General features: G+C 36.8%; 4 protein-coding genes across 9 annotated transcripts; 3 read left to right on the top strand and 1 right to left on the bottom strand.

The window, feature by feature from the left end:
- Positions 1-3,761: 3,761 nt before the first annotated feature.
- Positions 3,762-31,414, bottom strand: CPSF2 (cleavage and polyadenylation specific factor 2). The gene is made up of 16 exons (XM_069465231.1): positions 31,294-31,414; positions 28,109-28,164; positions 24,025-24,206; positions 22,385-22,544; positions 20,988-21,093; positions 19,857-19,986; positions 18,056-18,171; positions 16,322-16,509; positions 15,073-15,363; positions 12,547-12,647; positions 11,630-11,830; positions 9,237-9,389; positions 8,258-8,483; positions 6,862-7,161; positions 5,472-5,606; positions 3,762-5,096 (listed from the first exon to the last, which is right to left on the bottom strand). Exons 3-16 carry the CDS (start codon positions 24,171-24,173, stop codon positions 5,004-5,006), a joined length of 2,349 nt encoding a protein of 782 aa, XP_069321332.1. The 5' UTR covers positions 24,174-24,206; positions 28,109-28,164; positions 31,294-31,414; the 3' UTR covers positions 3,762-5,003.
- Positions 31,415-31,485: 71 nt separating this feature from the next.
- On the top strand, positions 31,486-38,105 carry NDUFB1 (NADH:ubiquinone oxidoreductase subunit B1). The gene is given in 3 exon segments (XM_069465232.1): positions 31,486-31,781; positions 36,665-36,809; positions 38,032-38,105. Coding segments are annotated over 3 exon segments (321 nt in total). The 5' UTR covers positions 31,486-31,642; the 3' UTR covers positions 38,069-38,105.
- Positions 38,106-43,182: 5,077 nt separating this feature from the next.
- ATXN3 (ataxin 3) lies at positions 43,183-73,884 on the top strand. Of its 6 annotated transcripts, XM_069489242.1 has the most exons (11): positions 43,183-43,219; positions 49,859-50,023; positions 50,253-50,297; positions 51,843-51,928; positions 52,642-52,708; positions 56,462-56,549; positions 60,303-60,435; positions 60,766-60,932; positions 62,511-62,607; positions 68,154-68,278; positions 73,052-73,884. In XM_069489242.1, the coding sequence occupies exons 1-11, from the start codon at positions 43,196-43,198 to the stop codon at positions 73,144-73,146; spliced, it is 1,092 nt and encodes a 363-aa protein (XP_069345343.1). In that variant the 5' UTR covers positions 43,183-43,195; the 3' UTR covers positions 73,147-73,884. The 6 variants fall into 6 exon arrangements, with proteins under 6 accessions (XP_069345343.1, XP_069345344.1, XP_069345348.1 ...); XM_069489243.1 differs by lacking the exon at positions 50,253-50,297; XM_069489247.1 differs by lacking the exons at positions 68,154-68,278; positions 73,052-73,884 and adding an exon at positions 63,491-63,524.
- A 9,969-nt stretch (positions 73,885-83,853) lies between these two features.
- Positions 83,854-143,893, top strand: TRIP11 (thyroid hormone receptor interactor 11). The gene is given in 22 exon segments (XM_069489241.1): positions 83,854-84,985; positions 88,942-89,003; positions 94,674-94,784; positions 95,388-95,663; positions 97,985-98,044; positions 99,548-99,713; positions 100,210-100,557; positions 104,636-104,676; positions 105,258-105,344; positions 107,161-107,352; positions 107,929-110,958; positions 113,451-113,591; positions 115,730-115,923; positions 119,427-119,590; positions 120,994-121,097; positions 126,240-126,339; positions 137,707-137,788; positions 138,580-138,694; positions 139,130-139,246; positions 140,702-140,846; positions 143,711-143,783; positions 143,785-143,893. Coding segments are annotated over 22 exon segments (5,799 nt in total). The 5' UTR covers positions 83,854-84,846; the 3' UTR covers positions 143,837-143,893.
- Positions 143,894-144,179: the final 286 nt, after the last annotated feature.

Genomic DNA, 144,179 nt, shown 5'->3' with positions numbered 1-144,179 from the left:
AATCTAACATAAGGAAACATCAGATAAAGAGAGGGTCATTCTACAAAGTAATTGGCCTGCACTCATTGGCCTGCACTCTTCAAAATATCAAGATTATAAATAAGGAAAAACCAAGGAACTGCTCCAGATTGAGGAAAACTAAAGGGAAAACATAATTAAATGCATGCATCATCCTGAATTGGATCTTGGATCAAAAGATCCAAAAGAAAGGGTAACCATAAGGACATTTTTGGAATAAATAGCAACATTTGAATAGGGTTTGCGGATTAAATGGTAGAATTTTATCAATATTGGTTTCCTGATTTTGATAGAAGTACTGTGGTTATGCAGGTGTGTCCTTATTTTTAAAAAATATACATAGAAGTGTTTAGGACAAATGGGACATCATAACTGCAACTTAGTATCAAATCATTCAAGAAATAATGTACATAGAGACAGAATGGTAAACACAGCAGAATGTTAACAAAAAAGGAATCTAGAGGAAGGATATACAAGATCTTTTAAACTATTCTTGTAACTTCTGAAAAAATGTAAAATTATTTCAAAATAATAAGTTAAAAAATAAGATAAAGACAAGTGGTCTCTGAGCTATCAGGATTTTATTACTGATTACCACTGGTTTTTATTACTATTAGAAAAATCTCTGCCTATGGTTTCATTATCTTAGGTAAAAATATTCAAAAGAATAGTTGAAATAAAGGTGAAAGAAGCTTTTCTTAATGGGCAATAATATTGATATAAAATTCTGCTTAATAGTTTAAAATGCACAATGTTCTGAATCCTCATTAAACATACTTCTTCCTGCATGTGTGTCTCCTTAAAAAAAAAAATCACGAATATGAGATATTGAAAACCCGTGAGAATTTGAATTCTGTACATTTAGGATAAGGAATTTGTTTTTTCTTATAACTGATAAAGGATTTACACAATTGCTTTAGACATTTATGTTTGTTGATATTTAAATATGAAATTTCAAGGTGGACATGGTGGCTCATGCCTGTAATCCCAACTACTGACTCGGGAGGCTGAGGCAAGAGGATTTGCTTGAGCCCAGGAGTTTAGGCCAGTCTGGACAATACAGCAAGACCCTGTCTCTACTAAAAAAAAAAAAAAAAAAAAAATTAGTTGAGTGTGGTATCAAGTGCCTGTAGCCTATAGTCCTAGCTACTTGTGAAGCTAAGGCAGGACTGCTTGACCCTGGCAGTTCAAGGTTACAGTGTGCTATGATCATGCCACTGCACTCTGGCCTGGGTGACAGAGCAAGTCTGTGAGAAAGAGGGAGGCAAGAAGGAAGGGACACTGGATTCTATAAGATATAAGGCTGGGTTCCAATTCCAACTCTGCCTTTAACCAGCTATATGGATCTCAAGCAAATCCCTTTCCTTTCACAGGCCCATTCATTCAATACTAAAATAAGCGGGTTGAACTAAATGAGTTTTACAGTCCCTTTTAGCCATAATATCCTAAGATATTAAGTTGTAAATTCCAACTGCTTCCCCCTACATTAAAAGTAAGTAGGCTTTTTTGAAGAAATTGATAAGCTGATTCTAAAACTCATGGAAAAATGCAAGGTGAGTGATAGGTACACTAAAGGCCTCGACTTCACCACTACACAATCTATAAATGTAATGAAATTCACCTTGCACCCCTTAAATCTATTAAAATTTTAAAAAGGAAAAAAATAAAATTGTAAGGAACCCAAAACAGCCAAAAACAATCTTGAAAGAGAACAAAGTTGGAGAATTCATACTTCCTGATTTCAAAAGTTATTACAAAAGCTACAGTAATCAAGACAGTATAGTACTAGCATAAAGATAGAAATATAGATCAATGTAGCAGAATTGTGAGTCCAGGAACAAATCCAAACATTTTTGGGCAACTAATTTTCAAGAAGGGTGGCAGGACAATTCATTGGGGAAATAAAGTCTTCTCAACAAATGATGCTGGAACAACTACATATACACATGCAAAAGAATGAAATTGTACCCCTACCTCACACCATATACAAAAATTAATTCAAAATGAATCAAAGACCTAACTCTAGGAGTTAAAACTATAAAACTGCTAGAAAAAAAAAATTGGTGTAAAATTTCATGACCTTGGATGAAAGAATGGTTTCTAATACATGAAACTAATAGCATAAGGAACCAGGGGGGGGGGGTGGTTAAAAACCAAATAAATTGAACTTTATCAAAATTAAAAACTTTTGCGTTTCAAATTATACTATCAAGAAAGTGAAAAGCCACAAATGAGATAAAATATTTGCAAATCATATATAATGGTTTAGTATCCAGAATACATAAAACACTCTTATAACTCAACCATAAAAAGATAAATAAACCAAATTAAAAACAGAAAAAGGATTTAAACAGACATTACTCCAAAGAAGATATACAAATAGCCAATAACGACATGAAAAGATGCTCAACATCATTAGTTATTAAAGAAATGCAAATCAAAACCTCAATGAGATACTTCTTCACTCTCATTACGATGACTACAAAGCAGCATTCTTTATAATAGCCAAAAATTGGAAACAACCCAAGTGTCTATCAACGGACAACTAGATAAACAAAATGTGGTATATCCATACAATGGAATATTACACTGACACATGCTACAACATCAATGAACTTTGAAAACATTATGCTAAGTGAAAGAAGTCAGACATAGAATACTATATATTATAACATCCCATTTTTATGAAATGTCCAGAAAAAGCAAATTCAAGGAGGTAGAAAGTAGATTAATGGTTGTCCGGAGCTAGAAAGGACGGAGAATGAGGTGTGACTGTTAATGGGTATAGGCCCTATAGGGTTTCTTTTTGGGGTGATGAAACTGTTCTGGAATTATATAGTTGTAGTGGTCATACAACTCTGTGAATATATCAAAACCAAAGAATTGTATATTTTAAGAGTGAATTTTATGTTACGTGAATTGTATCTTTATTAAAAAAAAAAAAAAGGTGAATTGCCCACCTTGGAAAACTGACTTCCTTACCTGTCTCAGGCCACCTAGAGATTCATGAAAATACAGAAAGGTTTGCAATGATATCTGACATTAATAATCCCACTGTAACAAATACAATAAAATTTTTTAACCAAATAATTTGCTAATCAGATGATAGTCTACATGTTGCACTTATTCTTGCTTCTAAACAATAAAGGTCTGAAAGTTTCTCTGAGTTCATGATTTCTTTCACAGTCGTTTTTAAAATTTGTATTTTTCTTAAGTAACTGAAACTAAGTTTTCATGTTTCTTAAGTAACTGAAGCTAAGTCTTCATGTTAGAAATTTTGGTAATATTGTCATCTAGAAACAGGTGCAAGTATTACTCCTGCAATGACATTATTTAGCATAGCCATCTTCAAGCAGTACTTTAAAATTTAATTCCTGTTCATAGGACAAGAAAAAGGCTAGGCAAGAAATAATTTTTCAATATTGCTAGTACAATGTAATATGTATAACCAGATGCTTTAAGCCATGAAACAAATGCAGATTTTCTTGCCTCTAGAATATAAATAGGATTATAGGCTGACTCCATACAGTAATAAGGGTTTAAGTGAAATTTTTTCAAAGCACTAAAAAGAAAACATACTCTTTATATTCATCTTTCATAACATCGTTTTGTATATCTGCTTTTCAGTATCAGAAAGCTGTAAACTTTGCATTAGCACTATAATCCACAATAGAGGCTTTGTAAGCATTTGAAACAGAATGAAATATTAATTCTAGTCTGATATCATTGGGTTGTACCATACATAGTTCCATATAAGTTAAACAAGAAGACTGATCCTCCTAAAAATGCTAAGTGTAAAAAGGAAGCCTATATACTTGCGAAATAAACACCAAAGCCTGCCATGATTAAGGTACTTTCTAAAAAATTATCAACAAATTACAATAGAGCGACATGGTTTTCATTGCTTAGTTCAATAAAAATTCCATGTATTGTTTTTACTCTTGAACACAAGTGGTTTATAATATATCAGGATGGTTAGCCGCAAGAAAGACATGAACACAGAAAGGATAACCTTTATCCAACTTCAGCATTATTTTTGTAGTGATGTGTATAAAATCCAACTCCTACTTGGGTAACCTTAAGAGAGCACAAGCCTAAGAGATGAAAACATTTACACATTTTAATTAAATTATACCATTACCTTATAAAAAACGCGAGGTTCAATATTTGTAGTCTTAAAAACTGAGCACTAAACAGTTTCCAATACAGTAACCTAGATGATGGTTAAGATGTGTCTAAAATGTATGCTATGCAGAGCCCTTAAGACTTTAACACATCATGGAGTTCTTCTGAATTATGTACATTCAAATGATGATATTGTAATTCAAACTGAAAAACAAAATCATAATAAAACAAGAAATAGGAGAAAGAAAAATTGATTTCTGAACCAAATGTGTACTACCTTACTCTAGAGTGAATCATTAGGAAATACAAGCATGGAGCAGATATGCTCCATGTCAAAACAATTGCATATTCAAATTAGAAGAGTCATAGCATGTATTTTTTTTGTTGTTTTCTTAAATAAGTGTCAAAAAACTGTTGTATCTGTTTTTTTTTTTTGTAGCATGCTTTTTCTAAATAATTCTCATTTTTCATTCCAGAAAATATAAGAAACAGTTTGCAAAAACTCTTGCAAACATATTTCTCTAAGGCCATGAACTGGTTTGCTAAGTTGCATTGTTTTATTCAAGTAAAAAGCCCTTCTAGAATAATGGGTCTGTAAAGGAAACCAATCACCTTCAATTCTTGGGCCTGTATACTTGCTAGGAGCACTATCACTCTGAAAGCCAAAAGCTATCTAGTGCTCATTTGAGCATTAGCAAAATGTTCTCTATTAATATTTACATTTTAAAAATCTAATACATGTAAGTTTTTCTGGCAGATTCTTTTCATATGTTACAAAACAAAACAGTAAAAGCTTTGAGTAAGGTAAGAATCCTTTTTTCTTAGAAAGGTCAAGCAGATACTTCTTGACACCATGTCCTTTACACAATGGCATATTGTTCATATAAAAGGTCTCTTATCCTATAAAAATCTTGACAAAGGCAGCCTTCCAATCCGATGCGTCCAGTTTCAGTCTAGAAACCAAGTTAAAAAAAATTCTTTAGTACATTTTTCTATTCATTAATAAATATGCAGATATAATAACCAAAATACATGAAATAGATTACTTTATGATTAGTCAGGAAATGGGTTGCTCTGATTCACAGAATATGGATGTAATACTTAAGTCATGAATTTTACATAGACACATAAATGTCAGGGGATTCAAATAACAAAAATTTCCAATAAAATTATATATCATTTCTTCCAGAGCCTTCAACAACTTTTATTATGACTATAAATTACTGATCTTCAGTTTTTTGAAATTACCAATCAAGTATTACAGAATTCAAAATGACAAAACATCAGAAGTATGCATTCCCTTCAGCTCCTATTAAAAACACACTTACTCTACGGACTGCTACTTGATTGTTGCAAACAAGCACACCTCCTACAAATTCAGCTTGAATCCCCTCCCGTAAAAGAACTTGCTTGAAGTCTGATAATCTTGGTTCGTTCATAAAAACTGACTGATGTCCAGGAACCTTAGATAAGGGCAGAGGGGAAAGAATAACTTCAAATAAAACACCAGACACATACCTGTATTGAATAAAGTAAAACACTACATGATCTCTAAGATATCTTCTATTATTCCCTGAAGTCCTTTGACAGATTATTTCAAGACTATAAATCACATTCCAAGTTGTTATTCTGAATTTTACCCCATTACTTAACATTACAAAGCCTTTCACATTTTCTGAATGTTTCACAATCAATTTCATTAGTCATACTTCATAATAACAGAGAGACGTTTAGTAATGTTAAGCTCTTCACTCACCCACTTGCCTAAAGGGGTCAACTAGAGTGCCAGTAGGCAGAACTGAACCAAAAATTCATTTTCCAGATCCCACTCCTTTGCTTAGTTCACAGGATAATTCTTCCCTAATCCCATTTCCACTGTCCCTTCATCCTTGGAGGAAATGCAACAGATGCCACAAGTTTTACAACCAGAAAGGAAAGTGGTTCTTGCCTAATGCTGCTCTTTTGAAATTGCTTAGAAAACCACTAGCTTTAGCACAGAGAGAAAAAAGATGCTAATCCCTCCTCCCAATTTCAAGAGTAGTACTAGCAGGGAATCCAAAGACAGAGGAGGCTCGCTCTCTCTCTATTCTTAATTTCATAGCAGGGCTGAAGACATCACTTTATGTGCATGTAGGACTCTTACAGTTTTAATATTGTTTTAAGTTTAATTACCTAGAGTCTTTGTTAATTAACTAGATACTGCTTGAGAACATGTAAATACTAGACTAAAATTATATCTATGTTTAATAACAGATTTCTAACTATAACAAAACCAAAAGTGATTTGAACGGAATTGACAATATATAAAAATGGAATGCAACAGTAAGACACTCTTAAAAGACTACAAATCTCCTGATTAGAAGCAGGTAGGTAAGCCTCACAATCATCAAACTTAATATTTAAAAATCCATACTGAAAAAAAGGTCAGTATGGATTTACTTTTTACAGTATGTACTTTTAAGGTACAAAACAATTATGTACCTTAAAAGATTTGCTAAAGGTTTCCTGTAAATTGTTATCATTCCCTACCCATACGGAATTGCTGCACACGCGGACGCACACAAACATGTCTTCAGTAATCTTTTTTAAAAACTTCCAAATCAGCCTAAGTGTGACATATTTTAAATGGTTAAAAACACAAAAGGAAAACTAGAAGGATGACAAATTAAGGAAGAAAGAGAAAAAGCACATGCTTTTTATTTTATTTTATTTTTTTACCTCATGGGGTGGCAAGGGTTCCAAAGTCGGAATGATTTCACTTTCTTCACCTGTTTCTTTCTCATCATCTCCAAACAGACTTTTCATGGCCTTTTGTTGCGCTATAACGCTAGAATCTGAAGGGGCATCTACTTGCATTTCTGAGTCTTCTCCATCATCCTTCAGTTCTCCTTCTTCTAAAATAACGCCTGTGTCCACTTTGGAAACTCTCATGTCTAAGACACCATCTATCCAAGCTAATTCAGCATCTTTTGCCTTACAAAACTGAAGGGAGCTGACAAGAGAGTCTTTTAATCTCACCTAGATACGCAAAGGGGAGGGGGAGAAATAAAACCCACAGAATATAGATTAACAAATTAAATATAAACCAATTATTATCATTTTCTAGCTCTGGTAATGTGATTAAAATTTGAAAATCTTTCACTCATCTGATCCTCACAATGACAATACCTAATTGCCTGTAAGATCATTAGGGCCCCTACTTGCCAAAGTAGTTCTTAATCCTGACATTGGAATCACATGGCAATTAAAAAAAACAATGAATGCCAGGGCCTTCTCTCCAGTGTTTCTAATATAACCGGTGAGATTAATACCAGAGCACCGAGTCCCTCTGGCCCCCAGAAAAGCTTCCCAGACGATTCTCCTGTGCAGCCGAGGCTGAGAACCACTGGTAAGTCTCATCCTCTAGCACTTGGTGTACTTCAGGAGTACTGAACTGCTTTTACTTTTCTAATATACCATAGAGTTTCACACCTCCATATTCTTGAAACGTTGCTTCCTCTTACTCTGCCCAGAGTAATTTTTCTGCCTGGTAAATTCCAACCCATTTCTTCCAGATATAGACATCACTTCTGTTTTAAATTGACACCGTCTCCCTTTACCAGATAGGAGTTAATCTCTCCACTGTGCTAGTCCTGAATTCTATGCCTATTTCCATTTGTTCCAATTAGGAGTAGAGCCTTAACGAATTTTTCTAGAACTTTTGAATTCTTTAACACTCATCATTCCCCTCACCCTCTGTACTTTTGCAAATATTGTTCCCTCTGCATGGAACACTCTTTCCCCTTCTCTTTCCTACTCTATCCACCTGACAATCCAACTACACATCTGTTAGGACTCAGCTTAGGTTATCACTTCTTTCAGGAAACCTTTTCTAAACCTATGAATTTGATTTGGGTCCCTCCCCTTTACACTCTCATAGCATCCTAAACTTCTCTCTCAGGGGTATGACAATGTGATAAATGCTATTTCCTTTTTGTAAGCCCCATAGACCATGAGATCTGCTAGGGCAGGGGACCATGTCTGACTCACTCATCCCTGTATTTCTAATGTATCTGTCCTAATCTGCAACAAAAAGTATTTATTTCTACTCAGTGCCAACTGCCAGCATATTTACCTGGTAGATGTGTGTTTCACTAGTGGCATCAACTGTTTCATGTAGCTTTGGCATGTACACTTTAATATCTTTTCCACCAAACGCACGGCAGCACTCTGCCAGATCTTGACTGGCCTCTGGTGGGCCATGGACAATGATCAACTGTCGTGGCTTCATCTGATTAATGATTTTTTTAATGGAATCCCCATCAGAGCGTCCTTCATAGTCTATGTAAGTAACCCTGGCTCTGTAATTAGACACGATTACTCAAGATTACTTTTCTGATAACTCTTTAAAAAAATGGCTTTTATCATCAGGAAAAAAATGTATACAATATATAAAATAAGGATTTGAGAAATATACATGTATTATATTGTTAATATGTATTATTTAGGTCTTAGCTATGCCCCAAAATATATTATTTAGGTCTTAGCTATAATTGGACAAATAAACCACTTTGCGCTCTAATGACAAAAAAAATTCCAAAATGATCATTTACTGGTATTATTAACTATACTTAAGTAGAAAGGGGGAAAAAGGGGCTTCTTAACTACTTTATATCACAGAAGTATTTTCTAGACATTAGGGCACTAGAGATGTTTAAGTCAAAGAGTATATTTTATAAAACAAGCAGTAACTCAAAAAAATTAAACTGGGCCAGGCACAGCAGCTGACACCTATAATCCTAGTACTGTGGGAGGCCAAGGTGGGAGTATCACTTGAGGCCAGGACTTCGTGACCAGCCTGAGCAAGAACCCCATTTCTACCAAAAAATAGAAAAATTAGCCAGGCGTGGTGGCACACACCAGTCCCAGTTACTCAGGAGGTTGAGGCAGGAGGATCGCTTGAGCCCAGGAGTTTGAGGTTGCAGTGAGCTATGATGATACCACTGCACTCTAGCTCAGGTGACACAGTGAGACTCCATCTCAAAAACAAACAACAACAAAAAAAAAAAACGTAATCTTATAATCTATTCTCAAATTGCAACAAAAGCGCTTACTTTATTTCAATAGACTCTGTTGTAGAAATACACTTAGTAGGAACATCAGATAAATCTTGATCCATGGGTTCATCTCCATTTGTCAAACCAGATTCTAATTTGCTTTTTTCTTCTTCAGTAGCTTGAAGTTCTGGCACTAAGAAATCCTCTGGTCTAAATAATAAGTCTCTAATTAGAAGTAGTAAAAAGCAAGCTAATATTATATAACATGTATAACCAACTAGTAGGTGGCATAATTTTTAGGCTCCTCAGGTAGTTCAAGATTTAAACATACATTTGATCCAAAGCCAATGCAATTTTGTAATATCAATTATCGGATGACTGCCTATGTCATGTTTTTCATAACCATTAAAGTGTGTTCTTTGAAACACGCTGTGTGTACTGGTGAAAGGCCCCTAGACAGGTCATTAGAAGATCTTAGTGGCTATCACAAGTACTATTGCAACCTAGCTCTGTATTTTTTTCAATAATTCTTTTTCTCAATTTCTATGGTTTTCTTTGCCAAATTCCAATAAATTTCAGAACTCCTCTGTTGTCCTTAAGACCCCCAGTTATTTCCGTCCTACCCAAAGAAAGCAAATGACTCTCCCTTTGCACATTATTAAGAAGACTGAGATACAATATCATTAACTCCCTCATAAGTCTTGATCTTTACTTCAATGTACTATTAATACATCTGTCTTCCCATTTTTACTTCTAATATTAGAAAGAGTTCAAGTCTAGTTTAAATTTAAAAAAACAAAATAACACTTTTTTAAACATTCTCTGACTCCTCTATTTTTCAATGTCCCACTCCACTCACATTCCTCTCTGAAAATCCAGGCCTCTATTCCCAAACACCCAGATTGTTACAGCAGCTTCTTAGCCCCTGGAGTCCAATATCTCCAACTGTAATCGACATAACAACAGCAGTAGCAAACACTTAAAGCATATTTACTATGAGTCAGGCTCTAGGCTAAGTGCCTTATAAACACCACCTCAATTAATTCTTATCCCCATTTTTCAGATAAGGAAATTAAAGCTAAAGATCACTGCCCATGCTAAACAGATTGGCCACTCATTAAGTGGAATGGTAAGCAAAATCACCAACGTTAGTTAAGCTGTTAAGCTGTTATGTTTCCTCTCTATTGTTTTGGAGGGTCAAGTAAACAGTGGAATTTTCCTAATTAAAACCAAGAATGATCTAACTCCACTATATGTTCAAGATAGCACTATGGAAGTACAAAGAAAGTACAAGAAAAGGACCTGTGTTGGGAGACAGGAAAAGTTTCCAGATTCAGCACCTGGAAACCTAAGAGGAGAAGACTGAATGGAGCCAAAGGAAAAACATGTGCAAAGGCATGACATAGAAAAACCAAGCAGAAGGAAACAGAAAGGCTGATACCACCAGAGTGGACAAAGCACATTGATATATATAGAAACATAATAGAAAAGTGGGGAGAAACCAGATTGTGAAAGATAGCCCGCGTTATGCTAAGGCATTTGACATTTACCAGGGAAGCAACAAGAATCCTAAAGAATTTTTACACAGGTTAGTAGTGTTTTCAAAATTGCAATTAGAATATATGATTTCAGTTGTTTGTCTAATAGCAGGTATAGATTTTCCATGGCTTCATTCATGCTATCTCATATTCCTTTTTATCTCACATATCCCATAAAACACATGTGTATCATGTGAGATATAACCCATTTCCCAAATGTAATACCACCAACCATCAAAGTTCTTCCTATCCTGCATCTTTCTCTGAGGATGTCCCCTGCCTCTCTTAAGTGGGGGAGAAAAAAGTTTTGATCATCTTTCTAAACCTTTCACACAACTAAGTAATAAGACCACTAGTTTTCCCTTAATATTCTCTAGGTGTTTCTCAACGTTTCTATTTTTGCATTTCTTTTTTTTTTTTTTTTTTTGAGACAGAGTCTCACTCTGTTGCCCAGGCTAGAGTGAGTGCCGTGGCGTCAGCCTAGCTCACGGCAACCTCAAACTCCTGAGCTCAAGGGATCCTCCTGTCTCAGCCTCCCAAGTAGCTGGGACTACAGGCATGCACCACCATGCCCGGCTAATTTTTTCTATATATATTTTTAGCTGTCCATATAATTTCTTTCTATTTTTAGTAGAGATGGGGTCTCGCTCTTGCTCAGGCTGGTCTCGAACTCCTGAGCTCAAACGATCCGCCCACCTCGGCCTCCCAGAGAGCTAGGATTACAGGCGTGAGCCACCGCGCCCGGCCTATTTTTGCATTTCAAACTATAAATCTTCTATATCTTTCAAGCAGAGGCACTCAGAAACTGACAAAGTACCTAGTGACCAGAAAGACCAAATTCACTGAGCTGAAATGACAGCACAGATAATACCTCCAATTTGTAAGAAAGAAAAGCTTGCTTTGCTCACATACTTGATAATCTCTCCATATTCATCCCATTTAATTCTTTCTTCTGGGGCAGGAAACATAGGATAAGACTTTTTTGCCTGTTTGAAGAAACTTCCTTTCCGACTACCTTCACCTTTCATCATCAGGTCATGCTTTGTCTTATGAGCTGATGGCTGGTCAATATCTTCCTCAATGTCGCTCTCATCACTGGAATCTATATCTGCCCTGGGAGGATTTGGGAATAGATCAAGGTCATAAAGTCCAAAAAAGATTTTGAATTAATATTTATAAAATTATTACTGAATATTCAAAATTATTAATTCAATATTAATCCAAATGATAATATACAATTATGTGCTCTATAACATCTCAATGACAAATCACATATATTAATACAAAGGTGGTTCTATAAATATGGTATTATTATACCATATATATTTTTTTTTACTGTGCCTTTTCTATGTTTAGACACATAAATACTTATCATTGTGCTACATTACCTACAAGTATTCAGTACAGTAACATGCTGCACAGGTTTGCAGCCTAGGGCAATAAGCTAGGCCATGTAGCCTAGGTGCATTGTAGGCTATACTATCAAGGTTTGTGTAAATACATTCTACAATGTTCACACAATGACTAAAATCACCAAACAACATATTTCTCAGAACATATCTCCATCATTAAATGATGCATGACTAGAATAATATTCAATATTATTGGACCAAAATTTTGTAAAACGTAACATTAACTGCCAGTTGATAAATATATTGTAGTACTAGCACTGAAAGGATTTGGTATTCTAGCCATTTGAAAGATGTCCGTAACAAAAGTGATGAAGTCTTAAGAAAATTTAAGTATTTTCAACTAAACATTTAAGTCGTAGAAACACATTCTTCTCAAATTACATACATAAATTTATAATCTGTCTGAAAATGACTCACTCTTTTGACTGCTCAAGTTTTTTAGCAGCTTCTTTCTTTAGTTTTTCTTTTTCCAAGTATTCCTCAAGTTCTTTCCCTTCAAGCTTCACACGTTTCCTCAACTACAGAAAAGAGATAAGAAAGACCTGAGATAAGGAAGACCAAGAGAAGAAAAGGTTTTGGAATACGGGAAGAGAAAATAGTAAAAATTGTTTTGCAAGTGATCAAGTAGAGGGAAAACTGTTAACAGAGATAGAGGAATAACTGCAGAACAAATATCCCTAAGAAGGTGGTGAGCAGGGACAGAATCCTGAGCATAAATATTACTTATTTAAAAAAAAAAAAAAAAAAAATCAAAAAACTAACATTTCATGTTTTGGCTGCTTCTCATTTCTTTAGGATGCTTCTGAATGTCATTTTCTGTTTTTTTTTTTTTTTTGAGACAGAATCTCACTCTGTTGCCCAGGCCAGAGTGCAGTGGCATCATCATAGCTCAGTGCAACCTCAAACTCCTGGGCTCAAGTGATCCTCTTCTGTCTCAGCCTCCTGGGTAACTGAGACTACAGGCATGTGCCACCACGCCCAGCTAATTTTGCTATTTTTTGTAGACATGGGGGGGTCTTGCTCTTGCTCAGGCTGGTCTCGATCTCCTGAGCTCAAGCAATCCTCCCACCTCAGCCTCCCAGAGTGCTAGGATTACACGTGTGAGCCACTGTGCCCGGCCCACTTTTAATATTCTTTTATTATTTCCTCAAATGGCTTATCAGCCCTAAAGGAATTCCTAGTAATTAAAGTTTTCAAATTGAGTATTTCATATCTGATGAAACTGTTTCAAGTATTTCTAAGCTATTAAATAACCCAAAAAACAGTATTTTACTTTGGTATGCTTGCTCTGCATCTTTGCTCAACAATTCTGTATTTATAGAAAATATCTATTGGATTGTAAGTTACTAATAGTATGCTTTTTTTAAGTAGAGTTATAAGACAAAGATACTCTTACCACTTAGCTTTTAACAAACTAAACATTCCTTAAAATGGCTGCTACAAAGACAAAATGAAAAGCAGTCATCTAAAACTCTGCACAACTCTGGTAGTTAGTAACCAACCCATTCAGCATCAACTGCTATAAACTTCAATAATACTAGTTTTGGAAAATTGATAGATTTAATGGATTGGTTATTAAGCAAATGATCTTTTGATATATTGGTCATTTAACTAATTGTCTTGCACCTGTAACAGGAGATAAGGCAGCAAATGTGGTACAGAAATATATTTAGTGGTGGAAAGATAAAGGAATTCCTGTCTCACTTCCACTTCTCTGTTAAGTTTGAGACAAGGTCATGTGCTATGAATGAGGGGTGAGAGCGAGTTGTAGGACATTTGAGGAAATAGAATGCATAAAATTGCCTCATGGGAGAGTGAGAAAGGGAATGTTGAGTGCTAGTGCAGGGTGCCCTTTTGAGATGTGAAGTCATAAAGGTGAAGGGAAACCTGTCCACACAGTAGTGTTTAACTCCAGTAACATAAAGCTGCTTAAGTACAGGCACAGACTAAGCACATGGTTTAACTAGGGTCAAGGTTTTTCCAGGTAGGTAGAATAAACAGAAAGAAAGGTAAGAGAGTTAAAATTGTTTGCAAAATTATGAGTATTGATGGACCACTGTCTCTAAGCTAGAAGGATGATGGATATAGTAAAAGGTGAGGTTCATGAACTGAAAGTCCCAACATGACCAAAGAGTTGTTAGCATGGGAGTAATAAAGTCAGCTGTAAGATCAGAGTGGGATGTTTGAGGTAGAGATCTGGAGACTGTTCAGCCATATCATGATAAGGTCAAGGGTATGACCATAGCAGCGGACACCATGGTAGTAGGAATGGATGGCTATGGTAGAGTGGAGAAAAAGACAACTGAAAAATAGGCTGTCAAGGAACTGAGAGGACCAAGGGATTGGACAGATCATATACACGGATGTTAAAGTTGAGAATGGAATCCTAAGTACAAGTGGAGAGGAAGGTTGTGAATCAGGGTCTAACATCACCAGTGAATGACGGAGAACGGCCAGATCAGTAAATGTCAGAAACAAGGAGGGGTCAGCATATCATCACGTCTGACGGCATGAATTGCAAAGGGAAGAGAAACGGCTTGAAAGCTGCAATACACAAGGAAGACACCTACCCCACCCAAAGTACATGAAACATGAAAAGAAAAAAAGAGCACCTACTTTAGATGGCTGCAGGGAAAAGAACATCATTAGGAAATATCCAGATTTAAATTAAGAAAAAGACAGGAAAGGAACTTTCCAGAGAGACCAGAAAAACAGTGTATATGTTTACCCTCTGGGTATAATTCCATAGGGTACCATGGAAGAGTTCAAGAATGAGAATTTCCAGTTAAGGGTCTTTGAAATTCATGCTATTAATGGTTCTCTACTGTTCTGATAAAAATACTGAAATGACTTTAAGGTTTATTTTTGGTCACTGATTTTTATATATCATACACAACGTATCCCCAAACAGTTTTAAGATAAAATTCACATCCAAGTGCTTACCTCTATTTCCGTAATTTTTTCAGAAGGATTATCAATTAGGAAACGTGCTAAAGTCCCAGGAGTAGTTCTGTAAGTTAGAATGATTGAGTTTTTAGGGTCCTGACACCACTGAATAAAGAGATCCCTTGAAAATCCACATTCCAGGTCAGGTTGGCTTGCAAGTACAACTTTGGGGCTAGGTACTCGAGCCAAGTCAGAAAGACCATGACATAAAGAGAGATGGCGAAACTGAAACGGATTATTTCTTTTGTCTTCAAAACATCTCATCAATTTGTCACTCATCCACTCTACCTAATATGGGGAGAAAAATGACAATAATTACAAAATACTATATTGTGACTTCAGTATATTTTCTAACAGCCAAGGAATTCAAATTCTATTTTAAGTCTTTTTCCCCCATTGGTTGCTTAAATTATAGTTTGGGCAAGCATTTCATTTTCTGTTTCTTTTCCCCTTTAGAGCTTCCCACTCCAGTTATCATCCCTAAAAATCCAATTTGCATTGTATTTCACTTATAAATTACATTTTTTTTTAAAAGTGTACATGGTCTAAATGATTATCTTACTCCCAGAGATTGCTAATTCAAGGGAAGGAGTTTTATTTAAAAGAAAAAGAACAGGCCTGGCACAGTGATTCATGCCTATAATCCTAGTACTCTGGGAGGCCAAGGCAGGGGGATTACTTGAGGTGAGGAGTTCAAGACCAGCCTGAGCAAAAGTGAGACCCCTGTCTCTACAAAAAAATACAAAAATTAGCCAGGAGTGGTGGAGTGAACCTGTAGTCCCGGCTACTTAGGAGGCTGAGGCAGGAGGATCACTTCAGCCCACGAGTTTGAGGCTGCGGTGAGCAATGATGGCACCACTGCACTCCAGCAGGGGCAACAGAGCAAGGCTCTGTCTCAAATAAATAAATAAAACCCAAACAATAAATTCTGACATTTATTCCTATGAGGTAGATTCTATTCTTATCCCCATTCTACAGATTGATATACTAAGAATTAGAAGAGAAGCAACTTGCCCAATCTTCAAAATGGGAATAAAAATAGAAACTATTTTGTAGGGTATATAAGGAAGGATTAAACGAAGTAATACAAGTAAGCACACAGAACAGTAAACAGTTAATGGTCAGCTATTATTAACAACCTCTTCAACAGAAAAATAAAATTCAAAGGGCAATCCAGACACCATATTACATATGCCCAATAACTGTAGTAAACTTCTTTATTATAAATGATAACATGAAAACAAACCTGGGACTTAGAAAACTCCACCACATTATAACTGACATTATTTAGGAGTGCCAATGAGTAAACACCCAATCCTGCATCTTTAGTTCTCCAAATCTGATCAAGAAGTTGAGCAAGTTCCAAAACTCTGCCTGCTGTGTCCACTGCTATTAATACATTTCCATCACCTCGAAGTGTTTCCAGGACATTTGCTAGAAAACAAGATGTAAAATCCCTATAGAACATAACAATACTCTGCTACAAAATTAAAGCTTACTTTATCTCCCTATTTTTGCTATAAAGACCATAAGTTATAAATAAGCAATTACTAGGCCAGGTACAAACTGAAAGAATTTTGTTTAAGTCATCACAACTACTTTTGATTCTGTTGAATATATCTTTATCTTCATAGGAGTAAGCAATGCCTTTAACTTAATTTTCTTTCAATTGAATTTTCTTTCAATTTTTCTCATCAATTTTCTTCACTGAAAAATTACAAACCAGTAAGTAGTCCTCAACACTTTACACAGCATAATACACATAGAAAATTATATTTGTATCACTGGGAAAACTGAATGACGAGGGCAAATGCAACCAGCCTGGGGTTTCTAGGCCACCCTAGTCTCACCTTTGAGAACTTTCTTATGATGAATTCCTGATTTTACATACACACACAAATTACATATAGCCACCCCTCAGTATCCACAAAGTATTGGTTCCAGGATCCCCACAGATACCAAAATCCACAGACGCTCAAGTCCCTTACATAAAATGGCATAGTATTTGCATATAACCTGTGCATATCCTCTTGGATACTTTAAATCATCTCTAGATTACTTATAATACCTAATACAATGTAAATGCTACGTAAATAGCTGTTATGCCATATTTTTATTTGTAGTATTTTTTATTGTTGTATTATTTTTATTTTTTTCAAATATTTTCAATCGTGGTTGGTTGACTCCTCAGATGCACAACTGTGAATACTGACGGCCGACTGTATATAATACATACTATGGACGTATGTATGCCTGCACAATAATATATAGATCATACTCCCATCCAGCGGAGCATCTTTATAGATTTCCTTGCTCTAGATGAAAGTCTGCTTGGAAATATCTGGTAAAACAAAACTCTAGCAAAAACCAAAAAAACCAAGAATCAAAGAGCTTCTTAAAATTAGTGTTACAGAGTATACTAGTTACAATTTTTTAGTAGACAGACTAAGGCAGCAGTTGTCTTAAAAGCAGACTCCACTTTTCCCTATTGAAATCCCATGTATCTTATTTTTAAAAAAAATGTAAGATGAAGAAGCTTAAGTCAAAGAAGAAGCGAGCAGTAATGGCAGCTCTTCAGAACCAAGACTACTCTATCAACGTAAAACACCCAGTATCAAAATCAGTGGACTGTTTGCATCCTCATTTATCTCTTTTGTTCATTTTTCTTTTAGAGTATGTTTTTCGAATACATTTTTATGACATCTTTATATAGAGACATACACCAGTGAGTGCCAGGGAGAGCTAGCTATGTGCTGGATGGCAGGGAGAAGCCATCTTTACACCACTTACACAAAAGTTAAATTCAGATCGACTAAAGTACCTTCTTTACAACATACTGATATGATCACATAACATTTTTTCAAAAATACTAGAGTTAGCCAACCTCCTATGACCAAGAAAAGTGTTAAACAGAATAAACAGTAATTCATACCACCATGCAATTCACAGCTTGTTAAAAAGGACATGATATAATACATACTCAGAAGTTGCTCATCTCTTTGTTTTCTTCTAGGCTGCACATATGTAGCATTAAATGAATCTGTGATAAGTAGGGAGGGTCTGCTTAACATTTCCAGGGAACATCCATTTAAGTGGCTATAACAAAGTTTAAGAAGAAGAATATTTTACACCACTTTAATTAATAAAAGCTTCTCTTACTTAAAATTAAGCAACTTCTTTTATTAGGTTTTCCCCCCCAACTCTAACTATAAAAGTATACATGCTTTCCCCATCTAACATATAAAAGTATACCAGATAAGGAAATCTGGTAAATTTAAAAAAGTATAAAGGGGAAAATAAAAATCTTCCAGAGTACCATTACTCAGAAATGACTGATAGTATATTTTGGTATACATCCTTCTAAGCATATGAATTTGTTCTATGCATATATATGTACTTTACAAAGTTGACATCCCATGTACACTCCTATATACTCAGTTCTATATCCTGGTTTTTCCATGATATGATAATTTTTTTCTAAACCTAATTTTTAACAATTGCAAAAATTTTCTATTGTGTCTTATACTGTATTTATTTGACCATTCCCTTTACTGCTATTTAGGTCAGTCTTTTCGTCATTATAAATAGTCTTTCAAAGAACATTTTTACAAAAAGCTTCACTTGTATTTCTGCTTATTTCTTTAGTTCACATTCTTAGAAATGTATTTACTGGAATATATAGTGTTGCTAAACAGCTTTCCAGAAAGAGTTAACCTTTTCCAGAAAGGTTCAACCAGAAAGACTGACCAACTTGCTACATTCTTCCCAGAAGAATATCATCATTTAAAAAAAAAAAGATCATCATTTAAATTTTCTTTTTGACTTTATACTTTTTGTCCATTTTATAACTGATCTCTTTTCAATTAATTCATAAATGCCTGGTGTCAGATACATGCAAGTCTTTGGCCAACTTGCTGCAAATATTTTCCCTAGTTTTTTATTTTTAAATTTAGCTTATTGTTTTGGACTTGTATGTAATCAAATCTATCAGATTTTTCTGTTATAACTTGGCCCATTATCTATATGCTTACAAAGTCTTTTCCAAATTAGAGATCAGACTCATCAATTCTATCTAATTCTAATCCATTTGAAATTTATTTTCCTATATGGTAAAAAGATTTTTTTTCCCCCAAAATGGTTGAATTCCCCAATACCATTTACTCAAATATCCATCCTTTCCTCATTATGATAAGAATGTAAAATTTAAGTTATTAGTCTTAAGTATTTCTCAATATAAAGATCTCAAAGCTACTGTAATCTAATATAAAACAGCTATTAAATTAATGTACAGATATTTAACAAGAGAAGCCTGAATGAGACTAAACACCAAAAAATTTTATAGTAATGCTCTGAGTACCAAATGAAGTATATAAAATTATGACTAGTATTGTGTCCCCTTTTAAAAGGAATCTGACTTTTTACAGGGTAGCTGTATTAGATGGTAACTACTGACTTCACAAAACAAAACAAAAAACCCACCCACAAAGTTCTGCTAAGTAGCAGCTCAAGAGTATATAAAATATAACTTGGTATATAAAAATTCATCTCCTTTGCAACATATCCAGGGAGATATGTTTTATACAGTACGTACTTAAGCATAAATTTTAAAAATCTCTTTATGTCTTATACCAAATTTTTCCCTTTACTATACAAATAATTTTGAAAATATTTACTATTTGATGATTCCTAGTTAAATAAAACCCAACTCTTTCTAATTTTCCCTCTGAAGAATGAAATAATAACAATTACATTTCCTTTAGCTTTTGTCTTGATATACTTACATCTCCCTCTTGTGGTTGAAGTCAACTGCATAAACAATTTCTTCTTCTCCATCTTTGACTATTTTCCATATTGTTCCACCTATCATATGACCGGCTGGCAGAGGTGTGATAGACAAGCCATGTCCTTTACCTACATCAACAAGATAAAGACAATACTCAGATTTCTTTTACAACTCTGAAGAAAGCTTATTTATTTCTAAGCTATTTTAATAGGTAATCCTATATATGCAATAACACAAAACTCAAAAGTAAAAATGAATACAGTGAAATGCAAGTCTCACTCTCCTGTCCCCGAGCTGCTTCATTCCCTTACTGGAGGCAAACACTGTTGTCATTTTATTACGTATTCTTGCAGAAACTTATGCTTGTAAATAGAAGGCTAGAGATTGGTCTGAAAAGCTAGCACACTACATTACTTAGTATAAACTAATAATTTTAAATATTTATATTGTACACACAATTATCAAGTGTTTCCATTTTTGCTAACCTCTAAACTGATGGAATAATAATTCAAATTTCATTATGATAAAGAATTTATCCTATAGAAAAATTAAGTACAAGCAAAACTGTTAAGACCTTTGTTAGTTCTGGGCTAAATCTTCAAGAGTCCATTATACCATCATTTTTTCAATGCCAGGATTCATTTTTATGAAAACCTCTAATACAATTCTCTCTCTAGATGATAAATATAGATTTAATATATACCTTCCTAACCTAATTAAATAATAAACTTTCAATGTCTGAGTCTAGAATTCAGTCATTTTCTACTCCGCTGCCATAGCACCTTTACATTTACCCATCTCAGCTGTTCTGTCTCCTCAACTCTAACTGTAAGCTCTGAGAAGCAGGATCTGGCTACATCAACTTTTGTTCATTACATACAGTAAACTAAATAAGTCTTTCCCAAGTTAACTATGAAAAGGCCTACGCTATTAACATTTTGTTAGTATTTAGTTTGAAATATTTTAAAACTAAAATGGAAGTTCAGAGTGCCATATCAAGGCAGAATATGCTGATTTTTTATTCTTCAGGCCACAGTGCCTATAATTTTTACTATGAATTCTCCTCAGTAGTTTTCAGTAGGTTAGATCCCATTAAGTCCAACTATTTACTACTGGAAACATTTCTTACCTTTCAAATTCACAATTTGAGAGAACTTTAGCTGCTGTATTTTATCAAAGGCTGCATCCACATCGTCTAATGTAAAGAGTGTAAAGTCTTCTGTATTGTGTCGAGACTAAAAAAAAAAACACATATTCATGTGATTATAGAGGCTGAGACATTAAAAAAACAAAACCACCACATATAAAAGGTTAAAAGTGAATGGGACATGATTAAATTAAAAAGCTTCTGCACAGCCAAAGAAACAGTCACGAGAATAAACAGACCACCTACAGAATGGGAAAAAATATTTGCATACTACACATCAGATAAAGGACTGATAACAAGAATCTATTTAGAACTCAGGAAAATCAGCAAGAAAAAATCAAACAACCCTATCAAAAAGTGGGCAAATGACATGAATAGAAACTTCTCGAAAGAAGATATAAGAATGGCTAACAAACATATGAAAAAATGCTCAACATCCCTAATCATCAGAGAAATGCAAACCAAAACCACAATGAGATATCACTTAACCCCAGTGAGAATGGCCTTTATCAAAAAAACCCAAAACAACACATGTTGGCGTGGATGTGGAGAGACAGGAACACTCATACACTGCTGGTGGGACTGCAAACTTGTGCAATCCCTGTGGAAAGCATTATGGAGGTATCTTAAACAGATTCAAGTAGACCTGCCATTCGATCCAGCAATCCCATTATTGGGCATATACCCAAAGGAAAAAAGGTCATTCTGTAACAAAGACACATGTACTCGAATGTTTATAGCAGCACAATTCACAATAGCAAAGATGTGGAAACAACCCAAATGCCCATCAATACATGATTGGATTAGTAAGCTGTGGTATATGTATACCATGGAATATTACTCAGCTATAAGGAATGATGAAGATACGACATCTCTATGGTTCTCCTGGAGAGAATTGGAACCCATTATATTAAGTGAAGTATCTCAAGAATGGAAAAACAAGCATCACATGTACTCACCAGAAAATTGGTTTCCCTGAGCATCACCTAAATACACATCTAAGAACGACGCCAATCGGATATCAGACTGAGGTGGGGGGTGGGGGAGGGGATGGGTGTATGCCTACCAATGAGTGCATTGCGCACCCTTTGGGGAATGGTAACGCTTGAAGGTGCTGACTCGGGAAGGGGTGGTGGGGAAGGGAGGGATATATACCTACATGATGGGTGAAACGCGCACTATCTGGGGAACAGACACGCCTGGAGCTCTGACTTGGGGAGAAAGGCGGTACATGGGCAACGTATGTAACCTGCAATTCTGTATCCCCCATAACAATAAGATGAAAAAAAAAAAAACAAAAACAAATAAAATAAAAAAAAAAGGTTAAAAGTAATCACTGAAGGAGTGTTTAAAAGAATTTTCTTAACTGCTTAAATTACCTGATAAAGATCATACATGAACATCTGTCCCATTTTGTAAACAGGAATGGTTGCATAGATAGCACAGTTCAGACCCAGCTTCCCGACAGCATATGGGAGGGCACCAAGATGGAGAGGATCAGGGTGAGAAAGCAGCACTGCATCGATCTGGTGAACATGTCTACAAGAATGAAATCAAAAGGAAGACTTTCTCAAATCTTGCTTTTAAGGGTAAACACAAGATATTCAAAATTATTCATCAATTCTGGATTGAGGACTATGCTGGGGTAAAAGAGCAAACCTAACAGCTAAAATTATGACACCTATGAATTTCGATTATTACTACCTCCATTCAGCATAGATAGCAAAATTATGGTGTAAGTTACACCTAAATATATGGTGTCTAAACACATTTAAAAAAGAAAAGAAGGGATGGTGCAGTGGCTCACATCCATAATCCTAGCACTCTGGGAGGCCGAGGCAGGAAGATCACTTGAGGTCAGGAGTTTGAGAGGCAGGAAGATCACTTGAGGTCAGGAATTTGAGACTAGCCTGAGCAACAGCAAGACCTATCTCTACCAAAAATAGAAAAAATTGGCCGGGAGTGGTGGCACATGCCTGTAGTTGCACCTACTCAGGAGGCTGAGGCAGGAGGATTGCTTGAGCCCAGGAGTTTGAGGTTGCAGTGAGCCGTGACCATGCCATTGCCCTCTACCCAGGGTGACAGAGGGAGACTGTCTTTAAAAAACAAAACAAAAAACCAGGAGAAAACACAAATAAGGTGACTGATTTCGAATAGATATCTTGCATACTATTAATTTAAGTTCAAGAACTCAGCATGGAATTTCAGACACTGTTAAAAAGAGAATTTTGTTTTTTTAAGGCAGGGTCTTGCTATGTTGTCCCATGCTGGTCTCAAATTCCTGAGCTCAAGTGATCTTCCCACCTCAGCCTCCTAAGTGGCTGGGACTACAGGCGCAAACCTCCGTACCAGACTAATGACAGAATATTTAAATGGCCACATATTTATTATGGATATTCACCAGCTTTTTAGCATGGTGACTGGCAGCATATTCATTATAATAAAACTTCAATTAATCAGGGAAGCATATGTTGTTATTGCCAAAAGAAATTAACAAGATGATTTGAGTTTAATTTTTGGCTTCAAGTTTTTTAAATATTTAAGTCCTCTTTCCTTCCATAATTAGTATAATACTGCAAACATAACTGAATTTTTTGGATGGACTAGGATCCTTTTGTATTTCATGGTCATTATTCTGAGAAGAAATTCACAATGTTTAGCATTAAAAGATGTATTAATAGAAAGTAAGCTAATGTGAACCGACTATCAAACTTTCACATGGAAGATGTTTCCTCTCCTCAAATTCTTATATACTCTTGCTCTTTCCTAAAATTAGGGTACAAAAATTTCTACTGAAATCCACTAGAGCCAAGTTAACATCTTAAGATTTTGCTGAATTTCAAGAAACAAAGCTTATAAGTCAATCAAAACTTTACAAGATAAAATGGTCACTATTTAGCTTTTTGGCATAAACTAAATTAGTGCAAAAAAGCAACACCATGTAACATCAAAATGGTATTACATTGTAGAAAAGAGAAGTTGACTTAATAAAAGACTATAACTAAGAAATGTAACTTACTTCCTCAGGGAATCTATAATATCCATAGAAAAGTGCTCATCCCAGCCACAGTCCAATAAAAATCTAAACTCATCAACTTGGAGAAGATAGCAAAGAGCAGATTCTTCTTGGACCCCAGAGAGGGTAGTCAATTTAATAATAGATGTCATTTTTTTGGTCCAGTAGTAATAAACTAAAAGGTTCTTTCAAAAGAAATGAAAGCATAATTAAACATAAAAGCACAGTTTAACATATATAATAGACAAATTAAAATTATTTCAAATTTTAAGTGCATAGAAATTCCATAAACATGGAAAAGCAAACATTTTAATGACCCACTCCTACCACTGCCAAGTTAAAAAATACAAACATAATCTTACATTCTCTTGTTTTTTATACAGTGAGTCCTTCATGGCTCCCCAGTAGGGTGTAATGAAAAGTAGTGGACTTTGTAATAAAACAGACCCAGATTTGAATCTACTCCTATGAGATTTGGGGCAAGTTAATTAACCTTTCCTCACCTATGCATCCCAGTCTATAGAACATTATTATTATTATATATGTAAAAAGGATGTTGGAGTATTTCAAATAATGTATAAATTACCTAGAACAGAGACTATGACATCCAGTTGAAATAAATGTTCACTGAATTAATGAAGTCACCCTTCAAAGTGAATTTGTTCTTCTGTTATCTTGCTCTATGATGGCACTGATTACACTGTATTACAATGATTAGTTTGTATGTCTTTCTCTGTTAGATCAGTGGTCTTTAAACAGATCCCCTTGAGCATCTGATAAAAAGCTACGGACCCTCCCATCTCTCTCCTAGTTCTCAAAACACCAAAAAACAAAAACAATAACAAAACCCCCAAAAGCACATACACAGGCCCGGTGCGGTGGCTCACGCCTGTAATCCTAGCACTCTGGGAGGCCGAGGCGGGTGGATCACTCGAGGTCAGGAGTTCGAGACCAGCCTGAGCAAGAGTGAGACCCCGTCTCTACTAAAAATAGAAAGAAATTATATGGACAACTAAAATATATATATATACAAAAAATTAGCCAGGCATGGTGGCGCATGCCTGTAGTCCCAGCTACTCGGGAGGCTGAGGCAGTAGGATCGCTTAAGTCCAGGAGTTTGAGGTTGCTGTGAGCTAGGCTGACGCCACGGCACTCACTCTAGCCCGGGCAACAAAGCGAGACTCTGTCTCAAAAAAAAAAAAAAAAAAAAAGCACATACACACATAGAGGTTCACACACTTTTCAGGGGGCTTAATGTGAAGAACCCTTGAACTGGGATGTGAGTGAATGAAAAATAGAGATGGTATCTTATGTCTGTAATTCCTAAAACAGAACCTGACACACAGTAGGTGCTCAACATATAGCTGATGAAATGTATGTTGAGATGCCTACTACACGTATTTCAAGAAAAATATAACATGAACACATCTATTGGGATTTAGGACCTAGAATTGCATGCTATTAAACAAATGTTATAAAAAATATTCATTAACAAAGTTCAACTCCATGGAAATATTTCAGATTTTAGCTCCTTACAATAAATTAGCCTTTTCTGGCTAACTATGCAGGTAGGAGAGGCCACCAAATTACCTGATGAGCTCTCATCATCTACTCAAGGTCATCAATAAGGTAAACTGTCCACCTTTCAAAAGAGGCTGACAGGAGGCTAATCCCACCACATCTCCCATGCTTGTTTACCTGGGTTACAGCCCGAAATCCAAGACTCCTAGGTTAACAATTATCACTGATATATACACCTCCTAGTTATACCCAATCCCTACCTCTTCTCCCTCCCAAATCCTCAGTATGCTCTCTGGAACTACAATTATACTCACTGGTAACTTCAACCTCTTCTCTGCAAATTCTCTTCACCTGCTTGTCTTCACAGATACCTGGCTGTTCTGTAATGATACTATTTCTCCTGCAGCCTTTGAAGGTTCTTGGGGTTTTGTTTTTTGTTTTTAAGTCTCTCGTACCCTGTACACCTCAAAAGCAGGAAGTATGTGTTCCTTGCTCCTCAATGCAGTTTCCAAACCATGTCTTCTTTGTCTTTCAAATACCCCAGTCCCATTAAAGCTCATGCCACCCAGCAGTTCACTATCACACTTCCACATTTCCTCTTCACTGTGGCATCCATCAACCTGTCTCGTTCACTGAGGACTTCAGCTCCTGACCCGGTCTTCCTCTCAATAACTTCAGTGTTGACCTCTCAGTCCCTTGACTCCCTCAACTCCAATAATCTTCATTTCACTTCAGCCACCCCCCACCATGGTTACACCCGAGACCTTCTAGACTTTATCACTACCAGTACACCTGCACCACTTTCAAAATCCCACCTTCAAGCACCCCACTCTATCACTACTACCTCACTTACTCTGGCATCCCCACTGCAAAAATCCTTTGGCCTCACCAGTGCCTCTAACTCACTGACCGCTTTTTCACTATCCATCACCCCCTCTTGTCTTCACTCCGGTCCTTGCCTTCCATCCACGATCCATCATGATTATCTGGCAAACACTCAAGTATCTTGTTCCTCCAGCCCTTCTCTGTATTAGCCTGGCAAACCCCCCAACCCTTATTAATCATTCACTGTCTATCCCAACGGCTGAATGTTGCCAGATAAAAAACCAAAATCGCACAATTGTGCTATTCGCTCTCTAAATTCATGGTCAAAGATTTCAAAGAGACACGTGTCAATCCTACTTTTCTTAGAAGGTTGACTCTCAATCTCTGAGACACTATGTCACAACTCTTCTGCTCAGGCATCACCCACCGCATCCTCCACCCTACTCTCAGCTGATAATCTCACCTCATTCTTTGATCAGAAAATCAAATTAGACAGTAATTCCTCATTTTCCAGATACTACATCTATTAACCTATCTGCATGTACACTGTTGTGCCTCCTATTATATGGAATAAAGAGCCCTGTTTCCATCCAAGGTCAATCCCTGTGTATGGTGTTGATCCCATTCTCTACCTTCTAAAAAGGCTTAACTTCTTCAGTCATTCCCTCTTTCCCCTGCATCCACGTATCACTGACGCACCATTCCCATGAGCACACAGAGATACTCTAGAATTTCCCAAATTATAAGAACCCTCTTTTTTTTTTTTTTTTGAGACAGAGTCTCACTCTGTTGCCCAGGCTAGAGTGAGTGCCGTGGCGTCAGCCTAGCTCACAGCAACCTCAAACTCCTGAGCTCAAGTGATCCTCCTGTCTCAGCCTCCCGAGTAGCTGGGACTACAGGCATGCGCCACCATGCCCGGCTAATTTTTTCTATATATATTTTTAGCTGTCCATATAATTTCTTTCTATTTTTTTAGTAGAGGTGGGGTCTCGCTCTTGCTCAGGCTGGTCTCGAACTCCTGAGCTCAAACGATCCGCCCACCTCGGCCTCCCAGAGTGCTAGGATTACAGGCGTGAGCCACCGCGCCCGGCCAAGACCTTGTATATTTTGATCACAGTTACATTCCAAAGCCTCCACGGTGCCTAACACATCATGGTGGTCAATAAGTGTTTCTTGAATGAGGCATGGCTAGTATTAAATGAGCTTAGTGCCCTCAGCACACCATTAACAGCTACCTATCTACATGTATTTCCCCTTGCTTGGGAGAGCTCTGAGTGCAGCACTAGGCTTAATCCATTTTTGTATCCTCAGAACATTAGCACAAGCGCTGCACATAGTGGTTGTTCAATAAATGTTGATAAGTTAAAATTTAATATATACTGACTTAATGTGTTCTTATCTGAGGTATGAGAAGCACAAAGACATTAATTATCTACTTGATGAAAATGTTTATAAATACAATCTGGAAAGGACATAGGAAATTCTCCCGGCAAAAAGCTTCCTGTGCCACAATTACATTAATGGCCTAAGAGAAACTCTTTTTCTACTCAAAGCTTCCTTAATTCCCACTTTCTATATTTAGATTATGAAGTGAAAATACAAAGTATCTTGCAGTTAGAACTGAATGAGTTCATGTTAAAACTTTTTTTGCAGGCAGGCCAAGATTTCAACAGATGAAAAGATAGTTTTACTATAATTACTCATAAAAAAGCTGTATCTTTATTGTACATTCATTACTTACTGATATCTCAGTTGTATATATGATGAAACACCATGAATTCAGAGTTCTTTATAAATCTAAAAAATAAACAAATAAGAACCTCATGAATGTGGTACAATGATTTAGTTCTGTTTATAATAATGATGTAGAACATACAGCCCTTTAAAAAAAATTTGGTGTCATAATTTTAGGAAGCTTAAGCTTAAATAAAACATAGGAATAATAAAAGATATAAAAATAATAATGAACAAAACTGGCTATAATCAGGGCTCAACTATGCAGTTTAGGAAATAGGATTTTAAAAATTGACATTAGCTTATGTTATTGAGAATCACAGAAGAAGTGGGATCTAAGATTATTCATTAAGGATTGTAAAGACCTGGGTAGAAACAGAGAAAAGGTATTCAAAACAAAGGAATAACATGAGCAAAAGCACAAAACACAAACTTATAGTGTACCAGTGAAAACACTAGCCTGGCATACTTTCATATAAGCAAAAGATGAAAGAAAAGACATAATCAACATAAAGGGGGCCAAACAATTAAGGGCTTTGGAAACTCTGGACCTAGTCCTACAGGCAACAGAGAAACATTTTAAGATTCATTACCAAGTAGAGAGTGGCATGATACCAGTAATTCTGTATTTTAGGAAAAACACCCAGTATGTGTAATTGATTGGACTAGGAGATAAAGCAGGGAGATAAAGGGGAGGGTATCTGGCAGACCACTTTCTCCCCTCAACTTCGCTGGTTCTATTTGGGGACTAAACATCTTTGGCCTCAAATATATTTTACAATGCTGTGACATCAATTCATTAGTTGTTATCTAAGTAACCAAGGCTTGAAACTTCATGCTGATTTCTTCCCTTTACTTCTTCTGGGACAGTCCATTACCAACTCCTGATCATTCTTCCCTCAGAAGGCCTTGCACATGTAACATTCCCTTTCTATTCCTACTGCCAGTACTTTAACGCAGGGCCTCATTACCTTACATTTGAGTTTCTCTGCCTCCAGCCTTTCCTCCCTTCATCTCAACCTAAATACTGCTGCCCAATCAATCTTCAGAAACACCCTCACACACATTACCTCTTGCTCAGAAATCTTCAAAGTCTTCTTCGAGAAAAAAAAAAAACTGAATGCCTTAACTGGCAGTGGAGGGCTCCAGGAAGCAACCCTGACATCACTGCTCAATGTCCCAAGGCCCAAGCTCACATTCTACCTCCTTACAAATTCTATCATTAGTCTAAACTAGAACAGCTCTGTCAACAGAAATATATCACATGCCACAAACATATTATAGCTTCAAATTTTTTCAAAGCCACATTAAAAAGCAAAAAGCAGGTGAAATTAATTTTAATATATTTTATTTAACCCAATCTATCAAAATATATCATTTTAAAATGTAATCATTATTAAAAATCAGATATTTTACATTCTGTTTTTCACACTAAGTCTTCAAAAATCCAGTGTATACTTTATATTTACAGCACATCTCAATTAGAACTAACCACATTTCAAGTGCTCAATAGCTACACGTGGCCAGTGGCTACTGTAATAGCACAGGTCTAGACTCTAAAATCAATGCTTCAGACTGCTGAGGATTGTATTCTGCCATTTCTAAAGTGCAGGTTGGCACCATTCTATTTTTATGTACATGTCTCAGAACAGATTTTAATGGTATCACCAACCATTTAGTCTTCCCCACTAAAAATTGAAACCCTCTTACCAAATTGGCAGCCACCAGTTGAATCCTATTTGATATTTACTTAATATCTCTCTGACACACTTTACTGTCCTACCTCAATAGAGGCGCTCACTGCCTTACCTGAAGGACTGCCAATTTCCTTTCATCTAGTTTTCCCGTTCCCAGTCGATCCTCCATACAGCTGTCAGAGACCACCCTAAAAAGCAAATATCCTCATGCCCCTCCATGCATGAAACAGCCACTGGCTTCCTGCTAACTACTGAAAATCTAAACTCCTTAGGTGGAAAATCAAGATCCTTCACAAGGTGATCTCAACATACCTCTTGCTTCACCAATCATTAAATAATGATTCACCTTGCATTAAATAATGCTCAAGCACATTTATTTTCCCACTCTCCTTAAGTATGCTTCTTAAAGCTCTGTATCCCTGTACTGTATCCAGGAACCAACTTCTTTTGATCCTTCATGACCCAACTCAAGTATCTACACCCTTATGAAGCTTTTTCGTTGCCCCCAGGCAAAGTTGGTTATTTTTGTGTTACAAAGGGGGCACGAAGAATATTTGTGGAATGGATGATGAATGTGTAAAGGAGAGGAAGTAATCATCTTTGTTATCTCCAATACCAAGCACAGTGCTCAAGGCGATAGATCCTGCATACTGATGACAACTAAGGGGAACTATGCAAAATCCAAGGGAAAATGAAGGAGTCTGGGGTAGCCCTGGAGCTCACTGAGTGGGAAGTCTCTTGGGGGTGGGAGGGAAGGAGGGGAGGCGTAGCAGTTTCATAACAGGGTCAAAGGCGCGGAAAAAAAAAATCAAAAATTGGGAACGGGCATAAGTGATAGTTCAAGTTCACCTGGTCACAGGAGGCCAGACTTAACTCGCCGGTGTTAGAGCCAGTACGACCCATTGCTTTTTGAAGAGCATGTAAAACAGTACGAAGTCAAAACGAACGAAGTCTTGGGAAATTGCAGCGATAATGAAAGCGCTCCAGGGCGATGGCGGGAGGGGGCAGAGCGCCAAGGCAATTTTAACAAAGCGTGGCACACCGTCCGCAAGGTATTTGGGGTCGATGAACTAAAAGACGCCTACTTTGTGCCCAGTGTTTAGTAGCCTCGTAGTCTCTCAACCCGAGACCCCGAGCGGCTAGGCTGAGAACGCCGTAGCCACCACGAGGCGAAGGAGCCAAAGCTGGAGTGGGATTATCTCCTCCAGCGGCAAGAGTGAAAGGGCGGAGGGAAACAGCAGAGAGGAGCGAAGGAGAACATGGGGTGAACCGAACGCACTGCCACAAAACAGCGGGAGCTTTAGACGCATGGAGAAGTCACTTCTCTTTCCCTCGCTGAGCACTTCTGCCAGGAACGACCAGGGCAGTCGCAACCAAAACCGCGGGAGCACGTCCGCAGGGGAGACCCGGTCGCAGTCGGAGCCCGGCTCTCCCTCAGGGCCGAAGACGCCCCCTCCCCCATCCAAAGGCTCACTCCTTCTCCCGCCCCACTTGCCTCGTCAGGCCTCCCCCAAGGCCGTCCACTGCCCTTCCCAACCCCTAGTCGAATCCAGGTTCAGGAGGGAGAAAAGCTGATGTTCACTCAGCAGCACTCCTGACGACCGGCCGGCAGGACCCCTCACTGGCGGCCGCCATTTTGAAACTGGAGGCGAAGCGCCGAGGCGGGGAAGACCAGGGGTGATACCATTTCCGGTGGGGGGGGCCGGGGACGAAGCTGCAGGAAAGCTACGGCGCCTACGCCAACAATTGTTGTCACTTTGGACCGACGTTTTATTCAAAAATTACTCATAATTTTTTGAAGATAAAAACATGAGAAAAATCAAATATTGTAAGGAAGAAGAAGTATGATTTGCCGGCGCCACCCCTCTTTTCCGTGCGGGCGCGGCGAATGGCGGGTCCCGAGGTCGCAGTTTCCGCTGGCGCTGGTGGCTTAGCTCCTTGCTGCCCTTGGTCTCCGGGTCGTTGTTGACATCGGGGTCGCAGGTGGGTCTGGGGACCCAGGGTGGCCGCGGCGCCGCCGATCGCGGTTGTGGAAGCGGGGAGGGTTACAGGAAAGGCCTTGGTGGTGTCTGTATGTGGATGGGTGGTCTGAGCCTCCCCCCGGGCTTCTGAGCGAAGGTGACGCGAAAAAGAAAGGGAAATGGGGTTTTCTTTGGATAGACAACTGGGTTCACGTTTCCTGCCAGGCAGAGGGTACTCTGAGGCTGTCATAACTGGAAAACGTCTTTAGAGAAGACCCAGTGACCGCTCCCAGCCGGACTGGAGAGGAGACCGGCCGGGATCTCAGCCTGCAGCAGCGAAGGGGCTGCTTGTCTGCCACCATCTCACATTTGTCCAAGTCTCAGCGTTGTCTCCTCGCTAACCTCACCCTCTTCAGAAATCTCAAGACTTTTGAGCCGACCATTCCCCCCAAACATGCACTTACACCCTTTTGCTTTTTAAAAATGTAATACTTAAATTTGTGCTTGTTTCAAGGGTGTATGTTATCACTGAGACTTCAAAGAGTTCCACACCTCAAGGATGCTTTCATGCATCCAGCACCTATTTCATAGGTTAAGACGACACTTTTTGAGCAATGCAAATAAAGTACTGCGGGGAACAATCGGAATCTACATATTTCCAATGAGATTTTGAAGTGACTTACAAAAATGAGATACACAACAGATACCATTTTCTTGTTAGTAGTTAAGGGGCAGGGGCATGGGATTAAAGAAAAAATAATATTAGGAAGAATAAGATAAAAAATTAAAAATTATAAAAAATGGAGTCAATATAAGGGCTTAGGTCTATATTTATTATGAGAGACAGTAAAGCGCAGGTAATGAGCTTGGACCTGCGGGGGTGCAGTGGCTCTCGCCTGTAATCCCAGCATACACGTAATTCCAGGGAGGTCTAGGCGAGAGGATCAGGAGTTCAGGAGCTGAAACTAGCCTGGGCCGCATAGCCAGATGCCCTTCTCCCACCCCGTCTTTACAAAATAAAAAATAAAAACAATTAGCCATGTGTAGTGGCACTCCTCTGTAGTCCCAAGCTACTAAGGGAGGCCAAGGCAGGAGAATCTCTTTGAGTCCAGGAGTTCGAGGCGGCAGTCACCTATGATTACAGCCACTGCACTCCAGCCTGGGTGACAGAGCGAAACCCTCTCTAAAAATTAAAAAAAATTTAAAAAAGAGCTTGGACTGAGGAGCCAGCAGACTGCCTGGGTTCTACTTGCAGCTCTGCCACTTAACTGCATCTGTGACCTTCGGCGAATTACTTTACCACGATTGTCCCTGGATTTCCTCATCTGAAAATAATATGCCTGTTGCATTGTGGACATATTAGCTGATACATATATAGTATTATTGTGAGGATTATATGAATTGGTGATTATGAAAAGCGGTAAGAACTGTAAGACATTGAGATTCTGTTCTTGCTAGAGGTAGGCAAAAAAAATTTAAATCATTTTGGTATCGAAGGATACATGATTGGGTACGTATTCTTTGAGTTTATAAGACAAAATCCAATTTGTTTGTAAGGAATACCATAGCTGCTCCTGGTTCTAAAGTAAAAGCAAAATTTTTCTTAAGGGTCTTCATATAAAGAAGACACTAATAATATGTACGGTGCCCGCATGGGTGCCCATGTGGATATCACCCCCTAAAGCGGTTGGTCCTTTTCTCCCCCTAACATACTTCTCTCATCCAAAACCTAGGCTTGCCTCAACGGAGCCTGCCTCACTACCATTTGCCTATCAGGTAAAGCTCTCTTAGCGTCTTGGGCCCATGACCAACAGCTAGTCTACCCCCCGCCTTGCCCCTTTTATCCATTCCCTAGCTAATCATTCTAGTTCACTTCTTATGTCCATAAATCTTAGTCCTTCCTGGTTGTCCACTCGCAGTAAAACATACAGGACAAATTATATTGCGTGCACTGTCCCAAAGACCATTAAATACAGGTTGTACATTTGTAGTATGAAATGCCTCTAGGACTAAGATTTATCATTTACCTCTTAGGGATGGAATCACAGTTCTCCGTGGCAGTTGAGTCCAACTCTGTATTCCAACTGTACAGAATCCTTTTATCTGTCAGCCCCATTTCTTTACTTCTGGAGTCTCTGTAAGATCCTGTATGCAGCAAGCCCCACGAGGGCTCGTCTCATCTCCTACTCTGAACCTATTCCTTAGCTTCTGGCCCTGTTGAAAGAATGCCATCAGTAATGGCTTATAGCCCACAGGTGGCCATGGGCTTGTTTAAGACAGTCTTGGGCTGGGACTCCGCAAGTACTTTTTTGTCAGTGATTAAATACAAAAACGGTGTGTAACAGTCAACTGAGCTAAGGGTAGAATTGACCTCTCTCTCTTAAGAAATTTGAGGAGCCTACTAAACACAGGTGGCAGAATAGAAGACCCCCGAGTTTGCTGAACTTGAACACAGAAGGTCACATGAACACAGAGATGTACTGTCTAGTATTTTGCAGTTTAGTGCTTTCAAAGTTACATTATCTTATTTAAAACGCTCATTGTTATCCCTGTGCTTATCTGGCTCAAATTTATAAAGCAAGTAAGCAACTAACTTGGCGGGCGCTCAGTATCACAAAAAGTACTTAAAGATCTAAATGCAAATAATGTTACTTAATGAAGACACCATCTTCTAGGAAATAAAGTAAAATTGGTTACACTTACATTTTTACGCCCAAGAGCTATTTGCATCAAAATCAGCGGGAGGAGTTCTTTCAACTACAGATTTTTCCAGCCTCACCCTGGAGGTAAGGCCCAGAAGTCCCTGTTTTGAAAAAGGTTCCCCAGGTGATTTTGATGTACAGTCAAGTTTGAGAACTCCAGCTGTGGGCAATAGACTAAAATCTGAAACTAACGGATAACTGAGTTGTAAATTATATACTTAAATATCTCGTTTACTTGTAATTTTCTAGATCAGTGATGTTCACACTGGAACCTGCTGTGTGCAGTATTACACTTTATGAAACACAGTGTCTGTATTGTTTGACTTTACATTTCATGGCCATTTCCTAACCCAGTGGATAGTGGGTGTTTAATTAAAGTTTCAGAAATAAAGAATTAGAATTGTGTAAGCATGTGAACTACTGTCAGAAGGAGGGGCAGGAACTCAGTCTACATAATCCTAGTACAGCTTATTGCTAAGAACTTTTGTTGGCAGTAATGTATTGATTCTCTTTCTAGGGTGTTGTCATGTCTTCTCAGCCAGTGTATGTGATGCATTCATTAGATTCATGTGCACACAGGTGTTTTATGATTTTATCCTTATGTACAACTTTTTACAGAAAATTGGCAATTCAACTATGTTTTTATTGAATTAGTGCAAATTTGTTATTTTCCACATGATAAAATCTACAAGTTCAGCATCCCATCCCTAATATGAAAGTTTGAAATCTTAAATACTCCAAAACCAAAACTTTTTGAGCAGACGTAAAATCCAAAACTTTTTGAGCATAGACTTGTGGAAAATCCCACCTCTAACTTCATTGATGGGTATAAAATTACCTTCAGGCCAAGGTGTATATGAAAAGTAAATGAATTTCGTGTTTAGACTTGGGTCCCATCCCCAAGATAGCTCATTATGCATATACAGATATTGCAGAATCTGAAAAAATCTGAAATCTGAAAAATTTCTGGTCCCAAGCATTTTGGATAAAGGATACTTAACCTGTAATTCTAGTCCTCCTCTTCTGCCTTTTGGAAACTCTTAGAACTTAAAATCCCTTAAACACCATAAATACCGGTTCAGGGAGGGATCTCAAAGAGAGACAGTGTGATAAAGGGAGCCAGAGCTTTGGAGCAAACCTGAATTTGAATTCCAGCTCTGTGTTTAATTGCTATTTGGCTTAAGCTGTTTTCATACCTGTAAAATGGGGATAACAATAGTTATTTCACATTATATATAGAAATATATGATGGCCTTGATACCTAGTAGTCATTCTATAAAAGTAAATTCCCTTCTCCCATTATCTTTTGTAGAATATTTAATTGATAATTAAGGTCTCCTGTGACATTATTGAATATGGTTATTTTTTGTTTCTCTTATGTCTTTTCCTTTTCTTTCAAAAATTAGTTTTCAGTAATTAGAGCTTTACCTAAAGAATTCCACTTCTGGCAAAGTAGTAGTATTAAGCTTTTTTTTGGCACTGAGAAAGGTTCTAAAAATATTTTGCACGTGTAAAAGTTCTAAATCAATACAAAGAAGGTGAAAACAATCAGCTTTCAAGGCCTGCGTGAACCTGAGGTGGGAGGATCACTTGAGGCCATGAGTTTTGAGACCAGCCTGGGCAACATAGTAAGACCCCCATCTCTACAAAAAGTTAAAAAATTATCTAGGTGTGCTGGCCATGCCTGTAGTCCCAGCTACATGGGAAGCTGAGGCAGGAGGATCTCTTAAGCCCAGGAATTTGAGGTTGCAGTGACCTATGGTGATGCCACTGTACTCTAGCCTGGGAAATAGAGCAAGACCCTGTCTCAAAAAAAGAAAAAAAAAGTATATAAAGTATAATCTCTTTTCATAGTTTCTGTCGCTGCCTAAAAAAAAAGAATCAGCTTTTGCAGGTAGAATTTTTAATACTCTGTCCATTTCTCTGTTCTATATCATATCAGACCACTGGTGAAGCTAGAAATAAAATTAATAAATAGACTTTAGTGCAGCATAATCTTTATACTAATCATTCTCACCTGTATAATCTTCACCAATTAGATGTTAAGTACTATACTATATTCTAATGCCAGGCAAATTTAAAGAGGCTTATTTTGCTTTTAACATCTTACATCCATGGCTATCTTCTTGTTTCAAATGCAATTTAAAAGATTTGAAACATTTTATTTCAATTATATTTCTCATAATCCTTTATTTTTTTTCAGCAATCATGGTGAACTTCATTCAGATTGTGCGTGACCACTGGGTTCATGTACTTGTCCCTATGGGATTTGTCATTGGATGCTATCTAGACAGAAAGAATGATGAAAAGCTAACTGCCTTCCGGAACAAGAGTATGTTATATAGAAGGTCAGTTTGTGCAATTTTTTAAACCAGCAGTTGGCCAGCTTTTGGGAATATTCTTTTTAATATTCTATGTGCCGAAAAATAAACAGAAGGGATAACTTTTCCCCTGAGGAGTTAGATTCAAGTGATACTATTTTATAGTCTTGTTTGTTATTTAATCCTTGGATAAAACTGTTATGATTACCTTTGGAATGGAACAGTCTTCAGTTTATGAACAGGCTATTTCAGATGTTTTAAAGTCTCATTTTTTAAAATTCAGAGTGCATTTTAATATAGAAGCAAAGTTTTACACCAGCTGACCAAAGCCTACCCTATATAAAGCTTTCATATAGATTATTATGTACTATCTTCAGCTATGATGTACCTGTGATAAATAGTAATAATAGTGGCTCGGTACTGTGTTCTCAGCAACACTACCTGAGAGCTTTAGACCTAGTGGCTGAATGATAGCAGCTGGCAGCTGCCTGGTCTCATCGTGTCCCTAGAGATGGCTCCTCTGGCAACAGAGTTATAGTTAGCAAGGCAGAATATCTGCCTGCGGGTATAGAGCTGTGTTGGAGGAAGCTGAAGGGGTAAGAGAATTGAGCAGGCATCCATAATCAGTATGTAGAGGTGATTCACAAATCAGGGATGTCAAGAAAGATAAAATGAGCTGGAAGGGGTCTAGAAAATATTAAATGAACTCTGAGTAGATAACAGCTTTCATATAAAGATAAACTAAGAAATTACATTTCTTTTTGTATGTTTTTTTAGTTGACACATAATAATTGGATACAGGGTACATAGTGATGTTTTGATACCTATAATGTATACTGATCAGGTCAGGGTAATTAGCATATCCATCATCTCCAACATTATCATTTCTTGTGTTAGGAACATTTGACACCTTCCTCCTTGCTATTTGAACTGTAATATAATAATAGTCATCCTACAGTGGTGTAGAACACTAGAACTTATTCCTCCTATCTAGCTGAAATTACAGTTCTTTAATCTAGAAAAATGAAGATTCGGTAAAAGTTTAAAATCATGAAAGAATGGAATGAATATGATGAATGTAAAATTTTTTACTGGGTCTGTTTAATAGAATATAAAACATTGATCTGCACAAAGTTTGATTGTAAAAAATAACAAATAAAATATTGAATTCATATTCTTCTGACTTCCCCTTTTATCACTTCATCAAAGTTATTTACACTTTTTCTGTTTCTTTTTTCTTTCCACACAGGGAATTGAGACCCAATGAAGAAGTTACCTGGAAGTAAAAACTGGCTGAATTACAGAATGTTCACATTTTAAAAGTTATTAAAGAAATAAAAACATGTTTATTAAGAATTTGAAGAGTGATTCTTTTTTATACTAAGGTAATCTTTCAAGTAACAAGTATATTTAGCTTAAAAAATAATTATTGGAGCCAGGTGAACTATTTTAAAAAATCAGTAAATTGTACTTTACCAAAATTTAAAACTTTTTCTCTTCAAAAAACATTAAGGAAATGAACATGCAACCACAGACTGGGAGAAAATATTTCTAATACATATATAGCAAAGAACTTATATCTAGAATATGTAAAGAATCCTTACAGCTTAGTAATAAGACAAACAACCTAATTTTTAAATGGGTAAAAGATTTTAACAGACACTTTACCGAAAAAGATTTGAGGATGGCAAACCAAATGAAAAGATGCTCAACATCAGTAGTTACTAGGAAAATGCAAATTACCAGCACAATGAGATACTACTACATACCTATCAGAATGGTTAAAATTAAAAAGACTGATCTTGTCAGCTGTTGGCAAGGATGTAGAGCAACTGGAACTCACACACTGCTGGCAGAAATATAAAAAGTTGCCACCAGTGGTTGTATCACTTTGGAAATAAATTTAACAGTTTTAAATTAAACATACAACTACTACCTGATCTAGCCATCCCAGTCTGAGGTATTTTACCAAAGAGAAATGAAAGCATATGTCCCCACAAAGGCTTACAGGAATGTTTATAGCACAGTAACAGCCAAAAACTAGAGAGAACAAATGTCCACCAAAAAATGAATGGATAAATTGTGTTGAATCCATATCATGGAATACTACGCAGCAATAACAGGAATGATCAGCCATCCACAGTGGCTCTGCCTGTAATCCCAGTACTTTGGGAAGCCAATGTGGAAACATCACTTGAGGCCAGGAGTTTGAGGTTACAGTGAACTAGATCATGACACACTGTACTCCAGCCTGGGTGACAGAGACCTTGTTTCAAAAAAAAAAAAAGGGGCCGGGCGCGGTGGCTCACGCCTGTAATCCTAGCACTCTGGGAGGCCGAGGTGGGTGGATCGTTTGAGCTCAGGAGTTCGAGACCAGCCTGAGCAAGAGCGAGACCCCACCTCTACTAAAAATAGAAAGAAATTATATGGACAGCTAAAAATATATATAGAAAAAATTAGCCAGGCATGGTGGTGCATGCCTGTAGTCCCAGCTACTCGGGAGGCTGAGACAGGAGGATTGCTTGAGCTCAGGAGTTTGAGGTTGCTGTGAGCTAGGCTGACGCCACAGCACTCTAGCCTGGGCAACAGAGTGAGACTCTGTCTCAAAAAAAAAAAAAAAAAGTATCCTGTTCAATAAGATGGAAATATCTTTGTGCAATCTCACTTGTTAACATAAAATTTCAGTGAAGTAGATTAAAGCTGAGTTGCCCAAAGTGACATAGAAAGCCTACTGGAAGTGCATCTATTTGGTCTATTCTGTCTCCAGGAACTTTTCCCAATTAGCTCAGTAATTTCTTTCTACTGAATTATTGTTATACTTTTTCGTGCCAATCAATTAAAAAGAATTCATGTATTTATGCACTGTTTTGTACCAATCCTTGGCCTAAAGAATAAGACTCTTCTGACCCTCAAAAGCTGAAAATTTAGTATATAAAGTAATAATTCCAGTATGGTATAATCGGTGCTTTAATATAGGCATGTACAAGGTATAATGTTAGCACAAAGGACTTTTCCTCAATGAACTTTCCAGAAGTCAAGGGAAGAATGTGGTGTGACTAGAGTCTGGAGTAACTGGTGTAGAGGGAATTTGGGGAGAAAAATCGGGACAGGGGTTTGGCCCAGATCATAAGAGCTGTTTAAGATAGCAATGAGGGCCTGGCGTGGTGGCTCACGCCAGTAATCCTAGCACTCTGGGAGGCCAAGGCGGGTGGATTGCTTGAGGTCAGGAGTTCGAGACCAGTCTGAGCAAGAGCCAGACCCCCGTCTACTAAAAATAGAAAGAAATTATCTGGCCAACTAAAAATATATATAGAAAAAATTAGCCAAGCATGGTGGCGCATGCCTATAGTCCCAGCTACTCTACTTGGGAGGCTGAGGCAGTAGGATTGCTTAAGCCCAGGAGTTTGAGGTTGCTGTGAGCTAGGCTGACACCACGGCACTCACTCTAGCCCGGGCAACAAAGCGAGACTCTGTCTCAAAAAAAAAAAAAAAAAAAACAGCAAGAGGACAGCAATGGGAAGCCACTGAAGAATTTTTAAGGAAAGAAGGTTTGTATACTTATTTAAGAATCTCTCTCAGTATAAGTTTCATGAAGGTGAGACTGTTTGTCTTTTTGATGGTCACAGTCCCAGTGCCTGATACAGAGTAACACTCTATTCATTAAATGAAAGAGAAACTGGGGAGATTTGCATTTCTGAAAGATCACGGACAGCACTGTGAATTGGACATACTGAGAGTGGAATCAAAAGACCAATTCAGAGACTCTTGGACTGGACTACACAAGACACCAAGAGGGTGTGAACTAAGTAGTAGCATTGAAGACAGAGGAGAGCGTTAGGAGTGGATACACAGCATTTGAGGACTGGTTGGACTAAGGGGTGAGGTGGAAGAATTGTGAGAAAGGAATCAAAAATGATTCCCAGATAGTTGGTACTATGGTTTGAATGTTTGTCTCCGTGCAAAACTCATATGTTGAAATAAAATCAATATAATCAATATAATCCCAATGTGTTGGTATTAAGAGGTAGGGCCTTGGGAGGTGAATGGGATTAGTCCCCTTATCAGAGGCCTGAGGCAAAGCATTTGCTCCTTTTCCCTGCCGTCAGGTGAGGACACAAAGTAGGCGCCATCTATAAGGAACAGGCCCTCATCAGCCACTAAATCTGCTGGAGCCTTGATCTTGGACTTCCAAGCCTCCAGAATTGTGAGAAACAAATTTCTGTTTATACATTACCCAGTCCAGGGTATTTTGTTATGGCACCCCGAATGGACTAAGACACCGGGCTTTAGTAATTCATTCGAAAGACATCAACTACAACTGAAAAAAAAGAAAAAAAAAAAAAAGGACAAAAAGTGGTTTGGCCGGGCGCAGTGGCTCACGCCTGTAATCCTAGCACTCTGGGAGGCCAACCATGCGTGGGAGAATCACTTGAGGTCAGGAGTTTGAGACCAGCCTGAGCAAGAGTGAGACCCCCGTCTCTACTAAAAATTTTTAAAAAATTAGCCAGGCATGGTGGCATGCTCCTGTAATTCCTGCTACTCAAGAGGCTGAGGCAGGAGGATGGCTTGAGCCCAGGAGTTTGAGGTTGCAGTGAGCTATGATGATGCCACAGTACTCTAGCCAGGGTGACAGAATGAGACTCTGTCTCAAAAAACAAACAAACAAAATAAACACAGAAAGAAAAGAAAAAGTGGTTTGAAATTTCTTCCACTTCATGAGACTATGATTTATTTCCCTTAAGAGCATGGACTTTCCCCAATACAGAACTGGGAACTGTGTACACAGAGATGTTGATAAATGGCAACTGAATCCACCCAGGCCTCATTGGTAGTCTTCATTCTCTTGTCTCTCATTGCCCCTTCTGCTTCTCTGAACTGGTCTCCATAACATCACCATTGCATGGACTCTTGTAAATCCTTATGTTGTTGACTTCTTAGCAGCAACTGACACTGATTGCTCCTTGAAACCCTGCCTCCCCAGGGCTTCCACAATACTAAGCTCTCCTGCTTTTCCTCCCTCCTCCTTGGCTATTGTTCCTCTCCCATCAGGGCTCAGCTCTGGATCCTCAATCTCTCTCTTTTCCCTCAGATTATTTTATTCATTGCTATGGTTTTAGTTACATTTTGATGCCAAGAACTCCCCATTCTACAGCTCAAACAAGCCTCCTGAACCCCAGACCCGATATCCAACCATTACTCACCATAATTACCTAAATGTCTCATAGGTATTTCAAATTCAGTATCTCCAAAATGTAAACTGTGTTGTCTTCTCTTCCCAAGACCTTGTTCCTCCTCTAGTGTTTCTGATCCCAGTGAATATGGCTCCCATCACAGTGGCTGCCTAGGTCAGAAATCCAGGAGTCATCCCTACCACTTCTGTCTCCCTCAGTCCCAAATCCCTCGCCAAGTTCTGTTGAGTCTCTCTACTTACTAATTCTCTCTCAAAATGGTCTCTTCCACAGCTAGAGTGAGCTTTCTAAAATGCAAATCTGACCATGTCTCTTCTTTCAAAATCTTTATATAGCTCCCCACTGCCTTTATAAAGTACATCTTAATCTGATTTTAAGGTGCAAGATCTGCACCTACCCTTCTCTTTAAGCTTCATCTTATCCCTACTACCTCCCCTCCCTCCCACTTTACTGGACATTCACTTCCCCCAGCTGATACTTGATCTTTAGGGACAGAACACCTACACTGGTAACAAGCGGCCTGGATTTGAATCTCGGCAAGGCAACTTACTATCTGATGTTAAACATTGTGCTGTTCTTAACTTCTCTGTGTCTCATGCGTATGATAGGAATAATAATATCTACGTCAAAGGTTGCTGTATTAAATTCGTTACTATATGCAAAGCACTTAGAGGGCTGCCTAGCCCATAGTAAGACATATAAATATTAACTATCATTTTTACACAAGTGCTAGGTTTTGGGGGAATGCAATGACACCTTTTTCTTACCGAGGATTTCAGTGGCGGAGGAGGAGGAGGAGGAAGATACTAAGTAATTATATACGCAGATGTGGTAAGTAGAAAATACAAAGTAATGTGGAAAATAAAAAGAACATACAACTCGGGTGGGTGGTCCAGACCCCCTGGAGACCCAAGAACCCATAGAAATGGGTGCGAAGCATAGAAGATCCTCCAGGCGGCAGGAGGCGCTGAAGGACTCTCCAGACAGCCGCCTGACAAGACAGGAGAACGCGCTACCAAGATCACGTGTCCCCGCATTTACCGCACTGGCGTTCACGCGCTCTTCCCTCCACGTGACTCGCATCCTCGGGGGTGATTGGTCTGCGCGAGGCACGTGGGCAGGGCAGGGCCGGGGCGGGGCGGGGTGGGCGGAGGAGTGGGTCCGGGGGGCGGAGCTGGGGGGGGCTGGTTCGGCGCGGGGGCCGTTGGCTCCAGACAAATAAACATGGAGTCCATCTTTCACGAGAAAGTGAGTGTTCGCGTTCGGTGGGGAGCTGTCCGCGGCGCGGTGGCGGGCGTAGGGTGCAGCATCACGGCCTCGCGGAGGGCCGGGTGGGGCCCCAGTCGTCCTTATCCCGACCTCGCCAGGGGAGGGGCGGCGCTCGAGGCTCCTGCTTCCTCGGCCCGGAGAAAGGAGCTTCACCCACGCCCCCACCGCATCCCCAGCTACAGAGGCTCCTGCCCGGAGAGCCAGGAGTGGGTGTAGGCAGGGTCGGGGGCGTCTCGGGACACGGGAGGGGGTGGCTCCGAGTGGGTTAACTTTTGCCTTTCTCTGCCACTTTCCGTAGCTTTTTCGGGGGAGTCTTTCTCCCTAGGGTCTGGCTGGAGTCATCTCTGGGACATCTCTGTCTACCCTTCGTTCCCAGTTCCACTCTACTTCCGCAGTCCCACCCTGGCAGAATTAAATTTTCCTTCTCTGGGCTCCTCAATTCTGTACTGGAATCTCCCATGCCTTTAGATATTTAGGATCTTGTTCATGTCCTTCCCCTGCGCTAGATTTGCGAGGCTCTGGAGGGCAGGGACCTTGGCTCGCCCATTGTAGGGCCTGACACTTAGGAAGTGTAGTAGGAAACCCCGTGCGCCCCTAAGCAAGGAAGTCGTCACAAGAGTTTTTATTACGGAATGTTTAGGTTTGTTTTGTTTTGGTAATAACCATCTTTCCGGAGCAGGAGGCCAGCTTTGTTTTTAGGTATTAGGGGTCTACTGGAATAATTTTGTTGTAGTCTGCCTGGCCTGTTGAGACTTTAATTCTTCAATGACTACGCAGTTGGAGATACTGTTTGTGGTATGTGGAGAAACTCGTCTTTTCCCACGTACAGTTATCAAGCCGTTTGGGTGTGAGTGAAACCTTCCTCAGGACACTTTCGGCACATGACATCTTGTTTCATAATAGTTTCATGTCTGGAAATGGTTGCTGGTAAGGATATTATATAGTAGGCAGGCGCAGAGAGTTCTTGTTTTATTAAATACTTGTGAATGATCATTTATCCCAGACATTTAAAAATTCACACACACATAAAGCAATCAAAGACAAAAGAAGTATGGTATAAATCTGTGGTATGAATCTAAACAAGTTGTTAGATACAATGTTTTTCTTTATAGAAAACAGAAGCTTTTGGAACTGGAATAAACCAAATTTAGAGTGGAGGAAGCACTCTTTAGTTATTACTAATCTTTTGACTTGATTGACATGATTTATGAATCATGGACAAGAGAGATTTAGTTGCTTGGCTAAAGAGATTAGCCATGTACATACACATGTACATATTTTTGTTACTAATTTTCAAAGGCTTTGGTGTAGGACCATGTTTCAACGTGGAAGACTTTAAACATTTGCCACATTACTTTATGAGAATTATACAGTGTATTTTTAACTGTATTGATTGTTACCCAGTTTGGATAGATTTTTGAAAGTAATTCTTCAACCATGGTATCAAAAGAAGCTGGGCACTAGCCTAATGAATACTTAACCTGAAAGAAGTCACTCCCAATTATTAGCATGTGTATAAGCTTAAAGATACTTCAGGAATATACTTACCATTATCGACTTATAAGAACATAGCAAATGAACTTTTAACAAATTAAAGTTCTTTGAGCATATTTCAGGACTATGCACCTATAATTGGACCTGTTGCTAATCTCCTATATAGTCCATTCTGGGAATGTTGGTGCTTAATATGCCATTTACCAGCATGCTCCCTTACCCTCCACAACATGCCTTTAACCCTTGCTAGGTCCTAGGTTTGGAGAGCCAGAGAACCAACTTTGTCCCTAAAGAAGCTATGTAAGTAGGGAGATCTGCCTACTAAGGGCCTTGCAACCACTTCCTCTTGGATCATTCGTTTCCCCATTTTAGAGTTGTCACTTTGAGTACCCTTTATTAAGTTAGAATATGAAAACAGTGTTTCACTGATATATCTTCAATGCCTGAGATAATACCTGGCACAAAGTAAGTACTCAATAAATATTTGGATGGATCAACAGAGTTCCTTGACTGTCTGAGATGTATATGGAGCTGTTTATCTAAAGTAAACAACTTTTCTGTAAATATTTTAAGGCTTTGCAGGCCATACATACTCTATCACATATTCTTGTTTGTGTGCATATGTTTTCCCCAACCATCTAAAAATGTAAAACCTATTAGCTATTGGGGCAGGTTGAATTTGGTTCATAGACTAGAGTTTGCCCCTAACTTAAACCCTAATATTAAATGACACCAACTGCTGACTTGTTGTTGTTGTTGTTGTTGTTTGTTTTAGTTCTGGTGCCTGATTTCTGTCATTTTAGTTATCACCTCTATTGCTGACTGCTTTTGGTGCAGTCACTGTGCCATTTGTATTAATACTTTTAATATAATGTGAATTGGGAATGATAACCAAACTTGTTGGGGTTATAGTTAAACTTAGTGAAAAGATTCAAAAGATGCTGAGCATTGTCTTTGTGACATTTGTTATTCCCTTTTGTGATTGCTGGCTCTTAGCCATCTTTAGGATATTTAAGGTTTAGGAAAAGCCAAATTCCAAATAAATGACTTCAGGAAGTGGTAACAGCACAGACTTTGAAACCTCTGCCTGGGACTGAATCCTTGCTCTGCCATTTACTACGTGTATGATCCTTACTTACTACTTAATAGCTCTGTGCTCCATTTTCCTCCTCTACAGTGTGAGGATAATAACGTGACTTAACCTCAGAATTCTGAGTGCTTAGAATGCTCTCTGGCAGATAGTGTTATGGAAGTGCTGGCCGTTGCCATTTCTCATATGCTTGTGTCTTCTGAACTTCATAATAAGGGGTGGGAGAGTTTAAGAGGAGAGGAAGTGTTGCTGGATGGATTGTGTGTCCCTGGTTAGCCCATTTCTGAGAGCAACCTTACATTTATACCTGGTTTCTATTGTAGTTAATAGTGTCTTTGGGAATTTGAACTGTAATAGTTTCTGGTTGGTCCTGAAGACTTGGGTGGTAGTGGGGGGAATGGTTTGGTTGTAGTTCCCTTTTGTGGCTTTATAAAATATCTTGGTAGAACTGCAGTTTGCTCATCCTGTAGCCCAATACGATGAAGTCTGGATCTGAAATCATGGAATTCTGATATCACTGAACTTTGATTATAGCAAAGTGATCTTCTATTATGCTTTGGTTAAAGCTTGATGAGAAAGAGGTGGCTGAGGCCGGGCGAGGTGGCTCATGCCTGTAATCTTAGCACTCTGGGATGCTGAGGCAGGAGGATCACTTGAGGTCAGGAGTTCAAGACCAGCCTGAGCAAGAGTGAGACCCTGCCTCTACTAAAAAACAAAAATAGAAAAAATTAGCCAGTGTGCACCTGTAGTCCCAGCTACTCAGGAAGCTAAGGCAGGAGGATCACTTGAGCCCAGGAGTTTGAGGTTGCTGTGAGCTACCCTACCCTGGGCACTCTGCCCTGAGCAACAGAGTAAGACTCTGTTTCAAAAAAACAAAAAAGGTGGCTGGGGATAATTTGGGGTGGGGATGGGGCAGGAAAATGCATACTCTTAGATGGGGGTCATTGTACAATTTTATTGGTCCCTATATAATTTGATCCATCTTGTGACTTAAGTGTTTTTTACATTTGGACTGAACAGTTTGTTCTTTCCTTCCATTAAATCATATTAGAAGAACAAAACTTGATGCTTCTTATAGCAATATGGTTTTACTTGGACAAGGTTTGATTTCAAGTGTTTATTTTTCATAATTTAAAGCTATTTTTTGTGGAGAGAAATTTTTATGAAATATTTGGATGTCACTGTTTCTATAATACGATACTAAGTATGGGGACCATAGTTTGCGAATCCCAAACTGAGGCGTGTAGCCTGACAGCAGGACAGAAAATTTATGTTAGGACTATTGTGAGAAAATCCAATGTCAGGTCACCATATTGGGAACTATTGATATGTGGGAATAGCTGTATCTTAGTAGATGCTTTTTTCTTGTTGTTTAGATTGTTTTTATTAAGTACAACACATAGAGGAGCACACACATCATAAGAGTACAGCTCAGTGCAGGTGCAGTGGTGCACACCTGTAGTTCCAGCTACTTGGGAGTCCAAGGCAGAAGGATTGCTTGAACCCAGCAGTTCTAGGCCAGCCCTGGCAACATAGTAAGACCCAGTCTCTTAAAAAAATAAAATAAATAAATTACTTTAAAAAAGGAGTACAGCTCGATGAATTCTCACAAAGTGAATACACATGCAAACAACACTGAGATCAAGTTACAGAAGATTGATCTGCATACTGTAAGCCCCCTTTAGGCCTTCTTCCAGGTGCCAACTTTCCACCCCCATTCCTACCAAAGGTAACCACCATCCTGAATTCTGACATCATAGATTAGTTTTACCTGTTTTTGAGCTCCCGTGAATAGACCCATAAAGTGTATACTCTTTTAAGTCTGTCTTCTTTTGTTTAACATTTTTTAAGAAATTCATCCATATTGATCCAGATAGTTGTAGTTAATTTGTTCTCGTTGTATAGTATTCTTTTGTGATTTCCATTCTGTTGTGATCCAGACTATCCAGTTGGCTAGTTTCCAGTTTGGGGGCTATCATAAATAGTGCTTCTATTATATATGTTTATATAAACATTCTTAATACATATCTCTTGATGAAGCTATGCTTGCATTTTTGTTGTTTGCATTATGTACATAGTAGTGGAGTGGAATTGCTAGATCACAGGGTATGTATATGTTAAGCTTTGTCTCTAATCCTCTCCAACATTTTCGCCATTCTGAAGAGTTTGTAGTAGTAACACATGGTGGTTTTAAATTACATTTGCCTAATGACTAATGAAGTTGAACACTTTTTTGTGTTCTATGTAGCCATTTGGCTGTCCTCTTGTGAGGTGCTCATCTTGCCTATTTTTCTATAGAATATAAGTAGAACATCGATATATCCCTTCAATTCACATTATATTATTCAGTAGGAGTTGCTCTCTGGTAGTAGAAATACAGCAGGAGGAAAAAGGTGGAAACAAAAAGTCTCTCACTGTTATGGCCGTGACTTGAGGGATAGTGGGTTCTCTAGCTCCAAGCTACTAATTTCTTACCAAACTATGCAGATAAACTTTTATCTCAGCCTCTTGTCTCAAACTCAGACTGTCTTCAATGCTGCCTTCCTATTCTATATTCATATACCCTATATCTCTTTCAGCAGCTTAATTTTGTTCCTAGAAAATTGATTCATTAGGAAAAATATCTATCTTGCAAGGTGGTGCTCTTTAGGGTCACTATCTACCATGTGATATAGCTCAGAGTAAATTGCATGGTGTCAGATAGGTTGGGTTGAGGAATAGACCTTATCGGGGAAAGAGAAAACTTAGAGGACCAAGGTTAGCTGAAGAAGGAAATGTTCTCCTATCTGTCTTCATCTCACAGAGAGGCAAACCTGGGGTCTGTGTTCACAGGGAGGGATCTCATCCATCTGTGAGTCTACCTTCTTAAAGGGCAGCATGGGAAGGCAACATTGTTGGGGTGAGGAGGGTAACAAGCAGGCTAATCGGTGCCAGGCGGCCTGGATTTGGATTCAGGATGCCAGTTATGTGAGAAAGCCAGCTATCTAGCGCCTGAAGACCCTGGGCCCCTGGAAAGTTGTACCCACCTCCCGTGAGAAGGAAGCCAATGATCCCATGGGGAGCTGAGCTTGGAAGCAGTCCCTCTTGCTGGTTTGTCCAGGAGTGACATGTAGGGTTGTTTTGGGACTGTTCTGCTCGTTGCACTATACTGTATTACGTTATCTGTAGAGTTTCCTGAAGAGAGAACTTCAGTTCTACAGCTATAAGTCTTAACATGGAACAGAATTTTTCTCACCTGTATCAATTCTTGAGATTTGAAATTCCATGAGCAAGCATTTAGATTGAGTAGAGATTGTCTTGTTAAAAGAATAAATGTTCTAAGGCTGGGCACAGTGGCTCATGCCTGTAATACTAGCACTTTAGGAGGCCAAGATGGGAGGATTGCTTGAGGCCAGGAGTTTGAGATCAGCCTGAGCAAGAATGAGACCCCATCTCTACAAAAAATAGAAAAATTAGCTGGGTGTGGTGATGCACCCCTGTAGTCCCAGCTACCTGGGAGGCTGAGGCAGGAGAATCACTTGAGCCCAGGAGTTTGAGGTTGCGGTGAGCTGTGATGAGGCCACTTCACTCTAGCCTAGGCAACAGAGTGATACCTTGTTTTTTTTTTTTTAAAAAAAAAAAGAATAAATGTTCTAGGGATTAAAATTCCCTTTCAGCATAAGTAATTTGCTGTGGAATCTCCAAAGAAGTATTTATTTTAGGTACTGAAAATGAGGGAGGCCAAATGTTTTATATAGTAGTTTTTAGGTAAATAAGATATTTGATATATTTGATAGATGATAATGTTTGTTTAAAATAAATCATTCTTAAATTTTTGATCATATAACAAAGTAATTGTAGTTTCATTAATGGTAGAATTGTAAAGTACATGTGAACAAATGAAAGTACATGTACCCATGTTAATTATGCTTGTCTAAAACTAAAAAGGTTCAGTTCAACTATGTTAAAAGTTAATAATTAAAATTTTTAGGGGAAGGTACTGTACAAATCTCTTTAATAAATCACATTTGAATTTTTTCTTTTGGAAATATTAGCAAGAAGGCTCCCTTTGTGCTCAACACTGCCTGAATAATCTGTTACAAGGAGAATATTTTAGCCCAGTGGAATTATCTTCAATTGCACATCAGCTAGATGAAGAGGAGAGGATGAGAATGGCAGAAGGAGGAGTTACTAGTGAAGACTATCGCACATTTTTACAGGTGCTGCTCTTAAACTCACTAAGTCACATTTTTTAAAAAATTGTGGGTACTATTTTAAAAAGAGTGAGCCATTCTTTCTATAAGGATCTGACTGGTAAATTATGACTCTGCTCTTGACTTTGTAAATGGGAGTGCACAAGATGATATTTTAAATATGCACACTAATGACAGTTTTCATCCTTCTTTCCCCACTCCAACTCCTGCTTCAACTACCTATCAAAATGAACAGCAGCCTTCTGGAAATATGGATGACAGCGGGTTTTTCTCTATTCAGGTGAGTAGGAACCAGCACATACTAAGCGTTGTTTATATAGTCACTGTAATGATGTGACCTTCAGAAGTTCTTCCAATAGATTGTGTCTACAAAAGTATAAAATTGTACTCTAGAGCTGTAGTCCCCAACCCCTGGGCCGCGGCCCGGTTCTGGTCTGTGGCCTGTTAGGAAATGGGCCTCGTGTCACTGCCTGAGCTCTGCACTCCTCCACTCCCCCACCCTTGACAGCCCACTCCCCACCTGTGGTCCGTGGAAAAATTGTCTTCCATGAAACTGGTCCCTGGTGCCAAAAAGGTTGGGGACCGCAGCTCTAGAGTACTAGATTTTTATATAGATGAAAATTATCTTCATTTTAGAATCTTCATTTTAGAGAAGGGCTTTTAAAAATTACTTTTTGAGAGATTATTTAATCTATATCTGGATACTAATAACATTAATTCTAATAAGTCACAATATTTCAAACGTACTATCTCTTGGGTAAATTTGAGAAAATGCAAGATTTTGCTAGCTTCCATTTAAATCAGCCTACCAGGATTGGATTCTTTCATTATGGTTTGTGGCTTTTGATTTTTTTTTTTTTGTTAATTATAGCTCTCTTTGAATTCTACAGTTGTGTTATATGTACTTGTGAGATTCTTTTATCTGTGGATCTTTAGTTCTGTTTCTAATGCTGTGAGACGTATTTAGAGTTCTCTCAGAACCTCTCCTGAGGAACCTAGTTCCATAAATATCTTTGTTTATATTTCCCTTTTACTACCCTCCTCATCCACCAGCATTTCTACCCAGTGCTTCGCCGTGCCACTGTTGACAGGTAATGGCTCCTGCAGGGCCAGGACTGGAGGTCAGAGCTGGCGCAGCTCTTGCCGTGTCCTGTTGGTGCTGTGCTGCTCTTGGCGCTGCTTCACGTTTGCCCGCCGCAGTGTGTTCCCATTTTGTCTGTGCTAGTACCTGGTTCACTCGCTGCTTTGTTGGCTACCTTGGAGGGAAGAAGTGAATTTTCAGAAATTTCTCTTTTTTTTCTCAGATAGTTTGAAATAATCAGGTTTGCCTTTTGTTTCTTTTCTACAAATTATAAACCTATGACCAGAGAAGTCTAAAATATATGCACTTTTCTGTCTAAATCCCCAGGGAGAACTTATTTTAATAGACATGGGACTATTGACATTGCAGGTAGTGAGTTGAACATAACTTTTCTAAAGCAGCATTCACAGAAGCCAAATTATCAGATATGTGTAGTGGACTAGTTTTAAGAACAGTGCTTACTGGATAGCATATACATCTGCATTTTTGAAGCAGTTCTATCTAGGAATTGTGTGGTGCTTTGGAACATCTCAGAAACCTAGTATGAGAAGCACTTTTAATATATATGTGTATGTTACTTATGGGTTTAGTGATATATCTGTACATACATACTTTTTTAAGACCATACCCTTCTAGAGAAATTTATACATGAAGTATGATTGTTTACATAACTAACATGGCTATGCTACTTAAATTTGGAATTGAATGGCTTAGCACATAAAAAGTTGCTATTTTTTTTAACAGGTTATAAGCAATGCCTTGAAAGTTTGGGGTTTAGAACTAATCCTGTTCAACAGCCCAGAGTATCAGAGGCTCAGGATTGATCCTATGTAAGATTTTATTTTGTATTTCCTACATTTCTTTTCCTAAACTTCATTTTTAAAGTTATGCTTTCTTAAAGAAGAGAAATATATTTTGGATACTTTTGTTTTGGTAGTCCTTATTTCTGTTTTATTCCCTCAGACTTTCATATTTTACCTTTTTTTTTTTTTAAATGAGACAGGGGCTCACTCTTGCCAGGGAATGAGGGCAGTGGCATCATCATAGCTCACTGCAAGCTCAAACTTGATCCTTCTGCCCCAGCCTCCTGGGTAGCTAGGACTACAGGTGTGCACCACCACACCTGGCAATTTTTTTTTTACTTTTTGTAGAGATAAAAATAGGTCTCAAACTCTTGGCCTCAAGCAATCCTCTGGCCTTGACCTCCCAAAGTGCTAAGATTACAGGTGTAAGCCACCATGCCTGGCCCCTGTTTCACTTTTGTGATGTCCATGAGCATCTACCCTCTGAGCCTTCCTGACACCCCAGCGTCTGTGGCATCGGAGCTGACCCTTGAGTGGTATATGAGGCTGTCATTGTGGCACAGCATCATTAGGCTACTGTGGAGGGGCTCATAAAATTGTGTAATTTTTTAAAAAATCAGCAATACTTAACTGTAAACATAATCTTTAAATTATCACAAATTTTATGTAATACTTGCTAGTAGACTAAATGAATATGAACTCAATATTTCAACTTAATTTGTGTATGTATTTTTTTCTAGAAATGAAAGATCATTTATATGCAATTATAAAGAACACTGGTTTACAGTTAGAAAATTAGGAAAACAGGTAATATTTCTCTTCCTTCCCTGTCTTTTTTCTCATTCTGCACTCCATTTAAAACTAAAATATAAGGGATTGATGCCTTTGAAAGAGGGAACTGACCAGTGATGTGTGTGTGGCATGGTTTCAATTTTGGTAGATAGAAATTTGCTATTTTAAAAGATAGTATCAGTTTCTCTTAGATTTATTTGTGACAACCATATACAATTAACTGTATCATAAGAAAAATTCTGTATGTAAGACTATGCAAATATGGTTACTTTTAAATGGGTTTTCATCTGATGAATATGTTCTGTCAGTTAATTATTATTAGGTCATTAAATATGAAATGTCTAATTTCGCTTCAAAAATTTCATTTATATCTCAAACAAGAAGCAGTATAATTTATCAAAGTATGCGCCCGGGGTATCAACACTGTTTTGCCATCTTAACGGATGCTTGCTTATGCCAGCAGTGAAATAGCCTGGAGAACAAGTGGTGATGAAATTGTCAAAGGCGTTTTCCACAGCTTGTTGAAAATTGAATATTTTTCCTTGCAAGAAGTGGACCAAAGCCTGCAAGAAGTGGTAGTCGGCGCAAGGTCTGGTTAATATGGTGGATGACAGAGAGTTTCCAAGTCCAGCTTCTGTAGTTTGAGCAACGTTGTGCGACGTGTGGTCAAACATTGCTTTGCAAGAGGATTGGCCTGTCTTTATTGACCGATCCTGGCTGCTTGATTGCAAGCATCCTCGTCATTTCGTTGAATTGGTTACAGTAGATATCCGCTGTAATCGATTGACCAGGTTTCATGAAGCTGTAGTGGATAATACCAGTGCTGGACCACCAAACAGACACCATTAGCTTTTTTTGATGAATATTCAGTTTGGGACTGTGTTTTGGCACTTCATCTTTATCCAACCATGAGCCAAACGCTTGCAATTGTCAAAAAGAATCGTTTTTTCATCACACGTAAGAATATGGTATAGAAATGGTTTGCCTTTATGTTGTGACAGCAAAGAAAGGCAAGCTTTGAGATGATTTCTCTTCTGATGCTTGTATAATTCATGCAGTCCCCCTCTATCCAGCTTCTTTACTTTGCCCGTTTGTTTCAAATGGTCAAATATTGTTGGAATATTAATAGTAATGTCAAGCCTTGCTGCTAATTCCCCTGTAAGTTGACATGGATGTGCTTCCACTACAGCTTTCAGCTCATCATTATCTACCTTGGTCTCAGGTCACCCACATGGCTCATTTTCAAGATTAAGATCACCAGAATGGAACTTTTTAAACCGTCAATATACTGTGTGTTCATTAGCCACATTCTTCCCAAACACTTTGTTGATATTTCGAGCTGTTTGCATTGCATTGGTTCCAGAACAGAACTCATATTCAAAAATAACATGAATTTGTTGTTGCCCTGGCTAGAGTGCCATGGCATCAGCCTAGCTCACGGCAACCTTAAAATCCTGGGCTTAAGCTATCCTCCTGCCTCAGCCTCCTGAGTAGCTGGGACTATAGGCGCTCACCACAACACCTGGCTAATTTTTTGTTTTTATTTTTAGTTGCCTGGCTAATTTTTTCTATTTTTAGTGGAGAAGATGGGGTCTCGCTCTTGCTCAGTCTGGTCTCAAACTCCTGACCTCAAGCGATCCTCCTGCCTTAGCCTCCCAGAGTGCTAGGATTACAGGCATGAGGCACTGCACCTGGCCATAACACAAATTTTTGACTTATACATGGTTTCACAAAAATTGCTCTGAAAAAAATTTTTGAAAGATAATCACAAGCCAAAACATGGGTTTAAAAGAATGAGGATGTGCTTTCACAATAATAAAGGAAGTGTGAAAGTGAAATGTCAGAGATATCAACTCTCAAATTTAGTACTTAAGGAAATTGGACATTCCGTACTTAATAACCTAATACATTTATTATAGTACTGTCAAAAAGCCTGAAACAGTATCAAGCATGAATAAAAGCATTCAACCATGTTGGTTTTTATGTAGCAAGATTATTCCCATGATTCCAAAATGCCATGTAATATATACATCTGCATAAAATAATTTCTTAGAAAAACATGCAATGTGTTCTGAGCAAGCTTTTTTAAGAAACAGAATCATTTGAAGTCATTTTTATTAGAATTTTGAATGTTTGGAAGAGGGTTATTGAAAATCACCTAATACAATAAAAAGGAATGAACTATTGGTACAGGTAGCACCATGGATGAATCTCAAAATAATTATGCTGAAAGAAGAAGCCAGATGCAAAATACTACATACTGTGTGGTTCCATTTACATAAAAGTCTAGAAAAATTCAAACTGCTCTATAATGACAGAAAGCAGATTGACCAGTGATTGCTTGGAGATGAGGGCTAAGAGGATGACAGGGGAGGCCTACAAAGGGGCATAGGAAGCCTGGCAGTGATGAATGTGTTCACTGTCTTAGTTGTAGTGATGGTTTTATAAGTGTACAACAAATGTAAAATGTTTCAAAGTATATACCTTAAAAATTAGTTCAGGTTATTGCACGTCAATTATACCTCAATAAAGCTGTTTTTAAAAATAAAATAAAAAGCAAAAATGAAGTCAAGAAAGAGTACATTGAATTAAATCAATAAAAGATAATTCAAAAACGAAAACCTTGCTGTTATCTTTTAAGTCAGCCACCAATAAACAGCTTGATCCTAAATGATCATTTCTTAAAGTTCTTCCTGAGGAGCTAAGAACAAGTGAAGAGGTGTGGTGTAAAGGCTTACGGTAGAGACCGACCCAAGTGGGAATCAGCCCTTGGGAAAAACTGCAGCAGTACACTGCCAAGATTATTTAAACTCTGAGTTTTATTTATACCTTTAAGAAATTATAATACAGTATTATTTACTTTCTGTATAAAGAACTGGATTTTTAAGGTCTGAAGACTTAGATTCTCGGCGTTCCTTTGTATTGATTTACAAAGGAATGTCTTGCTTATTATTTTGAGAGGTTTTTAAAGTTTTCTTCAAAATTGAGTTTTCATATTTACTACATCATCTTTGACAAACGCAGATGTGAAACTTTGATTTATTATCTTTGGTTTTAATTTATATTTTTGTTTAAAAGTATATTTTTCATTATAGACTCTTTCTGTCTGAGATCCCTGTATAATAAAAGAAATGACTGGAAAAAATATTATGCACAATGTCAAAATCCAGAAAAAGTAGTTGGCCATGATAATGACAGTAACTTTTGAAACTTTTTGTTGGAGTAAATTAGGATTCCTATGAGGTAGTGATAAAAGATGTTATGTGATGGTGATTTTAGTGACTTTCTAAAAATGAGTTGATAATTATAAATCCTCTTCCTGGAATGTCTGATTTTTCTCACAAGTGGAGTTTTTGACCAAAATTACCAGTAGTGAGAAAACTTTAATGTAGTTGTCCTTTTTCTTCCACATCAATATGACAGATGTTACTGGAGTTATGTTAGACTTTGAAAGAGATTTAATTATAGATATTAATAAAGACAATTCAAAGTACGGACTATTAGTTTCTATTCTTTTGGGAAGATTTAAAGTTTATGGCTGAAAGCAAACTTTTGTTTTTAAAAAGGCATTTAATAGTGATAAATCTAACGTTTAATTTCAGTTTTTTAAATCACGTTATCCAGCTACTTTAAAGAAAACCTCAACCTGGCATATTTCCAGTGTTTAGATAATCTTACTAAGTGTAGATGGGATATATCTATTCTTAACATGTGAAACGACCTTATTATCTATAATGCACGCTAAAATATTGACAATTTTTTTTACAGTGGTTTAACTTGAATTCTCTCTTGACGGGTCCAGAATTAATATCAGATACATACCTTGCACTTTTCTTGGCTCAATTACAACAGGAAGGTAAATAAAGACTGCAAATTTTGCAATGTTATCTTTGGAAATAGCTAAGTAAAACTGGCTCATTAAATGTGAGCATATCAATACTGTTTTTCTGGCAGTGGAAATGAAATAATCTCTATGCTTGACTTGGTGAACTTTAGGCTGTGATATGGGTGATGCTGTAGAATTCTCACTGACACCTGGCCCTCCTCTGAGGGTGCTGCTTTCTTTGCAGCCCTTCTCAGTAATGGCTTTTTTCTTCCATACATCACATACCACAGGGCTGAGAGTATTCTTCCTGTTCTTCCTCACCCCTTCTAAGCTACTGTCTTTCCTTATAAACTCTAACTCCTTTGAAATATGAGATTAAACTACCCCCTGCCCTTTTGCAGTCATCCATGAGCTTTGTCTTTTTTCATTGAAGATTTTAGGATCTGACTCACTTTTTCTCTGCTTCAACTCCTTTTATTCTTAATAATGTCTCTATTATTAGTCAATCCAACCAATCCAATACCTTGCTTCTTACTTTAAAAGATCATTCGTTCTTGCCTAGCTATTGTCAATAAAACCATAACCACCTTCCAATCTCAATTGCAAGCATCCTACTCTTTGACTACCACCTCCCATCTTTGTACCATGTTTTTTCTGTTTTTCTTTTTTTTATTCCCACAGTTCCTTTTTTTTTTTTCTTTTTAGCAGAGTCTCACTATGTTGCTCAGGCTAGTCTCCTGGGTTCAAGCAATCCTCCTTCTTCAGTCTCCTGAACAGCTAGAAGGATAGACGCACACCACCATGTCTGGGTCCAACAAATTTTTAAACCCTACCAGGGGGCCTAAACACTCCCCTTATATCCATACTTCCTTTCTTACCCTGCTTGTTTTTTATAATGCATCATTATAATCACTCTATTGCATTTCTCAACCTTTTTTTTTCCCCCTTCCCCCTAGTTCTCAACTTCTTTTCCCCTCATTCCCTCTACCATACTTTAATCGCAAGAATCTCGGTTCTAGTTAAACTTGGCTTCGTCCATTCCTATACTGGCGCAGGTGAACATGACTAAAGGATACCATAAAGCATGATGATTGGTTACTTTAAATTTATGGTCACAAATATCAGTGGAGCCCTCGGTGCTGCCTAACGTTTCCACTATGTTATCTCAGTAAATCCATGCACCAGTATGCAAGATGATTATTTCATAGCTTACCTCTGCAAACCTCTAACCACTCCCCTTTCTCATCTTTACACCTTGCTTATGGCCTTCCTTTATATTCTAAGAACATTGAGTCAATTAAAAGAGAACTTCCTTATCTTTCTACCAACAAATCTATCAACTCGTTTAACTCTCTACCTGTGTTTTGAGCCTATGAAAATAGGTGAATTGGCACCACCACTGCTGCTGAGAGATTAGACAGTCCTGTGTGGGCTGGATGCAGTGGCTCACGCCTGTAATCCTAGCACTTTGGGAGGCGAGGGTGGGAGAATAAGTTGAGGCTAAGAGTTCTAGACCAGCCTGGGCAATGGTGAGACCCCGTCTCTACAAAAATAAAAAAAAATTAGCCAGGTGTAGTGGCATGTAACTGTAGTCTCAGCTACCCGAGAGGCTGAGGCAGGAGGATTGCTTGAGCTCAGGAGTTTGAGTTTACACTGAGCTATGATGACACCACTGCCCTCTTGTCTGAGCAACAGAGCAAGACCTTGTCTCCAAAAAATAAATAAAAAAGAAATGCTTGTGTAGGCAAGCCATGTAAATTTTTATAATGGAAAAGAGACTATGCTTAGTACACAGGGTCTTCTGCCCTTTAGTGTAGCTCAAAAAGCAAGTAGAAGAATGGCATTGAAACAGATTTCCAGCAACAAGTGCTTTGGGCGGTAGCAGAAAATTTTTGAACATGACAGTGTTGAACTGAACAGTAGTATGAAATTTGCTATCTACTTACTACCAAAAGCAGAAAGTGGAAAGTGCCTTGCACTCTATTGGCTGTCTAGTTTAACTTGCACAGAATAAAATTATATATCAAAATCAGTATCAGGTTGCCTCAGAACCTGGCCTTGTCATTATTTTTCAGTATTAAAGGAGAAGGTGACAGCTGGGACTTTGGCACTCGTGCTAGGTTTTGGAGAAGGGTAGAAGACTCTTCACAGATGATGTGGCATTCGATGTCTGGTTGTCTCTTTGCGATGTTAGTAGCTATTGATGATCAGTGCCTAGAACCCTTATTTCATTAAAGTTGCAAAATGTTATTAGATTCCTACCATTCTTTCATTTATTAGCTGAAATACTATACAAATAAATTTCCCTTCATCAGTTATTTGGTTATCCTGAAGTATAGTTCCATACAGGAAAAGCAGGATAAATATTCCTTTCCCTTTATCAGTTTTTAAAACAAATTGGTCTCATAGTGTTCTTCAGAGGTAACCAATTACTTTCTTGTTTTTGTTAAGCTATAAACTTAAAATGTAGTTCATTTGTTTCTGTCCATTGTAATTATTACTCATATTGACACTTAAATTTTTTCATCTTGGACCAGTGAGAACCTTTTGAAGTTTATCCCCAAGTCTCTGACATGACCACTTAAGTCTTTTGAAGGCTTGCTTTCTCATTTAACAAGATGTTGCAAGGTTATCTTTTACATTTTCTGCCTTGTATTTGAGCTCTCATTTCTCCAAGGATACCTGGTTCCTTTGATTAACGATACTTAGAGGTCGCAGTCTGAGCACCGACATACTTATTGCTACTGGGTTTGTCATCGCCTAGTTATTTTCAATTCACATTTAGGATTATAGTGTTTTTATTTAACTTATTTGATTTTTTAAAAAATTTTTTGTAGAGTCAGTGTCTCACTGTGTTGCCCAGGCTGGTCTTGAACTCGTGGCCTCAAGTGATCCTCCTGCCTCAGCCTCCCAAGGTGCCAGGATTATAGGCATGTGCCACCACCATACCTGGCCAACTTCTTTGATTTTATATATTTGTATCTCTTTTCTTTCATAACTAAAACTTTGGTTCCTAACCATATCCTTCCTTCTTGAAACTCTGTCTCCCTTGGCTTCCAGGCCATCATGCTCTGGTTTTCCCATTACCCATCATTGCACACATTATCTGATTGTGTCCTCACAGCATCGTCTGAGGAACATACCAGTATCATTTGTTTAACAATTGAAGAAACCAAGACAGATGGGTTAAGTGATTACAGAAACCATGCAGCTAGGAAGTGGAAGAACTGGGATTAAATCCAGGCAGTCGCAGAACGTTGTGGCCTGTACCTGTAGTCCCAGCTACTCAAGAGGCTGAGGCAGGAAGATCACTTGAGCTCCAGAGTTCTAGACTGAAGTGGCTCCAGCCTGGGCAACATAGTGAGACCCTGTCTCTAAAAAATAAATAAGTAAATAAACCCAGGCAGTCTGATTCCAAATCCCTTACTTTTACCTATTCCTTTACCTGTCTCTCTGATACCCTTTAGTGAGTAGCCTACTTTGTCAAGGACTGTGTTAGTAGGGCCATTTACAGACATTGTTTTATTTACTTTTTATAGTCGCTCTATGAGACAGCTATTCCAGTCTTACAGATGGGAGAAAGTGAGGCTCAGATACTTTACGTAACTTATACTAGGTTACTCTGCTAGTTAGCATAAAAATCATTGTTTGAATCCAGATCTTTCTGAATCCTCAGCTTATATTTTTTCCATTACACTGTGCTTCCTCTGTTGTCATTAGAAATCAATTTTGAGTCTCTTACTGGCTGTTTTAGTTAATTTTTGCCTTTTGGGGTTTTTTTAGGTTATTCTATATTTGTTGTTAAGGGTGATCTGCCAGATTGTGAAGCTGACCAACTACTGCAGATGATCAGGGTCCAACAAATGCATCGACCAAAACTTATTGGAGAAGAGTTGGCACAACTAAAAGAGCAAAGGTAAAAATTAAGCCTGTAGTATAGAATATATGATAGTATTTCATTATAAAAATTAAATTTTCATGCTTACTTTGTGATATATGGTCCTTTTGTTGGTGATGCTTATATTTCAATGAAGTTTATTGGTTCAAATTTTAATCAGCTCTTTGAATTACATAAATATATTAACTTAGATTCAAATTACAACACAATCTTTATATTACTAAACCTCATCTGCTAGAAAATGCTTAAGTTTTGACTCATGTAAAATCTTTAGATAACAAATACCTTTATATTATGTGTAAACAAGAACATTGCTCTGCATTTATTATCAGTGCTTTTGTTCTTTAGGGTCCATAAAACAGACCTGGAACGAGTCTTAGAAGCAAATGATGGGTCAGGAATGTTAGATGAAGATGAGGAGGATTTGCAGAGGGCTCTGACACTAAGTCGCCAAGAAATTGACATGGAAGATGAAGAAGCAGATCTCCGCAGAGCTATTCAGCTAAGTATGCAAGGTATAGAGATTTTGATGTGCACGTCATTCATTGTTGAAAAATGGATTCAGATTGTTCTTAGTTTTCTTGAAAGTTAGTACCATTAGCTAGTACCAATGGTACCAGTGGTAACTTTCCTGAAAGTTAGTACCATTTTTTGACAATTACTTTCCTGTAATGGCAATCACTTTTTATAACCTATATTATATTAGGACTAGTTATATTTTTACTTCTGGTTATTTTATTTGGTTATAATACTGTACTAACACAATAGTAAATGGAGATTAATCTTCGTGGGTGTCAGTTGACCCTTACCCAAACTAGCTTTTTCATAAATATATGCCATTAGACATGTCAGAAGGGCCTGGATTTGATTTTACAAAAATCTAACACTTATTGGCGATGCAGATTAAAGCTTACGCCCACTTTGGTGGACCTACTATTTTAGTGATATAAGCCCATCTAAGCAGTCAGAAATGTTGAGACATTTCTCAAAGTGGCTTATTTAAGTATGAAGTGGGGTTTTTTTTGTAGTTTTTTGTTTGTGTGTGTTTTGAGACAGAGTCTCGCTCTGTCTCCCAGGCTAGAGTATGGTGGCGTCATCATAGCTCACTGCAACCTCAAACTCCTGGGCTCAAGCAATCCTCCTGCCTCAGCCTCCCAAGTGGCTGGGACTACAGGCACTCACCACCATGCCTGTCTAATTTTTTTTCCTATTTTTTGTAGAAACAGGGTCTCTATCTTGCTTAGGCTGGTCTTGAACTCCTGGCCTCAAGTGATCCTCCCGCCTCAACTGCCCAAAGTGTTAGGATTACAGGCGTGAGCCACCGTGTTCATGCCTATCGTTTGTTTTTCTCTAATTCATATGAATTTGCTTCTACTTTCTAATGAAATTGTTCATCAGTTGAATTCCTTATCTAAATAAAATTGATTCCATTAATATGAAGATTATTTTTATCCTGAAGTTTTCTTGTTCTGGGCTCACCTCTGAGTACTCCATATGGTGTACAATCCCATTTTTGGTTAATTGAGCCCTGCTAGATTAGCCCAGTAATGGCCAGAAACGAGATTTTATAATTTTAGGTATTTTTATATAATTCATTCTTCTTACCACTTTATTTTACAATTTGTGCAGAATCTCTGTTTGGAACAGTTATCAAGCGAGAACATCAAAACATTTAAGTTGTTATACCCAAATGTTTGAGGATAGAGGAGACCAGAGAGTGGGTTTGTTTTATGATCATCCATTTTATGTTGCTTTGAGGACTAGTCTGCCTTTGAAGGTGTAGATTCATTTCTAATAATTTAAAGAGAGCACACAAGTGTGGTGTTAATGACTTCTCTTACCATGTTGGTTGTTTGACTTATATTCTCACATCTTCTACATCACAAATGGGTAACAGCATTGGTTGCAGTGGACATACATTTGATTTGGACTGCCTTAATCAGATTTCCCCTGAGACTTTCAGAGCCTTTCTTATATTTATAGAATAGGAACAAGACTATTTTAAAGAAGAAAACTAGAAAAACTTGCTCAAATGAGTATAAACTTGTTGTTGCTTAAATTGGTAAAGTGACTGTTTTTTGTTTCATTTTTAGGTAGTTCCAGAAATATGTCTCAAGATATTCCACAGACATCAGGTACAACTCTTACTTCAGAAGAGCTGCGGAAGAGAAGAGAAGCATACTTTGAAAAGTAAAGTAGTTGGGACACATTAAAATTGCATATTTAATATTTGCTTTGGCTGTTTTGTCTGTTTGTAAATGACTAGTTACTGCTTGAATCCTGTGAGCATTTGAATGTATTTTTAAAAATTTACAGCCAATAACGTATGAAATAAAATACAGTTTTAGGGAAAAATTTTGCCCCAGTACCAGATAAATTTACATGAAATAGGGTGAAGGAAACCTTGTAAAATTTCATTTGTTAAAAAGAAAATGGAATTAGGTAAGGCAGGAACAATACCTATTGATCCTTTGAATGTGCTTCTTGGTTACCTAACTCTGCAAAATTCTTCTTATCAATCAATAAGAAAAAAACTTTTGAGGTAGGGGAGCACACTCCAAAAGAGAGGTGGTAGTTCATTGTCCTTTTTGTTGCCACTTTAGGGGGGTTCTGCAGGCCCTTCAGTATCAAGGGCATGGAGGCAAACAGTAAGTCTGAATCAGTTGCTAAAACCTTACCTTATGCCTAGCTTTGTAAGTACTCACCAAATAGAAATTTTACCCTATGAAAATACCTTTTTACTGATAACTATCATTCACAAGTCATCTTCTCTTTTTCTTTTTTTAAAGAAAAATAAAACTCCATCTTAAAGATTATGAGATCTATAATAGATAATCAGATCCTCTGATCCCAGGTCAGAAAACAAAAGGCCGGTGGCTGAATGTGGCCCATTATTTGCTGTATTTCATCAATTCTAAGGTACACATATTTTCACATTACAACATCTCTGAAATTGAGAAGCATCTTACAATCATAATTGACAGTATTTTAGCAGTATCTAAAATATTGGAGCATTTTACATTTGATGGTATAATGAAGATAATATTTATCTTTTTTTCTGTTTTTTTTTAAGTCACAACTCAGAAGTATATGAAGGAAAGTTCTGATCAGCTGACATCCTTTTAATGTGAGATATTTCTAGTCTTTATTCAGTGATAGATTAATGGATTTAATTATATTTAAAATTTCAAAGTAGTGTTTATTAGTGCTTTTCACTTTCTTTTAAATTTTAAAATTAACTTTTATGTTTTAGTTATGATAAACTTCAAATTTATACAAAAGTAGAAAAACTAGCATAATTAACTCTTATTTGTCTATAACCCAGATTTAACAAGTATCAGCACCTTGCCAATCACATTTTTTTATGTTCCCTCCCATCTTCCATTCTCCCACCTGCAAACTTGAATTATTTTGTAACAGATCTCAATCATCATATCATTTAATTTCTAACCATTTTATATGTGTCTCTAAAATATATGGACTTTTTTTTAACATAGCCAAATGCTACCATCACACAATAATAATCACATGATAATTAATGATAATTCTGGATCATCAGATCTCTAGTGTTAAAAATAACTTAAACCTACTAAATTAGATAAAACCAATATTCTAGGAAATTTATTTTAAGAATATCACAAAGCATACTCCCACCATTCTTCAATAACTGATGTTAGTATTTTGGCACATTGTCTCCGTGTCACACAGACACACTTACATTGTAAGTGTCATACCGATTTTCCCCTGATAGTAAATAGTGTTTGTAACAGGCTGCATATTCCATAAAAGAAATAGATTGCCTAATTTATATATGAACCTTTTTATTTTTGCTATTATAATTAATATTACAACAAACAACTCTTGTACTGAGTCTATCCCTCGAATCTCTCATCATTATTCTAATTATTCTGAGGATGTCAGATTATTGGGTTAAAGGATATGAACATTTTTAAGGCCTTGGTACAGATTTTTTAATTGCTTTCCAGAATAGGTCCCAAGTAATAGTTCTACCATGCTTATTTCAGACTCTTTTGCGGGGGGTGGGGGGGGTGGGGATAAAATGGTCCAAACAGACATACTACTTAGAGAAACTACAAAATTCACAAGCACATTTAAGAAAAGGAAAACATCTTTACAAAAAAATTTTTTATAGTTTTTGGGTTAGAAATATAAAACTTCTAATAAATTGAACTTTTTATAGTAGTAAAGATAATTTAGTAACATTCCATAATGAGTAAGTTGTAACAAGCACAATACCACCAATAACTAGTGCTTTTTAATAAATAGAGGTTTCAGTCAACGAGCACCCTTTTAAAAACGTTCTGGTATCAATATACCTCATTCCTAATTGGAGGATAATTGACTGGGGAGGATGGTGTGCAGTGATGGTTATCAGCTTCAGCCTTCTGGCTTGACCTTGAAAATACTGCTGTGAACTTGGAGAAAGAGCTGGAAAATATTTTACATAGTCACATGTAGAGTTAAGAGCTAACTTCTAGGTGTTTATTTTTAACAATGGCTAGCGTTCAAAACATTATAGAACTAATTAGTAGAAGAGCAGAGAAGCTAATATTTGCCTTTCACTCAAATTCCTGATTACTTAGCCTGGATGAGTCCTTGTATTTTCTGTCTTTGGGACTTGGCTCTAAGGCTATCAAGCTAACTCTGTCTTTCCTCTTGCTCTCCCCAAACGGCCTCTGGTGCTAACTTGTTATTCATACAATTTTATGTTTTTTTTTTATTCCCCATTTTTGTTGTTTGAAACTTCATACTTAATGTAGTAACCATAGTACTCATGCATAAAGAACACTATAGGGTTTCTTTCTGGTGCAAAAAATACTGTTAAAAATCTACCTATTAGAAATTCATAGTTTATAAGAGTTGTTAAGTAATATTTTCATAGCCATGCCATTTTCCCAGTAGTAAGCTTGAAATTCGTTTTACCTTCATAAAATCTCAAGCAGAACTTACTACATCAACTATGGTAATGTAAAACCTGCCTTAATTCACATGTTATGAGCATCAAATTAGACAATGTATGTAAAACTATTTTGTAAACTGTAAAGTATTCCACAGATAATGCGTTAGCATTATTATTGTCTTCTCTGGGTATAACTTTGAAATGATGCAGATTCTTTCTGTCAAGAAAAACATAGTGTTTCCCAACAAGGAGGGACACAGATATTTTCATGGCCGTGGATTGCTATGATGTTTTGATTACCTAATACTTGAGCCACCACTTCAGTGGTATGACGTAGTTTATCAGACAGGGTTCAGTTTAAGAAATAGAAACTGCTAGAGGTATTTTAAGGAGAAAAGTATTTAATACAGAATTTAGGAGCTTACACAATCTTAGTAAAAGCTGGAGGTATAGCTCTAGGCCAGGCCTCCAGAATACCACAAACCAACTTGCAGGAAGAGCTGCAGCCACTACCCCAGTTGGAACAATGGGGAATGAGGATACTGAGTTTAAGAACACACTGCCCTAGCTGTGATCCTAGGATTAGGAAGCTGCCTCCACAGTTGCCTAGACATGGGAACATAAAGTCCCCCACAACAATGGCAATGAAGCAGAATTCTGGGACTGGTAACTTCATGACTTTGCTTGCCAACAGAACAACCAAAGTCTCAGGAAAGTGGCTATGTCTCATTTCTGCATTTTAAATCTCATGCAAGTGCTTAATTTGTAACCAGAATCTTACTTGTAAAGGAATGTGAAACATGTAGTTTTTAGCTTCCCACCCTCTGTAATACCGAAGGCACATTAGAAGGCACAGTGGGAATGGATGCTGAGTGTTATTTGAACATGTTCCATCTCAGTGTCATCACAGCTGGAAGGTTTCAAAATTGTTTCAAGGTTGGCAATTGATTTACTTCTCATTTTTCATAAATTAAAAGTAGAATAAACGTTATCCCTCTCAAGTTTCTGTCTCACTGATCACTCCCTTGTATTCTGACATGCTTTCTTGAGTGGAGGGGAAGAGGGCATGGTTGATACCTGATGTGCCAGCAATTCCACACAACTCACAGTCTTTCTTGTGTCACTTTCCAGACACAGGATATGCTAGTGGAAGCATTAGCCATGCACACTAGAGAGTCACACCCTTTATAGATGTCAATTTTCTGGCTCAAAGATCAGTAGGGAGAAATTGCAGTTTTCACTGATTGAACTTTTTTTTTGTTGCTCACATTTTTAAAACACAAGATTGAGAAGGACTCTAGAGAAAATGTACCATTCTATTAATATAGTTGCTGGTAGTTTAAAAATTCTGGTTCCTTTAAAAATCCTTATATACTTTTTTAAAGCTATGGCTTCTCAGATTGTCAACTGTTTATAAGTTTTGCTTTTCAGCTTTCTGTGTTTCTGTTTATATATATGAAATACAGGTTGAGCATCCCTCATTCGAAATGCTTGGGACCAGAAGTGTTTCAGATTTGGGATTTTTTTAATAGTATTTTGGAATATTTGCATTATACTGTGCATCCCAAATCTGACAATCCAAAATCTGAAGTGAGCATTTCCTTTGAACATCATGTCACTGCTCAAAAAGTTTCAGATTTTAGAGCATTTTGGATTCAGCTTTTAGGACATGTGATGTTCAATCTGTAATTTCAAATTTACAGAAAAGCAGAAATACTACACAGAGCTCCTTATACCCTTCACCCAGATTTCCCTATTGCTGACATTTCTGAACCTTTTAAATCTCATGTGAGTGCTTAATTTGTAACCAAATCCTACTTGTAAAGGAATCTAAGACATGTAGTTTTTAGCTATAATACTGAAGGCACAGTGGGAATGGTGAACCATTTGGGAGTAACTTGCAGACATGATTTCCCATTATGTCTCACTACTTCAGTGTATATTTTCCAAGTATAAGGATGTGTTCCTACATATTTGCATCATTAACTATCATGTTTAAATGTCTCACAATGTGGCTATTTATGACATTGTTTTTCCTTTTGAAAAAGAAATACAAGGGAGCTTAATGCAATATATATTAATGAAAACTTAATAATTTGTGCTAAATAGTAGTTTTCATTTCTTTCATTTGTTAAGTATTTGGTGAATGCCTACTATGTGACAGGCTTAGTTTTAGGCACTGCGGAAACAGATAAACAATATAAGGTTTGTGCTCTTTTAGCTTACATTCTGAAGAGGGAGACAAACAGAAGAATAGCAGATGACGACAAGTTTATGCTGAGAATAAATTGAAGTGATGAGATAGTGAGAATGCCAGGTGGCTGTGTCAGGTGGGTAGTCAGGAAAGGCATCTCTGGGTGATATTTAAGCTCAGACCTGAATGACAAGGAGCCAGCCATGGAGAGATCATGTTAACTGACATGGTAATTTGAGATGCTCTGTCTTCCCAAAGTGCTTATTTTCCGTGGCTTCTAACAATATTAAGGATCTATAAACCGACATTCATTGCATAAAAATAGTTACCAGTAAATGTTTTCGTATAATAGGCTATTTTGTGGTGGAAATACCTACCTCTTAATTTGTCTGATAAATTCAAATTTTATATCTAGGTTTCCTAGGATCAGCACTTCTATACCTTTAAGTATTAATAATATATATCAGACTAATAATTGCTCTTGCACTCTTTTGTCATGTTCATGCCAGTGACTATTTTGATTTGTGGAATAATTTATTTTCCATCTGAATAGTTTTTCTCATGGTATAATTATTCTTAAGTTTTGTTTTTTTAAGATACATTTAATTTTGAATGTTTCAGGCAGCAGCAGCAGCAGCAGCAGCAGCAGCAGCAGCAGCAGCAGCAGCAGGTAGATCCACCAGGACAGATTTCACATCCATGTGAAGGGCCAACCACAAGTTCAGGAGCACTCAGGAGTGATCCAGGTACAGTCCTCTGACCATTCATCATGCTTGTTACCTGCATGCTCTATTTGACATGCAGACTTAATATTATTTTTGCTTTATAGTATTTTTTTCTCCTCTCTTTAATTGTATTAAAACTCTTAAGTGAATTTGTAATCTACTAGATTTCCTTGGGTTAAGGAGCAGGCAGACTAGGGATTCAATGAATGTTTTTTTTTAACATAATACTTTCAACTTCACAGTAATTAGTACCTTTTCCAAAAATTCCTCAAATATCATGAATGTTAGTAGTTGATAAATATATTTTACCACCTGAAAAATGAAAAATACTCGAGTGTAATAGAGTTGCTTACCGGGCGTTGGTTTGTTTAATAGGTCTTAAACTTTGGCCAATTACTGGTAGTTGAAGTTGAGTGAAAAGAAAACTGTATCTAACAGAGGACTTACAAGCAGAATATGTAGCGAACTGTCATAACTGAACAATAGGAAAACAACTCAATAAATAAGTGAAGGATTTGAAAAGATATTTCACCAGGTGAGATACAGGGATTATGACAATAAGCACATGAAAAGATGCTCAACATCACTAGTCATTAGGGAAATGCACATTAAAACCACAATGAGATGCCACTACATACCTATAAGTATGCCTTAATAAAAAAATAAAACCAACAATACCAAGTGCTGGCAAGGATAAGAGCATATGGGACTCTGACACACTCTTAGTGAGAATGTAAAAGGATACAGCAACTTTGGGAAACAGTTTGACATTTTTTAAAGGAATTTACATTTAGCTGTGTGGTCCAGCAGTCCCATGCCTATGTACATAACCAAGAAAACAGAAAACTGAGGTTCACACAAAAACTTGCATTTGAAAGCTTATAGGAGCTTTATTCATAATTGCCAAAAATTGGAAACTGCCTAAATGTTTACCTTCATTTGGTGAGTGGATATAATGGATGTACAAGCTATGGTACATCCAAACAATTGAATACTAAAAGGAATGAGCTGCTATTTTTTCCTACTCTTCCTGTTAAGTATAGTTAAAAACCCTGGACATTTGTATAAAACAAACATAAGAATCTCAAAGACGGAAAGAAGACAGATTGGCTAGAGACCTCATGACTAGAGGAACAACATGGTGGTGAGTGGCCTGGATTTTCTTTTTGCCTCATATATCTAGACTTGTTGCTAGAAGTCACGGGCACAGACCAAGAGAAAATTCCCAAGAAAAACCTGCTATCTCTAGCCAAAAGTGACTGCCTAGCAAGACAAAAACTTTTAGATAATAAACACACTAGTCCAATTAAACACCACAGAATAAATTACCCCTGTCAACAAAGACCAAGTGGGAGCCAAGATTTGTTCCCCAATCTGGCAGAAATGAGGTACACTTCTCCCCTTCCCCAGTTGGGGTGGTCAGAGATAGCCAGATAGGGAGCAGAGATTTTCAATCTCTGTGTAAGGTATTGAGGCTCCCTCTCCCATGGTGTTAGTAGTCACAGGAGCCTGAACTTCCACGGGGAATACGTAGGTATCCTTCTGGCTTCCCACATGGGTGGTGTCAGAGAAGAGGCCTAGTTGGGAAGCAAGACTGTTATTGACACCCAGCAGTAACAAGGCCACCCCCACAGTGTTAGTGGAGGCCACGTGGGGAGCAGTAACAAGACACTCCTCTGCCTCCCAGTCAGGGAGATGGCAGTGGAGGACAGTGGCAAGCTGGAACTGCACGTGCAGCAGCAGTGCACCACCACCGCTTGTCATCGGAGGTCCTGAAGGAACCTAGAGTTCTGTTCCCATCTGGCATTAGCAAGGTGGCACTCCCTTTTTCCCACCAATGCTGTGTCAGAGGTGGGGAAATCTTGCTAGAACAGAAGATTTAAATAAGAATTATAGTCTCATAACATAGTACCCCAAATGTCCAAGATTTAGTTGAAAATCACTTGTAATACCAAGAACCAGGAAAATCTCAACTTGAATGATAAAAGACAATCAACACTTCGATGGCACTGAATTACCTGATCAGGATTTTTTTTCTATTTATCTTTTTTTTTTTTTTTTTTTTTTGAGATGGGATTTCGCTGTTTCACCCAGTCTGGTCTCTAACTCCTGGGCTGAAGTGGTCCTCCCACCTCAGCCTTCTGAGTAGCTGGGACTACAGGTGTGGGCCACTGTGCCCAGCTTTCATAAAGATTTTTAAAGTAGCTATCATAAAATTGCTTCAGCAAGCAATTACAATGAATATACTTGAAGCAAATGAAAAAATAGAAAGTCTTAGCAAAGAAATGGAAGATACAAAGAAAAAAACAAATGGAAATTTTCTAACTGAAAAATAATAGTAACTGAAGTTTTCAGAACTCAGCAGATGGACTCAAGAGCAGAATGGAGAGGACAGAGAAAACAATCACTGAGCTTGAAAGCAGAATGATAGAAATTACCAGAGTGGAGCAACAGGGAGAAAATAGACTGGAAGAAATGAACAGAGCCTTCAGAGACCTGTGGCACTGTAACAAAAGATCTAAATTTGTGTCATGGAAGTCTCAGGAGTTGAGAAAGGGTGGGGCTGAAAAAGCATTTGAAGAAGTGACGGCTGAAAATTTCTCAAATTTGGCAAAAAATGGAAACCCACAGATTCAAGAAGATGAATGAACCTCAAATAAGATAAACCTAAAGAAATTCATACCAAGACACATCATAGTCAGATTTTGGAAAACTGAAGACAAAATATAAAAATCTTGAAATCAGTGAGAAATAGCCTTACCTCCAGCAATTTGAATGACAGTAGATTTTGCAACAGAAATTATGGAGGCCAGAAGCAAGTGGTACAACATTTTTCTAGTACTGAAAGAAAAAAACACTTAAACCCAGAATTATATATCCAGTGAAACATCCTTCAAGAGTGAAGGGAAAATTAACAGAATTTGTCTTCAGCAGACCTAGTCTAAAATAATGGCTAAAGGAAGTTCTCTGTAAAGAAAAGACATAATAAAAAGTAATTTGGGAACATCAGAAAGGAAGAGTAGTTATAGGTAAACACAATAGACTTTCCCGTCCTTTTGAATTTTCTAAATTATGTTTGATGGTTGAAGCATGAATTATAATTAACACTGATTTTGTTTTCAGTGTATGTATAGGATACATTTAAGGCAATTATGTTATAAATAAAGGAGGGTCAGGGGACATAAAGGGACATAAGCTTTCTGTATTTCATTTGAACTGGTACCGCCACTTTGGAAAATAATTTGTTTCCTAAAAAACTGAACATACCCTGACCATATGACACAACATTTACACTCCTGGGCATTTGTCCCAGAGAAATAAAAATTTATATCCATACAAAAACCTGTACACAAATGTTCATAGCAGCTTTGTTTATCATAATCAAAAACTGTAAAGAGCCCAAATGTCCTATAGTAGGTAGATGGTTAAACAAACAGTAGTGCATCTGTCATGGGGTACTACTCAGCACTGAAAAGAAACCAACTGTTGGTAAGTGGAGCAATTTGGGTGGATCTCAGGGGCATTATGCTGAGTGCAAAAAAGTCTCAAGAGCTCTCATACTATATGATTCCATTTGTATAACATTCTAAAAATGACAAATCTATAAAGAAAAAATTAGTGGTTGCCAGCAGTTAGGGAAGGCGGGTGGAAGAGAGGTGAGTGTGACTATAAAGCGAGAGCAGGAGGGAGGTCTTTGTGGTATAACAAGTCTGTGTCTTGATTGTGCTGATCGTGGTTACATGAATCCACATTTGTGATAAAATGCCACATAAAACTACACACAACATTGTGCCAGTGTCGATATCTGGGTTTTGGTTTGACCGTTAGTTACATAAGATGTAACTATTGGGTGAAATTGGCCTAAAGAGTACATGGGATCTCTCAACTATTTTTGCAATCTCCCTTGAATTGACAATTATTTCAAAATAAATAGTTTTTTTAAAAAGCATTAATTTGTTTTTTTTTTCAATTTAATTTTACAGAATCAAAGAGTCTAACAGTATATCTTGTTAGATACGGTATGTCCTCATAATGTATACATTATAAAAAGCATTAATTTTTGATAACATATCTCAATTGCATTATGCTAAGTGAAGGAAGCTATATGCAAAAGGCTGCATACATACTGTGTGATACCATCTATCTGACATCCAGGAAAAGGCAAAACTATTAGATAGAGAACATACCATTGCTCGTCTGGGATTGGGGATTGACCACAAAGAGGCTGCATGATGGAATTTTCTGGGTCAGTGGAATGGTTCTGTATCTGGTTCTGTATTTTGATGGTGGTGTTGGTTTTACAGCTGTATGCATTTATCAAAAACTATAGAACTATAAAAGTGAATTTTACTTTATGTGAATTAAAAAATCAAAAAAGAGGGCCAGGTATGGTGGCTCATGCCTGTAATCGCAGCGCTTTCAGAGGCTGAGGCAGGAGGATTGCTTGTGCCCAGGAGTTCCAGATCAGCCTGAGCAACATAGCAAGACCCTGTCTCTACAAAAATGACCTGGGCATGGTGGCGTGTGCCTGTAGTCCCAGCTACGCAGGAGGCTGAGCCAGGAAGATTGCTTGAACCCAGAAGTTGAGGTTGCAGTGAACTTTGTTGATGCCACTGCACTCTAACCTGGGCAACAAAGTGAGAGAGACCCTGTCTCAAAAAAAAAAAAAAAAAGAAAGAAAGAAAGAAAGAAACTTGTGCTGAAATATAAATACATTTTCTAAGAGCTTACCTTTTGATGACTTTGAGAATTTTCCAGAAATTTCTAAGAAATGTGTGTTTTCTTTCCTAACAGGTGATGGTATGAGTGAAGAAGACATGCTTCAGGCAGCTGTGACCATGTCTTTAGAAACTGTTAGAAATAATTTGAAAACAGAAGGAAAAAAATAATACCTTTTAAAAATCATTTAGCTATTCATACTTTGCAACATTATCCTGTGTGGTTACAACATAGGGTCCATTTTGGTAACGTGTCAAATAGATGAGGAAATTAAGACTTTTAGGTGGTTTGCAAACAAAATGATGACAAAGTGGAAAAATGTGTCAGTTGTAAGACTAAATGATCCTTTAAATATTAAATAATGATCCTTTCAATACTAGCCAAAGAGGCATTCAGCAATTAAAGAAATTTAAAATAGTTTTCTAAATGTTCCTTTTTATTTTTTTGAGTGTGCAATAACTAACATGTCTAAAATTAGGGCATTTTGGGGGGTGTTTTTGCAGACCAACTAATTAGCTCTTGCCACAGAACTTTCTTCATACAGTTTGGTTTTCTTTTTTTCTGTCTTCTGTTACAGGTAATTTGGCTCACTTTCGTCATCTGATAGTTGCCTTTATTTCTCATTAACCAAACTAACCTTTCAGGAAAGTGTCTCTTGTCTGTGTTGATAATATTTAATAGTAATGGTTCCAGAACAAACGGTTCTCCCTCCAACTATGTATCGTGCGCTTGAGTGTTTTCTCATGTTACTTCCTCTGATCACAATTTTTCTGCTACCTGGTTTTCATTATTTTTCTATAACTCTTTTGAAAGATGGTCATCTTTTCTGAGGTTTTGTTTTAAGCCCTCTACGATGGGATCATTATTTTATGACTCTGGTGCATTCCTAAACTCTGAAAGCAGCCCTGCGCAAATATCTGAGAATAAATGAGCATTTTTAAAAATGTGTGACTACATGCTTTCCCAGATGCTTTATGAATGTCTTTTCAATATGTTAGAACTTCACAGCTTTGTTGTAACCTTTTTCCTGCGCCTTATTATTTTCTTTCTTCTCCAATTGAGAAAAATAGGAGAAGCATAGTATGCAAGCAAGCTTCCTTCTGTTATAAAAAATAACATGAATACCCACCATGAATGTATGATAGATGAAATTTGGCCTTCAATTTTAATAGCAGGGTTTTTTTTTTTGGGGGGGGTCATGTGACTGGAACTTTCTCTTCTATTTACAATTGAGTCATGGAATATAGTTGTCTACTTCACATCTTTTAGTATGTACTGCTTGCCAGAGATGGTGATCTGGAACATGAAAATAATTTGCTAGCAAAAATATATTTAACTTGCATCATGTTTAGGTAGCTTAAGAACTATAGAGTCACAGTCTTAATGGGTCTGTAAATAACAAAGTCCGTAGTTTTGATAAATATTCTTTAATTGAGATGTACAGAGAGTTTGTTGTTGGGTCAAAATAGTAGTATGATTTTGATGAAAACCATGTCTCTGTGAAATGGGTGTTTTAGATGCTGTTATTTGTTTTCCATCCTGTTTTGAAGCCCTTTTGAATGTTGAATTGTTCATAAGCTAAAATTCAAGAAGAAATTTCAGCTGACAAGGTAGATAATTAAAGTATGGTATGTTGCCCTACTGGTGTGTGGCTGCACACATTTTATCAGGGAGAGTTTTTTAATCTAGGATTTATTGCTAACTAACTGAAAAGAGATGGAAAAATATCTTTTATTTATGATTATTAAATAGCTTTTTCTTGGATAGAAAAGATTTTTTTAGTCATTATTTTGTGCCAATTAAAGTTTGCTGAAGTTTCCCTTACCCAAAATTGACAGTTTTATTTTAAAATCTAAAGTTTTCTTTTAACAGTTGAAAATGTTTTAGTAGAATTAGAACTGCAAAGGTTGTAAGAGTTTAGTAGTACTACTCCCTCAAGATTTACAAGCTAAATATTTTAAGACTGAACATTGATGTAATTATCCCCAGTATGTTAGTCATATTTTCCCATTGAAAAGTACATTAAACTTTTCATACACTTGAATCGATGAGCTACCTAATATAAAAATGAGAAAACCAATATGCATTTAAAAGTTTTAACTTTAGAATTTATAAAATTCATATATTATATACCCTAGTTAAAACACTTAAGAAAATATAATATGTTGACTTTTAGTCGTTAGGGGCTTTTTAAAGCAGAGCTGAGCACACACTGGATACGTTTGAATGTGTTTAGTTTGTTTTGAAATTGTTATATTTGGCAGACAGATCCAGAATCACTAGGGAACTGCCATCTTGTTTGGATTGGCTTAAATTTAACTGAATGTTTAGATTCCATTTCTTAATTGATTGGCCAGTATGTAAAGATGCCAATGCTTATAATCATAGTATCAAGAAATTTAAAAGTTATAGAAAGATATATAGTTCACTCATCAGGAACTGCCATTTATTGTAGACCACCTGCAAGAAAGTCAGGAACAATGAAATTCACAAGAATTGTCCTGCCAAGTACTTTATAAAGATTTCCATTCTGTTTTACCAATTGGGAACACCTTAATGTTTAATATTTAAACTATTGGTATCATTTTTCTAATGTATAATTTGTATTATGGGGATAAAATATGCACAGTGGTAATACTAGTGTTATAAAGTTTAAACAAACTTTGGAAATACCACTTTCATATTTTCAGATGTCATGGATTTAATAAGTAGTTATTTATGTTTTAAAAATTCAAAGTAGTTAATCTCTAATCTAAAACCATCAATATACATTTTTACAGTAATATACAACTATTTCAGTAATATAAATTGTTTGAAAAGGTTGCTGCAGGTAAACTCTATATTTAAACTTTTAAGATCTTGGCCAAATAATTTATAATTCACAGAATATTTTATTTAAGGAGGTGCTTTTTTTTCTTTAAAACTTGATTTTTTTAAATTAATGCTTTATTCAGAATATGATGCCAAAGTTAATAAGGAAAAAAAATCTAAAACTAGTTGAGTATCATTAGAGGCAAAACTACCAGTAATCTATATTGTTTCATTTAATATCAAGTTGAACAAAATAAATTTTATTCTAGTCTGAGTCTAAATTACATCTTGAATGTCTACATGTTTTATACTATTCTTAAAATCATGCTAGTGCCAAAAGTTACTAAATTTTTTAAACTGCCCCATTGGACCTGTACAAATCTGAAAAAGATTGATTCAGTGCATAATCAAAATATGATTTACAAATCTTAAGTTGAAAAACAAATATTGATATTTTAAATTCTTAGGATTCAGTAATTAATATTGACCTCCTATTAAAAACTTTATCTGCCAGCTACCAAAAAAAAAAAAAAAAAAAAACCCCACTATCTGGAATTGAAGAGGCCACTATTTTCAAAGTGAATTGTTTGTTGTATCTGGGCCCCAACAAGTATGGAGATATGATATATATACTATAACCTTAATTAAGAAAAACCAGATTAGATCAGCTAACCATTTCAGCAATGTAAATAATTTTTTATTTTTTCATATTCAAAATAAAAACTTTCATTTCTGATTCCTTTATAACCAGCATCTTTTGCTAAAGAAATGAGCTGGCTTTGTATTGTTTTTTAAAGTCTTAAACATAATAAAAATATTTTTGTGTTCTATTCTACTTTCACGAATGACAAGATTTTGACATTGTTGGTTAATTCTCAGATTTTGATTTCTTTTTTATTTGAAGAAAACCTTGCTATTTTTACTTTTTCCAAAATGGTCTGGCATTTTTAAGAATTAATGCTAATAACATAACTTCTAAATTTATGGTAATTGGCATGTTTAATAATAGTGTACCTAAAAAAATGTTAAGACTATGGATTCATAGACAAAGCAAGTGGGAAACATTAGTGAAATATCATGTGGACATTCCTGATTCGTTTAGGAAGCAGCTCATTTGTCTCTTGCATAGTTCAAAGATGAATGTTTCCTGGAACCTTTGTAATGGTTTTTTCTTTGAAAGAAGAAAATGTACATTTGAAATGTGATTATCTAATTTCTGTAACACTGGATTATTACTAGGAATAACTTTTAAACAATTACTCTTCTGTATAAATAAAATATTTGAAATTCAAGTACAGAAACCATGTGAAATAAAAAGCATTGTCTTTTGGCCATGATACAAGTGCACTGTGGCAGTGCTGTTTGCTCAGGACCCAACTCTGCAGCCCTTCTGTGTGTGCTCCTCTCTCCTAATTCATTTGCTGTTACTACACACACAGGCCTTCCTGTCTGGTCCTTAGAAAAGCCGGGCTTCCAAAGCAATGTTGAACACTGAGTATTCTATTGTTAATGTGGATGTTCAATGAGTTGTATTTTAAATATCAAAAGATTATTAAATAAAGATAATGTTTGCTTTTCTATTTCCTTTTTGTGTTACTAATTAATAGCCTTGCCATTCAAGATATGGTTGGAGGACCAGCATCTATATCACCCAAGAACTTTTCAGAAATGCAGAGTTTTAGGCCACACTCCGACCTACCAAATCAGAGCCGGTATTTTTAATAAGATCCCCAGGGGACTTGGCATGCAGAGTGAAGTCTGAGAAGCACTGTTTTATGGATTGTTCTCAACCAGCTGCAGTGATGAATAAAAGAGGCCAGGGGAGCCCATTGATGTTCATTCCATTCCAGTGAACTGCTGCCAATGGGTCCATTATTATTAGATCCTCCAGTCTTTTCCAAGAGAAACTAAGAATTCCAGATTCTTATTTGAAATCTGAATATTTAAAAATGTTTGTTCAATTGTTTTTTATCCCTGGGGACCAAACAAAGCACGTTAGCAACAATTTTTAAGAGTGCTGTTTTTCCTCATTTTTCCTCATTTTATTCAACGCTGGACAGCAGAATCCAAATGTAATAATTGGAATCTGCCTAGACTGACTGAGGAATATTTTGTCCTCAAATTTGATAATGAGGGTTGTATTATATCCATTTTAGTTTTGATTAGGATTGGGCACAAATTTTGAAACAATTTTTAAAATCATTACATGCATCTTTTTAGCATAACTTCCTGGCTTAGCACTTAAAAGGATCAATTCATTGAATTTGGATGCCACCAATGGCTCTGATCTCAACACTCATCTGCCTGCCCTGTTAAATACAAAATTGATTTGAAGGCCCATTTTATGTTAGCTAAAAACTCTAAAGTTAGGGAATTCTTGTATTGTCCTTATGCTGCAGATTTGCATGTTTTAGGACTTTTTAAACCATTTTGTCTCTGTCACCAAATGCTCAAATTTCACTTTATAGGTCATTTGGCTCCAGCTGTGCTCTTTAGCCTCTGCTCTTGACCTTTCCTCTTTACACACCCAGCAGGCCTCCTGGGAAACAAACCAGGCCCTTCCCCTACCTCTTGGTACTCTGTCACTCCTTGTCCCCTTTCTTTTGCCCTTTTGCTGTCCCTGCCCCTAACTATCATTGGCCATTCCCTGCTATAAGGACTCTTCTCTTGCACACTGGGCTTATTGTTTTCTTTGCCCTGTGCCAAGGTAGTTCTCCCAGTGTTCAGTTTTTCCTGTGCCAGGGACTTCAGCCACCCTTTGGCTCACGGACTACCAGAGAGAAACAACTCCTGTGTTATTCATTCACTCATTCAGCAAACAATTTGAGCACTAGGTTGTAGGAGACAGAGCCATGAATAAGAATATTCATGAATATTCAAGAATATTCACATTCAGAATATGAATACTTTGCTGTCTTGGCATGGTTTGCCGTCAGAGGAAACATTTAATGACTTTGACTTCATAACACGTTAAGAGCTGTGTTTGTTCTGTGAGATCAGAAGACAATAAAACGGTGCTGTGACAGGGACTGGAAGGGAGGGCTGCTTCAGACTGGGTGTTTAGGAAGGCCGCTGTGTACAGACACCTGAAAAATGATGCGCAGCCATACAAAGGTGTGGTGCCTCCACACCTGCCCAAGAAAGCCACCGCAAGCACAGCTCTGGGGCGGGGGAGTGGCTTCTTGTCTGAGGAACACAGAAGGCTGAGGCTAGCAGGTTAGTGAACAAAAGAGGAAATCGGGATATAGGCAAAATCTTGTCATGTACAGTTTTATAAATGAAGATAAGTTTGGGTTGTATTTATATTTTATTACCCCAAGCAATCTAGCTCCATTTTCTAGAATATTCCCTCCTTTCTAGAATATTCCCAAGCCTTTTAAACAAAATCTTGTAAAAGGCCCATTATCTACTTTTTCTACCAAAGAGCAATCTGTGCCAGTGTCCATCTTATACAGGTGCCTGTAGTCTCAGCTGCATGGGAAGCAGAGGCAGGAGGATCAGTTGAGGCCGGGGAGTTTGAGGCTGCAGTGCATGATTGCTCCTGAGAATAGCGCTGCACTCCAATCTGGGCAACAAGTGAGACCCCCGCCTCCAAACGATTAAAAAAAAATTACTGTAAAAAAAAAAAGACCTGGCTAAATTTTTGACTCTGAAGATTTTGACTCAGATCAGAATTTTAAGCAAGGCTCCCACCCCCACTTGTGCATTTTTGTTTTCCTTCCTGTTAAAGCTATGCAATTTTTAAAATCACTATCAGACAACTATATCTCAGTTTTGAAATCTTAGCATCATGGTTTGTGGTTGTCAATCCACATCATCAATTGTGATTAATATCGGGTTATCTCCCAGTTATATCCCTTTTGTCTTTCTCAGCCACTTTTAGTCCAGGACATCATCACATCATGTAATAAGCATGTGCAATCACATGTTAGCAGTTCACTTGGCCTTCAGGCTCTCTGTTCTTGAGTCCAGCCTTCCCAAAGCTGCTTAACCCTGTCTTTTAAATTAAATACACACACACACACACACACACACACACACACACACTTTTTTCTAAAGAGTCGGGGTCTTGCTCTGTCACCCAGGCTGCTTCAAACACCTGAGCTCAAGCGATCCTCCCACCTCAGCTTCCCAGTAGCTAGGACTACAGAAGGGTGCCACCGCGTCAGCTTCTGTGAAAATTATTTTTCGAAGTGTTCCCAGGAAGAAATGGAAAGGGTACAGTGGGGAAGGAAGGGGGACAGGGAAAAGAGGGAAGCCAAGCAAGGGTATAATATTAAGCAAAGTCTCAATCCTGCAGGCAAGTCTGGAGGCAGTATATTCACATCTTAGAGTTATTATAAACAGGGCAGGTGAGCTGCATCATTTTAAACTCCCACTGAGCATAGAGGCATTGTGGGCTCTGGCAGACTGAAGACAGTTGTCTGACAAAGAGACACAGGTGCCGGCTGGTGTGCTCAAAAAGGGTAAAGGGATGTGGAGGTACACAAGAGGGGCACAGGTATCTTCTGCTGCATCATGCATCCAAGCAAAAAGTGGGGATTCAATTACTATATATGAAGGGGAGAACAGACTTTGGGGAACAATTAGCAGTCGCTTCCACATACGACAACAGCAGAAGAGAGATGTTAACATTTTTTTGAAAGATAAAAAGTTGGGCCGGGCGCGGTGGCTCACGCCTGTAATCCTAGCACTCTGGGAGGCCGAGGCGGGTGGATCACTCAAGCTCAGGAGTTCGAGACCAGCCTGAGCAAGAGCGAGACCTCGTCTCTACTAAAAATAGAAAGAAATTATCTGGCCAACTAAAATATATATAGAAAAAATTAGCCGGGCATGGTGGCGCATGCCTGTAGTCCCAGCTACTCGGGAGGCTGAGGCAGTAGGATCGCCTAAGCCCAGGAGTTTGAGGTTGCTGTGAGCTAGGCTGACGCCATGGCACTCACTCTAGCCCGGGCAACAAAGCAAGACTCTGTCTCCAAAAAAAAAAAAAAAGAAAGAAAGATAAAAAGTTGATGCAGGAATGAGCAGTACTAGGAAGCTGAATGCTAAGTGTTAAAGAGAAGTATGCCCAGCAGTACACAGGAAATGAAAGCAACAAGTATTTTGGCAGGTGGAGGTGAGATATGGACTGAAATTAGGAGGTTTGGTTAAAAGTCTCTGAAAGAAATAGCAGATTCCCTAGAGAGGAGGCATCATCAATAAAAAAATATTTTATATAATTTGCAGAACTAAAAAATTTGGTTTTCGAAAGGGTTCACTGAGTGCCTAATATAATGAATGAAACAAAAACAAACCCACACCAAAGCACAACATAAATTGTGAAACATAATTCCAGAGCATCAGAGATAAAGAGAAGATCCAACAAGCCGCCAGGAAGAAAAATAAAGCCCAGAGAATAATCAGAGGAGACTAGAGCAGGAAAACACAGGGCCCTGGGTAGAGAGGACTGAGCCTAAGCCAATTGATAGAATTCTTGTTTTAATAAAAACAGAATTAGGAGCATGCTTTATAATTTTGTTGGTAAATTTTAGAAAGATTAGTGATTCCATAGTAACAAATTGTGCAAACTTTAAAAATGGACTCTGTTAACTTCAGGAAGAACAAAAATTTGAAAAATGAAGGAAATGTAATCTTAGTACATACCACTTGACCCAACAGCAACAAACAAGATGTATGTTGTCATATAAAGTAAACATTGATTACTGACTTTACTAGTAATTATGATATCACTATATTGAAAGCCCAGAAGAAAGGGCAGCAGAGGCATGAGGAAATACAAGTGTGCTAAATCTTTTGTTTTTCCATAATGGAAAGTTGAATGTCTAAAATTAATAAGAAAATGATAATCATAAGCATAATGCTTAGAAATTCAAAGAGAAATATCACACTAATATTTTTAAGTCTTCTTTTAAAAAAATGGGTTTTTGCTTTACACTTGCATAAATAAATCCATTTGGATAGTTTTCTCAGAACAAAGGAACTGTTTTTCCTATAGGAGTATTGATCCCACTGCTTGAGAAACAGAAACCAGCTTGCAACTGATAGTAATTTTGTTTGTTTGTTTGCATTGTTTTCTTTTTCTATCTATTGAGGTTTCAAAATTCCAAGTTCAGAATTTCAGCTGGGCAACCTAGATCCCACCACATGGAGCCACTGAGGTCCATGGGCTCTGTCTGATTGAAACATTTGATTGTGCTGCGTTGGTTTTCTCCTCATTGAGTGATGATGAAGAACATGGGATTAGCTACAGTGATAATTTGGCAGGAAAAGGAAGGAAGAGGTGTCTTCAGCTCAAATGTTATCACACTTCCATATCTTTTAACTTTTTATTATAAAAAATTTCAAACATATGCAAAAGCAAGACTAGTATAATGAACCCCTATGTATACACCACTCAGCTTCAACAATTATCAACTTCTGATGAACTACCCTGTCCTCCATTATTTTCAAACACATCAAAGATACCATATCACATTATTTATCAAGATAATACTTTAAGTCTCTTGGGCCATAGGCATCTCATAGAAAGAAATAAGGAACTTTTAGGACATAGCTTTTATGTTAATTACTTAATAAATTATGTAAAGGCATATATTTGTGTTTGATTCATTAACTGCAGTGTCTTTGTGGCATGACATGAATTTACACCTATATAAAATATGAGTTCAATTTACAATAGCTAACCTTTTCACCATCATTCAGTAACCCAAATTGGTCCTAAATTCAAATCATTCCCCATCCCATTCAGAGTAAAAGCCAGAGTCCATACAATGATGTACCAAGCCTTCTGCGATATGCCTGCTTCACACCCTTACTTCTGGGTTCTCCTTGCTTACGACCCTTCCCCAGCCCGTTCTGCTCTAGCCATCCTTGCCCTCCTGCTAATCCTCAAACCGGCAAAGGATTCACCTGCCTCAGGGCCCTTGCATCAGCTGCTTCTTTCTGCCTGGACTGCTTTTTCCCAGATATTCATATGTCTCACTCTTATTTCCTTCAAGTCTCTGTTCAAAGATCTTCTTATCAGTGATGCCTTCCCTGACCATTCTCTACAACATTACAAGTACTCCCTCTCCCCACATCCTTCCCATATTATTCCTGTTTTTTCCCCATAGCAGTCTTCACTACCTATCTTAAATTTATTACATTTTATTTATTTCCTGTGCCTTCCCAGTAGAATGCAAGCTTCATGAGACCAGGGACTCTGTGTTTTTTCTCTCTTGCTTTATCCCCAGTGTCCAGAATAATGGTAGACACATTAATAAGTTCCTGATTTGGGGTGGAGAAGAGGCAAAAAAAAAAAAAAAAAAAAAAAAAAAAGTTGCTGATCATCAGTATGCCACTTTTTTTGTTTTGTTTTTTGTTTTTCAGACAGAATCTCCCTCTGTCGCCTTGGGTAGAATGCAGTGGCCTTATCAGAGCTCACTGCAACCTCAAACTTGTGGGCTCAAGTGATCCTCCTGCCTCAGCCTCCCAATTAGCGGGGATTACAGGCATACCCCACCGTACCCAAATGGTATCTTTCACATAATTACATGAAAAGCATTAAAAAAAACTTCCAGAATGAGATGGAAATTTTCTTTTAGAAACATTCAGATATCAGGGAGAGCTACTACTGCCTGATGCCATAAGATTCCAAATACTGGAGGTACTCCCAATGTTCTGTTCGAAAACAGTGCAATCTGTGGTAGCCCCTTCTGTGAATAAAATCAAAGAGAAAGATGCCAGTACATTTAGTGCAATGGTTTAAAGAACTGCAGACCTATCATGTCCTTTTCAAAACAAAAAATCTGCTAGTCTCCCTGGCCAGGTGCTGTGTGTTCACTCACCAGGCGCCACGTGTTTTAAAGTCACGTGACAACCTTTCTTCCTTAGAAAGGAAAGCAAGCAAGGCAGGATGCTGGTGTGTTACAACTGCAGTAACTGAGGACCATGGGAGGTTGGGCACTTGCATAGCTAGTGCCACCAATGCATTTACATTAGAACAGCACTTCTCTACTAAGTTGCCATGCATGCGGTCCTCTAATGAGTCGTTTTAAAAAGGCTGCCTTTTAACTTCATAGGTGAAATCGGCTTCATGAATAAGGCTCATCATCATATATTAAAGAAGGTTAGTGTTTAAACTGTTAGCTGGAAAGCCATCAGAGGAAATTTCTATTATAGAAGAAAGTGTTTCCTGCCTGGACACTTTAATTTGCAACTCATCCTTTGTATCTTTGTATCCTCAGTTCCTACCAATAATGCCTGGCACAGAATAGCCCTGCAGAGGTTAGCTAATCGATACAGTAACGTTTGATAAGTTATCTGCAGCCGCTTCCTGCGCAGTGGAACGACCCAGCCAAGTCTCCTCGCACCGAAGGCTGTAGTTTGAATTAAAACACTCGGTTTTCAACAACACTGTGAGGGTCTGCAGGGTTCCCGGGCCACGCCGGCTTCGGGGAGCACCCATTAAGGGTCGCTTGCGACGCCGCTGCTGCTTCCCGCTACTCCTTCCTTGGCCAAAGCCGAGTGGCAACGTGGAGGCTGACCTTGCCCTGGGCTGAAAGCAGCTGGCCCGCCCAGCTCGCACTCGGTCCTCCGCAATCCCATGCTCCCTTGCGCCAAGGACACGTCCGGCGGCTTCGCAGGGCCCTTCTATGCCACCGCGGCGCCTCTCTATGATCTGCTGCTGCTTTCAGGGCGGGTGTCATGGCGGCCGGCGTCGAGTTGGCAGGAGTTGCCCACGGAACTGAGGAAAGTCTCTAAAGCAGAGGAAGAAGTGGCCCAGGCTGGACTGTGGGAAGTAGTGGGAATGAGCAGAAGGCCCTGTGTGGGTGACTGTATCACTGGAGGCGGGCCCCTGGTAAAGTCCCAGGCCAGGCCTCCGCGTTCCTAGGCAGAGCCCGGCTGTTGGGAGACCCCCGGAGCCGGCGTTGCCTAGGAACCCCGCTTTGTGCTGTCACACCCAGAGTGTTTCGGAATAGTCTCCCGAAGACAGCGGTTAGAGGACATTTGGCGGGATTGTCCGACGGCGCTGGACGCTTTTCTCGGAGCGGACCCGGTCGTTCTCTAAACCCGCAGCGATGTCGTCCTGGCTTGGGGGCCTCGGCACCGGCTTGGGCCAGTCTCTGGGTCAAGTGGGGGGTAGCCTGGCTTCCCTCACTGGCCAAATTTCAAACTTTACAAAGGATATGCTGATGGAGGGCACGGAGGAAGTGGAAGGTAACAGCTGGAGCGAGGGGAGGGACGGCTTTTTTGGGACCCGGGAAGGTCTGTTTGGTCCCCATTCCCATCAGTCATAAGACGCGGACAGGTCGCAAAGGAGTGCCACTCCTCCCTTTTTTCTTTACACTCCTTCCTTTGCCTCTTCTCAACCGATTTTCTATGGTGAAAGACCCCTGGGGTTCGGGGGAAAGACTTCTGGTTCTCCTACCTTTGAATACTCTGGACGTGTCAAAGCACAGTAGAGTGAAACTGCTCCTACGTTCAGCAGAGTTTATTTTTGTTTGGTTTTTCCACGCCCACCGCTCACTTTGCCCTCAGTTTGGGGGCGGATCAAATTTTTACCATCTTCCTTAATTTTAACAGAATTGTGTATGGCAAATAGTCACCTTTTTTGTTTTCTTCCATTTTTGTAACAATTGAAATAATTCATAATTTAAACATTCGGTGACTTGCCCTTTCTGTCATGAGTATATTATTTCTTAGTGAAACATGGCTGTGTTTTTCTATTTAGTTATTTTAGATTTTTGCTTATTGTGATGCCATATTTCAGCGCTCTGGCTGAAAATGTATTTTTGTGTATAATTGTCCATGTCTCCCATTTTCAACAGAACAGGGAAGATACCTATCCTTAGGGTATTGTATTCTTAGCAATCTTCGCTCATTTTTGAAGTCTTTCATCTTGTTTTACTAATGAATAGTGACCCAGAGTTACCTGGTAATCGTTGATTAAGTTAAAAGTTAATTACTATTTTGATTTTTTTTTTTTTTTTGGAGACATAGTCTCGCTCTGACGCTGGGGCTTGAGTGCCGAGGCATCAGCCTAGCTCACAGCAACCTCAAACTCCTGAGCTCAAGCGATCCTCCTGCCTCAGCCTCCCTAGTAGCTGGGACTAAAGGCGCGCAGCACCCTGGGGTAATTTTTTCTATTTTTAGTAGAAACGGGGTCTTGCTCTTGCTCTTGCTCTTGCTCAGGCTGTTCTGGAACTCCTGAGCTCTAGCTATCCTCCTGCCTCGGCCTCCCAGAGTGCTAGCATTACAGGCTTGAGCCATTGCGCCCACCCTTTTTTAATTCTTGACATTTCTTTCGACAATTACTGTTTGGATATAAAGAGTTGTTGGCCTGGCGCGGTGGCTCATGCCTGTGATCCTGTCTTTCTGGAAGGCTGAGGTGGGAGGATAGCTACAGCTCAGGGGTTCAACACCAGCACAGTAAGACCCTGTCTCAATTAATTAAAATAATAAAAAAAGAGTTGTTTAATTTCAATCTATATCTGCTCCAGGGAGATAATGGACTGTTCTTTTGGATGAGAGCAGTTCCTTTGACAATTTTCTTAGAATGTATAAGTTAGCATTCTGGCCTAATTTTTAAAATCCTGGATTTAACTGAGCCTTCATATTTATTTGGTTAAAATAGAGAAAGATGGTTTGATAGATAATGTTTATATTCAGAATTTCTGTGGGGTGTATTTAGAAGGAAGGAAGACTGGGGAGCTACAGAAATTCATTTTACTGCTTGGCGTTCCCCTTGAGTGGGTGGTGCATCAGGTGGGACAGGTTTGGGGATGGTCATGAAAGGACTTCTTCATTTGTGGAGGAAAACATGGGACCTTGAGGGCAGTCAGAAGCAGAGAAGGGCTGGATAACTATGGGAAATGAGACCCGAGGTCTCTCTTTGTATCCTTTCTTTGACCCTAAGCCAAACGATATGCATCCCCCAACCTGTATGTCTTGCAGGTTTAATTCATTTTGTTTTCCCACCAAATGTGCTCCTGTATTCTCAATCTTAATGGTTTCACTATCTACCCAATTTCCTAACCTCTAAATAAATCTTCATGTCTTTATTTTGTATCTTTTTTCATTTACTACTTCCACTTGGTCACCAAATCTTGTTCATCTTATGTCAGAATTGTTCTTTCCGTTGTTACTCTTGGACCTATTATTTGCAGGATAAAATCCAAACCTCTAAATTTTGGGAGGCCAAGACCTATTCTCCTGGGTTCAACCTACCTTTTCTAGTTGCCATACCAGTTGCCATACACATGCACATTCAACATACACATGCACGCTTATACACAGAACTTCTGCCACATGGAAGTTTGTCAGGTACCTACACAATTCCAGGCTTCTATATGGAAAGCCCTTCTCTCCTCCTTGACCTGGAGAACAGTTTTCCTGTACAACCATGCTTACATGTCAGGTACCTGGTGAAACCATTCTAACTCTTGCGCGGATTGAGTTGATGATCAGTGATCTGTGTTCTAACAGAATTTGTGGATCTTGACAGCACTTACCATGTTGAGTTAGAATTTATCTCTTTCATTGATGCCCAGGGTGGGCACTGGATTTTTTTGGTTCTTATATTACCAGTATGTGGCATCTTCCTTGGTACATATGAGATGCTCAATAAAAATTATGCAAGTGGGTGATTAGAAGTCTGCAAAGTTGCTTAATGCTTTTATTCTTTTCCCTTTGTATTGCAGTAGAACTTGCTTAATACCTAATTTATTAGTTTTATAAGTTATTTAAAAATAGGGTCAGAGTACAGTTTATTTACTCATTCAAGTATTAATTGAGTGTTTACCCTGTGCCAGCAATGAACAAGAAAACAGTTCCAGATTAGCACTCTTGGTACAACTTGAAAAACGTCCATATTTATAATATCAGGAGGTTGTATTCTACCAAACATTCTACTGATTTATTCAAGGTTAGGAATTTGGGCTTTTAAATTAGATAGACATGGGTTGAAATTCCACTTTCATGCATTGGATTACAAGTTGTAGGATTTTTGGCAAATTGTTAATTAACCTCTAAAAGGCACAGTTTCCTTATCTGTTAAGTAGGGATAATCATGCCTACCGTGAGATTAAGAAGATTAAATCAAATCATGAGTGAAAAATGCCTAGAACTGTACCTAGCAAATTGTAAACATTGGTAAATGGTAGATGTTATGTTTTCCCTCATTGAGAAAATCAGAATTTTTTTGTCTGCATAATATCTCGTCTTTATTTAAAAAGGTCAGGATTTTGGGGGGGGGGTTGGGAGTGGGGGTGGTAGAGTCTACATGAACCTTTTAAATACCTTTTTGAAACAATTGCTGCTTTTAACAATTATCTTCCTAAACAGATGAGATTATACTTTGTCCTCTTCAGAGTAGCAATTAGATAATGCTTTCAGAGTTTCAAACAAGATGACAAACAACCACAGAAGCAACCCTACCTGGTGATTTTCAAAATGAGAAGAGTGTGCTTGTCACTGTAATTTATTGCATGCTGCTTGTATTTTCTTTTAATTTAAACTGTGGTTCAGAGAAGTTATCTTTATAATATTAAAGTGCTGTGAGTAATAATGAAAAAATACTATTAATTGTACCTAGAAAAAGTATCTAACTCTGTGGATGATGATTTTCTCACAGCATCATTTTGGCACTGCTGGGCTTTGACTCTACTTTTAAATGAAAATGTACAAAACCAGACTGAGCTCATTCCCATTTTCAATAAATTGTGTCTTTATTACTTTAAATGAATGTTCTCTTAGTGTATTTTTATTGTTTGTTTATTGGTGATTAATTATTTGATAGTATAGGGAGCAGAAGTTAGTAAAAGGCCTTAAGCCCTAGTTGAGTAACTTTCATCTAAACTTATAGCAGCATAAGCCAACAGAGAAAGAGTTTTAATTTGCAAAACTTAATTTCCCACAACAAAATTTTAATGAACACTTCTAAGGGGTAAAGGTAGACATCCTAAGGTATAGGACATAGGCAAAAAAGAATGACATATGACAATGAAGAGCATTAGTGACAATGGAAAGTTGTGATGAAAATCAAGTGGTATGTCTTCTTAATTTGCTCTCATATCAGCCAACTATTCTGTTTAAACTCAGTAAATTATATTTTCCTGAAGATGCCTATTTGTTATTTCATATGGTGTTGATCAAATATTCTGTTTATTTTTTAGCAGAATTTCCTAATTCTAGGAGAAAGGAAATTGAAGCCATTCATGCTGTATTGAGATCAGAGGTAAGGAAAATTGAAGATTGCTATCAAACTTAAATTTTTCTTTTTTGAAGCCATGAAAGTTATTCAAACTTTATTTTAGTACTCTTTTTAAATGCACTGCTTATCACCGTTTGTCTCTTGTTTATCTCAGTTCTTTTGTGCTTTTATCAGCCTTCCTTAGACAAAGAATATATTTACATGTACTGCAGTTTGCTATACTTTAATATTCCCATTTCTATTTCTGTATGCTGGAAGTAGGAAAACTGCCAAATGTAGAAATAACAGTGGCAACAATTTATCATTATCAAGGATTTACTATGTTCTAACAGTGTGCTGATTTGCAGTCATACATTTATTTAATTATTAATATGATATGAAGAATGCAATTCTGTTTAAAGCTTTTTAATTCTGTAACATTAAAATAATAATATTTGGATACAAAAAAGTTAAAATTATAGGAATAACAACTATATTATTAGTCAGTGTCTAGTCATGACTGGTTCTGGACATTGTACTTAATAGGGATAAGAAAAGCTTGAAAAGGGTTCAAAGGAGAGCCATAAAGAAAATGAAAGGATTTAAAAGTGGGGTCTATTGTAAAGGACTAAAGAAACTCACCTATTTAGCCTTGGGATAAGAACAGTGAGGGAACAATACTATAATAGTATTTCAGCAAAACATATTCTTAGAGGACTGTGGTAAGCATGTTTTCCTCTCTACTAAGCCCATAAAAAGAAAACATTGAATTTAGATATAAGAAAATATATACTGACAAGCATTATTGAACTCTGGTCTAGGTTATCAAGCTGAGATTGTGGAATTTAAAAGTAGAGGGCCCTCTCAAGAGGAACTGCAGTAGTAGTCTGCCTCAGTTGAAGAGGCAGTTTGGTGGCACTTAAAAGACTTGAGCTGTAATTACCTATAAGGAAAGTAGGTGCTCTAGTGATGAATGAATGTAATAGTTTCTTTCTTTGAAGGCATAGGAAATTGTTCTGATAGTCCCTAAAGAAATCGTTGAGCAAACACTTACTGGCACAGAACCACCCAGAAGTGTGTGTGGTGGCATTAACTTAGGTGAATGCGCTAGTGTACATTTGGGAGAAAAAAGTAAATAAAGTTAACCTGCTTAATTAACGTCTGCTCTGTATTGAGCTTGAGAAAGGAAATAGGAATCTTGTGTCATTCTGTTGATCTCAATTCTTTTAATGCCTCTTACAGTGTTATCATTGGACTATGGCAAGTATTCTAGTGTTTAGAAATATTTGTTTTTAGGCAGGGCGCGGTGGCTCACGCCTGTAATCCTAGCACTCTGGGAAGCCAAGGCGGGAGGATCACTTGAGCTCAGGAGTTTGAGACCAGCCTGAGCAAGAGCCAGACCCTGTCTACTAAAAATAAAAAAAAAAATAAATAGAAATATTTGTTTTTGATAAAACACATCCCCAAATGCAAGCCAACGTCCTCGTTTTACTCTTATCCAAAGTAGTGCGAGCACTCAAATACTAGAGGAAAACAGACTATCAGATTTCCCAAGGACTTTATTTTCTAAGGTAATTATGATTATATGTAATTCTCACCTTCTGTGCTAACTTTATACCCTAACCCCTTCTGTGGCTGTGCAGTATATCTCTGTTCAAGATCACTGCTGTAAGACAATATAGTGAAGATGTTGTTGAATATTTTATTTAGAAAGTTTTAGTATAGAGAGGGCAGTGTGTTTTCCAGAGGAAATTAGATTTATTTACAGATGTTAACATGTGTAGCTGACTCAGGATTCTTTAGTTGCAAGTAATAGCAACCGATCTTAGCTAATTTACTTAATCCTGTGTGTGTCAAGAAGTCTTTTTCTTAATCTTTTTTTCTATTAAATCATTTTATAAATAATCTAAAGAAGCATGAATAAAGTGATAGTGAAAAAACTTTATTAGAAATTTTAATAACTTAAATACAGCAAATCCAAGTTTTTATTCCACATTTTTCTGGTTTTGAAAACACATATACTGAAAATAGGCAATGTTCTTGAATTCAGTTAACTGCTTATTAACTCTTATGCATTAACTGGAATGTATTTATCTTGTAAATACTGATTCCAGATTTGAGTTACCTCCCTAATATATTTGAGGTTATCAGTATTCCTTGTTCTGCTTGATTATGTCATTAAAACCAATACTTTTGAAAACTTTGGTGGCTCATGATTTTTTTGAAGAGATGACTTTCTTCTTTGCTCCATAATTACCGTTTATTCTTACATAAAGTATGTAATTACATGATTACAATTTACTCTTAGATTTATAAATAACAATTAGAATGATCAATCCACTGAATTTTTTTCATTTCTGTGTCATCTGTTTCCTCCCAGCTGCATTTGTATGTGCACTTGCCTTAAGCATTTGTCCATGTATGAACCATATCAAGTAAATGTTGGTGTACAAATATCATCCATAATGAAAGAATACTGTTACATATTTGTTTAGCAAAATGAGATGGTTCAGGTCCTTGTTGCAAAATATTGCCGAGTGAAATATTTTCCTATTGAATGACTAATTAATGTGAAACCATGTTTCCTTTTTGTTCGTGGAAATACATTGTTAACTCATCAATTCTTGAGTTTGAGAAAATTCAGCTTGAATATTGCCATTTGAAGATTTGTCTGAGATTTTGCTTCCTATAATCAATTGCACCATAACCAGTAGATTCTAGAGTGCTTCTTTCTGTCTCTTTGCATTCATCTTCTGAGTTGTCTAATAATTGTGAAATGTTTTCCTTTGTCAGTTTTCTTCTCTTTGTCCAAACATAAAAAATTCTGAATTTTCAACTGTGTTCAATGAAAGCAAAAAGAAAAAAGACTACAAAGATAGTATCTCTGTACTGCTGTTTCCTTTTAAAAATGATGCAATACTTCAGGTAATGAAGTCAGAAAACTGGTTACTTCACAATTGCATCATTCTTCTAGGTGATTCCATAAGTCTTCTATTTTCTTATAATTTTAGTAATTTTTAGCAGAGTTGGGAATAATTGATGAATAAGGACAAAATGATTCCCAGGATGATAAAATAGCAAAATGATTCAAGATACAGAAAAAAGATGATTACGATTCCATCATTCTTAGATTTATGAAAGGATCCAGTGTAATTTTAAAATAAAATAAATTTTATTCTATTAAAACAATATGTAAATTTTCTCTTTATTTGTTAGAAGACCTCTAAGAAAGAGTAAAAGTCATAAATACCAATTCTTACCAATAGTTAGAACTGCTTAAGAAAAAAACTAAAATTCCAGTTGACCCTAATGGTATACCAAAGGTTAAGGGAGTGGAACATTTTAAGGGTGTCTGTTGAACTCCAAGAACAGAAATGTACCCAGACTTTAGGAAGGGGCTGTAGCTACAACTGGAGGCCATCAGGAGTCTGTCTTTCACATTTATACTCCACTCTGCTCTTCTTTGTGTACATTTATTCTTTTCTCCTTTCAGACGAGCTCCCTCTGCTTCATATTCCATGTATGACCCCTGACAACTCTTTTGATATGTTAAGAGTTCAGCCATGTGAAGAGAATCTCCTAGGATGCTTTCTCAACCTTTCTGACTTAGGGAGATGAGGGCAGACAACCAAGTAGGTATTGATCAAACTCAGAGGTTTTAAGTTCTAGTTATTAATCAGGTAAACAAATAACCCTAGGCGTTTTTTTGTGAAAAAGCCTAGAATGGACTTTTGTGACTTCAGTATATTGTGTCACTCAATTATGCATTGTGTTTTTCATATTAACAGCTCACAGAAAATTATGCAAAGTCAGCCGGTAGAATAGAAGGTAATTAGTTGTGTGACCGTTGATCCTGTTTCTTACTATTTCTTCAAGATAACCAAGGTCTGTATTAGTTTTCTGGGGCTAGAATCACACATTAGGATTTGTGGTTGTTGTAATTATTCCTTTGATTTACCCCATTGGTTTTCTTTGGGAATTCATATAATCTTCCTGGATAGTAATTTTCACATTTGTTGACATCAGAAGTTCCTAGAATCTAAGAAGAAAACAGATGACATCCTCAAAATTACAAAGTCTTCATCTTTTAGCAGGAGCTTCCTTTTCCACCATCAGTCTCCTTTATCTCAGTCATTATTGTTAAACTGTGTTTGTAGATATAGTAATAAAATGCTTGGTAATTTATCTGTAATAATTTATAAATCCCTTTTTACAGAGAATTTTACTGTCCATTTCTTTTGCCTCATTATATTCTTATGTTCATTCAGCTGATAAGGAATGAATGATAATAGGTTAAGATAACATTTAGTTACATAAAATTTGAGTAGTTTTTTTTCATACTTTCCAACATCTTAAAAGACTGTGTGTGATATCTAGGTTTATGGAATTAGACTATTTTGTATACTTCTAACAGCAGTTTTCAAACAGCTCTATTTTTTAAAATTATTTTTATATAAATTTCATATATTTCTCATCTGATTTGTTTTTTACTTTACTCACCATTATACTAACGAGGACAAAGTGAGTTCTAGTAGTGATTTTCAAATTAGATTTTTTGGAAGTGCCTTAGGATGCCTGGGGGATAAGCAAACAAATAACATGAGATTTTAGCCTCCTACCTATACGTCAGCCAGAAATCTCTTCTAAAAAGATCTCTTTTAAAAAGTTCTGTTTGGGGGGTAAACAGAACAAAAGCTCAGACATATAATCCCTTCATTTACTAGACATGTGGTGCCTGCTCTGTGCTAGATACTGGTTATAGGGGAAACCCATGAGGATGGGGAAACATTGATCAGTGGCTTTTTCTTAGCAGTAACTCAAACTGAGCAAAATGTTAGTTTTTCCTCTTTGGTTTAGAATGAGGCATATTCTATATAAACATACTTACTGCATTTGTGACTTTAATTTGAAAGTATATTTTAAAAGCCAGACTTCCGTCTGGGACCTTTTTTTTTTGTTTGTTTGTTTGTTTGAAATATATGGAGACAGGATCTTTCTCTGTTGCCCAGGTTGGAGTGCAGGGGTGTCATCATAGCTCACTGCAAACTCCAACACCTGGGCTCAAGTGATCGTCCTGCCTCAGCCCTCCTGAGTAGTTGGGACTCTAGACCTGTGCCACCAAGCCTGGCTAAGTTTTTGATTTTTTTTTTTAAGAGACTGAGTCTCCCTATGTTGCCCAGGTTGGTCTCAAACTCCTGGGGTCAAGCATTCCTTCTTCCCGCCTCAGCCTCCCAGAGTGTTGGAATTACACATGTGAACCACAGCACCTGGCCTGTCTGGGACTTTTTATATTTTACATCTTTTTTCTTTTTGTTTTTTGAGACAAGAGTTGCTCTGTTGCCCAGGCTAGAGTGCTGTGGTGTCAGCCTAGCTCACAGCAACCCCAAACTCCTGGGCTCAAGCGATCCTCCTGCCTCAGCCTCTCAAGTAGCTGGGACTACAGGTACATGCCAGGACACCCAGCTAATTTTTTTTATTTTTAGTAGAGCTGGGGTCTGACTCTTGCTCAGGCTGGTCTTGAACTCCTAGGCTCAAGCGATCCTCCTACCTTGGCCTCCCACAATGCTAGGATTACAGGCGTGAGCCACCGTGCCCGGCCTTACATCGTTTTTTTGTGTGAAGCAATACATTTTTCATAATGCCATGCACATAGCTATCACTAACATGATTTACTTGCATTCTTTTTGTTGAGAAAACTTTTTTATTTACTTCTAGAATGAAAGACTTAAGAAACTTTGTACTGATCTAGAAGAGAAGCATGAAGCATCAGAGCTTCAAATAAAGCAGCAATCTACAAGTTACCGAAATCAACTACAACAGAAAGAGGTAAAAGTTATTACAGTTATTTCACGTGTATTTCACTGTAATGTATTTAGGAATGTTTTAGGGGTTATAATATAAATCAGGCTATATTTAGATCCATAAAAATATTGAAAGGCTCAGGAACCTGAAGCAGGAGGATTGCTTGAACCTAGGAGTTTAAGGTTGCAGTGAGCTATGATGATGCCACTGCTCTCTAGCCCAGGCAACAGAGACCCTGTGTCAAAAAAATTATAATAATTGAAAGGGTGTTGCATTTAATAATTCCCCACTCTGTTCGATTATCACTAATTTAAGAACTTTATGAACTTTTCTGTTGAGTTTATATTATATAAACTGTTGTGGAATTTAATTTCTTCTTTCCAAAAGAAGAAAGGGTTTTGTATAAAATATCTTTAGGCATCTGTTGCTTATAATTTCTGATTTATGAAACCTAATTTATTATCTAACTGTAACACTTTTTATTTAAAAAACAAACGTGATTACCATAGTTAATAGAGTACCATCATTGGATAATCTTAGATTATTGTACCTTTTGATACTGTAAATCTATAAAAAGGTCAGTATGTTTAAAGTACATTCTTTAAAACATGCCTCATAAATATATAGGTAGAAATCAGCCATCTTAAAGCAAGACAGATTGCGCTACAGGAACAGTTTCTGAAATTGCAGTCAGCTGCTCAGTCAGCACATTCAGGAGCTGGTGGTGTACCAGCAACCACTGCGTCTTCTTCATTTGGTTATGGGCTCAGTCACACTTCAGCTTTCCATGACGATGGCATGGACTTCGGTGACATAATTTCATCACAACAAGAAATAAACAGATTATCAAATGAAGTTTCAAGATTAGAGTCTGAAGTTGGCCATTGGAGGCATATTGCTCAGGTAAGTAAAATTTTTATGAGTTTTTGAAAAAAAAAATTTTTTTTATGAGGTTTTGAAAACTTTGTAAAAATACTAGTGTTATATAGAAAGCTATATGTAGAGCTTTTGGTATCAGAAAGAACCCTGGAGTAGAAAATAGAAAATCTGTATTCTGATTCTGCCAGTGACTTTCTAAGTGATTTTGGTCACATCATCTTTCTCTCCCAGCCTCAGTTTCTCTTTCTGTGTAATATTTGGAAAAATTTTCAAAAAGAATTTAAAGCAACAGATCCATTTTTAAAAATAAAACATTACAAGTCCAGGACTCAAAAGAGATAAAAACTGAGTTGCTGTGATTGAACCAGCACCTTTTCCCCTGGAATCACTGAGGCTTTTCTGGTGGAAACTCTAGGACTCCAAGGCACTAACTGCTTAGATGTTGTCTGGGGGTTCTGTTAGTGCTAGTTGTATGTAAAATGAAAATCTGATAATTGGTGTTATAAAACAGGATAAACTATTTTGTGATGTTTCTCATGCCTTAAAAATTAAATCCTTACTGTTTGGGGCCGTAAACTTTTTTCCAAGGAATCCTTTTTGTCTTACATATCAGATTTTATGCAGGTTAAGTATCCCTTATCGAAAATGCTTAGGACCAGAAGTGTTTTGGATTTCAGATTTTTTTGGATTTTGGAATATTTGCATAAACCTAATGAGACATCTTGAGGATGGGACCTAAGTCTAAACACAGAATTCATTTATGTTTCATTAACACCTTCTACAACTAGCCTGAAAATACATTTGTATATTTTTAATAGTTTTATGCACAAAACAAAATTTGTGTTAAGTGCTTATATATGGAATTTTCCAATGTGGTGTCATGTTTACACTCAAAAAGTTTTAAATTTTGGAGCATTTTGGATTTTGGATTTTCAGATTAAGGATGCTCAACCTGTATACTATGGAGGTTGTCAGTAGACCTGAGACCTATAATAAACTGGAACATTGTTCAATTGGATTTGATCTTATCAATGTAGGAAAAAAACAGAGTTTATGAGCAAAGAGATTATTTTACATCTTTTTGTGAATGTAATCCAGTTATGTAAAGGAGAAATCATCCCAATTTAAATTATCTCCTTGCTTTTCAAGTTGCTAGACATTCCTGATACCTAAAATAACCTTAGAGAAGATGGCCTGTTTGTCCATTTTATCTCCAAAAAGCAGTAGTTCTTAAATTTTTTGTATGTGTAAGAATAACCTGGGGAACTTGATAATATTGTAGACTCCTTGTTATAAGAGAATTCAATTTAGTAGTATATTTTAGAGTCTTAAAAAATACATTCAAACAAATACTCCAGGTGATTCTGATAATCGGAAGAATACATTTTAAGAAACATTGCTTAGGGTAAGATTCCATAGGAAAGAGAATGGTATTTGGTATGTTCTCTTTAGCTTATTTTGAATGCCTATGATATGACATACCTGTCCTGGAATATAAAGGTGAAAAAGGCATCATTGAGACCTTTCAGGGAACTTAATTTTCTAGCAAGGCATAATAAAAATTAATATTTGTAGTATACCTTATAAGATGCTCCCATATATATTATCCCAATTCATTATATTATCTTTAATAACTATGTGACATATTTATTACCTCTATTTTGCATAAAAGGAAACTAAAATTTAGTTTAATATACACATTCCCATGGTGATTAAGTTGTGATTCAAACACATGTGTTTTGACTCCATATCATGTGTTCATTCCATTGTAATGCTCTGTTCCTTCTTTCAGTACTAGAGCAGCTTTTGGTTCATTGGCATGCTAAATAGTAAATGTTAATAAAAATAAATGAACAACATGGAGCTTTGAATGAGAGAAGAATCCAGAAGTTCTTTCTTTTATTTACTTGTCAAACCAAAGATTATTCTCTGTTAAAGAATAGATGTTCTGGGTTAAAATAATTTTTTAAGATTTTTACTGAATCATTATTAATGTTGAATAACTTTCCTTTTTAGAAATTTCCTTTTAGAAAGCTGCCTGCTTATCTCCACACCTACATTTTGTTATGCTAAATAATACAGTCTATAATTTTTTCCATCTTTATTTTGTAAAACTGCTGTTTTCTCAGTTAGTAAATTCTTGAATATGGTATCTTTTATTTATTGTGTATTACTATTGGGCTAGATTCTTTAAAAGGTACTTGACATTCTTCAATCAGAATCTGTCTGGGAAATGCCTCTTTTTTGAAAAGTATTATATCTTAAAGTTAGTTTATGACTTTCCACTTTACAGGAAACTCAGTATAATTACTTAATAATTTTCTAATTCTCCTTTTCTGATCTAGACTTCTAAAGCACATAACTCTGATCAAAGTGAAATCTGCAAACTACAAAATATCATTAAGGTAATCAAATTGTTGACTGATTGTGGCTATTATACATCTGAAATCTGCTTATTAAAAGCATAAACCTAAATTAGCAGAAGTCTCAGTTATAAAATACTCATTTCTTTTTTAATGTTTTGGATCTTCCTTATTCTTTATGACAAGTAATGTATATAAAAATCTGTCTTTCCAAAATTACTTGGCTTTGAACATTTATTAACTAGTTTATATTTCATAAGTCTCTACACTCTATCTTGTAAAATTGCCTTTATTAAAAAAAAATTCCAAGGTCGCTGAGGTTTCAAGATTAAGGGTTAAAGGATATTGACAAGATAAAATGCCAGAATTATTCATTGTAAATAATTATTTCACCTTAGTGGTGGAATTTTGCTAGTTTGTGTCAATTATTTCTTCTAAGAGAAATCTTAGTCACATGTATTTATTGTGGCAATGAATTGTTTTTAATGTTTAAATTATTGTCAGATAAAGAATTTTTAGCTTTTGGTTTTATATTATTACCGTACTAGTGTGGGTAAGTTCTAGGGTCAGACCTGTGTTTGAATGTTGACTGTTTATTTACCAGCTGTGCTACTTTGGACAAATTATTTAACCTTTTCAAACTTCTGTTTTATTATCAATAAAGTAGATATTATCATAATGCCTACCTTGTTTTGAGGTTTAAATGTAAAACTTTTGGCCCAGTGCTGGCACATAAATAAGCGCATAGGATTAAAGAATAACTTTTACTTGTCTTCTTAGGAAATAGAAACTAATTTAGATTAGGATTTTTGGTTAGAAGCAGCAAAAATCCATATCTGGCTAATTAAGCAAAAGAGGATTTACTGGAAGAAATCTTGGACTACTGGAGTTGTCCATCCATAGGATTGAAGGAGGAGTTGAGTATTCTGGCCTCAGGAAGGGCAGGAGTGGGAACACAGTCAGGAATCTGGGTGGTGGGACACGGTGGCAAAGCTCTTGCGGGTGCAGCTATCATAACACTTCCCGTCCAACCAGCTTCCCTCGTTGAGGGACTTAACTCCAGATCTAGGTTCCTGGGAGAGACACTGATCATCTTAACATGGGTAGCAGGGCACCTTGGTTGACAGTTTGTGAGTCCAATTAAGACTGATTAAAGGAAAGGCTGAGTGAGAGGACGGGGCTATTGGGACAACAGGTACAGATTGGCCGGAGGGTTGATACAGCTATTGGTGGAATATGTCTTTAGGAAAAGGAGAAGTTCATAGTCATAGATACTAAGGGAAGACATTTTTGCCTCTCTTGTTTCAGTGTTTTCTTACTGATGTTCCCTCATTAAAAGTAGAAAAACTGTTTTTAAGACCTACGAAAGGATAGGGTATAGTCTTTCAGAATGTCCTAATTTGGGGCCTGTGTTTAAATTCTTTTTAGCCTTAATATGTTCAAAGAATTATTTTTAATAATGCAGACTTTTGGACAGCAGTGAATAAACAGCTTAGTTAAATCTGTTGATCATAAATTTGGTTAACTTTGTTTTTATTTTTTAAGGAACTTAAACAGAACCGAAGTCAAGAAATTGATGACCATCAACATGAAATGTCAGTATTGCAGAATGCACATCAACAGAAGTTGACAGAAATAAGTCGTCGACATCGAGAGGAATTAAGTGACTATGAAGAACGAATTGAAGAACTTGAAAATCTGTTACAGCAAGGTTATTAGTTTTATTAGTTTAACATATTAGATGACATAAGTAAATGACAAAGCTAGCATTCTAGGACACTGCTATAAACTTGGACTAGGTTCTAAAGAATGACTAAATGTCTAGTTCTGCTCATCTGCTAGAAATTTGCAGTGGCACCACTCAGCACTGTCAAGATTCTGCAAAAACGGAAAGGTCCTTTTGCTTTTGTGGTAGTTATTATTCATAGATTTCTTTGCATTGTTGGTGATGACACTTTGGTATAAATGATTGAGATATTTTCACTTTCAAATTCAGATACATAGGCTTTTTTTAGTAGTCGATTCACATATCTTTTCCCAGGTTTTTATTTATTTAGAAATGCTTAGTTTATTATAATAATTAGCTTTTCTTTTTAAGCTTTCCAAAGTCTGAACTCTCTTAAATCTTTTAGTTGTATATAGCAAGCTATTTATTTCTTGGTACTTGACATTTGATTGATGTCCTTGTTTTTATGTTTATGTTCTAGGTGGCTCTGGAGTTACAGAAACTGATCACTCTAAAATCCAGGAGATGCAAAAAAATATTCAAGTTCTACAAAGTGAAAAATTAGAGTCTACAAAAAAAATTGAAGAACTTGAGGATCAAATAAAAGACATAAATAAAAAATTATCTTATGTTGAAAATGACAGAGATGTTTTGAGAAGAGAACAAGAACAGCTAAATGTGGAAAAGAGACAAATAATTGAAGAATGTGAAAGCTTGAAATTGGAATGTAGTAAATTGCAGCAAAGTGATACTGTGACAGAAAAGGAAAGAATTCTTTCACAGAGCACATCAGTGGAAGAAGTGTTCAGACTACGGCAAGCACTGTCTGGTATAAAATGTTTGAAACTTGTTTCAGATTGGTGTTTCATTGCCTACTAGTTGTTTTTAGAGACAAACACTTGAATACAGCATACTTTGTGGAAATGGAGTGTTCATGTAAATGACTATGTGTAATTGGAGTAGAATTATTTGGTTTGGATTCATTGCCATAGTTAATAGATTGCAAATAGGAATTTTCTACTAAAAAGGGTAAAGTATTGGCTAGGTGTTTCTCAACCTCCCTTTCTTATCCTTTAAGTATTTACCTGGAACTCATTGATTTAGGAGGCCAAGTGGATTTCTGAGAAATGTTTATGTATGTAGACATTGTTAGGAAGATGGTTCTGTTTCTTTTAATCTATACAGAAGTGAATACTTTCTGTAATTTACCAGGCCCCGGACCCTCCAGTTAGGAAATGCAGCTTTTTTTCTTCAAAAATCTATTATTCACTTTTGAAATGATCTCCTGTATTGAAGCAAAGGCCTGAGTGATAAGAGCCATAGGTCCTCTACCATTTTCCATGCTCAAGATGATATTTAGTTACTCTATTAGTATTCTGAGCTACAAAAAATAAATATTAAATGAAATAGGCCAAACACCAGTATTCATTCATGCCAGGAAAACAAAGGGAGCTCTTTTGCTGAAGAGATGCATTTTGTTTTATACCCTGCCTTCTCCTCATGGTATAAACTCTAATTTTATGAACTCATTTATTCCTCCTCTGGAGGTTTCCAGCACTTGTGCTTGTGACCCCCTCACTGTCTGTATCCCTCACCCAGTAGTTTATCATGAGCTCCTTATCTAGACAGCCAACTCTCTATACATCACATGGAGTTTCGAACTTAGGTTCAAAGTTAAGTTATGGTGTCCTCCTCCTCCTCTTCCTTTCACTACCTCGGTGATTGGTAGCATTTACAGTTTCCCAAAATACAAAGCCTAGGAATCATCACCAAGTAAGTCCTGGAAATTCTATTTCCTTAGTTTCTGTCTGGTTTAGTGATATTTCAGGATTGTATCCTAGAGGAGCTCTAGAGTTTCTCACAGGTGCATCAGTGTAGGAAACTGCCATGCAGGCAGAGGGAAGGCAGTTATAGTGGAGTTCTGGACTTCTTTCTCATTGACGTCAATCAGAGTAGCTCTGCTCTTTAAAGGATAAATTTATGAAGCTGGGTATGGTGGCTCATGCTTGTAATCCCAGCAATGTGGGAGGATTACTTGAGGCCAGGAGTTTGAGACCAGCATGGGAAACATAGACCTAATCTCTTTAAAAAAAAAAAAAAAAAAAAAAGTAAGGAAAGAAAGAAAAGAAAAAAAATTAGCTGCATGGCATGTCTGTAGTCCCACTTATTCAAGAGACTGAGGCAGGAGGATTGCTTGAGCCCAGGAGTTTGAGGCTGCAGTAAGCTATGATCGCGCCACAGCACAACAGAGCAAGACTCTATCTCAAAAAATAAATACATAAGTAAACTTACATAATCATTTGTCGTATTGGGTGATCCTTATGAGTTTATTTGCTTAAAAAACAAACCTACTGCCCTAGTCCTTCCCCTTTTTTCCATTTCTGTTGCCATTGCCACAGAATTACTTCAGCCAGTCATAATTGCTTTTTGTCTATGTTAACTACTGCAGATCTCTTAATAGTGCAGAATAGCATAGTGGTTAAGAACATGACAGGGTTGGAATCCAGCTCAATCACTAACTAGCTGACCTTGGTCAAGTTAGTTAACATCTCTATGCCTTGGTTTATTCATCCATAGGGTTGAGATAATAATAGTATCCTCCTCTTAGTTGTTGCATTAATGGTAGTAATGAGGATTTCTATTAATTACTAGCTGCAACTTCCTTTTTAAGACAGTATCTAGCCAATAGTAAATATTATAAAAGTGTTAGCTTTTTATTCTCTGGTCTCCATAATTCCTTCTTCAATCCATTTTTTTTCATTCTACAGCCAGAATAATTTTTCAGAAATGCAAAGCAGGTTATTCTCCTGCTTTTAGTACTTTGTGGCTCTCCATGAACTTCATGATAAAGTCTAAACTTCTTAATTGGAAATACAATGTCCATCATGATCTAGTTCGTGTCTGCCTCTTCAGCTTCTACTCTTCCTATTCTCTTAACATTCTAAGCTTTAGCCGTATTGAACTTTCTATAGGTCCTTTGACCAGCAATGTTTCCTCTTTTCTGTCACCTTTGCATTTGCCGCTTTCTCTGTGTGGAGTATCTCTATGTCTCTTTTAGCTAACTCTTAGTGTATTGATTCAGTGCAGGTATTACCTCCCCCTGGGAGTTACCTAGCACTGCCACTTCCCTGGCCCTTTTCACTCCACCTGTTCTAGATTAGCTGCTTGCCCTCCCCATCTCCTTTTTTTGTTGAGACAGGGTCTTGCTCTGTCGCCCAGGCTGGAGTACAGTGATAGGATTCACAGTTCACTACAGCCTTGAACTCCTGGGCTCAAGTGATCCTCCTGCCTTAGCCTCTCAAGTAGCTGGGACTACAGGTGCATGCTACCATGGTCAACTAATTTGTAGAGATGAGGCCTCACTATGTTGCCCAGGCTGGTATTGAACTCTTGACCTTAAACAATCCTCTAGCCTTGGTCTCCCAAATGCTGGGATTACAGGTGTGAGCCACCACACCTGGCCAGATGTTTGTTTGCCCTTTTTGCTCTCATAGCACCTCGTACTTGCTGTATCCCACTGTATTGTAATCATGTGTTTGCTAGTTTTTTTCCCCTTCTGAATTGTAAGCTCTTTGAGAGCAAGGACTAAATTTTTCCAGTTTGTTGTCTAGCACGTGGCCTTGTAGTAATATAATAAATATTATAATACAATACTATATATACAAATAAAATGGTAAATGCTCAGTATATCCTTAATGAATGTTAAATCAATTAATTTGGCTGATCTCAGGATATTGTCTTTGTGTTCCTCTCCTAGGACTTCTTCTATTTATGGATCTATCTGTAATACCAGACTCAAAGGTCTTTTTATCAGCAGTCATGTCTGAATCACTTTAGATAATTGAGAGATTATTTGTATTTTTGTGTTATAAATATACATTTATTGCTTTTAAGTTATTTTCTTCAAATCTTAGACCTTATACTGTTTCCTACTACTCAAACTAATGAACTCATTTTGAAACATAGTTGTTAGTTTTTTATCAAGGCAGTAACTTATGACTCACCCAGAATACAGTTCAAATTTTGTCTTACATTTTTCCATAGAATTGGATTTTAACATGCTTTTTAACTGGCATTTATATCATGATTTATTTGATAAAGTCAAAATAGTGATATTAAAGAAAAATATTCACTCAGAACTGTTAGTGCTTCCTAATTATGTTTAGACATATATTTGTTTTAACACATTGACTACCACACTAGAAAAAATGTTTTTTCCTTGGGGCCATGATGGTTTATTAGGAAAATAGAATAAAAACTTAAAAAACAAGGCCGGGCGCGGTGGCTCACGCCTGTAATCCTAGCACTCTGGGAGGCCGAGGCGGGTGGATTGCTCAAGGTCAGGAGTTCGAGACCAGCCTGAGCGAGACCCCGTCTCTACTAAAAATGGAAAGACATTATATGGACAACTAAAAATCTATATAGAAAAAAAAATTAGCCGGGCATAGTGGCGCATGCCTGTAGTCCCAGCTACTCGGGAGGCTGAGGCAGTAGGATCACTTAAGCCGAGGAGTCTGAGGTTGCTGTGAGCTAAGCTGACGCCACGGCACTCACTCTAGCCTCAGCAACAAAGTGAGACTCTGTCTCAACAAAAAAAAAAAAAAAAAAAAAAAAAAAAAAAAACTTAAAAAACAAAATGGTCCTTTCTAATTTAATGAAAAATTTGTTATTTTTTATTGTTTTCTGTACTTGAGTTATATGCAACTTGAAAAATAGTTCTCGTGGCTCCCAAGATGAAGAAGTATGAATTACATATGCTTCACGAGGTCCTGGGCTCAAAACTATCGTGAGTTATATACAACTCACATGGCAGTTAATATGTTGATTGGGTTGCATTCCTGAGTTTAATGTAGGAAGTAATAAGTTATTCTAAATAATTTTAATGTCAAATTCATTTGCTTTTACAGATGCGGAAAATGAAATAATGAGACTGAGTAGTTTAAACCAGGTAAATTCATTTTGAAGGAAAAAGCTTTCCTCATTGATTTACTAAGAAAAAGTATTTTGATTTATTATAGTTGCTTTATTTTGTTTTTTTTTTTTTAAATAAGTTTATGTGAACTAACCTTAGGAACTTTCGTCTCAGTAATCTTATGTTTACTGATTAATAACGAACTTTTTGCAATATAAATTGACATAATTGAGTAAGTTTCATAATTGAAAAATGCGGGTATATCTCTTTGAAGATTAATTTGATAAATGTATGTGTAGAGTTAGTAGAAGCAAATCCTATACCAAAGTGAGAAATGCATTTTGATTTTTCTTAAGGAATTGAGGGAGTTGTTTCTTTTTCTAATAATTGCAAGTTATTTTCTGAATATATTTTTGTATTTTTCAAATATAATAAATCTTCTATAAGAATGTCTAAAATGAATGACTGGCTTTCTATCTTCCAATGTTGCATTCTTATGATTTTTATATATCACAAAAGAAATACCGAGTAGAAGTGCACAGTTATATAGCTTGCCTGTTTTTTGGTAAACTGGAAATTTCTTGTCATCTGAAAACACTGCTTTAACGTTTTTGTAGGATAACAGTCTCACTGAAGACAATCTGAAACTTAAAATGCAAGTCCAAGTTTTAGAAAAAGAGAAGTCATTATTGAGTCAAGAAAAGGTGGGTGCTGTAAAAATGGGGGCAGAATTAAAATGCTGTATTAATAGTTCACAGCTAAAGGCCAGTTTATATCAAAATTAAATGTTTAGTTTTTAAGAGTCCTGAAGACAAAGCTGATCTCATTGATGCTTGTCAAGACAGGTTGAAGAACCTGGGCAAGGTTCAGCATGTGAGAGGCTGGCCAGAGTTTATGTTTAGAGATAAGTTAGTAAGCACACAGATAGGAACAGGAAAGATACGTAATGGCCCTGTTTTGGTTACAGATGAAGTTCTGACAGCAGCAGCGTACACAGGTGGGTCAGGAGGTCTGGGGTGGCGTACTGTAATAACTAATAACTGTATATGCCTCAGAATGTGTCCATTGTGGTGGACAGGAATTTATTAGTGGTGAGGGGCAAAGAGGAGCAATTTCAGTGGTGGAAATAAGGTGTTTTTTTGTGTATTGGTAGCAAGGATGGATAAGATTCTGTATGGGGAGAGGTATTTTTGTTTGTACCACTTGGGGGTAATTGGCTAATGCAGGTATTTTAATATAGGACAGTCATAAGCTGGTATTATCCAGTTAAAGGCCAGTGTCTTAATTTAAATTCTTAGCTTTTTTAAAGTAATACCTATTTAGTGTTATGTGTGTTCAATAATACATATTGACAAACTTCAGACAGTAAGTGGTATCTGTCCTTTGCACCTCTTTTGCTTGGCCTCTTTCCCAGAGGTAGTCTCTTACCAATTTCTGATATTTCTTTCCAGACTATATCTATGCATGTATGATTATATATACAAATAGCTTTAAAAATACAAATGTCAGCATACTGTCAGTACTGCTCTTACATATCTTGACAGTATGTTTTCAACATCTTTCCACATTAGTATATAAGCAGTGTTTCCCAAAACGGGGGGGGGGGGGGGGGCGAGTTGGCATTTAAGTGGGAAAATTCTTGGTTGTGTGCACTGTCCTATGTGCTGTGCGATTCTTGCTACCCCTTTTTCTACTCACTAAATGCCAGTCATGTCTCCTGGTCATTTTTTATTACTATATTATATATTTTTTTTCTGTTTCTGCTCCCTTTGTATTCTGCTCTTTATCTGATTGACCTAGGTATATTTTATAGTTTGCAGACCTTTCTGCCCATATCTCATAGGACCTATAACCTTTTCATGATGTTTTTGGATTCTGTAGCTATTCCTGGTAGCTGATTCTCCTTTCTTTTGATATTATGTAGTCCGTTGTAACACTTTCTTGAACCATGTCTGTGGTGGATCTGCTTACTGATTAAGAATGTCAAAAGTACCTATAAGGCTGTGTGTGCTCTCAAGATCCACCTGAAAAAAATGTGGTTTTCCTAATTGAGTAGATAACTTTACAAAGACATAAGAGAATGCTATTTTCATCTTCCAGATGTAGTTTAAAATAAACTTTTGAACTAGAAGGAAGTAAGAATTGTAATGCATATGCTCTAATACAGCTTTTGTTGGGTCTCATTTATGAGGTATATGTCAGGTTCTTTTAATTAAGGAATTTAGGATCTCAAATGGAGACTTTTTGTATAAAGAATTGGAGCTAGAAGATAAGCTTACAATCTTTGCATCTCGCCTAGGGTTATAGAAATGTTTTGTTTGAAGCTGCAAATAAAATTGCACATGAAGGCCATAGTTTGTTGAATTTGATGTATCATTATTGAGATATTATTCAGTAATGTTTCCAATAGAGAGTATTTATAATAGATTCCAAAGTCATGTTTATATATATATTTTTAATCTTTTGGTGTCTCCTTTTTGTTTCACAGTATGTGTTGCTTTTTCCCTTTTATCATTTCAGGAAGAACTTCAGATATCACTTTTAAAATTGAACAATGAATATGAGGTAATCAAAAGTAGAGCTTCAGACTTACATGACTTAAGACTTAATTTGGAGGCAAAGGAACAAGAACTTAGTCAGAGTATTAATGAAAAGGAAATACTGGTAGCTGAGTTAGAAGAATTGGACAAACAGAACCAAGCAGCTACAAAGGTAATACTCTATTAAGGACAGTGAGGTAGACTTAATACTGGATTAACATGCAAAAACAGTGGATGTAATTAAATTTTGTGATTTAATTAATATTTTAGTTCATTAATGCTCTAGTCATAGAGATTGAGAAATTTTTTTTGGTAAAGTGCTTTATAGTAAATATTTTTGGCTTTGCAAGCCATATAGTCTTAGTTGTAACTACTCAACTCTGCTGTTAGGATATATAAACATGAGTGTGGCTGTGTTCAATAAAATTTTATTTACAAAAACAGGCATCAGGCCTGATTTGGCCCATGGGCTAGAGTGAGTTAAAAATAAACAAACATAATTTACTATCTTTGGTTTTAAATCTTTATCCCTAAAATGATAAAATAAAAAAAACGACAAAATGGATTTGCTGTAAGTTATTAGTAAATAATTTTGTTAGAGATGTTGTGGTAGAAAAAGATTGTTTTAAAAAGGATTAGAAATATCTGAGGATTATTCTTCTATTATATATGAAAATTTTATAAAATTTTCTTCAGGTACTAAAATGAGAAAATATAAAGTTACCATGCAAATTAATTTTTCTTTCAGCACATGATTTTGATAAAAGATCAGCTATCAAAACAACGAAATGAAGGAGATAGCATCATCAGTAAACTGAAACAAGATCTAGAAGATGAAAAAAAGAGAGTTCATCAACTTGAAGATGATAAAATGAACATCACTAAGAAGTTAGATGTGCAGAAAGAAAAGTTAATTCAAAGTGAACTGGTCCTAAATGAATTACATTTAACCAAACAGAAGCTTGAGGAGAAAGTAGAAGATTTAGTAGATCAGCTAAATAAATCACAAAAAAATAATTTAAACACCCAGGAGGAGAACTTTGAACTGAAGGAATATACTAGACAAAATGAGGAGGATCTTTCTAGAGTCAGAAATGAGTTAACGCAGTCTCTTAATCAAGACTCTAGCAGTAATTTTAAGGATAACGTACTTAAAGAAAGAGAAGCCGAAGTTAGAAACTTAAAGCAAAATCTTTCAGAACTAGAACAGCTCAATGAAAATTTAAAGAAAGTTGCTTTTGATCTCAAAATGGAAAATGAAAAATTGGTTTTAGCGTGTGAAGACATAAGACAGCAGTTGGAAGAAACTGTTGCTGATAACAATCAGATTTCTCTGGAAAAAAATACTATTGTGGAGACTCTAAAAGTGGAAAAAGGGCAGATAGAAGCAGAGTTGTGTCAGGCTGAAAAGAGACTGTTGGAAGAAGCAAACAAGTATAAGCAAACCATTGAAGAACTGTCAGATGCACGTAATTTGAATACCTCTGCCTTACAACTGGAACATGAACGTCTAATTAAACTCAGTCAAGAGAAAGACTTTGAAATAGCTGAACTCAAAAAAAATATTGAGCAAATGGATACTGATCATAAAGTAACTAAGGAAATTTTATCATCTAGTTTAGAAGAGCAGAAGCAATTAACACAGCTTATACACGAGAAAGAAATTTTGATTGAAAAACTTGAAGAAAGAAGTTCAGAGCTGCAAGAGGAATTAGATAAATATTCTCAGGCCTTAAGAAAAAATGAAATTTTGAGGCAGACCATAGAGGAAAAGGATAGAAGTCTTGGATCCATGAAAGAAGAAAACAATCATCTACAAGAAGAACTAGAACGACTCAGGGAACAGCAGAGTCGAGCTGTTCCTGTGGCTGAACCTAAAACCCTTGACAGTGTTACCGGACTAGAATCTGAGGTATCTCAACTGAATACCATCAAGGATCATCTTGAAGAAGAAATTAAACATTACCAAAAGATAATTGAAGATCAAAACCAGAGTAAGATGCAACTACTTCAGTCTTTACAGGAGCAGAAGAAGGAAATGGATGAGTTTAGATACCAGCATGAGCAGATGAATGTCACCCACACCCAGCTCTTTGTAGAGAAAGATGAGGAAATTAAGAATTTGCAAAAAACAGTTGAACAAATCAAAACCCAGTTGCATGAAGAAAGACCGGACATTCAAACAGAGAATTCTGATATTTTTCAAGAAACAAAAGTTCAGAGCCTTAATATAGAGAATGGGAGTGAAAAGCATGATTTATCTAAAGCTGAAACTGAAAAGTTAGTGAAAGGAATAAAAGAACGAGAACTAGAGATTAAACTTCTAAATGAAAAGAATATATCTTTGACTAAACAGATTGATCAGTTGTCCAAAGATGAGGTTGGTAAACTAACTCAGATTATCCAGCAAAAAGATTTGGAGATACAAGCTCTTCACGCTAGAATTTCTTCAGCATCCTATACCCAGGATGTTGTTTACCTTCAACAGCAACTGCAGGCGTATGCAATGGAAAGAGAAAAAGTGTTAGCAGTTTTGAGTGAGAAGACAAGGGAAAATAGCCATCTAAAAACAGAATATCACAAAATGATGGATATAGTTGCTGCCAAAGAAGCAGCCCTCATTAAACTGCAAGATGAAAATAAAAAATTGTCCACTAGATTTGAAAGCAGTAGCCAAGATATGTTTAGAGAAACTGTTCAGAATTTATCACGTATCATTCGAGAAAAAGACATTGAAATAGATGCATTAAGTCAGAAATGTCAGACTTTGCTGGCAGTTTTACAAACGTCTAGCTCTGGTGATGAGGTTGGAGGTGTCAACAGTAATCAGTTTGAGGAGCTCCTACAGGAACGTGATAAATTAAAACAACAAGTAAAGAAAATGGAAGAATGGAAACAGCAAGTTATGACCACAGTACAAAATATGCAACATGAGTCGGCCCAACTTCAAGAAGAACTTCATCAACTTCAGGCACAAGTTTTGGTTGAGAGTGATAATAATTCTAAATTACAAGTGGACTATACTGGCCTGATCCAAAGTTATGAGCAGAATGAAACCAAACTAAAAAATTTTGGGCAGGAATTAGCACAAGTTCAACACAGCATAGGGCAGCTTTATAATACCAAGGATCTTCTTTTAGGAAAACTTGATATTATTTCACCCCAGCTGTCTTCTGGATCTCCACTTACTCCCCAGTCAGCAGAATCTCTTAGAGCAAGTAACTCTGATGTACCAAGTGAGTCTTCTCAGTTTCTTCAGCAAGAGATAGAAGAGCTAAGGAAATCACTGCAAGAAAAAGATGCCACAATTAGAACTCTTCAGGAAAATAATCACAGATTGTCTGATTCAATAGCTGCCAGCTCAGAGCTAGAAAGAAAAAAATATGAACAAACTGATTCAGAAATTAAGGAGCTGAAGGAGAAACAAGATATTTTACAAAAATTACTTAAGGAAAAAGACCTCTTAATCAAAACCAAAAGTGATCAGTTACTTTTCTCAAATGAAAATTTCACTAACAAAGTAAATGAAAATGAACTTTTGAGGCAGGCAGTAACAAACTTGAAGGAGAGAATATTAATTTTAGAAATGGACATTAGTAAACTAAAGGGGGAGAATGAAAAAATAGTGGAAACATCCAAGGGAAAGGAAACAGAATATCAAGCATTACAAGAAACTAATATGAAATTTTCTATGATGCTGCGAGAAAGAGAGTTTGAGTGTCATTCAATGAAGGAGAAGGCTCTGGCTTTTGAGCAACTATTGAAAGAAAAAGAACAGGTATGTTCTGGCTGGAGTATTGTAAAAGGAAGTTGGGTGTGGAGGAGACTTTAATATGTTACTTTATTGATATTCTCTTTGAAGAGGACTAAATTTGCCCAATTAGGAATATGTATTTCAAGGTGTTGAGATTCATTCTAAATAAATTTTCCTCAGAGGCATCTGGAATTATCTTCCCCAAATTATTAGATATTTCCAAATATTTTAGTAGCATGTTAATTTTTTACAGCTTGTTAAGTAGAAAAAAGAATTTAGTAGCAATTAATATTTTTCTTTAGAAGTGTGTGAGAAGAGGGAATTTTGAAGTCATTTCAATTTAACCCAAATTTTAGGTGTATTTTAGTAGCTGCTAGTAAGGGTTAATAAACATTTTAGAGATTCTTATAGGTAAGGGGAACCACTGTGAAATATGCAGTAGATCTTTGACCATGATCTACGGTAAGAAATATATTTTACATTGTGACACAGCTTGTTTGTGTGTGTGTGTGTGTGTGTGTGTGTGTGTAAAACTAAAAAGAAGTTTTGGGAGCCAGAAATTACCCTTACCACATGTGATACTCTTTTTAAAAAACAATGTGCTAGATGACCCAAATTGATTTTTATAAATCATTTAGTCACCACTTGGAATTTGGAAAGCATTAGCCATGAGTAGTACTTTTAACATAGTAGGCTCAGTAAATATTCTAATCCTAGCTCTGTCACTGATGTGACTTTGAGTTTGTTTATTCAACCATAAAATGGAGGATCATAGCAGTTATATGGATAGTGCCAGTAGCTTTTGATATATTTAAATTTTTACATGCAGTTCATTTTAATGAGAATTATTGAGGATCTCCTGTTACACTATGATAGGTGCTATGTAGGGCTTGTTTGAGTAGTACCTTTTTACTATGATTTCTATACTTTTAGTAGTAGAAATTTGGAAAGAGATGATAGGCAGAACAATAGAATATTCAACTAGTGATTCTTGAGCATTTTGACATGCTGCCAGGCACAAGATACGAAATGATTAAACTACATTTGCCAGTTAAGTTCTCTCCTGGAGTCTTGGATTAAAGTTGTGAAAACTTTACTTCATTTTCTACTTTGCCATCTGAGTAAGTAGGTACACTGATTGTCAGTGTTGAGGTGTTTTCGTCCTTCAGAGATAACTTCTTAGTTTTAATGGTACTAGTCTATAATTGATATGAGAAAGACTCTTAGAAGCTAGAGCTTCCTATTGCTCACTAACCAAAATTGGGTGTGGCTTCTTATGGTTGTAAGAGTAGAACACAAGAATGTAGGACAATGAAGTCTTCTGTTGCATGTATTTTTTTCTTTTGCAATTTTAGCATTTTCTTCAATTTAGTTATATTTCATTGACATTTACAGATCTAAAGTGTGCAGATTTTATTAAGGCCCTCCTATCTTTTAGGAAGCTTCCCCAGTTAGTTAAGTAGTACTTAAGTATATTACTTGAAGGTTGTTAATGTGAACTAATTTTTTCCAATACTCTAAGAGTACCTTTAGATTGTATTTTGAATATAATAGATGACATCTTTTTTTAGGGAGAAAGGGATGCCCTCAGTAGATCAATGCTATTTAATTTTTCAAACATTTGCTTTTTTTCTCTGTAATGTGAAAAAAAATAAACTGAAAAGCTGTTTGGAAAATACTGGCCTCCCTATCCTGGAGAGACTGTTGATATGAAAGGGACAGATGGTTTTATATTTTGGTTTCAGTGGGATGCATTATATATTCTTAAAGAAATAAAAAGTCTACATGAAAACTTACAAGATACTAAATCATAAATAAATTCATTTGCTATACATATTTTAAACAGAGAAAAGAATTGGTTGTAAACAACCTGACACTTTTTTGTGGTTCTTAGAATTCTCACTATCATCTGAAATTCATGGCCCTACTTTTGCAGTGAAGTTATTTTCTCTAACAACAATTGTGGATGCTTATGAATGGACAGACGTGCACACACACACTTTGTTGATTTTGGGGTTTGTGAATACTTTGTTGTATAGGGTAAATTTGAAGAGATTTTTGTGTTCTGAGTTCCTTTTAAAACATTTCTAATAAACTTTTTCTTTCAGAATAGTTTTAGATTTATAGAACAGTAGCAGAGATACTGGAGAGAGTTCTCCTATACCTCATACCCAGTTTCCGTTGTTAACATCTTACATTGCTGTGGTGTATTTATTTGTCATAGCTGATGAGCCAGTGTTGAGGCATTACTATTAACTAAAGTTCATACTTTATTTGAATTTCTTAATTTTTGCCAAATGTCCTTTTCCTGTTCTGGCATCCCATCCAGGTTACCGCATTATATTTCAGAAGTCATGTCTCCTAGGCTCCTCTAGACTGTGTCAGATTCTCAGACTTTCCTTGGTTTTGATGACTTCGACATAGCTAACTGTGTTTTTAAATTAATTATTTGATGAAGAAAATGTCTTTTTTAAAATGTATTTTTCTTTAAAGCTAAAGTTATTTCTTTTCAAAAGGGCAAGACTGGGGAGTTGAATCAGCTTTTAAATGCAGTTAAGTCAATGCAGGAGAAGACAGTTACATTTCAACAGGAGAGAGACCAAGTCATGTTGTCCCTGAAACAGAAACAAATGGAAAACAGTGCCCTACAGAATGAGGTATACTTATATTTAAAGGAACAGTGAATCAACGGTTTAATAACTGTTAAGAGAACTGAAAGGATTGTCAAGTATTAGGTCATTAAATATGAAATGTCCGATTTCGAATCAAAAGTGTACTTTATTATATCTCAAACAAGAAATGGTGCAATTAATCAAAGCATGTGCCTAAACTATTGACACAGTTTTGCCATCTTAACGGTAGCTTGTTTATGCCAGCAGTGAAGAAGCCTGGAGAGTGAGTGGCGATGAAATCGCTAAAGGTGTTTTCCACAGCTTGTTGAGAACTGAATATTTTTCCTTGCAAGAAATGGTCCAAAGCCTGGAAGAAGTGGTAGCCAGTTGGTGCAAGGTCTGGTGAATACAGTGGATGACAGAGAGTTTCCAAGTCCAGCTTCTGTAGTTTGAGCAGCATTATTTGTGTGACACGTGGTCAAGCGTTGTCTTGCAAGGGGGTTGGCTTGTCTCTATTGACCAATCTCAGCTGCATAATTGCAAGCATCCTCATCATTTTGTCCAGTTGGTTGTAGTAGACATCTGCTGTAATCGATTGACCAGGTTTTATGAAGCTGTAGTGGATAATACCAGCACTAGACCACCAAACAGACACCATTAGCTTTTTCTGATGAATATTCAGTTTTGGAGTGTGTTTTGGCACTTCATCTTTATCCAGCCATTGTGCCGAATGCTTGCGATTGTCAAAAAATCCATTTTCATCACTTGTAACAATACAGTGTAGAAATGGTTTGCCTTTATGTCATGACAGCAAGGAAAACTTTGAGACGATTTCTCTTCTGATGTTTGTTTAATTCATGCAGTCCCCATCTATCCAGCTTCTGTACCTTGCTGATTTGTTTCAAATGGTCCAATATTGTTGGAATAGTAATGTCAAACCTTGCTGCTAATTCACACGTAGGTTGAGATGGATTCACTTCCACTACAGTTTTCAGCTCATCATTATCCACCTTGGTCTTGGGTTGTCCATGTGACTCATTTTCAGGATTAAAATCACCCGAATGGAACTTCTCAAACCATCGATTTTCTGTGCCTTCACTGGCCACATCCTTTCCAAACACTTCATTGATATTTCCAGATGTGTGTGCTGCATTGTTTCCATGACAGAACTCATATTCGAAAATAACATGAATTTTTGACTTATCCATGGTTTCACAAAAATTGCTCTAAAAAAAAATTTAGAAGATAATCACAAGCCAAAATGTGCCTTTGAAAGACTGAAGATGTACCTTTACAATAAAAATAAAGCAAGAGGCCGGGCGCGGTGGCTCACGCCTGTAATCCTAGCACTCTGGGAGGCCGAGGCGGGTGGATAGTTTGAGCTCAGGGGTTCGAAACCAGCAAGAGCAAGACCCCGTCTCTACTAAAAATAGAAAGAAATTAGCTGGACAACTAAAAATATACATAGAAAAAAATTAGCTGGGCATGGTGGCGCATGCCTGTAGTCCCAGCTACTTGGGAGGCTGAGGCAGGAGGATTGCTTGAGCCCAGGAGTTTGAGGTTGCTGTGAGCTAGGCTGACGCCACGGCACTCTAGCCCGGGCAACAGAGTGAGACTCTGTCTCAAAAAAAAAAAAAAAAAAAAAAAAATCAAGAAGTGTCAAAGTGAAATGTCACAGATAGCAACTGTCAAACTTAGTACTTAAGGAAATTGGACATTTCATACTTAACCTAATAAAATGAATTTATCTCTTAGATGATTTTGCTTAATCTTCTTCTGATGTGCTACAGTAGGATTTTGATCTCCCAGGGTGCATATTGTTTCAGTTTTCAAAAGTGAAAACCATACCATATTTTGGATATAAGAAAATTTTCTTACTCGTATGAAAAAAGTGAGATTTACTGAAAAAGTGGTCTATTGCAAAGAATACTTTATACAGAGTGCTTTTGTATAATTCCATTTCCATTACAGCCACAGAGACTAAGATCTTGTAAAGTTTGCAGATGAATATTCGAGATGATTTCAGGAGAATTTTTTCGTAGTGTAAATATATCTTGCATTATGAGGAATTAGTATACAATTAATATACTTCAATAATGGGAAAAAGATTTGATAACAAAGTGGCTTTTGTTGGGGGAGGGAGCATTTTATAGAAGAAAAATAAAGAAATGTCCTCTACCTAGGTCCAACGTTTACGAGACAAAGAATTTCGGTTAAACCAGGAACTAGAGAGATTGCGTAACCATCTTTTAGAATCAGAAGATTCTTATACCCGTGAAGTTTTGGCTGCAGAAGATAGAGAGGCTAAACTAAGAAAGAAAGTCACAGTATTGGAAGAAAAGCTAGTTTCATCCTCTAATGCAATGGAAAATGCAAGGTAATTTTTTCTTTTTTTTTTGGTGTTAACTTTAACTGAACACTTCTTGAGTGTCAGACTTAGTAGCATTTTTCATGTTAGCTCATTCTCACAAAATTTATTACTTCCATTTTACCAATCAAAAATCTGAGGGTAAAGAGATTTAATAACCTGCTCAAGCTCAGACACAGAATGTGTGTGTGAGTTTCACACTGGAGTCTGTGACTCTTTTTGGGGGGAGGGAGGGGAATACAGCAAGACTCTGTCGCCTAGGCTGGAGTGCAGTGGCACAATTATAGCTCACTGCAGCCTCAAACTCCTGGGCTCAAGTGAACCTCTTGCCTCAGCCTCCATAGTAGCTAGGATTACAAGTATGTACCACCACACCTGGCTAATTTTTAAAAAAAATTTTTTGTGGAGACAGGATCTCATTATGTTGCCTAGACTGGTCTTGAACTCCTGACCTCAAGTGATCATCTTGCCTCAGTCTCCCAAAGTGCTGGGATTGAGGCTCTTAAGTAGATCTGGCATTCAGACACTCTGAATCCTAACCTTCATCCTAGATAATTGCCTCTTGCCATTTTAGGAGTATGGTCTGAAGTTCTGACTGATTTAATTATCTCTGTTCCGCTCCCATAAAATTTAATATATGTGGTGTTAGTATCAAATCATCTGAAGTTGAAATGGGTGTAGATATTAGAGAGAGTAAAGGAAGTAGCAAGGTGAAGACCTGGTCAGTATGAAGAATTAACTCTTGGTGGTTTATTAGAACATGTGAGTGACCAGTTCCCTGATTATATATTTAAAATTTTCATTCATCTCAATAAAATGTTTTTTTTTTTTAAATTACAAAAACATTGTATTTTCCACTTAGGAAATCACACAAATGAAAGGAACAAAGCAGAATCCCACCCACCTAGAGATAATCTTTTTGTGCCTCTTTATGCTTTTATATTTGTGTGTAGATATTATATATATCTTTTAAAGCAAAATTGAGATCATGTTATTCATGCTGTTTTATAACTTGTTTCTGTGACTTGATAATATGAGTGTCAGTACATATTAAGCCATATATTTTTATAATATTTTATGGCTGCATAATATATCATTATTTGGATTTGCCAGAATTTCTTTAACCCAGTCGTTCATTATTGGGCAATTAGAGTGTTTCAACTTTTCAAAACTACTGAGTGCTGTCATGATATTCCAAGACATGTATTTTTGTGTTGATGACAGATTATTTCCTTAGTGTAAGTTTTGAGAAATGGAACTTCTGGGTCAAGGCTCATTTAAAACTTTCGAGATTGTACTGCCAGATTATTTTCCAGGAAAATTCTGTCCATTTATATTTGCATTGGTAGTATGTGCATCTTTTTATTATCTTTTTACTATGTATGATGCTAAGGGAGATATAAGGAGATAGTAGATATTATCTGCCTTCAAAGAGATCATAGGCCAGTAGAGACAATATTTCTGAGTGTGAACCCCTGTCCCGCTTTGCAGAGAGTATTTTGTACCTTCAGACTCAGAAGGAAAACTTGTTTAAAATGGGAGTTAAAACAATGAGTGATCACTTGTGTATGTCTTTCACTTTGGTAGAAATGCCGAAACAGCCTCAGGTTACAGCATTATATATTGTAATCCTTCCTTGCAATTTTCAGGCCCATATTTTCTCTAATTAAAATAGTTCCTAGTCTCTGCCCCTTTCATTTATCCTTCATAATAACTTCCAGAATAACCTTCCCTAAGTAGAGCTGTGATCTTGATACTCCTTTTTGCAAAAACTAATCTGGACTCCCACGATTTGGTCCCAGGCTCCCTACCACCTTAGCCTTATTTCACATTATCCACATCCAGCCAAACTGTATTACTCACTTCCTCAGATAGAGCCACTGTTTTCCTATTTCTTTTTCTTCTGCTTTTTCTTTTCATATTCTTTCTTCTGTCTGAAGAGTGGGCCTGATCCCTAACAGTTTTTCTGAGAATCCCACCTGTTCTTCAAATTCCATTTTCTTCCTGAGGGTGCTTTAGTTAGCATCCCACGCTTCACATCCAGAAACAAACCTTGCATAATACTTTTTTTGAGTCTTTGATAGGGCACTTATATTTTACGTTAGGGTATAAGTAATTGTTGACCTGTCTTATACTGTCTTCCACCCAGTGAAATGTAAGGTCCCTGGTAGGTAGCAATGATGCCATTCATTTTGTACTCATCACACAGTATATATAATACACGTAGCTACTCAGTAAGTATTTGTTGTTTGACCAACTCAGATCTACAAACTACATTATGGTGTTTTGAGCCCTTACTTAACAATACTAACACTCGGTATTTATTAACTTTCTGAGTGCCATTGTGGCTCATTTCTTCGTTACAATCACCCTTTGAGTGATTTGCTAGCCAGCAAAGTTGAATGAAGTCCAGAGACATTTGGGGTGGAGTTCAGGTTCCAGTGATCAATTTACTGTTCTTTCCACAAGAGGGTGCTATTGGGTAAGGTCTCTTCAAAGTGAGGCAATCTTCATGTGCTTTAATGGGCTGCTCTTGAATAAGAACTGCATTTAAAAACCCAGGAAGACTAGTGCAATATTTTGAATATAATCATTATACATTAAGGAAGGGCACCAGGGACATAAGCCTGGATAGGTGCTATATAAATTTCTTAGGGGTCTCTGGATTATTATTTGGGGTAGGAGTTACTGTACTTAATCTAGGCAGAAAGAAAGATGATAGTAAAAGATACTTAACTAATAATCAGGGCAGTTCATCAATGGGGTAGCCTTTGGAAAGTTGTGAGTTCACCACGATTGCAAGTGTTGAAAGCAAGTAGGTGTCATAGAATCCATTCCTTATTAGGTCAAAAGCTGGACAATATGACTTCATGTTTCCTTAGAACATAATATTTTATGGTAAATTCCATCTTAGAGTTTTAGTTTGCAAACATGAAAGTTGCAGGCTATTTGTAAATTTTTCTTTTGCTGACATTTCTTATTTAGCCTAATTTTTAGTCTTTATTAATAAAAGGATTGCCATTTGTTCAAAGTCACTTTGACAGGAAGAATGGTTGAATCAATAAAAACAGGGAGAACAAAGATGAGGAACTCTTCAAGATTCTTTGAAATCTAACTTTAATTTAATACGATAAAATATCAGGAAGGTCAAATTCATGGAGATAGAAAGTAGGATGGTAGTTGCCAAGGGAAGGGCGGGGAGTTATTATTTAATAGGTATGGAGTTTCAGTTTGGGAAGATAAAAAATGTTCTGGAGATGGATGGTGATGATGGTTGCACAGCAGTGTGAATGTACATAGCATCACTGAACTATACACATTCAAATGGTAAATTTTATGGTACGTATATTTTACCACAATACAAAAATGTAAGGAAGATGTTTCATCTTGTTAAAGTATCTAAATACTTTGAAATCTAACTTAAATTTAGAGCAATAAGATATAAGGAAGATGGTTTTTGTTGAAGTATCTAAATAGATAGAAGCAGTTTGACTTTTATTCTTTGTTTGAAGCCATCAAGCCAGTTTGCAGGTAGAGTCTTTGCAAGAACAATTGAATGTAGTCTCCACGCAAAGGGATAAAATTGCACTGCAGCTTTCTGCCTCTCAGGAAGAAGTAAAGCAGTATGCTCTGTCACTAGCCAACCTGCAGATGGTACTAGAGCATTTCCAACAAGGTAAGTTGTAGGGTCAGTTTTTCAATGAAGAAAAATTGTAGTTATTGGTAATTTTGCCTTATTCAAGTGCTGTTTTAGACATAGGGAAATCTTTAAAAGGTTACACACTCGTAGAGGAGAAGGGTAAGTAGTCATCAACAAGTTATTTAGATTCCTTTTACAATTAAGACTAGGAAACATAAACTATAGTAATTATTAAAAATTTGTTTTATTTATTTTTTAAATAGAGACAGGGTCTTACTCTGTCTCCCAGGCTGGAATGCAGTGGCACAGTCATGGCTCACTGTAACCCTGAACTCCTCTTGGGCTCAAGGGATGCCCCTGCCTCAGCCTCCTGAGTAGCAGGGACTATAGGCATATGCCACCACACCCGGCTAAAGTTTTTTATTTTTTGCAGGATGGGATCTCGCTGTGTTGCCCAGGCTGGTCTCGAACTCCTGGCCTCAAGTGATACTCCCACCTCTGCCTTCCAGAGTGCTGGAATTACGTGTTAGCCACCGTGCCTGGCCTTAAAATGTGTTTTAGTATCATATTACCAGTTAAGGTGCGAGTTGAGGAAGTACAAGGGTAACATGAGGAAAGATGATCAAGTGATAAAGAGGAATACAAAGAAAGAGACACACATGGAAAAGATGGTTAGATTTTGAGATAGTGGTTGGAGGTTGAACTTACTTCAGTGTTGATCACTGGTAGTCACTATCCTTTGAAATATTGATTAACTTGTTCTTAGTCATCTGTACTTTGAGGTAACTACATTTTCTAGTCCAAGTGAAAATACTTTTTGGAGACACAGTAACAGTATCCAGAACAGTTTTACCCTGAGAATCAAATATGCTTTTTTACATTCTACCTCCCATCCTTGTTTACCCTCTTTTGATCATTCACCCATTTATTTGTTTATTCATGCATTCAGTAGTTATTGACAGTGAATTAAGTGCTGTGGGCAAAGTGATTAGAGGCTATGAAGATAATGAAGTAACAGGGGCTTATAGTTTTGTGCCTAAGCAAAACTTTATGGGTCCTCTCAGGGTTACTAATGTGGTTGAAATCTTGAATTTTTAATATGAGCATTTTCTAGGTCTGTTTTATAATATAATCACTAGAGTGAGTGTGCATACAAAGTAGGCGGTGCTGAGGCTATGGAGAAAGCATGGCCAAAGAGAAAATACTGAGTGGAGTGATGAAGAGACAGAAGAATCTGTGTGATAGACACGGTGGAGAAGGGCTTAGGTGGAGGAAACAGTGCTCTTACTACTTTAGCTCCACTTAATAATATCACTAAGGCATGTAAATTTTCTTATTGAGCTATTTAAACTGTTTTTGTTGCATTTTTAAAATTTCAAATGGTTTAAAGTTCCAGTTTTATCACACAGTTGCAAAATACTAATGTAACTTTCTTATAGAGGAAAAAGCCATGTATTCTGCTGAACTAGAAAAACAAAAACAGCTTGTAGCTGAATGGAAGAAAAAGGCAGAAAATCTGGAAGGAAAAGTTGTATCATTACAGGTAGGTCAAAATAGTTCGCTCTTGTAGATTTCATTATTCATGAAACGATTACTTGTATAATCTTTGTCTTAGAAACAATCTCCTAAACTGTTCATTTAGTAAATGTAGTTTGAGTGGCTGCTCTGTTTCTGGCCCTCTGCTGGGGCATAACAGTGAGCAAGATACTTAGGATTTCCCTCAAGTGACATAGTTTACAGTAGACATAGCAAGTAAGAGATGATAGGACATTTAAATTCTTTAGCACACATGGGTATTTTAGATTTCTGGGGAAAAAAAAATCCAAATTATTCTACAATTTTAACTTTATAATTTTCTCCTTTCAACAAAATATATTGAGCACTGTATTTCACATTGAGTAAAATAAGATGTATTATCCCATTAGATCTTTTTCTTTTGCAGCATCAGCTTTTAAAAGATTTTTCTCTTTATTATTATGCTATATTTCATATTTATGCTATATTTTAGTTATATATATGGTATAAATAAAAATGAACCCCTATGAGGAGATATGACACCAAAGTGACTTGTTTTTAGGTTTAGGAGAAAGTTTTCTAAGTCATAGGTAGTCTCTGACAATAGCTGGTACAAAGTAATAAAATTCACTTACTTGGCGTTAGTAATGATTGTGCTGTTCAGAACCATTAATGTCTCAAGTAAATGAAGATATATTTTCTATAAAATTTTTTATTAAGTATCAAGTGGCTGCAAAAAAATTTAGTTAATATCTGTAAAATATAAGAATAGCACAGTAACAGCAAATACCCACATACTCAGCACGTTGTATAAGAAATAGAATGTCATCCTTTGAAGTTCCTTATGTACCTCTCCCCATCTCATCTTTCCTACCACCTTGTAGATAACCGCTATTCCAGAATTTTATATTTATCACCCCTAACTTTTATTTATGGTTTTATCATAGGTTTGCATCTCCAAACCATAAATTGGTTTTGCATATTTTTGCAGTCTATATAAATGGAATCTGAACTGTTTGTAAATTGCGTAAGTCTTCTGAGGCTTGCTTTTTTCTTTTTTTAAGCCCAGCATAATATTCATCAGATTCAGCCATGTTACTGGGTGTTACTGTGTGTAGATGGTTCATTTTCTTTACTGATGTATTCATTGAATGAAAATATAATTAAGTTACGCATTTTACTGGACATTTCAGATATCTTATATACAATGTGCTGTGCTTATGTACTTCCTTGTTTATATCTCCTGGTGCACACATGCAAGAGTTTCTTTTAGGTGTATATCTGGATTGGAATTGCTGAGTTAAGGGATACATATAGGCAACTTCAGCTTTATTAGATGATGGCAAATTGTTTTCTAAAACCATTTTGCTAATTTACTCCTACCAGCAGTGCCTACGAGTTCTTGTTCTACATCCTTGTCAACACCTGGCGTTATCAGACTTTTTAAGTTTTTGCCAATCTGGTGGATGGGAAGGTGTTCTAGTCCATTTTGTGCTGTTATGACAGAATACCACAGCCTGGGTAATTTATAATGAACAGAAACTTAATGGCTTACGGGTTCTGAAGGCTGGGAAGTCCAAGATCGACAGACTGGCATCTGGCAAGGGCCTTCTTGCTGCATCAGCCCATGGTGGAAGGGCAAAGGAGAGGGTGGGAGAGCAAGAGGGGGCTGAACTTGTCCTTTTATAAGGAACCCACTGTCACGATAAGTGCGTCAATCTATTCATGAAGACAATGCCCCCATGGCCCAAACACCTCCCAATAAAGGCCCCACCTCCCAATACTGCCACATTGGGGATCAGGTTTCCAACCCATGAACTGTGTGGGACACCTTCAAACCAAAGTAGAAGGGTTATCTTCTTGTTTTAATTTGCATTTCCCTGATTACTAATGAGGTCAAGCATCTTTTAATACGTTCATTGATCATTTATGCTTACTCTTTTGTCAGCTCATTGATACATTTAAAAGATACATATATATTTTCCCCCCCATGGCAGAGATTTTACTGCATAAAATATATATTTTATCTAATACTTTTAGTTGTTTCCAGTCGGGCCAATGTACACAGTCTGTCAAACTGCTAGAATGGAAATCCAAATCTTCTTTTAAAACTAGTTTTATTTTTTAAAATTTAAAATGTAACGTACATTTAGAAAAAGAACAAAATAAGTTAGAAGAAACTAAGAAGGAATTAGTAAAGATAAAAGCTGAAATTAATGAAATAAAAACCAAACAAATGGTAGAAAGAATAACAAAATCTAAATGCTGATTTTTGAAAAAGTCTTAGTGAAGTTTTAAGCTTTAATAATTTCATAATTAGAAATGCTATGAGGTAAAAAAACAATTTGAAAGTTTATTTAGGCCGGGCGCGGTGGCTCACGCCTGTAATCCTAGCACTCTGGGAGGCCGAGGTGGGTGGATCGTTTGAGCTCAGGAGTTCGAGACCAGCCTGAGCAAGAGCGAGACCCCATCTCTACTAAAAATAGAAAGAAATTATATGGACAGCTAAAAATATATATAGAAAAAATTAGCCGGGCATGGTGGTGCATGCCTGTAGTCCCAGCTACTCGGGAGGCTGAGACAGGAGGATCGCTTGAGCTCAGGAGTTTGAGGTTGCTGTGAGCTAGGCTGATGCCACGGCACTCACTCTAGCCTGGGCAACAGAGTGAGACTCTGTCTCAAAAAAAAAAAAAAAAAAAAGAAAGTTTATTTAGGGGGAGGATGAAGAGAAGTGTATTAAAGCAGTGGTCCCCAGTCTTTTTGGTACCAGGGGCCAGTTTCATGGAAGACAGTTTTTCCATGGGGTGTGCAGTGGGGAGAGCTCAGACTGGGATGCGAGAGATGGGGGGGCTGCTGTAAATGTGCTCACTCGCTCACAGCTCACCTCCTGCTGTGCCCGCACCATTCCTAAGTTTCATGGAAGACAATTTTTCCATGTTGGGGGGGGTTGTTGGGGAGTCGGGGGATGAGTGAGGCAGGGGGTGCTGCAGAGCTCTGCGGCCCCGTCCCTAACACACCACTGACCGGCCAGTCTATGGCCCGGGGACTGGGGACCTCAGTGTCAAAGGATACAAACATACAGTAAGATAGAAGGGATCAATTCAATGTTTGATAGCAGAGTAGGGTGACTATACTTAAAAAAATGTACTCAGGTGATGGATACCCTAAATACCCTGACTCGATCACTCTGCATTATGTACCTGTAAAAAATTTCTCATGCACCCCATAAATTTACACAAATAAGAAAAAAAATAGTTTATTTAAGTTTTCTTTACACTAAATTTAGTTTTGTGAATTTTGATTAATAAATTTTTTATTTAAAATTTTTTGTTTTAATCCCTTTCTGTATATTAGTGTTCAAACCCCTAGAAGCACAACGAGTAGGGGGTATGTGTGTGCGTGCCAAATTTATATATATTAATTATGATACGTATATGGAAATACACATATGTGATGTATTACAAGTAATTGGCTATGTGATTGTGGGCCCTGGCTAAGCAAGTCTGAAATTTTTAGTGTTGTTAGTCAGGATGGGAAGACCACATCAAAGGCAGGCTGGAACTCACAGGCATGGGCCAAAGCTATTGTGCATAGCCAGTCAGGAAAGGAAGATCACAAGCAGAATGGAATTCCACAGGCTCAGGTGGAAGCTGTTGTCCACAGAAGGAATTTCCTCCTTTTTGGGGGATGCCTCAGTCCTGCTTTTAGGGACTTTTCCACTAGTTCAATCAGGCCCACATGGATTACCTAGGATAATGTGTCTTCCTTCAATTCAACTGATTAAGGACTGTGATTACATTTGCCAAATACCTTCACAGCAACATCTCAATTATGTTTGATTGAATAACTGGGGACTGTAGCCAATCCATGATAACATATCAAAAAAGCTATCACACTGATTGAAGATGACAGAACTTGACCTGAAATTTACATGAGTAAATACTCAAGAATAGCCAAGGAAATTATGAGAAAGAACAACAGTGAGGAAGGACTTGCTTACTAGGTATCAAAGTAGAGCCATAAATCAGTGCAATATTGACTAGATTAGTGAAACAGAAGGAGAATCCAGAAATAGAGCTCAGGATATATTTGAGAATTTGAAACTAAACTAATTTTAATTTAATGAGAAAAAGGGTAGATTATTTTATAAATGATGTTGGCACAACTGGCTGTTCATAAGGAAGAAAATAAAATTGAACTTCAACTTACACCATATGCAAAAATAAATTTCACTTGTATGAAAAGCAAAGATTCTCAACTGGGAGTGGTACTGAATATCTGGGGATATTTTTGGTCATCACAGTAACTGGATGGCTCTTCTGGCATTTAGTGGGCCATAAATGTCAGAAGCACTCCTATTGAGAAACACTGTATTAGAGATTTAAATATAAAAAACAAAATATCTTGCAATAAAATCTGGAAGACTACATATACAGTCTAGGAGCAAGGAGGATCCTAACCAAGACTAAAACTCAAGAAGCCGTAAAAGCGAAGTAGAACATGTTTGACTATATGCAATTTAAAAATGTTTACCTGACAAAAGATATTATAGAGTTGGTAGACAAATGGCAGCTCTGGTAAATAATATTTGTATAACACAGGTGACAAAGTTTTCATCTACTATACAAGGTGCTTTTATAAATTGACAGGAGAAAGACAGCTCAGTAAAAATGTGGACAATGTATGCAAAGAGGTTTCATACAAGAGCAGATCCAATTGTCCTGTAAACATGAAAAAAAATGCTCAGATTCACTAGCAGTAGTCGGGGAAATAAAATTTAAAGTAGTAAAGACATAATGAAACATCACTTTATATCTTTTAGACTTATAAATTAAAAAGAGTAAGAACATTTGTTGCTATATTTCTTGGCTTTCCACATCTGGTTTTTGTAGTTTTGTTTCTTTTTGTTGTCACTTTTGTTTTTACTTGTGTCACTGCTTTTAGTAGCATCTGCTCTTTTTATTTAGTTCCTCTAAAAGAGGCAATGTTGTATTGTGAAAGAGTACGGGTTCTATCTTTGATGCTTATTAGTCTCATGAACTTGCCTCCGGTCACAGAGGTGCAGCTTTGTCAGCTGAATTGTAAAAGGTTGACTCTAAGATGCCTCTTAGCCGTATAGTTTGTGAAACCATTTTTGCATACTGCTTTTTAATGAATTCTCCTCCTTTAGGAACGTTTGGACGAAGCAAATGCTGCACTAGATTCAGCATCACGACTTACAGAACAGTTAGATCTAAAGGAAGAACAAATTGAAGAACTTAAAAAACAAAGTAGGTTTTTTTGTCTTTTCTTTTTCCCCCTCTATAATACTAGTGCTGAATCAAATGTAATCTGCCACAAATTGGCACAGTTGTGTGAGACCAACTTCATTGGTGTGAGACTTCTATCACCCGAGAGTGATTTGCTTCAATTTAAGTATGAACCTAGTGAAACCAGAGTCATTCAGTTGGCCCTGGCTGTCCAGTTAGTTTTCCTGGATGTTAAGGCAATGCTGTTGCGTTGGCTGTCACCCTGTTGACCATCAAGGGGATTGATTTGACTGATCTGGCTTTTTATGGTTATGACTTCTTCCTGATCAATTCATTTTCATCCTACCTAAAGCCATCTGATCTTTTAGGGCAGTATTCTCAAATAAAAGAGTAACTTTTTATAGAACGAATGTCTGGGTATAACTAGATTTTTATGATTATTGATGGTGTTTTATACACAGACACTCATCATGTATTTTTTGATGTTTGTAAGGTATCTCATACGCTCTGTCAGTTCCCTAAAGTGAGTCCTATATTTAGGATTATCAGTTGGGCCTCAGATATTCAGGTGGTTCATAGTGCTTTGTTAAATCTAATAGCTGATAAAGGTGGCATGTCCGCATTTAATCTCTCATTTAGGGGCAAGGAGGAAGTTGAAGCTATTCTAGGGCTGCATTTAGTAATAATTCAAGGTGTTTGGAAAGATGATAATAGAGCCTAGAAAAGCATCAACTTTAGAAGTCTAGGTTAGGCAGAGCAGTAACAAGGCAAGTAATGAAAGAATGAAGAAATACAGGCTGGGCGTGGTGGCTCACACCTGTAATCCTAGCACTCTGGGAGTGCCGAGGCGGGAGAAGCGCTTGAGGTCAGGAGCTTGAGAACCCATCTCTACTAAAAAATATAAAAAATTAGCCAGGCAACTAAAAATAGAAAAAATTAGCCCAGCATGGTGGCACACGTCTGTAGTCCCAGCTACTCAGGAGGCTGAGGCAGGAGGATCACTTGAGCCCAGGAATCTGAGGTTGCTATGAGCTAGGCTGATGCCACTGCACTCAGCCCAGGCAATAGAGCGAGGCTCTGTCTCAAAAAAATATATATATATGTAACACCTAATGTTAAGTAGAAATTAGAGATAGGCCAAAATAGAAAGAGATGATAGCAGCAGAGATACTTTAAATAGAGACAGTGACTTGGACAAAAAGGAGGCAAGCAGGCAAGAACCACTGAAATGTGAATCCCAAAGGACAAGACAAAGAGTAAATTGGCCTAAATCCAGCAGGAGGCAGGAGATGGAAGATTTTTAGGAACACAAAAAACAATAAGATAGATGTGAAGTAGTTGTCTTCAAAATAACTTGATTCTGAGGCAAATTACTGCCCAACTACAAGTTCTCTACCTTGTTAGACTTGGCCAGCAGGAACTCTAACTCCAGTAGAGGGTCTGGAAATGGGCAGCAAGGAAACAATTATACGTTGAGTGTCTATGGTGGACATTTGATATAATATATACTGTATTATTTAGTCCTCTCTTCATTAACTTTTCATAAACTCTAAAATAGGTGGTATTAGTTTCATTTTATAGGTGAAAGAAACTGAGATTTGAACTTTGATCTTTTTACCCATTACAAAAGCTCATGATCTTTCCATGTTACTGTATTCCTATCACCAAGAAGATGGTTATTTGTAGTCTGACTTGTGTTTTGTTCTCTCTCTCCCTCCCTCTCTCTCTCTCTATATATATATCTCCATCTCCCTTGAAGATAAGGTATTATCCTCTGTATTGTACTGTAAATGTTGAAATGATTGCGTTTACCAAGAGGCAGTATTTATTGGGAAAACAATCTAGTTAGATTGAAGGCCAGTGCCACTGCAGCATTATCTGGAAGACATACGGGCGACCCAAAGGAGACACACTGGATACCTACAGCGTTAGCTGTAGACTGATGGAGGTGAAAAGGCAGTGTTGTGGACTGACTCATTGGTTTGTGACAATTCAGTGCTATATGTCATGCTACTATAACATCTAAGCCCACATTCCCTTTTAGGCATCTATCTCTGAGTCATTTCCGGTAGTTGGATCGGATCTTAAGATAAGAATTTTGTAACTTACCAAGTGCTTGCAGTACAGGTTGAGCATCCCTAATCCAAAAAGCCGAAATCTAAAATGTTTCAAAGTCTGAAACTTTTTGAGTGCTAACATGACACTCAAAGGAAATGCTTACTGGAGCATTTTAGATTTTGGATTTTTGGATTAGGGGTGCTCAACCAGTAAGTACTGTGATGCATATATTCCAAAATCTGAAAAAATTTGAAATCCAGAACACTCTGTTTCCAAGCATTTCAGATAAGGATACTCAATCTGTATTTAGTACTTGTTCAGGTACCCATTTAAAGCCCCAGTAGTAGAATATTTTCAGATTTTCTTGGTTATATCTGATAAGGCTTAGGTGACCTAGGTTCCTAGTCATGTAAAAAATTATAATTAATGTTCATCACGAATATATAGGAACTTTGGCCTCATTTTGTGAGGCAGTATTAGCTACAGAAAGAACTCTGTTTGGTTATGCTTAGACAACTGGTATTTGGAAGGGCAGGCAATAGGCCAGTGTTACACAGACAGGAAGGGGAGTAAAGAGACAGTTGATTCTGTTATGTCTTTAAGTCATTCTTGCCATTTACAGCTCTTCTTAACAATCTGTTTTCTTAATTACCTAAGTGCTTAATATCACTTTTATATCTTTAAACACTAATGTGATTTTATTTTCTCAAAGCTGCACTCTTGATAATATAAATAACACTTTGATTGGCTTGTTTCAAAAGAATCGCTGTATACTTTTTCTCATAGATCATTAAGTACTTTAAATGTTGATTGATGTTGTAATACTGTACTTTATTTTTAACACAAAACTTGGCCAGACAGCAAAAATATTTGCCAGGAGAAACAATTTTGAAAAAGACAAATTGGCTTTTGTTGTAAGAAAGTACATAGAGACTTGAATTGTAGAGGCAAAATACTGTTTTATTTCTAAGCGTCCGTAGACTAATGATTAGTTGATATACAGTTTCAGCATCTAAACAGTATTAGGAAACTCACTTTAGAAAGTATTTTATTCAAAATGGTTGACTATGGGGGGTGGGGGAGGGCAAGGGCAATGTACGTAACCTAAACTTTTGTACCCCCACAATATGCTGAAATAATAATTAAAAAAAATGGTTGACTATGCCATTGATGTTAGAGATGAGATGATTCAGTCTGGACATGAAAAGAGAGCTCTTGTATATAGCACCAATATTGAAAGAGTAAATTGTTGATAATTCTAGTCATTTCTTAGAGTACACACATGCATCTATAGTTATGAATTAAGGGTATTTACAGGCCTCATACGAAAAGTATGAAGATAGATGCCTATGAGGCCTTAAATACTTAATGAGAACCAACTGCTTGGCTTCCTGTTAGGTACCGTGTGAGGTGCTAGATACGATCCCTTTTTCAAGGAGCTTAGCTAAGGAAATGACATATAGCACTGATACACCATAGGTTAGTAATTTAAGACAGTGGTGCACAACAGTGATCATAAGACGGTGCATATTTAGTTCTTCCAGAATCCCATTAAGGGTCAGGCAGCATTCCATGGAGGAAAGGAACTTGAAGTAGAGCCTTAAACCAGTAGTAGGGAACTGTTTAAATCTCTTCCTTCCTCCCCCTCTCTTTTTCCTTCTCCCCCTCCCTCTTTCTCCCCCTCCCTCCTCCTCTCTGGGAAAGTAGCAATGAAAAGAAACCGTGAGATCCTATAGTTACTATAGTTTAATAGAAATTATTCTTTCAACATTTTACCCAAAAGTGTTCTTTTTCAATATAGTTCCAAAGACTTATTTCACATGCCATCCTATATCCAAACTCACTACACTGGTCTATGAAGCAGATAGGACATTATTTTTCATTAACTATTCTGAGTTGATCAGAGTTCATAATTTCTCTGGAATTGTGATTGATGAGAAAATACACACCTGTGTAAACCTAGACTATAGCTGAACCATTACAACATGTGTTATCTTGCTATATTTATGGCCAAATTTGACATTTTCCTTCTTTCACTTCTTGTTTTCTATGATGATACTTGAGATAAATTCTTCCTTAAATGAAAATGATTGGGTGAATTGGAAAAAAACAAAAAGCACATGAGAGTTCTTGTTTTGATAACCATGATTCAGAAGGGTGGTAAATTTTATGATATTCAAAGAAAAGTAAGTTTTCGTAAGCAATACAAATTTAGTTTCAGCATCAGGAAAATCTTTTAGTCTATCTGCCGGTTTATGCCTGTATCTTACAGGGCCCCATAACTAATTTTTTTTTTTTCAAAAACAATATTTAGTGGCTGCTTTTAAAAAAGTTTTCTATGAGTTCAGAATGGAAAATTTCCTTACAGTATTTTTTAAAAGGAAATCTAGAAGAATGTGTAAAATGAGTCCCAGTAAAATCTGTGATATGAAGCATAAAAACATGTTTTAAGACTATAAATATAAAAGAAACTTAAAATGTTTTCCATGGAACTACCTTTATGGTGCTGGATGGTAGAGTTTTTATTTTAAATAAAGACATTCCGTATTCCAGGACATGATTTATATAAGAAAACATATAATGTCCTGTTGAACACAGGCCAAATACATTCCCAGACGCTTTGTTACCCAAACCTTTTGAGGGATTTCTTTATAGATGTTTTTGGCAGAAGTGGTGATTTTAGAGGAAACATATAAGAAGTACCAGATGCAGTTTTCTGAATTGCCATAAATGGTTAAAAAATTATTTGTGATGATATAAACATCTGGATATACTAGACAATGCCAAAATAATGAGTTAAGAAAAAAGTGTATATCAATTAGGTAAATAATTAAGCCCCTTTCAACTTAATGGTTATATTTTTTAAAGTGTGTCTCCCTAATATTAATACCTAAACTCAACTGTTTTAGACATTGCAGTTTTTGAGAGATAATTCCTCTAAATATCTAGTAAATTATGTAGTGATGAGACTGTTTTCAGTTAATGTGTACTTTCCTTGTTTCTTTTTATATGGATGAGTACATAATTCAGAACATAAATCATTTGTTCTTTTTGTCCTGTGTTCTATTCATTCCAGATATTCTCCCTTCCCAGAGAAAATCACTATTTCATTTATTTCTCAAATAGTCATTGTTTATTTGCTGTGTACCAAGAACTACAATAGGCATTGGAGATATGAAGACAAGGAAACAAAGGTCTTACCTTCAGAAGGTTTATAGTCAGGCAGGAAGGGAAGACAACATATAATCAAATACATGCAACAAATTGTTTTGAGAGGAAAGAGCTATCCCTTCTACTTGGTGATGGTGGCATGGAAGGATAGAAAACATGGTGAAGGGTATACTTGACCTTGCTTGAATGATGAGTAGGTACAGCTAAGAAGGCAAGGAGTTGGGGAAAAACATTCTTAGACACAGGGAAGAATTACTGTGAAACTGGCACAATCGGAAACCGGCTGAAGATACGGTTGACTAGTAATGACCAAGGGTGGTGTGTTGATGTGGTGTGTTGATGTGGTGTGTTGATATGGAGTACTGAGAAGGTAGAGGTGGAAGTGGGTTGTTATATGGAGAAATAAAACTCCAAGTATGGATCACAAGCACAAATTGTAAACTGGAGTCAAAATGATAATATAAAAGAGCAAATGACACTAGGTAGAGACTGTAGTCAATTGAAGAGTATTTCTTATGGAGGTGGCAGATTCTTTGCTCCACCCAGCTGTTGCCACACAGGAATGTGGGTCCAGTGTTGCCAAATCTTCAGATCTTTCAAAGAGACACTGGAAATCTGGATTTTTTTTTTTAGTGAAATATCCCAATTTTTTGATGGGACACGTAATTTAAGTTTTTGTAAAAACCCCATGTGGACTGAACAGAATCCTTCTTTGGGCTGGATATAGTCCATGCTGATTGAAGTAGATAGGGACTTTCAGAAATGAATTAAGGTTCAGGCTGCAGCTTAGAAAGCCTTGTGTCATTAGTATAATTTCTGTAGTGATGAAGATATTCAGTACATGGAAACCTTCCTACAGCTGTTTTACTTGTCACTGACAAAATGCATTCCTTTCTTTTGGGATATGCCTGGTCTGTGTAAACCTGTTAAAATCAAATAGATATTCTGTGTTGTTCGTAAGAGGGGGAAAAAAATTAAATATATAACTTATTCACTCATTTAAAATTTTTTCTGTTGCTATATGAAAAAATTAGTACAGATTATCTGAATTCATAATAAAGGATTGAGGGAGGAGAACAGAGAGGGAAAATAAATTTGATTTGGTTACATTAACACGTTGACTGCCACACTAGAAAAAAAAAATATTTTTTTTCCTTGGGGCCATGGTGTTTTATTACAAAAATAGAATAAAAACTTTGAAAACAAAATGATCCTTTCTAATTTAATGAACAGTTTTTTATTGTTTTCTGTGTGTGAGTTATATGCAACTTGAAAAAAGTTCGTGCAGCTCCCAAGGTGAAGAGATGGGTGAGTTACATAACGCTTCATGAGGTCCCAGGCTCGAAACTAGCGTGAGTTATATACAACTCACACAGCAGTTAATGTGTTTAAAAATATGTATATAAAATCTCTTTCAAGTGTACCTGGTAACTCCAATTAACTATACAAATAAATCCATTAGACCTCAACCTGTTTCATTTTAATCACAGATTATGATCTAATGGAATTCAAATTAATGAGATTATACTGTATTAATAAAACTCTTCCCCTGTGAATTTATTGCCAGAAGCTGAATAAGTTCCTTTTTACTCAGCAATTAATAATTATGATTATGGGACAAGAAAGCATTTACCATGTACTCCCGACCAGTAGTCCCCAACCTTTGGTGAGGTGTATAGTTATTTCATTATATATTACAATGTAATGATAATAGAAATAAAGTACACAATAAATATAATGTGCTTGAATCATCCCAGAACCATATACCCCCCTCTCCTCACCCCGGTCCACGGAAAAATTGTCTTCCATGAAAACAGTCCTGGTGCCAAAAAGGTTGGGGACTGCTGCCCTAGACCTTAAAATTCTGATATGGTTGAAAAGAATTGAATTAAAAGACAAAGCAGATGCTAATATAGCTTAACTTCAGATTGTAAATAGATATGATATCTTTTAAAAATATATTATTTGGTGTTAAAAGTGATCTTGTATAAGTTGAAAGGCTGTAATAAAAAAACCCATGTAATTTCTAGCTTTTGTTTTGCTTACATTTAATCAAATGAAGAGGCTAAATTTCCTTTATTAGGTTTAATATTGGGTCAGATTTAAATTATTTCTAAGGTAGCCAATGCAAATAAGACATTACACCTAATTTATTTACTGATATATATGTGTGTGTGTGTGTGTGTGTGTGTGTGAAATCATTTTTCTAACATTTTTTTCTTCTATTGACTCTTGTGTTGGTTCTTAGAGATGACTTATATTCAGAATAGAGGGGAAAATTACAAAATATTAACATTAAACAAAGTGATATGTATGATATTGATTACAGCTAGATCGAAAGATGAACTCTTTAGTTATTTTAAGAAATCAGACAAATGAGTACTAATGCTTTGTATAGCGCTTTACTTTTTAGAAAAGTCACATTTGATCATTCAGTTGATTCTCTCAAAATCCTTTGAGACAAGCATGCTCATTTTACAAAATAGGCAACAATATCTGGCCCAGATGATAGGACCATGATCCATGTCCAGATCCTATGACTCTCAAGTTCTGTGCTCGATCTACTTTTTTTTTTCCAGTCAGGTGCCTGTTTAATAAATCTGACTTAGTCATGAAATATGCAAATGACTTTATAAGTAGTATGACTCATTTAAAGATGTAGTACAATTAATTTTAAGATGTTCTCTGAAGACAGTATTATAGTGTACTGTTATTAATCACAAATAAACTATAAAATTATGATGTGCTGATTTGTTGCAGTTAATTGCAGTTATGTTCAATTTTGGTTTTAAATAAAATGTTGAAGACCATAGCACCATCTCTAGGTGTTTCAGAGAAGAGACTCTGATATGGCCAGTTTTACTGTGTCAAACATTTTGAGTAACTCTCCAAACTAAACTAAATCTCAATTGCTTTATTGCTTAACTTCAAAGTGTCCCCCCATTTTTTTTTAACTTCCAAAGAATTATTTTGGCATGTAAGTTTATTTCACAGGAATATTGTATTTGGCTTAAAACCCATTTCTAAATAACCATAGTTTGCCTGCCCATATAAATACAGTTCTGATTTCAAATTGTGGTTTGAATTAGAGTTCAGTTTTTGTAGAGAAATAATTCAGAATCTCTGATGGGAGGAGAACAAGGGTGCCTGGAGAAAAAAGAGGCATCTGTTAGGGACTTTTGAAGTGGGTGTTCGACATTCTTTTCTTTTCCAAACCTTTCATAGTTAATATCATCCTTCTAGCCCCTTCCCCTAGATTCTGAGTTTTTTTCCCTAGACACAAATGTCAGAATACATTTAAACTACTACTTGAATTTGAAACAGTTCTTTGTATTCCGTATCACATTAGCTCAGGGACCAACTATATATTCTGATAGTGAGTTTAAGAAATTTTGACCCTGTTGTCATTTTGGTCTTAAGGATGTTTTGACTTTACATTTTTGAATACAGAGATTTTAATCAAAATTATACCAATCTTAGTTTTCATTAAGAAAATATTTTTGATTTGAACTTTAACACTGATTTCTTCATTAGTTTTTCATAGAGCAAAGTTAAAATTTTCTAACTTATTTTACTAAAATAATTTTTATGGGAATCAACTCTGCTTTGTGAATTTTACTCTGAAGATGTCTATTTATCATGTAGTTTTGTCTTTTTTAAAAAATCAAGTGTTGTATAGTGTTTATATCCTGGTTATGTTTTGAGACAGTACTGTCTGATAGAAATACACTGTGAGCCACATGTAATTTAAATTTTTTTAGTAGCCATGTTAAAACAGTAAAAAGATAAAGGTGAAATTAATTTTGATAATATATTTTATTAAACCCAGTATATCCAAATTACTATGATTTTGCCATGTAATCAGTATAAAAACTATTAATTTTAGAGGAAAATAGGTAGGAGAAGGGAACTCTCAGAGAAAGGGAAGGTGAGGGTACGGTAGGTAATAAGCAAGTTTGACCTCTGTTTCTCTGCTACCTTTTTATAGTCCTGGGGAGGAATGCTGGCTTCTACTTCAGCTTGTGTGTGAGGTGGTTAAGTCAGAACAGTGACAAGAAATTAATTTATTTGCTTTTCTTCCTCTGAATAGTTGAGAATTCTATTCACATCCAGAATGTAGCGCTAGAAAAGGCTCAGATAACACCATGTGCTCATAGTATACATGTGCACATTAATAATCTAAAACGCCTTTTACTGACTCAGACTTTAGTAATAGTCCTGTTCTTTCCCTTACCTTCTCTTCTTTTCTCTTCTCTTCCCCTCTCTCTCTCATGTCCAAGTTTAAATTCCTTATTGGAAAGACAGGAAAGGAAAAGTTTGTAGTAGATTTTCCAAACACAAACCTTGCTTTTATAGTATGGTTATGGCAACCATCTCTATTTTGGTAAAGTTGGCCTATTATATGAATGACATTTTGCAATTTAGATTTTTACAATTTTGAAAAACCACAAGCTATTGCAAACAGTTAAACTAGATGTTTTATATATGCATTTAGTATCGTAAATCAGAATTTTAGGCATTGTACAGAAGTGTTATACAGGTCAGAATGGAAACATAAAACAGACCTGGCCTAATCTGAAAGGCTCAGAGGAAAATTCTTCAAGGAAGTGAGTTGGGAATAGAGACATGAAGGGTGAGTAGGAGTTAATAGGCTGTACTGATGGAAAAAAGCTTTCCAGGCAGAAGAAAAAACATTGCAGAATTCTTGCAGTGGGAATAGAGAATCCAGAAATATACTATACATTTATGGTCAATCAATTTCAACAAAAGTGCCAAAAGAATCCTTTTCTTTATCATACAGTACTAGAACAAGAGGTTGCAACAACATGTAAAAGAATGAAGTTGACCCCTAACCCTACCTCATGCCATGCACAAAAATTAACCCCAAATGGACCATAGACCTAAATTTCGGAGTTAAAACTGTAAAACTCTTAGAAGAAGACATAGGAGTAAATCTTCGTGATGTTGGGTTAGGTAATGGCTTCTTAGATAGGATATCAAAAGCACAAGCAACAAAAGAAAAACTAAGTTGGACTTTATCAAAATTTGAAACTTTTGTGCTTCAAAGGATACCATCAAGAAAGTGAAATGACAGTATACAGAATGGGAAAAATTGTTTGCAAGTCACATATCTGATGAGGGAACTTGTATCCAGCTACTATTAGGGAAATGCAGCATAACTCAAAGAAAGAATAGATTTGTGGAAAGAGGTCAAAATCTAGTTTAGGATGTATTTCTTGATTTGAAAAGCAGAACTCCATTGCAAAGCAGTCTCATTTTCATTTCCTTCACAACGAAAGCTTACGATCTAGCTTGAAATTAGTGAACATGTCTTTCAGATCAAACTATCCATTTCTGAGGTAACAGGTATAAATTCCATGCTTAACTGAGAGTTCTTTAGTCCAAGAATACTAACCCTGTGGCATGGTTGAATTTATGAACGGTGCCTCTCCTGTTGTAATTCTAGACTTTGCCTTTAGTACTGTTTAAATTCCAGCTATTCCACCAAGACTTTACAGATTTTGCTTCCTTTTTAAATGATAGTTTTAAAATAAAATACTTTAAGCATCCTTTTAAATCATTCATAAGCTATAATAATTGATTAGTGTGTTAGAGCCAAGGACCTGAATTGTATTTTACAATTTCCTTACCCTACAATACTTTGCCCTATCAGCTGTATCCTGAGCCATGGTCTTAGTTGTGTTAGATACTCTTAGCTCACCAAAAACAGAAAACAGAGTCCAGCCAGGAAAATACAAGAAGGAAAATTTAAAATTGTCCTTTCCATTCCCTCCCATTAAATAAGAGTGGCTCTGGAAATGTTTCATGCAAGGAAGCAGTGATGAAAATCTCTTTTTTGCTGTTAAATCTCTAGAAGATGGAAATCTTTTTTGGTTTTTAAATGTTCTATTAAAGAATCGATTACTTTATTAGAGGTAAACCATGTGAATTAATGCACACTCTGGCTTCTAGGTAATTTCTGTATCAAAGAGCCTAGTTCTCTGGACCAACGAAGAGATGGAAGTAATTAAGTATTCCCAACTAGAATAAATACTTATATTCAAAGTTCATAGAAAAGATCCCATAAATCTCATTATATCTTTATCCAGACTATTTTAAGCACTTATTGGCTATCTTTATTCACATATTTTAAAACAGATGAGCTCCGACAAGAAATGCTGGATGATGTACAAAAGAAATTGATGAACTTAGTAAACAGCACAGAAGGAAAAGTGGACAAGTATGCTTTTTCCTTTTAATTCTTATATATTTTATTGAACTTTCTTTTGTGGCAAAAACAACTTCTACGTGTAGACATTTATATGTGATTCAGTTTTTTAGAAGTCTTTTCTTTTTCTTATATAGCTGTCGGTAGTTTTAATGAGGACTCAATAGAATAACTTCTTTTGTTTTTTAAAGTAGAGTTTCCCCAACTAATTCTTTTTCTTAAAGCCATGTGAAAGAGTTAAAACATCATCCCAATATGAAGTACTTGGAAAATAAAAAGTTTATTTTTACCTTTCTTTTCTGGTCCCTTTGCTGTCCTTAAATGAACATACTCTTGCTCAAATGTATTAGGTCTGAAACCTGGGTATATATGCAACAATATCTCATTTAATATTTTAAAAATTTAGGTATTATTAACAAATTCTCAATAAATGTGAATGGGGGAATATAAGCATAACGTTAAGCACAAAAGCATTTGTCACCACTGAAGTGTCTGCTTCACATGAACATCAGCCCGCAGGCACTAAGAATTACTAATGAGGCACCCCGTCAGTGCCTCAGTTACTGGGGTGAAGAAAGTGGGTAGCTAGTAAGTGCTGTTTCAGAAGGTATACGTTTTGGGTTGTTTGAAATATTCTTAATTAGACTTCTCAAGATTTTTTTCAAAGTCTCTTTAAAATATTTTACTGTTGAGTCTTTTTTATAATTAAATGTTTGCTTACTGTAACTAAATATTTACATGTTTTGTTTGGATACACTCAAATGTCGAGTTAGCTTGAGCTGTTTCTACCTTTATTTTCATAGAGTCCTAATGAGAAACCTCTTCATTGGGCATTTTCACACACCAAAAAATCAGCGTCATGAAGTGTTACGGTTAATGGGAAGTATCCTGGGTGTCCAAAGGGAGGAAATGGAGCAGGTAACTGGATGTGAAAGCCATTCTGAATTTATTGGTAACTAAAATAGTGGCATTATAGAAAAGTGTTTCCTTTTACTGGAAACTTTACTGGATATAATTTTCTCAGTACTGTGGAAATGGAATCATTTTATACTACATTGAAGAAGTGGATTTGTTCCATTTGTATGATATTAGTTTAAATGTTTTGTAATTTACAAACCACTCTTTTATCAGGATGCTGAAAGTTTGAGATATGACCCCTCAAAGCTTTTATCTGAGATTGTTGTGCCCGAGGTTGCACTTGATTGTATGCGTAGCCTCTGTCGGTAGGAAACATTTACTAGGAATTGGACTTGAAAAGCATGCTTTGCTGTTGCCTGAAATCATGTGAAAGTGGTTCTTATTTTTTTCTTTACTTGTATTGATAATATTTTTCTATTTTAAAACAATCTTCAGTTGTTTAAAGAAGATCGGGGCGGTGTGACCAGGTGGATGACTGGGTGGCTTGGAGGAGGATCAAAAAGTGTCCCCAATACACCTTTGAGACCAAATCAACAGTCTGTGTTTAATAGTGTAAGAACCGATTTTATTCTTGCTTTATTATTTATTCTTTATTATGTGTATCGCATTTAATTGCAAAGAATCAGATTTCTTTTTAAGGTTATTTTATTCAGCCTTTTTATTTTATTTTTATTTTAGAGTTGTGGAAGCTGTGAGATCCAGAGAGGTGAACTTAAGGATAACAAGCCAGTTTTAATAATTTTACTGCATATAGATTTTATTTTAATTTTTTATGTGATACTTTTATATTTCAGGGTATTTATTTACTGTTCTTTTCTTTGTGCTTGATCATGCTACCATAAGCAGTATTGCTACTAAATTATGAGAGACCTGAAGATAGAGGCTTTACTTTACTCATGTATGTATGTTCCAAGTCATTGAGCCAGTCAATATTTTTTGAGCACCTGCTGTGTGCCAGGCTGTTCTAAGCATTGAGGATGCAACTGCAAACCAGATAGATAAGGTGCCCGCCCGCAACAAACTAACATTCTAATAGGAGGTATCAGTTAATAAACATGAAAACACAGTGTGTGGTATGTAATAGGCTTTAGGTAAATATTAATGAATTGAGTAGTACCGTGAGTTAGAATATGGAGTTTCTTTTATTTTCTAATAAAGAGGACACCGAGGATAGGTGACTTACCCAGAGCTGGTCAAAGATTTAATCCTGTTTTACTTGGGTGGCATAAAATTTAACTTAAAGGAAAGATCTACACTACATTATTTTAATCTGGTAATGTTACTAATGATCTTTTGCTATATTTATTCATTGGGTCTTATTAATAGTTTAGAAAATTATGTTTAATGTGTATTTTCCTTCAATATGATTTTTCATGTCTATGTTAACAGTTAAAATGATAAGTCGTGATGTCTTAAGTGCTGTTCATTGATGGCAAGAAAAATAAGTGTTATCAGTTAGCTAAGTCTGACTATGAGGTGTTTGAAATGAGTATTGTCATCAAAGATCATTGATTAAATTGTTAGCCAGACTCAGTGGCTTACGCCTCTAATCCCAGCACTTTGGGAGGCCGAGGTAGGAAGATAGCTTGAGGCCAGGAGTCCAAGACCAGCCTGGGCAGCATAGTGAGACCTGCTCTCTACAAGAAAAATTATTAGCTGGGTGTGGTGGCACATACGGGTAGTCGCAGCTACTTGGGAGGCTAAGATGGGAGGATTACTTGAAGCTCAAGGCTGTAGTTAGCTATGATGGTACCACTGCATTCCAGCCTAGGCAACAGAGCAAGACCTTGTCTCTTTAAAAAAAAAACAAAAAAAAAAACTTTGTAATGATAATTATTTAACTAAAATGCTAGTATTGTCAATTGTTCGTAAGGCCAATTTGTAAAAAATGATTTAAATGGCATGATTAGTTTTTAATATTTAATTACAACAGCTGTTATATTTTCTTAGTTGTAGTGAATATAATTTTATTAACTAGCCTAATATAACCAAAATATTTTTTCTTAGTCTTTTTCAGAACTTTTTGTTAAATTTCTGGAAACAGAATCTCATCCATCTGTTCCACCACCAAAGCTTTCTGTTCATGATATGAAACCTCTAGATTCACCAGGAAGGAGAAAACTGGATACAAATGTGTCAGAAAGTTTTAAAGGTAAAACTAGATACTAATTTTTTCCTACAATTTAAAAAATAGCGTGTTTAATTTATGATTATGTTTTATAGTGATATGAACACTATTGCTTCTTGTAGCAATCTGATATTTAATTGGCTTAGATTAATTTAAACTATATGTAATTTTTTCCCTTTGTGTATCAGAATAATTCTCTCTCTGCATAAGCCACTTTGAGTTATTGTTCTGGAAGTGGTGGTGAGCTGGCTACCCCTTTGCTTGGCCACCTGTTTGCTTTTCTCACAAATGGTGCTTATTGCTATTCAGAATTAGATGTGTAATTTATAGTTTGAGAAGAGTTTTTTCCAGCTTTGAAAATCTAAGCTTTACACTCAGTAACCAAACCATGGCATGTTAATATGTATAATGGCAGTTTGGTGAACTAACTTAGACCTCCAAGAATGTTAGGAAGTGCCCTTACGTGTTGGAAGGTCTGCTTGGAAGTGAGTGTTCGGTGATTGTAAACATGTGTGCACATTTTGCTGTCCCACTAGGTTGTAGGGTCTTATTTACATTCATTATCACACACCGGTATGCAATAAAATTTCTTGAGTTGAAATTAAATTATGATCCATTAAACTATAAACAAATTCTTTATTGGAAGATCTCTTTTCTGAAATTATTATATTTTAATATAGACTAACATGTTTGTGAGTTACACTGTAAAGATATATATTATTGGCCGGGTGTGGTGGCTCAAGCCTGTAATTCCAGCATTTTGGGAGACCATGATGGGCGTATTGCTAAAGGCCAGGCTGGGGAACACAGTGAGAAAGACCCTGTCTCTGCAAAAAACAAAACAAATTAGCTGGCCATGGTGGTGTGCCCCTATAGTCCCAGCTACTCAGGAGGCTGAGGCAGGAGGATCACTTGAGCTCAGGAGTTTGAGGCTGCAGTGAGCTATGATGATGCCACCATACTCCAGCCTGAGACAAAAGCGAGATTTTGTCTCAAAAAAGAAAAAGAAAAAGTATATGTTGTTATAAACTCAAGTTTATATCATATGTCAGTTACTTAAATTTGGATGAAATAGTAAAGGATTTACATTTTGAAATTTTAAAAACTTCCTGTTATTTAGACCAATATTTCTATTTTTCTGGACTTCTATGGGAAGAGAAAATGGGAAAATTTATCTGTTCTTTAGATACCTGTTTTGCCTGCTAAACTTAGTGAAAAGTTGTAACTTTATGTAAGAGGTGTAGACTATACTGAGAACATTTTTTTCTTGTTACACTAGGTTGTAGCATCTGAAGCAGACTCCTAAATTCACCTTGGCGGGCTCTTCCCTCCCTCCCTGTATCCTCTCCTTTCCCTCCCCTTCTTTCCTCTCCCTCCCTCCTCTTACTCCCTACCTTCTCCTTTTTTTCTCCCTCTCCCTTTCTTTTTTTCTTTTTTGTTTGTTTCTTTCTGTTTTTTTGAGAGACAGGCTCTCACTCTACTGCCCAGGCTGGAGTGCAGTGGCCTGATCATAGCTCACTGCAGCCTCCTCCTGGGCTCCTGCCTCCGCCTCCCAGGTAGCTGGGACTACAGGCACGGGCCACCACATCCAGCTACCTCCTTTCTTTTATCAAAAGTCCAATGCCTGCTTGATTTGTATTGATCAGAGATAAAAGCCAGTGATGGTCTGAGTTGATACAGGGTTTGCATGGGGAAAAAAGCAAGCTTAATCTTTAATCCTGGATTTGGAAGTGTGTCAGAGCTTACTAGGTAACACCAGAAGCTTGTCCAGGGTTTGGAAAGTTATCATTCACAGGATAGGACAGCCTGGGAACCCCAGGAGTGCTCGATGATAAATAGATTTGGTGAATTTGTCTCAGTGCTTTCTTTGCTTTAGGAGACCTCTTTTATTTGAATTTCCCATTGCTAAAGTGGGCCCCTTCAAAGGGTTGTCTCTTACCAATGAAGTCGTTAGTGGCCTTGGGTAATAAAGCAGAATCTATCCACTAAGATATTAGCTTGTAAACCAAATACCTATTCCAATAAAAATGACTTGTATCAGCCCAACTTAACAGAGAAATAACCTAATCGAGAATTGTTTCCAAACCTTTGAATGCATAAAAGATGATCAGGTTATATATGCATGTATTATTTTTTCTTTTGGTAAATTAGTATTGATTCTAATTGTTATCATTGTAATATGGGTTTGTTTTTCATGACCATTATAATTATTTGGGGAAAACGTAAGTCCTCAAGTCCTTCATCTTTCAGGTGGGTAAGTAAAGAGTTTGCCTTGAACCATAGATAACACCTTTTAAAAAGTGGTTATTATAGTAAATGAAGTTTATCAGTTATGTAACTGGTAGCTAAATATAAGACAATAGTATACATGTGTTTAATTAGGTATTTTGTATGCAAATACTCTTCTTAACTCCATTCCTTTCTCTCACTTCTCCTATTTTCTTCCTTCTGTATTTCATATACCCTGTTTGTGGGATGTAGAACCTTGCAGCATATGAATTAAATTTATTTGGAGGCCAAATCTGGGAACCTAAAATACAAATATAGCATTGTTTTTATTAGTAAATGTTTTGAATTACTAAGAGTGAACTTTAATCAGATTTTAGTGATACAAATTAGTATTTGTGTTTAGGAATTAAGACCTATTTGTGCTCTCAGTTTGAATAATGAAAGGATAGCCAAAAAAATGTGCTAATTCCAGTGTTACCACCAGCAAGATAGAATTTTAAAGTTGATAGTAGTGGTAAATTGATTATTCATATTTGTCCATGTTAATCAACAATATAGAGAGAACATTCTTTATGCTATTACTTATGTTCAGAGGGTTATTTCATTTCCACTTCTTTGTGAAGGACAGGAGACTAAGGAATCTATATTTTATCTATTAGATACAACGGAATCCAGGTCTGGTAGAAGAGCAGATGTAAATCCATTCCTGGCTCCCCGCTCCGCAGCTGTGCCTCTCATTAACCCAGCTGGACTCGGACCTGGTGGGCCTGGGCATCTTCTTTTGAAACCCATCTCAGATGTTTTGCCCACGTTTACACCTTTGCCAGTGTCACCAGACAACAGCGCTGGAGTTGTGTTGAAAGACCTTTTAAAGCAATAGATGATTCTCATGCCAGAGAAGAGATAGCACTTTAAAGAAACCATGAACACTATGTGTATGTACTTTTTATCACAAAGTGGCCTTTTGGAAAAAGTCATGTATTTGTTTGCAGCTATACTTTCTCTGAATTTAATAAAAATATTCTTAATGCTTTTAGAAATTGCAGGTGTCAGAGGAGCAAGTGTTTGCTGTATAATCTGCTTTTTTCTTACTGATTTGACCTAATTTAAGCTAGGAACATTTGATTT

This window comes from Eulemur rufifrons, chromosome 2 (assembly GCF_041146395.1).
Source record: "Eulemur rufifrons isolate Redbay chromosome 2, OSU_ERuf_1, whole genome shotgun sequence".
Taxonomy (NCBI): Eukaryota; Metazoa; Chordata; class Mammalia; order Primates; family Lemuridae; genus Eulemur; species Eulemur rufifrons.
This window is presented reverse-complemented; position numbering and strand designations above follow the sequence as displayed.

Coding starts and splice junctions, on each gene's coding strand:
- CPSF2 (XM_069465231.1), bottom strand. CDS start 24,173: ATGACATCTATTATTAAATTGACTACCCTCTCTGGGGTCCAAGAAGAA. Junction 16,510..18,055: donor AAGAGATGAGCAACTTCTGA/GTATGTATTATA, acceptor CTTGTTTTCTAG/CAAATGTCCTGGAAACACTT. Junction 5,097..5,471: donor ATCAAGTAGCAGTCCGTAGA/GTAAGTGTGTTT, acceptor CTTGGTTTCTAG/ACTGAAACTGGACGCATCGG.
- ATXN3 (XM_069489242.1), top strand. CDS start 43,196: ATGGAGTCCATCTTTCACGAGAAA. Junction 60,436..60,765: donor GCACAACTAAAAGAGCAAAG/GTAAAAATTAAG, acceptor TTTGTTCTTTAG/GGTCCATAAAACAGACCTGG. Junction 60,933..62,510: donor TATTCAGCTAAGTATGCAAG/GTATAGAGATTT, acceptor TTTCATTTTTAG/GTAGTTCCAGAAATATGTCT.